The 136,728-nt window shown below is 58.1% G+C and overlaps 6 protein-coding genes across 12 annotated transcripts; 5 read left to right on the forward strand and 1 right to left on the reverse strand.

Annotated features, from left to right (window-relative positions):
- The first annotated feature begins 19,051 nt into the window (after positions 1–19,051).
- On the forward strand, positions 19,052–20,203 carry LOC119242778 (histone H2A.Z). The gene is made up of 5 exons (XM_037508268.2): positions 19,052–19,179; positions 19,370–19,447; positions 19,524–19,637; positions 19,709–19,838; positions 19,925–20,203. Exons 1-5 carry the CDS (start codon positions 19,177–19,179, stop codon positions 19,984–19,986), a joined length of 387 nt encoding a protein of 128 aa, XP_037364165.1. The 5' UTR covers positions 19,052–19,176; the 3' UTR covers positions 19,987–20,203.
- A 630-nt stretch (positions 20,204–20,833) lies between these two features.
- On the forward strand, positions 20,834–54,123 carry DNAJB14 (DnaJ heat shock protein family (Hsp40) member B14). Of its 7 annotated transcripts, none has more exons than XM_054694617.1 (10): positions 22,647–23,512; positions 24,623–24,801; positions 25,265–25,752; positions 32,871–33,042; positions 37,823–37,968; positions 43,681–43,866; positions 45,279–45,373; positions 46,095–46,204; positions 47,008–47,180; positions 48,102–54,123. In XM_054694617.1, exons 4-10 carry the CDS (start codon positions 32,888–32,890, stop codon positions 48,224–48,226), a joined length of 990 nt encoding a protein of 329 aa, XP_054550592.1. In that variant the 5' UTR covers positions 22,647–23,512; positions 24,623–24,801; positions 25,265–25,752; positions 32,871–32,887; the 3' UTR covers positions 48,227–54,123. The 7 variants fall into 7 exon arrangements, 6 of the variants coding, with proteins under 6 accessions (XP_054550590.1, XP_054550592.1, XP_054550591.1 ...); XM_054694616.1 differs by having other exon boundaries at positions 22,647–23,144; positions 23,428–24,801; XR_008551580.1 differs by lacking the exons at positions 22,647–23,512; positions 24,623–24,801; positions 25,265–25,752 and adding an exon at positions 20,834–20,968 and having other exon boundaries at positions 48,102–49,304; positions 50,002–54,123.
- A 1,329-nt stretch (positions 54,124–55,452) lies between these two features.
- On the forward strand, positions 55,453–69,494 carry LAMTOR3 (late endosomal/lysosomal adaptor, MAPK and MTOR activator 3). Its single transcript, XM_037509641.2, has 6 exons — positions 55,453–55,520; positions 58,172–58,206; positions 62,362–62,420; positions 64,190–64,323; positions 65,272–65,335; positions 66,661–69,494. The coding sequence occupies exons 1-6, from the start codon at positions 55,512–55,514 to the stop codon at positions 66,732–66,734; spliced, it is 375 nt and encodes a 124-aa protein (XP_037365538.1). The 5' UTR covers positions 55,453–55,511; the 3' UTR covers positions 66,735–69,494.
- Positions 69,495–70,604: 1,110 nt separating this feature from the next.
- On the reverse strand, positions 70,605–97,797 carry DAPP1 (dual adaptor of phosphotyrosine and 3-phosphoinositides 1). Its single transcript, XM_037508372.2, has 11 exons — positions 97,545–97,797; positions 97,199–97,434; positions 92,097–92,275; positions 90,343–90,465; positions 88,870–89,003; positions 80,961–81,091; positions 76,004–76,051; positions 74,955–75,017; positions 74,319–74,404; positions 71,970–72,057; positions 70,605–70,820 (listed from the first exon to the last, which is right to left on the reverse strand). The coding sequence occupies exons 1-11, from the start codon at positions 97,795–97,797 to the stop codon at positions 70,752–70,754; spliced, it is 1,410 nt and encodes a 469-aa protein (XP_037364269.1). The 3' UTR covers positions 70,605–70,751.
- On the forward strand, positions 88,116–88,486 carry LOC119243691 (SRA stem-loop-interacting RNA-binding protein, mitochondrial-like). The gene has a single exon (XM_037509642.2). The coding sequence runs from the start codon at positions 88,116–88,118 to the stop codon at positions 88,449–88,451; it is 336 nt and encodes a 111-aa protein (XP_037365539.1). The 3' UTR covers positions 88,452–88,486.
- A 26,851-nt stretch (positions 97,798–124,648) lies between the features above and the next one.
- On the forward strand, positions 124,649–133,330 carry CUNH4orf54 (chromosome unknown C4orf54 homolog). The gene is made up of 4 exons (XM_037508373.1): positions 124,649–125,068; positions 125,176–125,594; positions 125,928–129,297; positions 133,128–133,330. The coding sequence occupies exons 1-3, from the start codon at positions 124,649–124,651 to the stop codon at positions 129,277–129,279; spliced, it is 4,191 nt and encodes a 1,396-aa protein (XP_037364270.1). The 3' UTR covers positions 129,280–129,297; positions 133,128–133,330.
- The last annotated feature ends 3,398 nt before the right edge of the window (positions 133,331–136,728 follow it).

A 136,728-nucleotide genomic window follows, 5' to 3' on the forward strand; every position in this document is an offset into this window, starting at 1 on the left:
CGCACTGCGAGGCGTGTGGTTTCTCCCGGGGGTCGCGGGCGCAAGGCTGTCCGGGCCCAGAGCGGCGGGTGAGGAGGGCGGCGGGCAGTGCCGGGCAGAGCTGTGCTCAGAGAGAGAGCAGGCGGGACCCGGCCGAGCCCGGCTGCCCTGAGGACGGCTGGAGCGCAGGTGAGTGAGCGAGGCGCGGGGCGGCTGCGGGGAAGGGCCGGGGTGGCGGAGGCGTGTGAGGAGCCGGTGCCGTCACCTGGAGGCCGAGGGTCCCGGGCCCCGGCCCCTCCCACCAACAAGAGGCCACAGACCGCCTGCTGCCACTGAGGGGTCTGTGACCCCAACAATTCATGAATCTTGAGCTGCTCCAGACTGATTCACCCCCTTATCACCCAGTGAGCACGCAGGCGAAGCACAGAGAAGCCAAACGCTGATTCTCCTGCTTCATAAAACACCCCCCGCGGGGAGGCCGGGGGGGGGGGGGGCAGCGCCCTTGTGAGCGCCCCTCCCCTGCAGGGCTTCTGGCAGCCGTGTGGCGAGAGCACCCTGGGTGCCCCACGGCCCGTCCCCCAAGCAGAGCAGCACAGCAGCCCAGACTCTGGCCTTGGGCGGGGGCTTCTCACTTGAGGGAGTCCCTCCTCCCCAACACCGCCCCCAAAGCCTTTGTGGGGGAAATGCCTGCAAATTAGATGTCCAGATTGCAGGAAAATGAAGATTTTTGGAGGCTGTGCCTTCTGAGGGCCCCATATCTGAACAGTGTGTCCAGGGCCGCACATCTCAGTCCAGGTCGCCCTGCAGGGAACATGGGATGGAGCCGAGGAGCCCACCCGCCCTCCAGATTGGCGGTTTTGGGGTTTTTTTTAAGATTTATTTATATATACAAGAACCAGGGTACAGGCCAGAGGTGCAGGGGTTGAGAGGATACACCAGAGCCAGAGTGGGGAGCAGAACAGACAGACTGATGAAATACACTGCTGAGGGGAGCAGCAGGCGTGAAAGGAGAGGCCTGCTGCGCCGTGTGGGACCCTCACCAGCCAGCCGGGATCGAACCTGCGCTGCAGAGGCCGAGGGCAGCTTCACAGAGCTGCGCTCAACCTGCCGCACCACCAGGGAGGCCCCAGATTGGCTGTCATCACCATACATGACCAATATGCAGTCACTGTTTTGGGCCAGCACCCTGGTTTTATTTCAAAAGCAAAGCCGTGGCTTGGAGGAGTTTCTCCCGCTGGTGGGAGAGTGATGAGCCTCCCTGCCCTCCCCGGCCTCACACACGGCCCATGTGTGCTCGCTCACCAGCCTCGCGGAATAGCTACTGCAGGAAAGGGAAAGAAATGCTCTGGTCAAGCCTGGTTCTGTAGCTTCGGTCCTTGAATGGCTCCCAAGATTCCAGCAGGAGCCCCCGGCACAGAAGCGCCCGAGTCTCTCATCTTTTCTGTTAAAAAGTTAAAATAGGGCATGTGATCACCATGGTTACTGGGTTCTGTGGGGAGTCTCGGTCCCTCACTAGCCAAAGAGCTCAGCTAAGTGACTGACGGGGACTCTGCACTGAAGCTGTGATGAGGGCTGGGGGGGAGAAGGGGGCGCCTCGCCAGGGCCAGATCCACAGAGCAAAGCCATGGGCCCGAGAAATGCTCCCCATGCTGGCCAGGGCTGCCCAGGCTGCCTACGGATGTCCAGGCTGCTCAGGGCTGTCCAGTGCTCCCAGCTATCAAAATGCAGGACAGCATGTGCTTATTTTAAAGTTTAACCAGACAGGGCCTCCCCGGGGGCGCCGCGGTGGAGCGCTGGTTTGCGAAGCTGCCCGCGGCCTCTGCGGCGACGGTTCGATCCCCGGCTGCTCCCCGGCCACAGGAGGAGGGTCCCACATGGCGCGCAGACCTCTCCTGCCGCCCGCTGCTCCCCTCAGCAGTGTCCTTCAGTCTCTCTGCCTGCTCTGCTCCCCGCTCTGGCTCTGGTGAATCCTCTCACCCTCCCGTGCTTCTGACTGTGCCCAGTGCTTGCATAAATAAGTAAATAAATCTTTAAAAAAAAAATTAACCAGGCAATCTGAACCCTCGTGATAAACACATAAGGGAGGGTAATTTATATTGCGATCACTACATGTATTTAAGATCAACAAAATTAAATTGAACACAGGAGAAGCAAAAGATTGCTCTCCCGTGACAAGTGTGAATGGAGACGGCATGTCCCTGTCTCCCCTGTGTGACGACACCGCGGCTCCCCCCTGCAGCCTCCGCAAGGGGTCGGGTCTGGAGATGGGCTCATCAGGGCTGGACGGCGCCGCCAGCGAGCTGTGGAAGTCACCAGGGAAGCGAGATGAGTCAGGGCGAGGAGGCGGCGAGGCTGCAGGCCGGGCCTGGGCTGGGCCCCGTGGTCAAAGCAGCACACGCCTGGGGTTCCATCACACAGCACCCCTCAAAGCCGGGGAGCACAGAGAGCCACAGCATTTCAGCAAAAGCATCGCCTTTTAAGAGCAAAACCACACAGGCACGGAGCTAGCGTGGCGCGGCCGAACCCAGGAATTGAAGCACCCGGAGAGGAATCGGGTGTCTGTTACCAATGCACCCCCCGCTCCTGCCATCGCCCAGCTGGAGACAGGCTGGTGCCTGGACGTCAGTGAGGGGGTGTCGGCGCCAGGGACGGGCACGGGTCCCGGGCCCGCCGCAGAGCCGAAGCAGAGGGGCTCGCAGGGCAGGACAGGCACCTGCTCTCATCCCCAGGGCACGGGCGTTTCTGAAGTAACTGCTACACCGCTCTCCGCAGCAGAGAGCCTCTCTCCAGCAAGGCCGCGGGCGCCGCGCCGCGCAGCACGTTGCCGCAGCCTGGAGAGGGCAGCCCCTGTTGGCCTGAATGTCGCATCTGTTGTCAAGGAAACAGCCACCTCAGAGCACACGCAAGGTAAATCTCTGCGCAGCTCGGCAGTGAATCGCTGAGCAAGGCGGCGCCGCAGATTCCTTTCAACCCATCACCCGTGGGCCCGAACCCCAGCCCCGGCCTCGGCGTCCTGCCTTCCTCGGGAGCCTCCGCTGCTTCTCCACAGAGCCGCCGGCCCGTTGTGCTCTCCCAGCTGCGCTCGGGGGCTGCCCCGCGCCATCTGGGGGCGCGTCTGTCCTTTCCTTGTGCCCGGCGGCCTCTGCATTCAGCATGGTGGGCTCACCCAGGGAGCGAGGGGCAGAGAACCCCATTGCCACGTTCGGCGATGCGAAAGCACCACGCCAGCAGGACGCCGGGTGACGCGAGAAGACCGGGTCCTTCAAGCTCCCGTCCCTGCGGCCCTGCGCCGTCTGGGTTCTCGGCTTCCCCGTCACAGCCCGGAAAGCCACAGCCCGAGGCTCCGCAGGGCCCTCCGGCCTCAGCGGCAGGTGGACGGACGCAGGAGGCGCCTCCCGCCGGAGGCTCCAGGCAGAGGGAGGACGCAAAGCCGCAGCCCCAAGACCGGGCAGAGGCCGAGCCAGGAGGAGGGAATCACAGCCACAGCAAGTGGGAAGCCGACGACCACCACGCGGCCAGCGAATGCGAGCGTGTCACCAGTCCACGCGCGGACCCCGGCCGCCCCTCTTCCGCCTGGAGGGCTGCGTGCCTTTGGAGCAGCTTCTCACGGTCCCATCTTTATCATTCCTGTACCTCTGCAGAGCAGAGACTCCCGCATCGCTCTCAGCAGGGCTGCCCCTCGGCTTTTGCAGACACCAGTACGGGGACAGCTTCTTTCCAAAGGAAACGGGAGATCGCGGACAGGGAAGGACCAGAGGGGACGTGCAGGGGACCCTGGAGCTCCATCTCCAGGTGCGCGAATGGGGACCCCTCATCCAGTGCTGGCTCCCCCGCCCCGTGCCGGGCAGCCCCCCACACCCGCTTCGAGGGCTGCTGACCGCTCGGACCGGAGCTGGCGCAGCCGGAGACTGACGTTCATTTTAGTTCATTTCGGTTGAAATGGTCACGGAGAGCGAATAGGCATGCAGTGGCCATCGCGATGGACAGCAGGCTGACACAGCAACACCCAGGTCACTTTGCCCTTCTTCCAGATAAACGATGCGGCGGGGGGTCGTCATCCACGCGAGGACTTGTATAAAAGCTGCTGCCTTTAATGCATGAGATAATGGGAAGTGAGTATGAAAATGACAAAGCCATTGGGAAAATGGGTCCACGGTGTCCATCCTCAATTTTTTTTTCTAAAGATTTATTTATGCGCATAGAGCTGGGGTACAGGCCAGAGGTGTGGGGTTGAGAGGACTCACCAGAGACAGAGCGGGGAGCAGAACAGGTGGATCCACTAAAACACACTGCTGAGGGAGCAGCGGGGAGACAGGAGAGGTCTGCCGCGCCATGTGGGAAGCTCCCTGGCCGGGGATGGAACTCAGGCCGCAGTGGCTGGTGACAGCTTCACAGCGCTGAGACTTCACCCCTGCGCCACCCGGGAGGCCCTGAATGTTGAAGGGTTTAACTGGTTGCAAATTACAGATGATTTAGAGACATCTACATCGATGTTCTTAGAATCCCATAGATTTATTGCTAAATTATTAATTGGTTTTGACACAGAGAGGGGATTGAGATCCATGTATCTGCACCCTGCATGGAGGGAGGCGTTGCGCTTCTCTGTGGCTGGTTTTATCGGGGCGTCCTCAGGCATCTGGTGATAATTCCCCCCGGGAGATAGCAACAAGAAACACAGAGCAATCGTTTACTGCACAGGCCTCCCATGTCATCCCACCTACGAAGGGAATTACAGTCATCTTCCATTTTCCTCTGTGTTCAGGCGTCATTACTCACAATGAACAAATGACAGCAGGCCACTGAGGGGCCGGCGCTGGGACCCGCATTCGCCTCTTTGGGAGAGGGGAGAACGCCCCTCTAAGGCGCGCCCGGGCCTCCTGGTACTCCAGAGAGCGCCAGCTCCCTGCGCTGGGCATCGGACCCACGCTCAGGCCAGAACCCAGGCTGGAGCCCCACTGGGTGGTGTGAAGTCAGTGGAAGACAGACCCTCTGGAGGCTCCCCCGAGGGACAGAGAGGAAGTCCTGGCCTGCGTGTGGCTCACACGTGTCACGCTGGCGACGGGCACCTTCTGAGGAGGACAGTTGTGTGGGTGGAGGGAGGGCCTGGGGCGAGCTAGGGACAAGCCGGGGTGTCCTCTGACTGCACCGGCCTTGAGCCTCTCGCCACACACACACGTTCACGCGTCTCACGGGCGAGGGCCTGCCTGCACGCTGACAGTCCTCCTGTGGTTGTGCCTGCCCAGGCGCCAGCCTTGTCTGCTGGCACCGCGGCCACAGCGGCTTCTATTCGAGACTGTCGCGGAAGGCCGAGCTTCCCCGTTCACATAGTCCACGCTCTTTCTCATGACTACCTCACAGCTTCGCCCCAATTTCTTTGGTTTCGGGATGTGTGTGCTCACAGCTGGGAGCGGAATTCAGCTGGAGGGAAATGTGTGGGCTCCCCACGCACTCTCCTCTGGAGGATGCCAGCTGGGCAGTGCCCATGAGCCACGGCAGGAGCACGGCGGCGCGGCCAGGGGTGCGCAGGTGGGAGCCGGGCGTGAAGGCAGGGAGGCCGCCCCGGCGGAGCCCAGGCCGCATCCAGGGACTCTGGAGGAGCCGTCGTCCATGCCCCGCCATCCTCTCTGCTGGGGCGTCACAAGCCTGCCGACCCCAGCCAGCCCTCAGCCCGTCGCTTCCACTCACCTGCATTTACCCAACCAACCAGCCAATTTCTCAGGGCAACAGTGAGCCCAGAACCCTGAAAAAAGCAAGTCTGCTGGGGGACGTTTACTCTTCTGGACCAGGATTTCAAGTTTCTGGAAGCTCTAAATTTTGGGGCCTCCCTGGTGGTGCAGGGGTTAAGTCTCAGCACCATGAAGCCATCTGCAGCCACTGCAGCTGTGAGTTCGATCCCCGGCCAGGGAGCTGACCCACAGGGCACAGCAGACCTCCTGTCTCCCCGCTGCTCCCCTCAGTAGTGGATTTCGGTCCTTCTGCCTGTTCTGTTCCCCGCTCTGTCTCTGGTGAGTCCACTCACACCCCCTCGCACACCCCTCTGGCCTGCACCCCAGCTCTTCTATGCAAAAATAAACACTTTTTAAAAAACGAGGCGCGTTGGATTGCGTCGTCATTCTTCGTACTAGTCACCAAGTAATCCCCTCGCCATTTACCAGAAACCATTCGGGCCGAAGGGTGAGTCACAGTCTGCGGTTTTAGCTTAAAATCTCAGCACAAGGCCTCTGGTTCTCCTGCTCTTCATGGTGCCTGAGGCCAGGGAGGAGGCACCGGGTCCCCTCAGCTCCTGCGTCAGTAGCGCTGGGGGTGGGCAGCTCACGGGGAAGGCAGAGAGGGCTCTTCCTTTTCACTCTTGCCGATATTTAAAAATTAAAAGGTTGACCCCAGGGCACGCGTCCTTCTCCTTTCGCAGGCTGCCCCCGTGTGGCCGCCTCGCTCACCCGCAGCGTCTGGAGAGGCCGTGGGCCCTGCCCTGCTGGGCAAGGAAGCCCCCAAAGGAAAGGCACCGAGTGGGTGCATGCTCCCCGCAAGCTCCCCGCAGAGCGTGGCAGTGAGACGTGCAGGATTTGCCAGCGTTGCGCGGGGCGCGTGGGAATTGCCGCGACGCGTGACAGCCTGAGCGTGAACGACTTGTCTAATCTGAAAGTCGTAAGGCTGTAACTTTAATAAAGCTATTTGAGAAAACCCGGCAGTATTTGCTGATCCCGTTAACTCCTTGCAGCCATCTGCGTTTTGACTCGGGGGTGCCTGAGACCGAAGAAGGGTGGGCCGCGTGCAAGGAAACAGGAAAGTGACAGGCAGGCTCTGTTCCCAGGGTGTGTCCGCGGGCCCTGGGCTTGCAGGACGTGCCATAAAGCGCTTTCTTGGGCTGGAGTCCTGCGCAGCAGAGGATGCCGCTGGATGAAAGACGACCCCGTCGAACCTCTCTGCCCCAGCACATTTCTTGATTGCATTTTGCTTTGTACGCAGGAGCTTAGAAACGTGGTTTTGCTGGACTGCATGAAGCCGCGTGGAGTGCCCCGGAGGGTGAGCGTTTACAGGCTTCCCTGCAGCCGGAGGGAAAGTCAGTAACATTCAGTTCTCCTGTCCTACAAGTCAGCTCTCCTGGCCTGTGGCCACATTGCCTCAGAGTAACTTCCAGTGAGAAGTAGAAAAGTTCTGCTACTAAAAATTACTCAAGACCAGGATTCTAGCGCGGTGTATGGGCTGTACCTGCAAATTCTCATGGATGCCATTGCCCAGATCATATCTGCAAATTGTTCTTTTCAAAACAGCCTTCTGGGGCCTGCCCGTGCGCGAGGCCGGCGTCTCGGGTCCCAGCCCCAGCTCTGCGTCCATCCCGCAGTAGAAGCCAAAGTTTCCTGTCGTCTCCTCGCCGCTCCAAAACACATCCCGCTGTCCATCCGCCGCCCGCAAAGGACCCAACCTCTGGTGCCCAGGTCACGCACTCAGACTCCCCAGGACTGAGCGGCGTGAGGCTTCGGAGATTTCTTTTCAGTGGCCACGCCCGTGGCCCCTGCGCCCGGCAGCGCCAGCCGCCCACGACAACGGGCCTGGGCTTGGGGTGACGCTGAGTTGGGTTTTTTAGTCGGAGTGTACCTTTGTGCCAGCCAGTCCTGATTGAACTTCGCTGTCTGATTCTACAAATACACGTATAATGAATTGTTGTTCTCACCCAGAAATGTTAGTGTGACGTCATTTTTCAGCAAAAGCTTAAGCAAAGAGATGTCATCATTTCCACACGCGTCGAGGAGTAAAAATGGTGCTTCTGGGCCTAACTTTCCTCCTGGTTCCTGGTTTTTGACCACATCCTCCTATGTCCTGGCCCCGCCTCCGTGAAGAGGGGACCAGTGATTTTCTCTGTTAGCCTCAAGGGTTTCAGGCCAAGAGAAGAAACAGATGTGCGAGTCTCGAGTCTTCCAGGGCGGTGTTTAGAGACCTCTGCCGAGAAGAGACTCCCTGGAGAGTTACTGTGACCATCGTGATACTCTGACCGTCCAAAGCGCAGACGCCCCCCGCCCCCCCGTGGCTCTCCTCATCGTCTGTGTGTGGACCCCTGGTCCGGGGAAACCAGACGCAGCCTGGACTGAGCACATCAGACGCTGTGGCCCTAAGAACCGAGTTGCTGTTCAGAAGCCGCTTTCGGGGTAACAGGTGCGGCTGTGCTGGACGTCCCGGGACCACCGCCCAGCCAGGCCCAGGGTGCTGTCCCTCGGCCCTAACTCCCTCGGGGCAGCCTGCACCTGCCAGCCAGAAGCCCCACGCTGCCCGGCTAATGCTTCAACCCCCAGCTTCTGTGGCTTCTGACTGGCGGAGCCAACGTGTGTGTTTTTAAGACTGAGATCCAAGATGGAGACAGGGGAAGACGTGACAAAGACCCAGGACTAGGTCACCACGGAGGGTACCACAGCTACGTGGGGGGACCAGCACCCCGCCCCGGGGGGGGAGGCCCATAAGTAACCACAGCAAAATGAGCCGTGGCCTCTGGGGACAAGCCTTCCTACCCGCTGCAGCCCATGGTGGGGGGCCCCTCGCGGCAGCCACGGCGCATGTGAGGTGGGGTTTGTCTTGCTCTTTCCGGTTCTTTCCTTCCTCCCTTCAGCCGCTTCGGTCTCCCGGTCGGGCTCTCGGAGCAGCACCTGGCCCTGCGGGGTTGCCTCTCGGGCAGCCTCCGCCCCCACAGATCTCCCCCAGCTTCACGCTGTCCAGTTCCACCCCCACGCGAGAAGCAGGACCTTCTTAGTGGGCAGAAGGGGGCACCAAATCCGCCGCTCTGGCTGGGCTCTGTCATCCACCCGATGACGACAAAACACCCCCTCGGGGTGCGAGATCCCACAGAGGGGGGTGTAAGGCAGAGTGTGCAATGGCGACAAGGCTCAGAGCGCAGGTTCCAGGGAAACCCCCCAGCCGCCATCCCCTCCTGGGGAAAAGTCCAGCCAAACAGGGTCGGCCCAAAGCGGGGCCTGGGGCCCGAAAGCTGCCCCGTGTCAGGCGCCTCCGGAGGGACCCGCAGGCAAGGGCGGGCGGGGCCAGCGAGTCTGGAAGGAAAGGAGCCAAATCACAATACAAGTCACGGTAAAGGCCGCCCGTCGCCTCCCCGCGGGCTCCCCCGCGCGTGTCTTTCAGGGTCTCCTTCCGCGCCCCCAGTCCTGGGGACGGGGGACGGGGTGCTGTCACTCAAGGGCCCCGGGGCCGCAGGCCAGGGTGTCTCCCGGGGCCTGGTGGGCAGCGCCTGCCGCGGGTCATCTGGACCGGCCGGGGGAGCTCGCTTTTCAGAGCTCAGCTTTCCTGCCCGCCCCCCAGTCCAGGAGAGGACTCGGCTTCCGAGATCACAAAGCTTGATTGTCCCAGAAAATGGCTCCTCGAGGCCTGAGGGCAGCTCCAGCCTCTTTAAAGCAGGGGTGTAAGTTCTGGGCAATGCGCAGAGCTTGGAGGGGCCATGCACAGAGCTCGGGGTCTGCTGGACGGGAGGCGAGCCCCAGACTGGGCGCGCGGTGGTCCGAACGTCCGTGCCAGCCCCAGCCCCCGGGGAAGGCCCAGGCGGTGGGGCCCGGGGGCTGAGGGGGAGGCCCGCGCTGCACGCACGCAGCCCTGACCTCGGGGTCCACGCCGCAGAACCGAACAAGCCCCCCCGGTGGGGCGGGAGCAGGGCCCGGGTGTCACGCGGGGGGCAGGAGAGGGGCAGCGCCGCGCCCGGGGTGCTGGCCGGAGAGCGCCTCTTCTTTACGCTGCAAACCCCGTTCTCTGCTTGGGCTGCGGGGGGCAGGGTGGGGGGAGTCCGCGCCCAGGTACAGCACACCCAGCCCCACCCACGGTCCAGCCTCATCGACCGGCTCAACGAGGCGCCTCTGATCAGTCTCTGGGATGCGAAGTACATGGTCAAGGGCCCTGGGGGTCCCTGCAAGGCTGACCGGCGCCCCAGGGCCTTCAGGCGCCTGCTCCTGTCCCCTGGAAGCAGCTGGCGGGCGTGGAGTGCCGCGTGGAGCAGGTCGGAGTGACACCCTGAGAAGTGAGGGGTCCCTGCGGAGAGGGGCCTGGGGGAGACACACTCCCACGTTGGGCGAGGAGCAGGGCCAAGCGGGACGCAGCCGTGTGGACGCTGCCAGCCCAGCTGAGCTGGCCGGGGGTGGCCGGCGGGGGGGTTGCAGCCTGAGCAGGGTGGAGTGCAGATGGGGGGGCTGTGCCGGCGCTAACCGGGCCCCGGTGCACCGGGGAGACGTGGGACAAAGGGAGAAAGCGGACAGAGGCGGCGGGTCTGAGGGGAACGCCCTGCGTTGGGGCTGATACCTTGGTTGTGCGGACACAGCCCTCGCTGAGGAGGGTGCCCGAGCGGTCCCGGGTGCCGGGGCGCGGTCAGAGCCTTTCTGTGCAGCAGTTCCGGTCTCTGCGTCGCGCCTCTGGCTTTTCTGTGAGTTTGAGGTTATTTCACAATAAATATATTCTTCTGTGATGAGGTGGCTCTTGGAGTCACTGGGTTTGGGGTGCGGGGTCCTTGGGGTCACTCTGGGAAAGGTGTCCCCGGAGCGGGCCTCTCAGCGGCACGCAGTGAGTCTGCCAGGCAGTTTCTCCGCGAGACAGAGACAGTCTGATATTTGAAGGGCAGGTTCATTAGGGCAAGCGGCGGCAGAGTCGAGGACACTTGCGCGGACACCAGCGGGCAGGAAGAGCTGCCCCGGAGGGGACAGGCTTGCTGAGAGAGGCCTGGGGGTTGCAGGCGGGGGCCCTGAGGAGAGCGGCCTCCGCTGAGGGGGTCAGTGAGGAGAAGCGGCCGCTGCAGGAGGCCGCTGCCCTGCGGAGGAGAGAGTGGGCGAAAGGAAGGCCCTGCTCGGCCCAGGTGGGCAGAGGGCGTGCGGCCCCGTCGTGGGGGCGGCGTTAGGTTTTACCATCTTGCGGTAGGGAGGGCTCATCTTTGTGGGTGGATGGTCCGTTCCTTAATCCCCATCCTCATCTGCAGGCCCGTGCCCCTGACACTCCCTATGGCATCTGGTAGTTTCTGGGTGTTGCGCCTCCTACCTGGGCGTTGACGCCTGAGGGTCTGGGTTTCTGTAACTGGGTGAGTGGCTCACGCCGATCCCCTCTACCCCACCTCCCGGTGTGAGTCAGGCTCTCGACCTTGTCCCTCCTTGCCAGCTCTTCCGTTCTCCACCATTGACTACTGGACCTCTCCTGGCTCGGGGCTCGCTGTCTCAGGGGGACGCTCCATGACCAGCTCTTACAAGTGTGCCTTCGGCCTGCCGTGGGCTCCCTCCCTGACCCCGCTCCTCACAGTCCTGCCTATGACATTCTGTACCACGACTTACCTCTGTCCTCTGTCGGCGTCGCCCTGCCCATGGCACCACATCACAGGAATGTCAGAGCCCCAGGGCGGGACTCTGCTTGGGTTCACTGCTGTAAACCCATGCTTCGAAGAGTGGCTGATGGGCCTCCCTGGTGGCGCAAGGGGCTAGTCTCAGCAGTAAGAGGCTGTCACAGCCACTGCAGCACGAGTCCCATCCCCGGCCAGGGAGCTACCCGCAGGGCGCAGCAGAAACCTCCTGTCTCGCCCGCTGCTCCCCTCAGCAGTGCTTTTGGTCCATCTGCCTGTTCTGCTCCCCACTCTGTCTCTGGTGAATCCTCTCACCCCCTGCTCCTCTGGCCTGCGCCCCAGATCTTGTGTGCATAAATAAATAAAAACAAATCTTTAAAGAGGAAGAAGAAGAGTGACTGATGTCTAATGGTATTTAAGAAATTTTGTTCCACTAAGTTTAGGCCTAAATGTGTTAAATAAGGTCGAGGGCTAAGGATGCTTCGGACTCAATTGATTCTTACATATCAAGGCCTAATTCGGAAAAATTCCGAAGGTAAGGGTATGAGGAGATGTCAACAAAGTGATAAAACAGATCTCCCAGTTTACACTACACTGCCCTATGCACATGCGCCAATACGTCTGCATATTTACATGATTCATTTAAAATCATCTATTTAGAATGGATGGGTAAGAAAAATGCTCTCTTTGATGGAATATTACTCAGCCTTAAGGAAGAAGGAAGTCCTACAAGGTGTGACAAGATGGCTGCACTTTGAGGACATGCTACATGCAGTAAGTCAGTCACAGAAGTAGAGAACCGAGGCTGCCAGGGGCTGGAGGGGTGGGGCGGTGCTTAGGGCATGGCTGACTGTACCAGATGCAGAGTTTCAGTCACACGACATAAACGAATCCAGAGACCTGCTACACAGCGCGAGCTGGGAGTCAGCACTGACCAGGCTCTTCAATTCTGTCAAGAGGCTGGATTTCAGGGCCTCCCTGGTGGCGCAGCGGTTGAGCGCTGGGCTGCGAAGCTGCCCGCAGCCTCTGCGGCACTGGTTCGATCCCCGGCTGCTCCCCGGCCACCGGAGGAGGGTCCCACATGGCGCGCAGACCTCTCCTGCCGCCCGCTGCTCCCCTCAGCAGTGTACTTCGGTCCTTCTGCCTGCTCTGCTCCCCGCTCTGGCTCTGGGGAATCCTCTCACCCTCCCGTGCTTCTGACTGTACCCAGTGCTTGTATAAATAATAAATAAATAAATAAATAATAAGCACAGAACTTATTTAAAAAATTGCTTTAAAAAAAGAGGCTGGATTTCATGTTAAGGATTCTTATCACAGTAAAATAAAAATAAGCATTTTTTAAAAGTCATATATATCTTGCTTATTATACAGTTGGCCCTTGACCAACTTAGGGAGTTGGGGAGCTGTGCCCCTTGGGGAACATTCTCCCATAATGTGTAGTCAGCCCTCTGCGTCTGGGTCTGCACCTGCAGTTGGTCGAATCATGAACACAGAAGCCATGGCTAGACAAAAATTCGGGCAGAAGCAGCCCCTCCCACTGTGCAAAGGTCGACTGTATTCAGACCTGTCTCCTAGTTGCTCCTATAGGCTACTTCCTGAATTTATTTCTTAAATAAAGTGGTCTGCAGACCACTGCTCAGTCAATCAAAATATTGCTTTTCTAATATATTTTTAAGATTTTATTTATTTATGCACAGAAGAGCTGAGGTACAGGCCAGAGGTGTGGGGGGTGAGCGGATTCACCAGAGACAGAGTGGGGAGCAGATCAGGCAGGCTGACGAAATACACTGCTGAGGGGAGCAGCAGGGAGACAGGAGAGGTCTGCTGCACCATGGGTCAGCTCCCTGGCCAGGGATCGAACTCAGGCTACAGAGGCTGCAGATAGTTTGATAGCGCTGACACTTAACCCCTGCGCCATCAAGGAGGCCCCTATCCTGTCTCTCTCTTTTTTTTTTTAATCTCTTTATTAAGGTCCCTCTCTGTCTCTGTCTCTCTGTCTCTCTCTCTCTCTCCGTCTCTTTGCCTTCCCTTCGGTACGTAGGCTGGTTAACTCCTGGATGTATATTCCCTTGGGTGTTCACATGCAAATCTATGTCCCGCATCTGTATGTCCTTCCTTCGGCGCAAGGGAGCCCCGGGGGGTGAAACACGCACATGCCTGTGCCTTCACATTAGCTGTCATTCCAGGCAAAGCCTCAGTGCCCAGGGGCGGCCTGGGAAGGGGCGGCTACTTCCGAAGCATGCAGTCTGAAGAGACACGCGGCGCCCTGTGAGTGCCTTCATGTCTCGAGCCGATCAGATGCCAGGAAACAAAGGCAGAGCCTCAAATACCGGGTCCCGTCGTCTGGAATTCTCAGTGGCAGCGGAAACAGAACTGCAAGTTATCCGTGAGGAATGTTCACCAACCATTTAACAGAAAAATATAGACTTTTTCAAAAGTACGCCAAGTCGTTGAGGTTTGACATATTTACACATAAGTATTGCTTCCATAATCCTGTTAGAGCAAAACTAGTTTGACGCCCGACAAAGTCAGGGACGGACAAGGTGCATCTGCCCACGGTAAGCACATGCAGCGCCACCAGTTCGTCAGGTTGCGTCTCTCCTGAGAGATTTTGTAAAATTCCTGAATTATCAGCTTAGTTTGGAGAAACAGTGACTCGCGTCATTTTTGAGAACGAAGATGCGTAGAGTTTTCATTTTAAAACAGGAAGTAAAAGTCTAAAGTAGGAGCCAGCGTGCACTTTTCCGCTCCCGCCGGGACTGCGACGAGCGGCCCGGCAGCGCCCGCCCCGCCGTGGGCTCCGTGCTGACGCGGAAGGGCCGGCTCGGGCTGAGGCTCTGGGCGGGCCCGGCGCCTGGCGGAAGGCATCCGTGACGGCTTCGCGCCAGTCTGGACACTCGAGGACAGTGAGGACAGGCTCTTCTGGAGGAATGACCCTGAGGAGGTGCGACAGAGTCGTAAACTTTACATCTTTTGTTTAAAACAGAGGCACCTGTGGCCCCACGCTGACGACCCCTGTTCTGAGACGTTCTTCGCTCTGAAGGCCGGGAGCAGGATGCCTGCAGGATGCCTGGTCCTCCGAGCTGACTCCCCGCCTCTCACGAGGTAGGTGAGTCAGGCCCAGTCAGGCAGCCTCGGTCTGAAATGGGCCTGCAGGGGAGATTCCACTGCGAATGCTGTGCGCTGTCAAGAGTCTGCAGGAAACACCTGAGAGCGGTTAGTCGGGTCATCATGTCTCGAATATCCTAAATTGATGCCTTCCTGGGCCCCGGCGGTCATGGCGACTCACGAGAGGCCAGGAAAGGCCCCTCAGCGCCATTACAGGAGCGAAGAAGATGGATCTCGAGGAGCCGTTAGCTGTGTTGGTGAGCTCCCAGCAGGCTATTTACAAGCCACAGCCTACAACCCAACACACGCCCCACATGCATCGTACACACACAGCACGCACCGCACACACGCACACGGCGCCCGCATACACGCAGATGATGGGAAAGCCTAAAGATTTGGGAAAAACCTCATCCTTCTAGCAGCTATTTCCTTGCAATTAAGGATGGGGGACGGGCCACATTTTCTGCAGAGGTTTAACAGAAGGTTTGCAGGTGACACCTTTCGCACTCTCGCAGCGGGCCTGAGTCTCTGGAGGGTGTGAGGACCCTTGTCTTTCTGCGGCGCCTCCCTGCCCTCCTCAGGACACGGTGGCGCTGGCTTCCCTCTCGCACGAGGAATGCGCTGTGGGATTCCTGCCGTGCAGAACCAGTCCCGTTCCTTGTAACAGTGGGCACGACAGCAGGACCCCCCAGGGTCCTGCTAAAACAGAGCTCAGTGCGGGCCCCTGGCCGCCTCCTCGTCGGTCAGCAGGAGAGGAGCGAAGGTCACTGCACCGAGCTGGTGCACACGTGAGGGACGCTGGGCCACGGGGCGTCTCCTTCCGTGTGGAGACGTCGCTGGCCTCTCAGGCTCCTGCACTCTGACTGCTCTTCAGCTTCTGATCCTGCTCACCTTTTCCCACCAGTTCCCTCAGGATTGTCCAGGGTGGGGTTAAATTACTTCCACAAGGAAGCCTCAGACTTCAGGGGCTGTAACGCCCATGGCAGCCAAACTCTAAGCCTGCAAGTGCCCTCGACACTTAAGGACAGCACTCACAGGAAGCAGGGCGGGCCTTAGTACGGCCCGTCAGATTGCCCTTTGCTTTTCCAAATGTCTTTCCTGGAGGCTGTCAGAGGAACACCCCTAACCACCTCCTGCTTGGTCTGCCTAGTTCCTCTCTGTAAATGGAAAGACAAAATCGGGAGGTTTTTACCGTGCCTCAGTTTACCTTGCAACAGTTCTGACATTCTTCCCCCACTTGCTCTGCCGTTAGTACCCTGAGGCTCTAGCTTTGATACTGATTGTGTCTCAAGCCCCTCTCCTTGCTGCAAAATACCTGCTGGGAAATTCTAGTCGGATTCCCCTAGTGTGAACCCCAGGCAACGGTGTCATCACTGTCCTGCTCCCGGCTCTCTCCTCCCCTCCGCCATGCGCGCCCACCCGCGTCTGTGGGCTCCGCTTCTGTGGACGACAGATCCCAGGTCAGCATCTGAACCCGGGTGTCCCCTCTGGTGCCTCTCGTTTACCAGGTTCTCCCCGCCCCTGCCGAAGGGTGACCCTGGTTTCCGAGGGTCTCTCACCCTCTCTCAGTTTCCGCGTCACTCCGGTGGTGGGATTCATCCCTTCTGGGCTCCCGTCGCCTCGCCAGCGCCCCAGGAAAGCCTCCCCGTAGGTTCCGCCTCGCACCCCATGCGAGGTGAGCGTCCTGAGGTGGGGAACTCTGCACTCGCCCTCTCAGAAATGTGAATGGGCGTCTCACTTCCTTGGGGTGAGTCTGCTGTCTTCTCCCAAGCACTGACGCGGCTGATTTTCTGGAATAGAAGATCCGGTTCAGCGGCAACTGACAGACCTTTGGGAGAGGCCAAAAAAAAAAAGCAAAAAGTTCTGAGAGCTCCAGGGCCGGGCTGAAGCTCCCTCTTAGCAAAGACCTGCCCCTGGCCCCTCAGCATCCCCCGTGTTCCCGAGCCCATGGCAGCGCCCAGCGAACAGCGGCCCGCATTCCAGTCAGCAAGAAACGGGGACACGGAGGGCGCGCCTCTGCCGAGGACACGTCTGGAGGCTGTGCCTGCCCCTCTTCTTGGGCCCCTCGCTGCAAGGTCGTTTCCACGCCGGCTACGCTTCCGCCCTGACGACCGAAGGGCCCGCCGCGCGCGGGGAGTTCTCTTGAGGGAGCCAGGCCTGGGGTGCCAGCAGGATCTCTGCTGAGCGGCCCCCAGCGCCGCCTCCCGCGCCCCCCCCCCCGCCCGCCGTCCACGGCCGCCTCCCTCCCGCATTGAACACGACTCTGCAAAACCCCGCGGCCGCCGCTGGCTCTGTGCCGGCCACGGGCGTGCCAGGTCGGCGTCCATGGCGCGCGGGCCGTCACGGCGCACCCGTGGGGTCCGCTGACGAGAAGCTCATTCCAGTGTTCGTTCCGCGTGAGCCCCGCGCGAACGAGCACCCGCGGCCGGCGCCCGGCTCCCAGCGGCTCCCAGCGGCTCCCAGCAGCCTGGCGCGGCCCTGCCTGCCCGCGGGCCGCCGGCCGGCTCTCCTCTCCCTGGAGACCGGCAGCCCTCGTCTGGGACAGCGCCCCTCCACTCGCGTTTTGGGGTGAGCGTGGGCCATGCTCGTGCAGGGTTCTCGCCTCCTGTCCAGCAGCCCGGGCTCCCGGCAAGGCGGCAACACGCTAGGAACGCGGGAGGTGTCCGCAGCGACGTCTCCGCATCGCCTCAGAGCCCGGCGGCGGCGCCACAGGGCTTCGGGCGTCCGCGCGGCCGCGGGGATCAGAGTCTCCAGACGCCGCGTCGGCCGGGGGACCTGGCGGGAAGGTGCCACCCGCGCAGAGACCCTGCCTCGCCCGCCGGCCCGTGGGAAGGCTCGATAGCGGGTGACGAAGGATGACAATAAGCATTTTTCAATTAAAAGAGCAAATCTATAAAGATCCCGAGGACGCTCGGCCTGGAAGGGCGAGGGGTGCTGCGCGGGGGACGGGCCCTGCTCTGCGGCCGGCCTTCCCGCCGGCGCGGGGCTGGCGTGGACGGCGGAGGCCGGCGCTCCCGACCCGCGCGGAGGGGCTGCGTGTCCGCGGGGGCGGGCCGGGGCGGGCTCGGTCCTCAGCACGGGGGGGGCGCCGCGCCGCGTTGGTGCTCACGGGGGCCCCGGAGCCCGCCCGCCAGCACCCCGCGTCCGCCCCGGCGCCCCTGTCCGGTGGGGCGGCCTCGCCCGGAGCCGCGGGGCCGCGGGAGGGTCCGTGGGCGGCACAGGCCGGCGCCCGGGTCCCCTCGGCCTCTGACGGTGTTGGGGGAGCCCGCCCGGCGCGCCGTCCAGGCCGCTGCGCTCGGAGGCGCCCGCGCGGCTCCGCTCTGCTCGCGAGGGCGCGGGAGGCCGACGCGCTGAGCCCGAGCCGGCTGCGGGACCGCCCCGCGCTCTTCCCGGAGGCCCCAGGGGCCGCGGCTCGCCTCGCGCGGGCGTCCGGGCGGAGCAGCACCGGCGGCGGCCGCGGGGCGCGGCGCTGGGGTCCCCGGGGGCGTCGACGTCGCCTCCGATTCCAGGACGAGCGTCGACGAGGGGCTGGGGGGGCCGGCCCGGCGCCGCCCGCGCCCCGGAGACGCGCTGCGGACACGCGGCCGGGGGACCCGCCCCCACTGCGGGGAGCGGGGCCGGGCGCGAGCGGGATCCGCCGTCGGGGCCGGGCGCCGGGGGGCGTGGGGTCGCCGCCGGGAGCGCGGGCGGGGGGCGGGGGCCGCGCCGCCTCTTTTTGGAACAGGGCCCGGAGCCCCAGGCGCGGGCGGCGGGACGGGCCCCGGGGGAGGGGGCGGAGCCCGGGACCCCCGCCGCGGCGGTCCCCGAGCCGGGCCGAAGCCCCCGTGTCCAGCGGCGTGGACGCGCCGGGGCCGGCCGGGCGGGGCCCTCGCGTCAGCGCCCGGGCGCCCCCGGAACCCCCGCGCGGCGGGCGGGAAACCGCGCCCCGGGCCCGGCCGCGGCAGCCGCCTGGGGGCGCCTCTGAGGAGCGGGGGCCGCGGAACCCTCCCCGCCGCCCCCCGCGGCCGCCGCCCGCTGCGCGCGCTCCCCCGGACCCGGCCCGGCGCGGGGCGCGGGGAGGCGCCGGCGCCGCTCTGTGGGGACCACGCGGGGCGACCCGCATTCCCGGGGCGCAGCCCCCACGCGCCCCAGGACCCGCCGCCGCGGAGAGGTCGCCGCGGACGCCGGCGAAGCCCCAGAGGGGTGCACGAGGGGCGCGAGGACCTGGCGGGGCCGGGGGGCGGGGCCGGGGGCGGGGCGCGCGGGGCCGGGGGGCGGGGCGCGCGGGGCCGGGGGGCGGGGCGCGCGGGCCGGGGGGCGGGGCGCGCGGGGCCCGGGGGGCGGGGCGTGCCGGCCGCGGCGTCGACGCGCGCGCGACGGGCAGAGCTCTCGCGAGCCCCGCACCGGCCCCGCCCCCAGACACGTGACCCGGGCTGCGCGCTCCCGCCGCCAGCGCGCGCTCCGCCTCCCCCTCCCGCCGCGCTGCCCTTCCTCTCCGCGTTCCCACCCCCGCCCCCACCGCCGAGCCGCGGCCCAATCGCGGCTCGAGCCGCGAAGCGCCCGCCCCCCCGGCCCCGTCCCCGCCTGCCCATTGGAGGAGCGCGCAAGGACGCGTCCCGAGGGCGGGCGGCGGCCATTGGTGGGCCGAGCCGCCGGGTGCCCGGATGAGGGAACATTCTGCGGTATAAAGCGCGCGGGGAAGGCGGGAGACGGCGCAGTTTGAATCGCCGTGCGCGGACGAGTGGGCGGCGGGCTCCGCGGCGCGACCGGCCCTTTCTGTGCTCGCGTGTGTGCGGCGGCGGCTCGACATGGTGAGGCGGGCGGCGGGCGGCGGCGGGCGGCGGCGGCGGCGCGGGCGGCGGGCGGGGCGGGGCGCGCGGCGGTTGGCGGGCGGCGGGCGGGCGGGCGGCGGGCGGGGGCGCGCGGCGGCGGCGGCGGGGGGCGGGGGCCGGGTCCCGCCTGACGCGCCGCCGCCCGGCCCGCCCCGGCCCCCGCCCGCAGGCTGGCGGCAAGGCCGGGAAGGACTCCGGAAAGGCCAAGACAAAGGCGGTTTCCCGCTCGCAGAGGGCCGGCCTGCAGGTCAGCGCGCGCGGCGGGCGGGGGCGGGGGGGCCGGGGCGCGGGGGCGCCCCTCACGCGCCGTCTCGCCGAGGAAGTTCCCGGTGGGCCGCATCCACCGGCACCTCAAGTCCCGGACCACGAGCCACGGCCGCGTGGGCGCCACGGCCGCCGTGTACAGCGCGGCCATCCTGGAGTACCTCACCGCCGAGGTGCGTGCGCGGGGGCGCGGGGGCCGGGGCCGGGGCCGGGGGCGGGGCTGCAGCGTCCGGGTGCCCCGCAGGTGCTGGAGCTGGCGGGGAACGCGTCCAAGGACCTGAAGGTGAAGCGCATCACGCCGCGCCACCTGCAGCTCGCCATCCGCGGCGACGAGGAGCTGGACTCGCTCATCAAGGCCACGATCGCCGGCGGGGGTGCGCGGGCCGGGGCCGGGGGCGCGGGCCGGGGGGCCGGGGAGGGCCCGGGGGCGCGGGCCGCGCGCTCACGCTGTCCCCCGCAGGCGTGATCCCGCACATCCACAAGTCCCTGATCGGCAAGAAGGGCCAGCAGAAGACCGTGTAGAGGACGCCGCGCGCTGCGGCGCCGCCCGGCCCGGCGCTTGGAGCCCCGCGGACTGCCCCGCCGGCCCCGCGCGCACTGTGGCTTCAGGGAAGCCGGCGCGGCCGGGCGCGGCGCGTGGACTGTTTTTAAGAAGCCGCTGGGTTGCCGCCGGCCGGAGGCGCGCGGGTCCGGCCGGGTCTGCACCGCCCTGCGCGGCGGGCGCTCAATAAAGGTCACGTCCCCGCGCCGCGTGTCTTTCTCGGCGTCCGGCTCCGGCCCGCGGGGGAGGCCAGCCCGCCCGGAGCCCCGCCGGCCCCGCGGCTCAGGCGCCGCGCGCGCTCCCGGGTCGCGAAGCCGCCGGCGCCGCGCGGGGCGGGCCGGGGCGGGGAGGGGGCCGGGGCGGAACCGGCCCCTCGCGGCCGCGTCGAGCGGGGCGGGGGACGCCGGCTTCCGGACGAGTCCAGATTTGGCAGAACTAAGTTGGGGCGACGGCGCCGCCAGGCCGGGGCCGCGGCCCGATGGGGCGGGGCGGGGCGGGGCGAGGTCGGAGCGCGGCGGCTCCCGGTGCGGGGCGGCCTCGGGAGCCGGGGAGGGTGCTCGGGGGAAGCCGGCGGCCGCCGCGGCGACCCGGGCCGGGGGGCGGGGGGCGCTGGGACACCTGCGCCGGCGGCGCCACCTGCGGCCGCGGGGCGGGCGGGCGCGCGGGCCCGGGGACGCGGCCGGCGGGGGCGGGCGCGGGGCGGAGAGTCGGCGGAGGCGGGGCTGCGGGCTCAGGCGCCCGGCCCGGCTCCCCGCGCCCGCCCGCGCCCCGCCCGCCCGGCCGGCCGCGCCCCGCGCCCCGCGCCGCCGGCAGTCGGGGACGCGCAGGCCATGGAGGGGAACCGGGACGAGGCGGAGAAGTGCGTGCGGATCGCCCGCGAGGCCCTGGACGCCGGGGACCGCGCCAAGGCCCAGCGCTTCCTGCACAAGGCTCAGAAGCTCTACCCGCTGCCCGCCGCCCGCGGTGAGCCGCCCGCCCGGCCCGGCCCGGCCCAACCCGGCGCTCGGGCCTCGCGACTCCCGGCCGGCACCCCGAGTCCCCCCTGCGGCCGCCCCGTTCCCCGCCCCCGTCGCAGCGTCGCCCCCGGGGCCCCGGGCCGATCCTCCCGCGCCCCCGGCACCACCGGGAGGAGCGTCCCCAGGCGCCCCGGCTGAGACCCCGAGCCCGGGGGTGGCGCGTCGCCACGTACCCCGGAGCCCGGGAGGGGCTTCCCCGCACGGCCCCGCGACCTGACCCCGGGCCCGGGAGGCAGCAGCGCGGCCCGGGGACCCCAGGGGCGCCCCCGCGCGGCCCCGCCCACCCCGGCCTGCCCGCGGCCCCGGAGCCCCGCGCCCGCCCGCCCGCCGCGAGGGCCCCCGGCGTCCGGCCGTCCCCGCGGGGGCTCGCGCGGCCTTCCCGGCGGGCTGGTTCCCGCCGCGCGGCTGCGCCCCCCGCCCGCCCGCACCGCGTGAGGCCCGGGGAGGCGGGACGGGCGCTGCCGGCGCTGCTCGGGGCGCCTGCGCCGGGTCCCCCCGTGTCGGGTCCCCCCGTGCCGGGTCCCCGTGAGCGGCGCCCGCCGAGCCCGGGCTGGCGGCCGGGCCCCGAGCGCAGGCGCCGCGCGGGGGCAGCCGGCCGTGGAGGCGCCCGCGGGGGGCTGCGGCCGGGGCTCGGGGCGGCCGGCGAGAGGCCCGGCCGAGGTCGCGCGGGAGCGGCAGAGCCGGGGCAGGCGCCTCCCGCAGGGCGGCCGAGCCCGAGGCCGCGTCTCCCGGCGACCCCGGCCGCGGCCTGAGGGGGGGCGGGGGCCTGTTCCGCCCCGGTGTGGCGGGAACGAGCGGGGCCGGGCCTGCGGGGGCCTCGCGCTGGGGGCGCCGCCCGCGCCCCGCCGCCCTCAGCCGCCCTCAGCCGCCGGCGCCTCAGGGAGGGGAGCCCGTGGCGCGGCCCGGCGGGCGCGCCTTCCACGGCCGCGAGATGCTCCCCCGCGCGGACAGAGCCGCCCCGCCCCGCCCCGCGGGGACGCCCGGGGCGCCTTGGGGCCGGCGCCGGGGACGCGGGGGCGCGGCCGTCCCGGAGGCCCCGTCCCCGGCGCCGCCGCGTGTGCCCGGGACGCGCCGCCGGCCCCTGGCGGGGTCCCGCCGCCGCCGCCGCCGCTGTGGGGCTCCAGGCCCCCGCGGCCGCCGCTGCTCCTGCCTCTCCCGGCCTGGGCCGCCCGCACGGGCGCGAGGCGGGGCCCGCGTGCGGCTCTCACGTGCGTTTCCCTCGCGGTCGGCGGGGCGGGGGCCTCTCCTCGGGCGCTGGCCGCGGCCGCGCTCTCCCCGGCCGAGCGTCCGTTCATTTATTTTTGGGTTTTGATTTGCCCGAGTCTGTCTATATTCCGGCTGCGAGTCCCTTATCCCATACGCAATTTGCAGTTTTTTGTTTTTTTTTTTTAAAGATTTTTTATTTATACAAGAGCCGGGGCACAGGCCAGCGGCGCGGGAGGGCGAGAGGATCCCCGGAGCCAGAGCGTGAGCGGAGCAGGCGGAGGGACCGAAGGCCGCCGCTGGGGGGGCCGCGCGCGGCAGGAGGGGTCTGCGCGCCCTGTGTTGCCCTCCTCGGCCGGCCGGGAATCGAACCTGCGCTGCGGAGGCTGCGGGCAGCTTCAGGGCGCTGCGCTCAGGGCGCCGCCTCACCAGGGAGGCGCAGAGCGCGCGGCTCTCCCCTCCTGCGGGCTGTGGTCCCGCGTTGACGGCACCCTCTGGCACGGAAAGGCTTTTAACCTGATGAGGTGCCCGTTCCTCTGTTTTCTGCTTTCGCTCTCCCTGCTTCCCAGAGCGCGTCCCGGAAGCCGTGGCTGGGAGTCGAGGGCCTGCTCCGCGCCCGCCGCGTTAGAGGCGGGAACGCGCGGAAGGCGCCCCGGGAGCGCCCGTTCCTTCGGTGCCGCCATGTCCGTTTTATGGCGTGAGGCGCTTCGAATTTCCTAAAGCTTGTCACCTGCCTCTCTTCATACCACAGCTTGTATGAGACGATCAGACATCGAAGTACAGCGCGGGTGTTGCTGCTAAACGCATTAACAGGAAAATTTACGAAAACACTGGAAAGAGCCGGGCAGGGTTCTGCGAGCCGGGGGAGCCGCAGCCGCGAGGCCGCCCGCCCGCCCGGCTTCTGACGGCTTTGTGCCGGGGTGAGGTGCTCGGGGTCTTTCCCGGCGCAGCCGTGTATAAAAGGAGGATTTCATCGCAGAGTGGATGGGAGCGGGAGTGGCAGTAGAGCGTGTGCAAATGCTTGGCAGTGTGTATTTTTTTAGAATGTTCTCTGAAAATGTGGATTGGAATAATTTAAGAATTGTGGGGAGAGGGAGATCGGGAACATTTGTAGGAGCTCCTGATGACATAGTGAGGGTGGAAGGAGATAGAAGCTGTCGGTTAACATGACAATTTAAATTTGGACCCCGGATTTTATTCTAGACAACTTCCAAACTTTTATACTCGGTTTTGACTGAATGGGTTCGTTCATTCATTCGTCAGACTCTGGATGTGGTCTTATTCTTAGGTAGGTAAAAGAAAACACTGCATTTGGATTTCTGTTTTTCAGTGAACAGGAAAGTGTGAGACTGAATTCTAGGATTTCTGTCGTGTTTACATTTTATTCTTGTGAGATGAAACGTCTGATAAAACACTTTAAAATTTGGCAGAAGTTTTTCTTGAAAAAAACCTTGACCTTTAAATGGATCTAGGACATTGTTGCTTTCTATGTTTTTAGTTGAGAATACTCTTTTACCGCTCAGGACAGTGGCCCTCTAGTGAATTGATTTTTACATCTTTCAGATATTCCCATACTGTGCATCTGGGTTTGAAAGGATTGATATATATGAATTAACTACTGCATAGAGAATATAAATATTCTGGGGGAAGTGTCAGTAGGCTGAAAGTAGATTACATTTTTGTGGGTTTTTTTTTTTTTTTTTTTTTTTTTTTTTTTTTTTAGTTTTATTTGTACATACTAGAACTGGGGTGCAGGCCAGAGGTGCAGGGGGTGAGAGGATTCCCTAGAGACAAAGTGGGGACCAGAACAGGCGGATCTCCTGAAACCCACTGCAGAGGGTAGCCGCAGGGAGACAGGAGAGGTCTGCCACGCCCTGTGGGTCACTCCCTGGCTGGGGAAGGAACTTGAACTTAGGCCTTTGTGGTGATAGCGCTGAGACTTAACCCCTAGAGCACCAGGGAGGCCCCACATTTTTGTTTCTTAAGCGGTATGTTTATTGGATTATTGATGTATTTTGAACTATCACAGAGGGATCTAATCTCACCATTTTAATGCTTTTTACACTGTTGGTTAATAATTTCAGGCTAAGAGGGGAAGGGGGAATTTGTTTTTTTCTTTTTTAAAGATTTATTTATTTATTTATACAAGAGCTGGGGTACAGGTCAGAGATGAAGAGGGTGAGAGGATTCACCAGAGACAGAGTGGGGAACAGAACAGGCAGACTGACTGAAATGCACTGCTGAGGGGAGCAGCGGGCTGAGGTCTGCACACCATGTGGGTGGCTCCCTGGCTGCGGATTGGATTGCTTCATAGTGCGGTGCTTAACCCCTTGCACCACCAGGGAGGCCCCAGAAGGGGGAATTTGAAACCTACGTTTTGTTTTGTTTTTTTTCTCAGAACAGCATTTCTGTTGCTTTAAGAATGCCGTAGTCATTTGAGGAACAGTCTGCCTAACCCTTCCGCACAGGCCAGTCTGTGTCTGCTTTAATGCGCGGATTACTCACGTATCATTTGCTGTCTCTACCTGCACGGTAGCAACTAAAGACTCCTCTTTCAATTTTTTCCCCATGAGAGAGGTATGTGTAGACTTTCTTAAATTTTATTTTAAAATTTAAGTCTAAGGAAGAAATTGAAGTTCTGTCCCTTTTTGTCTCACTTAAAATGTAAAAGAAAGCTTTTTAAGTTGTCATTACGCGTCTGGAGTATGACCCTTTCATTCCTTTTTAGATCATTCCCTTCTCTTTCTGTTTCTGACTTAATTAAAATTTACTGCTGAGTATAAAATATATGTTTGGAACAGTGATTTTGCTAGGACCAACTTACAAGTGTTACAAACGTGTTTTCAGGTTACAGCCAGTAGCCACACTCCTTCGGGCATTATAGTTGAAGATAAAATTCTGAATTTGGTTTTGAACCTTAATTTCATAGTGGTGCACACTTGCATGTATAACTAACTTTGTCAGCCTCCATTTCCTCATCTATAAAATGGGGCATTATTTATTCAACACACATGCACTGATTCTGCAGTCTCTGTGCCAGGAGCTGTGCAGGAGCCACATGCAGAACAATGGATTAATAGCCAAAGTAGATATAAAGAGCTCACACCCCTCCGCCAACAAACACTGTCAGAGAACCTGAGCAGACACTTCCCCACCGAGGAACAGCTGGCCAAGAGGCACGTGGAGACATGGCTCGAGTCTAATCTTACTCTTAGGGAAATGCAGAGCAGAACCCACCTGAGAGCGCGGTGAGAAGGGCTCCATCAGGAAGACGGGTCACAGCGAGTGCAGCTGAGGTGTGGAGAAAGGGGGCCCGTTGGCACTGTTGGGCCTGTGACGTGGTGCAGCATTTTGGAAAACAGCGCGGAGCGTCCCCAGAAACTACAGCTAGAACTAGCATCCGACCCAGCCATCCTGCTCTGGGCATCTTTCTGGAAACTAGGAAACCAGAGCTTGACCAGCTGCACGCGCCTGGCGCGTGACACCACTGCCCGTGGCCCCGAGGCAGGCCAGCCACAGGCACAGCAGGTGCGGCGCGCGGTGGGAAGAGTGGCCACGAGACACAGGTGCCCCCTGCTGTCCAAGCAACACGGGGGGGGCCCGGCGGGGTGGTGCGGAGCGAAAGAGCCCTAAGGAGCAAGACAAGCGTGGGATGCTGTCAGGCCCAGGTGGAACCGGGAGGCGGGTGATGGACGGCCAGACAGCAGCAGAGCCGGCCGCCCGAGGAGAGAGGGGAGCGGGAGGGATGTGGGGCTGGTGACCACGTGGCCGCGTGTTTTTTTAAATAAATTAAGAAAGTACGTTCTGTTAGTTGCCAGACAAACCCCTCCGCTCCCCCCACAGAGTGCCGGTGCGGCCCGCGTGGGCCCGGGACTGCCGCCCCGACCGGGGCCTCCCGCGCGGCTCTCCCGTGCAGGCTGTCGGGTTGAATCAGCAGGATCCCCAGAGGCTGTCACTTGGCCTCATCCTTTGAGCTTCCTTACTTGCTGGCAAAAAAAAAATCAGTCCCACTTTCTGTTGACTCTGCGCTAAATTATTTATGTATGCACACAAGAGCTGGGGTGCAGGCCAGAGGCGCGGGGGGTGAGAGGCTCCACCAGAGACAGGGTGGGGAGCAGAACAGACGGATCTTCTGGGTTTCTGCAAGCAGCCCTGATTTTTTCAGTGGGGAGTGAATGGTACTTAGCAACTAAGGCACAAACTCCGGGCACGCTCATTGCCCCTGAGCTCCCTGGCCCGGCTCTCCTGGGGAGCAGAACCAGCCTAAGTGTGAACCCTGAATGCTTGTCTGTGTCCGGGGGTGCGTGCTTGGGGGGCAGGCACAGTCTAGAGCAGTGTAGCCCACATGAATGCTGGCGTGTGTGAGAGGATGGAACTCGTGCTGCAGAGGCTGCGGATTGCTTCCTAGTGCGGTGCTGAACCCCTTGCGCCTCCCTCGGCAGGCCGGGCCGCGCGTCAGCCTCCACTTCCATGTCTGATTCTCTGCCGCTGAGAAGCTCGGTTGTCTCCCCTGTTCCTGTTGACTTCCCCGCCTACATAATGAACAGCTTCCTTGACCCCCCTAGTTCGACCCCTGTTCACTTGGCCATGTTCAGGCTCTGACCTCCACCTTGTCCAGACACCTCAGCTGCCAAAAGCAAGGGAAGGAAGCAGAAGACCAATAGTTTTCTTTCAAGTAAAAGGAAAGGCGGGAAGGCTACAAATTAAAAATACTTTTAATGTTAAAATATTAAAAATTACTAAAATATTTAAAATAATGGAAATATTGAAAATATAATTTAAAATATTTTTAAAATATTAAAATATCTGTGTTAGATGTACGATGAAGACACACTCTGTGCTTTGTCTTAGTCACCGTACAGTCTTATTTCTACGGTCACTCAGCATTGAACGCTCACCTTCAGTGCTGATGTCACTGTATCCCATTATCTGGGGATCCTGAGCCTTGTGCTCTAGATTTCTAGAAGGGCTGCCATGTGGCAGCTGTGCTGCCTAACCTTGAGAATGGTGAGATCACGTCTTCTAGAAGTCTTACTGCTTGCGGTCAGCGGGAGATAGTCGGTCCCTGGTGTACAGTTCTTGCTAGGGACAGCTAGATAGGTTATTCTGCGGTTTCGTGCAGGCAGGGCTGATGGGCAGTAGTGGAACAACGTAATTCTCTTTCCTGCCTAAATCATTTAACCCTTTCACCTGCATGCCCAGTTAGTTTTACTGGGTCAATATTGGTTATTCTGGGTCAATATTCTCAGGGATGTGACTTGCCTTTTCATTATATACTTTTAGGGTTTTGTTAAGGACAGAAGTTTTGTCATTCTTATATTGGTTTTCTTCTCTTGCTTTGTTTCTTTTCATCAGTGCTCCTATTATATGTATGTTAGATCTTTAACTCTCAAATACTGGCCACTTTCTTTCTAATTTTTCGTCTTTTAAAAATTTTTCCTCTCCTTATATTCTCTTTCAATGAAGGCATTATTTGCGCTTTTTTTCTGGTTATCTTTCTTAATATTTTGTTTCTTCTGGCTTAGTGTTCTTTTCTGAATGGACATTTTTCTTATATTTCTTATTTTTTCCTAATTTTATCATCTAAGCTCTGGAGGGATAATTTTTGGGGCTGTTCTAATTTATGTTGTTCTTTCACATGACGTATAATGAAAGGTTTCTCCAGCTTGTTTTGAAATATAGTCAATTGTCACATTTATTTCTTTTGTTAGCAAGTCTTTGTGTTATGCTTTCATTATCTTCAGACATTTAGTCCTGATCTCTTTCTTATAATAATTTGGTACCAAATCTCACTTTTATTGTTTTCCTTTACTTGCTCTCCATGAAATTAGTTAGGCTTTTAAAATACGCAGCAATCCTTGGGGTACTGTAGCTGCTGTGTGGGTGGGTGTAGTGTGGTAACCTATTTCTGAAAAGGTGTCCACCTGTATACACCTAAACCATACACAGCACTGTAAACCGGTATTACCTCAACAGATAAAGGATTCACCTTAAAATAAATCACAGCGACCCTTCTCTAGTCAGTGGAACGTGTGAAGTTTGTCGTCTTGCTATGCAGGGCCCTTCCCCCTACCCCCCCCCCACCCCCCGCTGTATTTGGACTTTCTCTTTTTTTTTTATTGCTCCAGTTCTTTTCAGCTTAGGCTGTATTCCCAGCGGCTTCTCCTCGGTGTGGCTTTATTTCAGAGGAGAGCTTTGACTAATGCATTTGCGAGCTTGTGGTAACTGGAGTGATCGTTGCCCCGAAGGCCTCATTGTGGCCCTCTCTGCTCACAGGCTGCTGTGATGACCCAGACACATTCCCTTTTGACACACCTTCATCCTTGTTTCCTGCTGTGAGAGGACTTGCAGGTTTCTTTGGGACTGTGTGTTCTGTCGTCTGTGTGTGCCTGTGACTGCCCTCTGCTTCCTCACACATGGTCGGGAGCACCCGCACAGAACTCGCAGCTCTCGATGACTCACCTCACCTCGTGTTTAGAATTTTGAGCATGAGGCTTTGATTTTTCTAAACACTCTGATTGCATAAGGGAGTTTTCAGAGATTAAAAGTTAAACTTCTGCAAGTCTTCTGGGATTCCCACAGAAATTCTCACAGTTGAAAGCTGTGAGCCAGTGCCTACTCCCATGCAGGCTCAGAGTTAGCCTTGTGATTGCATTAGGGGACTAAACTTCAGTTAAAAATTGACTACATAGTACGTGCTTTAGTTATCGTGTTAATAACTAACAGATTGCTGTCAGGAGTCTTCCTGTGCCTCTGCAAGTGGGTCATTACACAAACTGAATTTCTATGTCTTTGATCACCCCTTGAATGCATCAGGTAGGGGAAAGACATCGTAGAAAGATACTCTCATATATGTCTTCTCTGTATTTGCATATAGAGAGAGACATATGTATTTGTGTATGTAATATAAATAATAAATACATACGTGTTTATAAATTTGCCGAATGCACTGCAGGGATGTGTGCGCACGCACACACAGACGACACAGCCTTCCCGAGATTTAATTTGTTGGACGTACAATTCATTCATTTAAAGCGTACTGTTCACTGGTGCCTTTATATTCCGAGAGTTATGCAGCCATTGCAGGAATTCATTGTAGGACATTTACTTTCCCTCACAAAGAAACCCCGTTCTCATTAGCAGACACTCATTTCTCTTCCATTCTGCTCTTTCTCCCCACTGACCCTTGAGAACAACAATTTACTTTCTGTTCCTGTAGATTTCCTAGTCGGTGCATTTCATATACATCGAATCATGCGGCGCGTGGCCTTTTGTGACTGGCTGTTTCATTTCACGTGTCTTTAAGGTTCATCCATTTGGTAGTAGATGTCAGTACCTCATTTCTTTTTATGGTCAAATAACAGTTCCATCATGGAAATACCACATCTTATTTATTAACCTAGTCGTTAGTTAATGGACTCTTGGATTGCTTCCACTGTGTTGTTAAATTAAGAATTATGTTAGGAAGATTTGAGGGCCAGCTTTTGTAGACGGGTGTTTCCATTTCTCTTGGGTTTGTACCCAGGAATGGGATGGTGGGGTCACATGGTAGCTATTTCATCTTTTACAGCGAGCGCCCCAGGAAGTGATGTCACCCTTTCACCCCCACCAGCTGTGTGTGAGGGTTCCCGTTTCTCCACATCCTTCCCAATACCTTCTATCATCCGTCTTTTTCATTAGGTCATCCTAGTAGGCGTGAAGTGCTTCTCTCTGTGGGGTTAGCTCAGCCCCGATGGCTGTGGCACGGAGCAACGCTGCGCTGCTTGCTGGTCATTTGTTCGTCTGACTTGGAAAGTGTCTCTGCAGGTCCTCAGCCTATGTTTCAACTGAGTTTTGGGGGTCTTTTTATTATTGAATTGTAAGAGTTCTTTATACATTCTGGAGATATGTATTTCTCGTTCAGCTGGTCACTTGTAAATAGTCTCTCACTTCGGTGGTTTTTTGGTGTGTTTTTTTTTTTTTTTTTTTTTACTTTATTGATGATAATATTAATGATTGTCTTCTTCAAAGGGCCAGAGATTTGAGTTTTGACAAAGTTCCATTTCTTTTTTTTTTCCTTGTGTTACTTGTGCTTTTGTTGTCATATTTAAGAATGTTTTGTGCAAATCAAGATCACGGAGGTTTAACCCTATAGAGTCTTCAAGAGCTTTATGGTTACTGCTTTTACATATAGGTGAGTGATCTGTTTTTGAGCTAACTTTTTTTTTTAAGATTTATTTTATTTATCTATACAAGCACTGGGCACAGTCAGAAGCGCGGGAGGGTGGGAGAATCCACCAGAGCCAGAGCGGGGAGCAGAGCAGGCAGAAGGACCGAAGGACACTGCTGAGGGGAGCAGCGGGTGGCAGGAGAGGTCTGCGCGCCATGTGGGACCTTCACCGGAGGCCGGGGATTGAATCAGCGCTGCAGAGGCCGCAGGCAGCTTCCCAACCCAGCGCTCAACTGCTGCGCCACTAGGGGAGGCCCCTAACTTTTGTTTTTAATATGTATTTTTTACATCATTTTTCATTTTTGCACAATATATGCATTTTCGTCTTGGTTATAGTCCCCATGCAATTCCCCCCCCCTTATTTTGACACTAATCCCTCCTCCCCTACCCCCCCCCCCGTGTCTCTCGTTTATAGTTGCTTGTTGATTTTGATTTTTACTTTATTATAATTAGTCTTTTTCCGGGTCCCTTATTTAGGTTTTCTAGATTCCTGCTATGAGTGAGACCATCCGGTATTTTTCTTTTTCATTTTGGCTTATTTCGCTGAGCATGATCCCTTCCAGCGCCATCCATGTTGCTGCAAACTGCATGTGTTTGTCTTTTTTGATTGCTGAGTAATATTCCATGGTGTAGATGTACCACATCTTCTTGATCCAGTCATCTATTTTTGGGCATTTGGGTTGCTTCCATAGCTTAGCTATTATAAACAGTGCTGCTGTAAACATAGGGGTGCAGGTGCTCTTTGGAATGGATGTTTCTGTGTCCTTTGGGTAAATACCTAGGAGTGGAATTGCTGGATCCTATGGAAGCTCTATGTTTAGTAGGTCCAGAAATCTCCACACAGCTCTCCATAGTGGTTGGACCAGTTTGCACTCCCACCAGCAGTGCAGGAGAGTTCCTTTTTCTCCACACCCTCGCCAACATTTGTTGTTGCTTGTTTTTTTAATATGTGCCCTTCTCACTGGTGTGAGATGGTATCTCATGGTAGTTTTGATTTGCATTTCCCTGATGACAAGTGATGGTGAACATTTTTTCATATGCCTGTTGGCCATTTGCATTTCCTCTTTGGAGAAGTTCCTTTTTAGCTCCTCTGTGAGATAACTTCTGTGTATGGTGTGAAGTCGGAGCAAATTCCCCCCTGGCATGTGGGACCCTTTGCTATCCCACAAGTTCTGGAACGTGCTATGTTCTCTTTCATTTGTTTCCTTGTTCATTATGATTTTCTCTTTGATGAATGAGTTCTTTTTTCCCCTTTGCAACCTATTTGTGATTTTTCTAGTTATCTTTTTCTAATTGAGTTCTCACTTAAAATACATTGTGTTCCTAGACTGTGCTATATGTAATACTAAATTCCCGAGGCTTGAAGAGGATAAGCTTAGAGTCTAGCTATGATGGAGTCTTTTTTATCCCTGGTGTTCCTGTAAGGAATGAATATTCACCAGTTGTTGGCTATGATGTCGTTATACCTTTCACATCAAATTTGATAAATTAGATGTGGGTATAGTTTGTTTTAGTGGCCTTTTAAGCTTCCTGATGTCGGTTATTAGTGGAAATAAGTTCAGATCTCCTACAATGAAATGGATTTCTCTGCTTTATTCCCTTTTAGTTCTGGTAACTTTCTGTGTTCAGTTTTCAATTACTTTGGGAGCTTCAAGCTTACACAGCAGGAGAGAGAATAATATAATCAATTCCTGTCACCCTCCCTTCTTTAACAATTATCAATATATATGGATCATCTTGTTACACTCTCGTATTTGCCGTTCCTGCCTCCGTGCTATTTCAGAGCGAATCCTGGATGTAACTGTCAGTGATTTGTAGACTCAGAGTTGGGCGCCTCTGGCCACAGAGTCACAGTCTGCTCACCATTCCCTTGTGGGTCTCCCCCTGTGCGGGTGCATTTTCTCTCTGCCTGATGTATATGTGGTATGGTGTCCTCTGGGAAAACCATCAGTGGTTTCCCCCTGAAGTGGCTTCTTGTGTACTTTCTAGAAAATTACTGCAACTCAAGTGAACAGTTGTTCTCCCGGAGCACTTTGAGGGTATTATTCCAGTGTCTTTTGTTGCTCTTGAGAAATGAATGAAAGTCTGGTTTATGTTTCTTTGTAGATAATCTCATTCACTCTTTTAAAGACTCTCCTTCTTAGGTATTCTGCAGTTACATCATGATGTGACAAATAAAAGGATGTCATAAGTAATTGAGCGATACTAATTTTGAGTTATTGGCTTTAAGGCTTTCAGTATTCTACGTCTAAATGGAGTGTGTGGTTTGTAAACTGTGAAGCATCGGAGGGAATGCTTGCTATTTAAAAAGACCCCATGGTGAATCATTTTGGAGAATAAGGTTTTTAATTTGCCAGTTTTACAGTTTTCTTTTCAAAAGCATGTGTATGTGCCGTGTTGTAAACAGACCCGGTGTGTTTTCTCTGTCTGTCTGCAGCTCTGTTGGAAATAATTATGAAAAATGGAAGCACGGCTGGGAGTGGGCCTCACTGCCGCAAGCCCTCAGGCGGCGTGGACCCAAGCAAGCCCAGCGGCACCCCGGACGGCACGTCTGGGCGCGGTGAGGGCGGAAAAGGCTACACCAAAGACCAGGTGGACGGAGTGCTCAGGTAGGAACGACGCGCCACGCGTCTCCACCGTAACGGAGACTGATGCAATGCTGAGCTGTCGGGTTACTAACAAGCAGGGATGTCAGGGGACTGCACAGTGGGTGCCTCACACTTGATACACTTGATGTCTGCAAAGTCACTCTGCAAACTATCACCTTTTTTTTTTGAAGATTTATTTACTTATGCATACAAGAGCTGGGGTGCAGGCCACAGGTGTGGGGGTGAAAGGATTCACCAGAGACAGAGCGGGGAGCAGCACAGGCAGATCCACTGAAATACACTGCCGAGGGGAGCAGCAGGGAGACGGGAGAGGTCTGCTGCGCCATGTGGGTAGCTCCCTGGCCGGGGATTGAACTCGTGCTGCAGAGGCTGCGGACAGCTTCATAGTGCGGTGCTTAACTCCTTGCGCCACCAGGGAGGCCCTGCAAAGTATCAGCTTTCGGGCGGTTCCATCATTTAAAGTAACAGTCAATCACAGAGCTGTTACTTGCAGCTATTTTTTTTCAGAAAAAAAAAATTTGCTTTTTCACACCGCTCAGTGTTTTGATGACAATATTGAAAGAGTGTGAAGAATTGTTCTGTCTCATCTATATATGAAAGGGAAATTTCAAGAGAGGAAGGTCGCGGGTGGTGATCGCATTCTCCTCCTATGTCGGTGAAGGGTGGTCCCCTACTCGCGGCCCTGCGGCCATCATGTATACGCAGACACCACTCGGCCTCCTTTTAAAGTTCTCCTGACTGGTTATTCTGCATCTGTGTTTTTGTTTTTGCCTCATTATACACGTTTCCTTGAAGCAGAAGCATGAGGCAGAGTTGAGAGGTGGCGCGCGGGTTTGGCAGAGCTGGCTTTACTAGTGTGAAGACTAAGGAAGGAGCCTCTGGCTGTGGAACACTAGCGCAGAGTGCTTGGCCGCTGTCACTTAGGAAGCTGTCTCTGGACTTTGCCCCCTCGGAATCCAGAGTGTGAAGATGGCGCCTCTGAGCTGTGTCAGGTGCGTCGGGTCACGCGCCTGGCCCGAGGACTGCAGTCGGTGCGCCAGCCGGGGGACGCGGAGGGCGCCGAGGCAGCCTCTCTCTCTCCCGTGTCTCATCGCTCCTTCCAAATCCTGCTGCTTTGCTCACTCTTTCCTCTCCAGGCTTACTCTGTAAGTTCGTTTCTCCTTCTTCCCACAATTTGGAACTGAAATGATGTTATTTTGTGTTTTATGTGACCATTTACTAGTAGCATGTTTACCCGCATACATGGAAGGGGCCCAGATCCTGGAATGGAAGTTACTTTAAATTAAATATGATTATATTTATATTTTGCTTCTTTCCTTATATATTTGAATGCCAAAGCTTGATTGTAACATCTTAGCTAAGTGTGATGACAGCAAGGGGCGTGGAGTGAGTGACTGGTCGTGAGTGACTGGGTCACACAGCATGGATGCCGGGGGGTGCTTTGGGGTGCAGGTGCTGTCGCTTCACCCCTCTAGTGTTGGGCTGGCTGAGTGAGACCGTAGCTAGGCGAGAGACCTGCTTTTGAATTTCTGTAAGAAAAAGCTTTGCTCCAGCACCGTGCTAAGGTGTCTTCCAGGAAACCACGCCTGTCCTGGAACAAACTGTTTTCTTGTAGAAGTCACTCCACCGGGAGAACGTGCTCTCAGTGAGAGATGTCAGTGAATTGGTCTACGTGTGCTTTCATTTAGAGTATTTTGTGAGTGGTTTAGAAAGGCCGTAGCATCACCGGCCAGTTGCTCGGGAACCCGAGCGCAGCCGAGAGTCGCCGAGAGCAGGGGCGCCCGAATCGGGGTTCTCCTTCCTACCGTCCTTCCTTCCCTCATGACCTCTGCCCTGGCCGCGGGTGGCAGAGCCAGGAGGGCAGTGCTTTGCTGCCTCAGTTTCCACATTTGGGCTGGGGGCGCTCGGGGAAGGGGAAGTGTGGAAGCGGGGTCAGTAGGCCATGCGTTCTGTCCACTGGCCCCTGTGCCCTGTGGTGGTGCGGAGCACGTTGTCTCCTGAGGTTGAGAGGGAGCCAGTGAGATGGGAAGTTCCAGAAGGGTCGGCGCTGGAGGGAAGGCCGTGGGGGCGCCGGGGCTGCGGGTCTGCATCGAGGGCCGCGCGGGCCTGAGACCAGGAATTGTCAGCGGCGGGAGAATGACGCGGAGGTCATTGCCGGTGTGGAAAGACAGAGTCTTTGGTCAATAGGTTAGTTCTGCCTTTTTTATTCAGTAGGTGTGGTTGGTTTTTCTTCTGGGGACTAAATGTGATTGGAACCCTCCTGAGTGGGGCCCTAGGTTCTTCAGAACACCCCACCTCGCCCGGGGGCCGGGCCGGGCTCCTGCTTCAGCGCCCGCGTGTGCTGCTCCCGGCGCGGCAGCCGCGCGTGTTGTTTTCTGCTTCCCCTGCACACGGGGGACCTTCTGCAGGAGGCAGGCTCGCCCGTTGGCGGGCGCGGTCGTGCCAGCAGCGGCAGTGTGGCTCAGCGGGGACAGGCGTGCAACACAGCGCCTCGGTTGCGTAAGGGAGCGCCGGCTCCGCGACGGCCGGCGGGTGCGGCCCAGAGCACGCAGGCCCGTGGCCCAGGCCCTGCCTGTCGTCGGCCGCCGGAGCGCGGCGGAGCACGCCCGGGACACGGCGATGGGCTCGTTTGAACCAGTTGTCAACATCTCATTTGTGAAAAGCCCTTATATATTTTATTTAAAAGTTGGCGAGAACCGTGGGGAATCCTCAACCGCAGCGTCCTGACGTCCGTCGGTCCCCAGTGAAGTGGCTGGCATCATGGGGACTTGAATGTAGGATTTGGCTTGGAGTAAAAGCAAGGAAATCGCTGTGCTAAACTTGGCCAGTCAGGCGGGTGTCTCCCTCAGCACCAGCCTGTGTGGGGAATCGGCCGAATTGCTTTTTGAGAAGCTGGCGAGACGCCGGCCCCCCGCGTGGCCTGCAGAGGGGCCCGGAGCCGGCCCGGTGCCTGCTGCCCTGTTTCCTCCTGGACAGGGCCTGGATTCTTCTTCTCCATTTCTTTCCCGTTAACCTGTGGCCGGAGAAGATCTGGGTCTCCAGTCCAGAGCCGTCTGTGGGAAGCGGGCCGCAGCCGGGGCTGGAGGAAGAGCCGCGACCGCAGCGTGGGGCAGAGGACGCGCCAGCGGCCGGCGCTCAGCCGGCGCGGGGAGCCAGGTGGGGAGTGTCCCGGGAGCTCGGCCCGGAGCGTGTGCCCCCAGCCCGCCCGTCACCGAGGTCCGGGGCCTGCTGGCCTCCCCAGGGGCTTGTGCAGGGCGGGCGAGAGTCCCGCGCAGGGAGAATGTGCTGGGGCGGGGTCCCGCCGAGGAGGGACGTCCCTGCCTTTCCCACCTGTGCGAGCAGCGCGTGCCTCCGAGGCCCGTGGGCTGCCCTTCGCGCTGGTGCAGCGTCCGCCGCAGGACGCCCGCCCCGTGACCAGAACCACGCGGACCGCGTGCCGGGTTTCCCTTTCCTTGACTGTAAGAAAATGCCCGTAGTCGTAGCCCCCTTCTTTCTGTCCCTCTTGCTCTTGTAACAAACGACGACGTTTCCATTGTAAAAGCAGATGTGGGTGGCTTTAGCCCGGGAACCCCTCGAGAACCCGTCTCCCGCACGGCACCGTGACGGCCGGTTCCGTGGGCAGAAAGGCCCGGCCTGCTCCTTTGGAACCCTTGAGTCCATCTTTGCGCTTTTGTTGCCGCCGGGGAATAGTTCTGCCTCCGACCCGTGTGCCTGTCACTGCCTCTGTGCTCAGGGCTCAGGTGTGCAAACACACCCAGTCACGAAGTGCTCCCTGAAACGCGCGGGCATTGTCACGGAGGGGCCCTCTAGGGCGCGGCGAACGTGGCGTCCCAGAGCGTGACTGTGAGGGCATTTCTTTCCCTGGGATGCTTTGAAGACTCTGATCTTAAATCTGCTACATCTTTTGGGCCATAAACGCAGGTGATGCTGCAGAACATGCTCATCATAATGAAAATGAGGTGTGAGGAAAACTCTTGAGTCCCGGGCTGTGTTTCATCACGAGATCTTACCTTCTCGGAGAGCTGGCACAGATGAATTCTTTTTTTTTTTTTTTTTAAGATTTATTCATTTATGCACACAAGAGCTGGGGTACAGGCCAGAGGTGTGGGGTCGGGGTGAGAGGATTCACCAGAGACAGAGCAGGGAGCAGAACAGGCAGATCCACTGAAATCCACTGCTGAGGGGAGCAGCGGGGAGACAGGAGAGGTCTGCTGCGCCATGTGGGTCAGCTTCCCGGCTGGGGACCGAACTCATGCTGCAGAGGCTGCGGACAGCTTCCCAGTGCTGAGTCTTAACCCCTGCGCCCCCAGGGAGGCCCCGCAGATGACTTCTTTTTAGCAGAATTTTTTGGTCAGATCCCTGTTACGTGTAAACAGCCGTTGGGAGGCCGTCACTGTACCCTCAGCTGTGGCACACTGGCGAGGTGTGGCACACTGCTCACATTTGTGAGCACGGTCCAACTGTCCCCACCCTGTGTCGGTCTCGGGGTGTGTGTGGTCTTCATCCATGGCTGGGATGGGCTTGGCTTTGCTTCTCTGTAGTGTGACGAATTGCACAAGGGGCTCCTCACAGCCACCCCTCCTTAGCCGGGGACGAGGTTGGGGGAACAGGCTGTGGTTGGCAGAGAATGAAGAAATGGGCCTTCATGGGAGGAGTGTCCTTTGCTATGGAGAGAAAAACACATGGACGGTTTTTCTATTACTCTAATAAATAAGAAAGTAGAGCTATTAGTGAAGTTCTTCCTTGAAATTTACATTATAATGTCCTTTCTTGTTCGCAGCATAAACAAATGTAAAAATTACTATGAAGTGCTTGGAGTTACCAAAGATGCTGGTGATGAAGATTTGAAAAAAGCTTATAGAAAGCTTGCTTTGAAGTTTCATCCAGACAAAAACCACGCACCTGGAGCAACAGATGCTTTTAAAAGTAAAGTAAACCTTTTATAGCCATTTTTCTAAGCTCTTTTTAGAGTCCACTTTGCGGTATTTCAGATGATGAAATTCTGCCTGCAGTCTGGCGAGTGCCTTTAGAACCCGCATCAGCAAGGGCCCTCAAATCCTGCAAAACGTCACTATGAACCTGTTAACCCAAAAGTAGAACAAATGCCCTTGAGCTTCCCAGTAACGATTTGCCAGTTTGACAAAGTCTAAGTGACTTTTCCAGCCTGAGTCATGTGGGGTTATGCAGGAGCCTCGGGTATCTCACCATCCGCTTCTGAGTGAACTAAGAGCAAAATGTCGTGGTTGCCAGTTTAAGATGTTGGAACACCTTGAAATGGGATATTCCCTGGGATTGCTGTCTGCCCAGCGTCCTTGCATTTCTGCTAACTCTGTTGCCTTTTATGTGTGATTCTAACCAATGTGATTGTGTTCTTTGTAAGAAGGATTTTCCCCCTTGCTTACCATTCACTTCCTGTTCTTTCTCTATCTTACTGTAGCTTTATTTTTTCCAATTTTAAAAACACTTGTCACCGAGCACTTTTTAAACTTCTTTATTTTGTTACAATTCATGAATACTTAACATCTCCTTCCTAGGACAAGGCCCTGGGGCTGAAATGCTGGGGCCTTGAAACAACAGGAGAGCCTCAGCTTGTGAAGTTTCCTAAAAGATACTGTCACTCAATTGCTCTTTCCCCAAAATGCTGTTAAAATTGTTTCCGAGCCAGTTTCACTTCCCGAGCCAGGCCAGGTGCACTTGGGGGTTATTAACATACCCCAATGAACGCAGCCCCGAGTGGTGCTGGTGACAGGAGCGCCGGGTGGTGTCTCCTTAAACCAGCATGAACGGAATTAAAATAATGTCCAGCTTGCCCCGCTGTCAGAATTAGAGGAAGGCTCCGGTGTCGTGCAACTTGTAGCTAACCTGGGGAGTCTGGGCTCGCTACTACCACTAATGTAAGGTGAACAATCTTTGAGCTTTCCCAGACGCCAAGCTTAACCTCCCAAGCCATACCAAGTAGAAGCGCTCTACTTTCAGGTAGTGGGGGTGTCGCGGGGCAACCATGCCTTTACCTGACTGGGGTCCTCACCCGTGTGCTTGAGGGGACTGACCCTGCAGGCACACACAGAGGTTAACAAGAGGCTTCTTTACAAGGGAGAGAGAAAGGAGGACATGCACAACTCGGGGAGAAAAGAGGGAGATAAGCTCTTAAATGCGTCCTTCCTGTTCCGCCGAGACCACACCCACCTGGCTGAGAGCGTGGGCCACGCGCCTCAGACCCCACTCGCGGGGCTGGCTTTTGTTACAAACAGAGAAAATGACTGCTTCACGCCGCCCTTAGGGCCTCGCACCTTCCCTTTGGGGATCGTGGGGTTTGTCGTTCCCAGTGTGCTGGAGTGGGGGTGGCGTCCACAGAGCCTGTGTGGAGTTGGCGCGGGACGTCCTTTGCCCCTAACAGGGGGAACCTGTAATTTAAAAATTTTGGTGGTTTTAAAATGTCTAAAAACACTTTGGCTGTGAGACACTTGCCTGTCAGTGAGCTGCGGGGCGATTTCTGTTTGGGTCTTCACGAGTGTTAAGAACCTTAAACTGCTTCCTTCACCACGAAACGTGTCGCTCTCGTGAGCACCTCGGGTCTCAGGACAGCAGCGCCTTTACAGCCAGCGGCGCGTCGTGCAGAGGTAGTGGCCAGGCGTCGCCAGGCTGGACTCTCACGGCTCCTCCACACAGCGCTTGTGCTTCCTGTGGTGTGTTTCAGCTCGCGCAGCTCTGCAGACCCAGGAGCCTAGCATACCTCCAGCACCAGCATGCAGAGTCCATCCGTGAGGAGACACGTTGCTCAAGACGGAGGAGGCTACTGGTACCCGGAATGTGGGTTTTATGACTCCCGAAGAGGGTCAGACCCAGAGCTGGGGACGAGCCCTTCTTGTGTGGCATGGGAACTACGCAGAAGCCAACTTCTAATCCACAGATGCTTGGAGAGCAACGTTGGTTCCTTACAGACGCTCGCGGCGTTCAGTGAAACCCATCGCCCCACAATGACGGGTTTCGTCAGTTGGCTCACGGACCCTTTCATTCCTTCCAGGTCATCTCACTTGATTTCTAACTGATCCATCTTCACTTCTGTTCTGGAATATAAAACTTGTTTATTCTAAGCAAAGCTATAGTTTTTTCCTCCCTTTGTATGAAAGTTAAGCATAGCCTGATCACTCTGTAATTACAAAAATACTTTTCACAGAAGATGGAAACCACTTGCTCTTTATTTTCCCCAAGTATAGAAAAAGAGGTGGTCATTGGTTTTGGGAGCTCAATTAGACAGAAGAGATATTTTCATCCGTGTGTTTTGCAAAGCTTTAAAAATAGAAGAGGCTGCCCAGGAGGACAGACGCGTGACCCTCCAGGAGCCCGCGAGTGTTCTGACCCCAGGCTGTGGTTCTCGGAGCAGCGGCGGTTTATTCAGCGCAAGGGAGACACTTAACTGTCTATGGAAACACTTTTTTTTAAAAGATTGTTTATTTATTTTTACAAGAACCGGGGTACAGGCCAGATGTGCAAGAGGGCGAGAAAATTCACCGGAGCCAGAGCGGGGAGCAGAGCAGGCAGAAGGACCCAAGTACACTGTCGAGGAGAACAGCGGGCAGCAGGAGAGGTCTGCGCGCCATGTGGGACCCTCGCTGGTGGCCGGGGATCGAACCGGCACTGCAGAGGCTGCGGGCAGCTCCACAGCCCAGCGCTCAACTGCTGCGCCACCGGGGAGGCCCTGGAAACACTTTTTGACAGTATTTGAATGAAACGGTTCCCCTTCTTTCTCTCTGACGTGGGTTATCTTGGAAGCACCCCCCCACCCACCATCTGCATCCTCTTCAGAGACGCCTGAGCCCCTCAGAGGTTACTTGAACAGCGACTGTGCCTGTTGGACACAATCACATGCGCATGGGTCAGCTGTTCGGGCCTTCCTTGGTCAACTCTGGTGGGCCAGATGCTGTCACCTGCATCCGATGTGGCAGTTCCATGGCTGCACCCAGAAGACTGCCTCGAAGAGCAAAGGTGCCGACTCAGGCCTTTGACTGAGTCTTGGACAGAGGCGCAGGAAGAGGGTCCAGGCAAAGCTGACAGGGTCACAGCGCCGTGCGACTTCGATGTCAGAGAGAAAGAAGAACCCACGAAGTCGTCCACTCGGGAAGATGGAGTAGGTGTCCTTCCCCTGTTCTCACGTCACGTGGAACCGGAGCCCCTGAATATTATATACAAAACTAGGCAAAGGCCAGAAGGCCCCGAGAGCGCAGAGAGAAAGGGGCAGCGCAGGATCTGGGGCTCCAAGAGCATCTGGCAGTGAGTGGCTTGGGGTTTGGTTTTGCTTTTTATACCCCAGACTGGGTGCTGCAGAGGCAGACAGCCCAGAAACACCAGTGGGTACAGACACCCCAAGAAAGTGTCTCCCTAGAGCCAGACACCGGGGCAGGGAGACCCTGGTGAGACAGAAACACTGAAACAAAAGCCACCCCTCTTCTCCCCACCAGCAGAGGATGAACAGGGACCCTGGCCCCCAATTTCTTGGGCCTGCAGTGGGGCACCCTCATCCCCCCTCTGGGGTGGGAACAGGGGAGAAAAGAGGGACCGGGGACTTTCACTCCTCTTGGGGGGTGAGAAAGGCCCGTCCTGTCTGCAGGTGCAGACACCCCCTCTGCTCCCCGCGGGCACTGTCCCGAGAGGGCCTGGGGAGAGTCGGGAGACAGACAGCCATGATGGGGGTTCAGTGAAGCAGTGATGAGCCCCCCACTCCTTCCAGCCAGGGGGTGATCAGTGGAGGCTGACGGGGGACCGGGAAGCCCATCCCTGCGGCAGCAGATATCGTCAGCTGCACGTGAAAGCCAGCGGCAGAGGGAATTAAAAAGTGACTCAGCTGGTGTGTGCGACAAGACACTCACTTCTCGGTAACAGCGCAGACACGCTGGAGACACGACGGCAAACGAGGCCATGAGACGTGCCCCCAGAGAGCAGGAGTGGCCCCCCGGATCATAAAGTAGACCAGACTAGAAGGTTGCAAAGAAGCCAATATACCATCTCGTAAGAAAAGTAGAATACTTAAAATTATAGAACAATAAAAATAAAATAACAATAGAAGAAAAATAAAGCGAAAGATACCTTTTGCTGAAATAAATGAGATGGAGGAAGAAATTTACCAAGATAAAATCTGAAGCTAATTCTTACAAGGAAATCAAAACAATCTTGATTATGGTCCCGTGTAGCTGCACGAGCGCTTGCAAAGCGAGGAGTAGAACCTACTCCAGCCGCAGCACAGAGAGGACATTGTCTGGCACGTACGACGCTGGGTTGTGACGGTAGTTCACAAATAACAAATAAAATAGCTCCCTGCTCAGAAGTTGTTCACAGTCAAGCCTCGGTCAGAGGCTGACATTGCCCCATGCGGGCAGTGTAGAGAGTGACGGCGTCGTGAAACCCCGGGTAGTCCGCCTCGTAGGAGAGGCTCAGTCCTAAAACTGGCATTTTTACTGCAAGTGTCTCCTTGGCAGAGAGCGGCAGCCGAGCCCGCGTGTAGGTGTTGGGGTCGGCGGTGGTGTGGGGAGGACACTGTCTGGTCCCGGGTGTGCTTCCCCCGGAGCACCGCCAAGTCGCGGCTGCGTTTCTGGATGACCGTCACTGCGAGCCTGCAGGAGGCTGCGGGCCATCGCCCACCCACTCGGCTTTCCACACCACGGGCCCGCTGCACCGGAAGCGGCCGAGTCCCGACTGAGAAGCCCTGCGAGGAGAGAACGCTCCGGAGTCCTCTGCAGCCTCGTGGCAACAGCCTCGTAATGAGCATCTGTGCGCACGGTACCTATGGCAGCCACCACATGGGATCCCCGATGTATTTTTAGAGCAGCCCATGTTGCAAGAGCCTTACGGAGCCGTCAAGAAGCAAGCGTGTCTGCAGCGCCCGCCGGCGACGCCAGGATGAGCCCGGGGAGGGCCTGCTCTGAGAGCCGAGCTTTCCCAGCCAGGTCATCGACCAGCCCGCTTGCCGCCAGCGCCCCATGACCCGCTTTGGGCCCAGGCGTGCGAGACGGGAGATGGAATTCTTCGTACCAGCATGGCAGTGGAAGGTGAGCTAGGAGGACCAGACTCCCGAGTGAAGGAAGGGCAGCAGCAGACTGTCCCGGGGCTGTGGGGACGCCGCAGTGGAAACACACCAGCCCCTTCCCTCAGGCAGCTCCCAGCTGCACGAGGAGTAAATGATTCAGGACGAGCGTGAGCAGCTACCCCGGGCCGGGGTGTGCCCAAAGCAGGTGCCGGTGTGGCCCGGCCGTGCCTCACGGCCTGCGCATGGCCGCGGTGCCCGCGTCGCACCGTCTGGGCTTCGGGGCGTGGCCGTGCGGCGCGGGCGGTGGGGGGTGAGGTAGGGCTCAGCGCCCGGGAGGGGGTCCCCCTGTCCTGGGTGTGCGAGCGGCCGTGGGGCAGGGCTGGCAGGGCCGGCACCGGGCAGGGGCAGGAGAGGCTCGACGGCGCCATCAGGGAGTGGCGGCCGGGCCGCGGCACGAGCAGCTGGTGGCCACATCGGACGCCGGCCCCCAGGCCCGTGCTGCTTCCATTTGACACGTGGCCTGAGGCAGTTTGTTGTCAGCGTGACGGTGGATTCAAACGGGCCGTCTTTACTCCCATAACACTTTTTATACCAACCCGTGCCCGTCGCTCTTGCAGAGATTGGCAACGCTTACGCTGTTCTGAGCAACCCCGAGAAAAGGAAGCAGTACGACCTGACGGGCAGCGAGGAGCAGGCGTGCGGCCCCCAGAGCAACGGGCGCTTCAACTTCCACCGGGGCTGCGAGGCCGACATCACCCCCGAAGACCTCTTCAACATATTCTTCGGTGGCGGATTCCCTTCAGGTGTGTGCACGTTACGGTAAATACCCCGCGGCCTCGGGAGCCGCCCGCCAGTTCGGCCAGGCTGGCCGGGCCGAGGGGGACCCGCCTTCTCCCCGGTCTCTTTCCTGCAGGTGGGAACTGCTGCCGGGAAAACTAGGACGGCTTTCCAGGCAGGGAGAAGGGACAAACGTTAGCCGTGCCGCCTCTGCCGTCATGCTCTTTGTCTTGGATCATGTTTCTGTTGAGAAAAGGAATTGCAGAGGACAGACCGCATGTAGTTTGCGTAGAGCCGAAGCCTGGACGGCGCGTGGGGGCCCGCAGGGCTGCCTCAGTCAAGCAGGACTGTTGCAGGACAGGACGCGCCTGAGGCCCAGTCACTGTTTCCCGTAGAGTCCCTGTAGATCTCCGGGGCTCTGGCACTGCTAAGATCCAGTGCTGACTTAGAGATGCGCAGAGATGCGTCGTTAAAATACTCCAGCACTTCCTAGTTCTGAATAAAGTAAGTGGATTCTGAAAGTTACATTCAGACAAATCATTTCTTGAAGTAGGCTGGCAAAGCCGAATGTTGCAGAGGTCCTGCCCAGTGGACAGGCTTTTTGGCGACGTACAGTCACTGTGAGTCGCCTGGATGGGCAGGGATGTCTGGCAGGAGCTGCTCTCAGCTGCTCGGGAGTGTAGACTTAGGCACATTTCCTCCAGGCTCAGCCTCCCAGTCAGAGTTAGACTCTCCAGGCTAGAGCAGCGCAGTCGCTTCTCTGACTAGCCCCGTCACCTCTGACCGGCGGTTGGTGACATATCCTTGGAGAAAAGAGTGTCTGTAAATACCAGGTAATGGCTAAAAACACAACCTGTGTTTGCCACGTTAGGACACACAATCACGTCCCCCAGCAAAAGGACTCCGGCCTGGGCTGGAAACCCGCTAGGCTCGGTCAGAAGCCGTCGGGTACAGCCATCGCTGCCTCGGCTTCTCGGGCTGTGCTGGCGGGGCTCGGGCTGCTGGCGGAACACTTCTGCTTGTCGAATGCAGCGAGAAGACCCTGAATAAATGTCCCCTGTGCCGTGGGCTATTCTACAGCGATTGTTTAAATCATGAGCGCGCGTCCTGCCTGCTGATTCCTAGATATTTGTGATGCACTGATGAATGGGGAGGCCGCAGAGCTTCCGAGTGATAGTCCGAGATTTGGGGAGACCCCCGACCACAGCGTCCTCCGTGTGTGCGTGTCGGGCCGGGACTCGCGTTCTCATTTCCGTAAAGAGCAAACTTTGACTTTATTTTCAAGGAGCAAGTCTAAGAGCAATTCTTCCTGTTTCCATCCACCCTTTGCTCGCTACTCAAACTTGTATTGTGTTGGCTATTAAAAGCAATAAAGAAACAAAAAAGCAAGCAAGTGTGTTCGTGTCTCCCTAACGGAGTGTCTCTTTGCATTGTCTAGGTAGCGTACACTCGTTTTCAAACGGACGCGCCGGGTATAGCCACCAGCATCAGCACCGGCACAGTGGACACGAGCGGGAAGAGGAAAGAGGAGATGTATGTTTATGATGTGATGAGAAATCACAAAATGGCAAATTTCAGATCAAGAAAAGCAATTAGAAGTTGTCTGAAAAATAGGGCAAGTTGTTTCCAAGGGAAGTAATGAGTCTTCTCGTGCCGGCGGTTTTTCCTCGAGAAAATCCTTGCGTGTCGGGGAGCAGGGGTGGAATGCAGCGGAGGGTGCCGGGGCAGAGCGGCCCTCAGCTCTGGGCCTCTGTGCTGAGTGCAGACACGCCTGCTGTGTGCAGGTTGTGGAGGTAGCTTCTCACTGCAGGTCCTGAGGAATATAGACTCGATATTGAAACACTCAAATTGGAAATGACTTTCCCTGTCCTGCAGCTACGCCCAACTGCAATAGAATTCGATTGCGTGAAGTAGGACGGTGAAGGGGCCACTAGACTAGAAGTGAGAACGCCTGGGTCACAGCTCTGCAGCTGCGAGTTCCAGTGTCCACCCCTAGTCCACGCCGGAAGTGGTATTGCCCCGGCTGCGTGCGGACGACCCTCCCCGGGGAGAGGCGGGGAGAGGTGGCGTTAAGATGAGGCAGGCCGGGATTGCACAGGGCCCTGGGTGAGGCGCTGGGAGTTGTGTTTTTGAGAACCACCCCAGAACCACATGGCCTCAACGTCCCTCTGCCTCTGAAAACGAATGGCCAGTGTTGGATTATTGGCAACTGCATTTCTATTAAAATGTGCTATTCTCTGATGGTTTTTTACAGGGCGGTTTTTCTGTGTTTATCCAGCTGATGCCCATTATTGTGCTGATCCTCGTGTCTCTGCTAAGCCAGCTGATGGTGTCTACCCCTCCTTATTCCTTGTACCCTAGATCGTAAGTACCTCAGTGAAGTTTTACGAAAAAGAATCGTTTCTCATCTCTCTGCTTTAAAGGACCTTGTGCACTTTTGATAAAGTGCCAGGACTCCTGTTCCTACAAGAATTCCCGCTTTGGAAATCTCTGCTTTTTAGAATAGATACTCAGCAGTAATTTTGTGTTATGTTGTTTATGTTTCTTTTCCATTGTGAATAAAGTGCTGTGTTTGAACTTGATAACAATTTGATATAAAGGTAGTATGTTGACATTAAAGAGAAAAAATAGTCTAAAAAGCAAATGTACTTTCAAGACAGAAATAGATTTGTGATTGATCTTACATATATTTGTGTCATTAAGGGGGAACTGACTTCATCATTTGTAAAATATTGATCAGATAAAAGCAAATATTTGTCACTTACTGTCCACCATAGATTATAAGAGCTCAGCATATAAAGGAAATTTTAAGCAACATCCATTCTAGAAAAACTTAATGTAATATTATAAATGTAAAGGAACCTATAAAATCGTATTACTGGTGATTTTACAGTATTAAAAATAGATTGGTTTAAAAGTAAGAAATAATTTATTTCTTCCAAATAAGATTTTTACTAGAAACTGAGAAAACTTTATCAGAAAATAGTATATAAAAACTGGTTACTTTTTAATGACATGACTAGTTTTAGACAATTTGAGATAATATAAATGATTACCAGTGTTAATTCTTAATTCATTGTTCATTGTTTTTGTTAGCTTGCTTTACAGTAACAGATCAGATTATACAGTTTTAATTAAAAAATAATGATCAAACATTTCTTTTACAGTGGATCAGGGCAAACTATTAAAATGCAAACAGAAAACTTGGGTGTCGTTTATTATGTCAACAAGGACTTTAAAAATGAGTATAAAGGAATGTTATTACAAAAGGTGGAGAAGAGTGTGGAAGAGGACTATGTCACTAATATTCGAAATAACTGCTGGAAAGAAAGACAACAGAGTAAGTTCACCAGATGTTTGAGACGTAGAACATTCGGTCTTTGGAGCTGATTACTGTAGAGCTCCCTACTCAGCTAATGTTCTAGAATTGCCTGGCATATACTGGAGCTCAGTACTTAAAGAAAACAGTATGTTTTACTGTACCTATGGCCCGTAAGCAGTATTTGGCACATCACAAGAATTTCATCAATGGTATCTGTGTCATTATTGTCAATAAATATGTGGTTGATAACTGAGTGATACCAAATGCCATGGTATTCAAGATGTTGCCCATTGTAACATGCGTCATTATTTTATATGCCTTCAAGAGTGACTAGAACCCTGATACTAAACTACAGCATGCATTGTAATAGGCAACCTGGCTCAGAGTTAAGTTTGAAACTTCATTATTTTACTGGAAACATTGAGCATTTAAGGTGCGGTGACCTTCTGTGCACGTTTCACTTTTCTTTGCCTCATGCATAGAGAAGTCCCTGGAATACGTAATCCATTTCTCAGCCTTTTCCAACCTCAGCTTCCTTACTTGAATTTTTTTTTTTAATTTATTTATTTATGCATACAAGCACTGGGGTGTAAGCCAGACGTCGGGTGGGTGAGAGGACTCACCAGAGACAGAGTGGGGAGCAGAACTGGCGGATCTACTGAAGCACACTGCTGAGGGGAGCAGCATGGAGACAGGAGAGGGCCGCTGCGCCATGTGGGTAGCTCCCTGATTGGCTGGGGGTCAAACTAGTGCTGCAGAGGCTGCGGAAGCTTCGTAGTACTGAGACCTAACCCCCATGCCCCCAGGGAGGCCCTGGATTTCTTCCTTTAAAAGAAAATCAACTAGAATTGTATTGAAGAGCTTTTATAAAGTACCATTTGAACAGCTAGGTGATGCAAATTACTCCTTACCTAGCAAAATATTTCTGTGTGTTCACAGAAACAGATATGCTGTACGCGGCGAAAGTCTACCGCGACGACCGCCTGCGGAGGAAGGCCGACGCCATGAGCATGGACAACTGCAAGGAGCTGGAGCGGCTGACCAGCATTTACAAAGGAGGTTGACCTGGGCTTTTCCTGGTGACTTTTAGCATCATCTGCATTTTTTCTGTAAGCGTAGTTTCATCATGAGAGTGAAAGAAAAAGATTTGATGCTCAAAACTCAACTGAATCGTCGGTCCCTGAAATCTTGGATTATTTAATGACCTGGCTCCTTTAAATAGTAAGAAACTGAAAACTAAAATTAATACTTTAATTATGCTTCTGCGGTTCCTTTTTTCACTTGAAAAACTTACCTGATTCCTATCTGCAAATGTGTCCAGAAAGGATTATCACACCTGTAGCAGTTCGGTCGTAGTGATCCTCCATCTTTCCCTTGTCATGTAAATATCGATGGAATGGTCGTTTTGTGTACATATAGGTTATTGTCTTTTTATTTCGATTCTTTTAGCGTCTAGCTCCATGTGACACCTCAGTTTCAACGGATGGAATAAATGTTCTAGGACAAAATGGCGTCTCCCTTGTCAGATATTGAATGTGTAGAGTTTAAACAATGCAACTTTTTCAAAAGAAAAAACAAAAGCTGTCTTTGTATAAAATCTTGTAGCATTATCAGCTTAGAGGGAATTGATATTTTTAATATTGCCATTATATTCCAAAATATATATTGAGATAAATGAACTGGTGTATACGATCAGTTTACTATTTATTTAGTTTTATGAAATGCTAAGCCATGCATAGAGAGGAAATGCTATACTGATAGATTTTAAAGAAAATCGGAAGAAGGTTATCTAATTATGAGACAAACAGGGCCTTCAACAGTACATTGCAGTGGTATCATTTGCAATTCCGATAATTACAAGGCCCCCAAATGATCATCTATGTATGTCTTTGAAGGCTGCTACAGTCTATGAAGAAGGGAGCCCGCCAGTTTTCTCCCTATGAAATTTGCATTTTCTTCATAGGGGGTCATTTAAGCAGATTCCAAAACAGAATGGGTTCCTCTCCAGAGAATAAGAAAAATTACTCTTAAAATGAAGCTTTGTGCCTTTTAACCTGATTGCCAACCTGCTAACATACGAGCCGACGGCAGCAACCTTACTGGACAGGAGCCTCTGCTGAACGCCACCCACAGCTGCGGCAGGTAGAGTAGTGATTTCTAGCAAGTGATCCTTACAGAACCCTGCACTAAAGTCCACTTCCCATTGAGTAAGTCACTCACTCCTCTAGGAATAAGGTCCTCATAATAAAATCCATAACAGACATTAGAAAATTCATCTGGAAGTTGAAGTTGTTAGTGACTGTGTAATGGGTATGAACCTGTTTGATTTCTAAGTCTTCTGTCTCAAGAGTTGTAATATTTTAACAATTTACTTCATACTCAGAGGAACATGAACACATCTTTGGGGGTTTTTGTTTTGTTTTGTTTTGTTTTGTTTTGTATGAGACAGAAGTATAGTTCGAGCGGCTCTATTCTTTCAATGGTTTTCCCTTAGTATGGTTAAATTATAGCATCTGTTGCATAAAGTGCTGCAGTAACCCTTCCCTTTTTAAATGTTCTTGTATCCCCTGTTCCAGGTGAATCAATAGAAATGCTGACTGAATCAGTAGGCCCTACCACACAACATACTGTTCTAGGACAACCGGAAGTCTTAACCCACTTCCTCTTAAAAATGTGATCATAAAAAATAGCAGTCCTTAAGATACAATTTCAAGTATTTTCTCAAGCCTGTATAGAGTTTTTAAAAAAAATAAGCTCATAGCCTTCTAAATTTAAAAGTTCACAGACGTGAAAACTTAAGAAAATGTACATGCAATTTTTCATCCACTTATTTTTCCAGTTTCCTCTGGAAACGTGCACTTTTGCGGCTGGTGCCTACGAGAACTGAGCGCTTGCTGACCGACTCCTAGCCCTCACTCTGACTTCAAGGCGCCAGATGACGTCAGCAATCGAAGTGAGGTTAAACATTCTGATGTCTTACTTGCTTTGACAGTATTATATTCCAGCTGCTTTGCTGCATTCCATTACGTTTCAAAAAATGTTCAGGGAAGTATGTTTGATAGAATAAAATTTTAAGCAGCTGTGGGGCATGACTGACCGAGTGCCTGTAACGTAAGCCACATAGTAAGTCCGCGAGTAGAGATTAACTTCTGATGTCCCCTGTATCAGGCAGTGAAGGCACAACCAGGTGTCTCAGAAATCTGGATTCATTCCACAGAGAAGACGAACTTGAGATGTAAGATTTCCATATTTGCTGCTCTTAGAATAAAAATTCCAACATCCACCATCCTATTGTAACTATAGAGTTTGGCAATTTCAATCCATAGCTTGTACTTTACATTTTCATCGTGCCTACAGCCCTCCTCTTTGTATGGCTTTCCTAGCTGTTCTCAGTGGTGTTCTAGATGTCTGGCAGTGATTATTTAGTAATGCTTTACATGTGTATTTTTTCCAAAACCGTTGTCCCTTTGAGGTTGTACAGGATGGTAAATGGTGTCTTTCCTCCTGCTTTTTTGATCCCTTTAGTTTTCAAATTGACTGGTGCTAGCCATTTGTAAGTCTCATAATTTATTTTGGTCAAATACGAGAATTTAATTCTCCACAGTGAAAAATTGCCAGTTCTGTTTCATCCAATAAGTGAAAACAATTTACTTTGGGGACAGATTACATTGGAATGCTTAAGTCAAGATTTGTTGCGTAATTATTGCTTGTTTGTTGATGATTTACATGGGTTTGGTTGAGAAAAGCAAGTCCCGAAGGCACATGGATGCCGATGCACTAAGTCACCTCAGGTGTTGCCAGGGTCAGCGCCTTACTCTAAGTCTACTTTTCCGCCTCAGTTTTATTCCTATTACATCTCCAGTTACTCTAGTATGTAAAATAGTCACTGAGAGAAATGGTTTTCCTATGGATTTCCCTTTCGTTGCTCTGTAGTATTCTCAAAGGCAGCTGTCGTTGAACGAGCGTAGCTGGTACTACTAGCGTATCCCCTGCACAGTTACAGAAAGGCCGGCCTCCCCGGAGCAGGCTGATACCTCCTGCCGCAGGCCCGAGGACCGTCCTTCCTCACTGGACAAGTATTATGTCAAAGGACCAAGCAGGCGAAGAGAGTGCGTGTAGTTATTTAGCTGCCCCACTCACAGCTCGGTCAGTAGAATGTGTGTTCCTCTCTCTGGGCCAAACCAACTGAAAGGACACTCGTGGCTTACGTGAAGTTTAACCTTTGTGACGGAGCTGAAAACTGTGTCTGCTGGCCACCGTAGACCTCTACCCCCATAAAATTCACTATAAACCAGTGAAAAAAGAAGAGTAGCCTCATATTAAACCCCCAATTTTTTAACTTCTCTCTTTACCAAGGAAGAGTGGGAAGAATGAGGATCTTCAAGGAATCCTCGCACATCCCGTCAATTATGTGGCAGACAAGTCAGTCCTAGAATTGAGATGTTGTTTTCTGGCTTCATTACCGCTAAATAGATACTTTCATATAAAGAAACATTTTGCCTCAAAACATTCACTCGATGCATACTCCTTATATTAAGGGTTATGTGATCACATTTTTTGTAAATTCCCTGTATGTAAATTTTTCCCGTTGGTATGTGACCCCTTTTCATTTAATTACCTGCTGGTTTGGGGGCCAATCGAGTTGTGAATATTCTGTGGATGTGTCTGTCCGTGTATAGGTGTATATATGTACATTTTTCCAGCTAATACCTCAAAAGTGATTGTTTAATATATACCACACTGTTTGCACAGAGCAGGGCTTCCGTTAGCAGTGAATATTATTTCCAACTTTGAAAATCAGCCCATGAAATTTCCTGGGTGTACTCTTTGTTGATTTGTTTCATATTTTAAAACAGACTTCTATTGTAAGGCCCACGATTCAAATGTAATTGTATCTTTCTATATATAACTTGGAAATATGTAGGGGTTTCTTGAAAAGTCTTAGTTTTGTAAGTTATCATTAGCAATCGCAGTCACTGGCTGGCAAGCTGAGTAGCTGCTTAGCAGATGCCATGAGTATGAATGTGACACGTCGCGTTTCTTTGGACCAGGGGCCGGGAAGTTCCCCTCTGACACTCTTCTTGGCCATTTAATACCACCACCAAAATGATATGCTGCAATGACATGGGAGTATTTTGAGCATCAACTTCAAAATGAATTGTTTTTGAGTTGCATGGCTCTACCAATGAGGAGAAACTCACACATCAATGTTCCTTTGTCATTTATTTATATTAAGAAATGCTTCTTACCTGTTTTGGTTTTGGTTTGCGACATAGACTTTCCATTTAAAGTTTAAATCGTGTGTTTATAAGAGCTGCAGGTAATTCTCAAGGTGTGATGGTATTTTAGTGGAAGCCTTGCGTAAATTAAATGAAACAAATTTGGTAAGGGAGGTCTTATTTTATCGGTCTATAGTGTATTCAAGATTATACGATTAGGTTTAAAAACGTCTGATTTGTAAAATGCTGTATCAGACACACATAATAAAATTTTCTGTGAGAACTCTTAAAATGCATTTGATTTTTAGTGAGTCTTCTGCTGAATGACTTATGATGAATTTTTGTCTTTCGTTCTCTGCAGTTTATCTCAATATATGAATAAAAAGGTCTGTTCTCACTATAAAGAATCTGTTTTTATCATGTTTTATATTCTTGATAGTCCCTTTCATTAATCCAGCCATTCAAGAAATGTGTGAATGTGAACAAGACAACAGTCCTCATGAAGCTTTCATGTGTCAAGGAGGTCAATGTCACGTCAATAAGGATAATTAAGATGAATGCTGCAAAGAAGTTACATGGTCGTATGATCTTAGGAGATTATTCAGGATAGCACACATCGAAAGATGGAGAATGAGGGAGAGCTTATCAAAAGGTGGGTTTAAGCTGACTCCAAAGGTGTGGGACGAGGAGGAGTAAAGTGAAAGCTCGGGAAATATTTCAGGTGCAGTGCTAAATGGATCAAGTCGTAGAACTTCACGTGCGTGAAAACAAACCTGTATGATTACAGCATAAAGACGGGGTAAGTCAAAGAACTAAACATACAGCAAGATCCCATCACAGGATACATAACACTTGATGATAATGGACTTTAACAGAAACCTTTGAGATTTTTGAGAGTTACGTGATGAGATTTATGGAAATATCATCTTAGATACTAGAAAGGAAGTAAGGGGAGTTATTGTCAAAGGAGATATTCACAACTTAGGCCAGAGTAGACCTAGAGATTCATGAATGATTTTGAAAGACACCCAGAAGGTCTGATCAAGAGAATTCTTTGTTGAATGGAATTTGGAATATAAAGAAGTAGCAAGTAAAATCTTTCCCAAAATTTGACTGTTAAAAAGCGCAAAGAGTGGCCACTGGAAAAGGGTATGGTTTCTAAAGGAGGTTTTTATTTTCTCAATTATTACATGAGAGACCTTGCTACTTCTTTTATTCTGATGGAAAGGAGCAAGAAGAAAATGTGAGCAAAAACAGAGAAAAAGAGAGGTAATAACATTAAGTGCCTGATACAGCCAGAGGATACATTAATTATTGCAAACATGGAGACGTTTTTCTGAGAATTTCCAGGAAGGAATGTGTGGAGCATGTATACAAATGCAGGTAATTTGTGCTACTGGTAGCATGGTGCTATGGATTGCATCTTCCTGATGAAATAGGCAGTTTGTATATGTAAAGTGGGGCCAAGAATGCTAAGCAAAGACTTAGAAATAACCAAGAGAAGTTGAAAAAACTGTTTTCACAGAGTCAGCTGACTAGTGGAAAAGAAGGACTTTAACAGGTTCCAGGTTGGTGACAGTTTACAACCTGTCCGGCTGTGTGTATTTTCATCACAATGGTGGATAGAAGAGAACGTTATTGCATGACCTTGCATAACTGTATTCCAAACGAAAGTCAGAATCAAAATTAGCAAAACGTTTGCAATTTGACTAGTCTAAGTGGTAAAACTGTAGATTTTGTATGCTGGAGAATCAGCAAGACTCCTGTGAGTTTGAATTCCAACTGGAATTTTCATACACAGTAAAGCCAGCTGAAACCCAGACGCTTGTTGATATTTTGATAGAAAAGGAATTTAAAAAGAATGGCGCCTTCTCCGCCATGTACAAAAGCTATGAGAAATGTAAGCTAAAAGCAGAAAGTTGCTGATGTGACTTGCTTACTAGTTTGCTGCTTTTAATACAAGAACAACTGGATGACGAGGTGAAAGGTGTGGGTGGAACCACAGACCTGATACAGCAGGAGACGGGTTATCCGAGCTGTTGGAGCTTCTGGGTTAGAGCTGACAGTAAGACGCGTGCATAAAAATATCCAACAGCCAACAAGCAGCTGTAAATGCGACCCTAGAATTCAGATAAAAGGTGCAATTCAGGACTCGCAGTCTCAGGACACCGTGAGAGACGCAGAAGCCCAGGAGACGCTCGCAATACCAGGACGTCGAGGCGCGGCCGGGCTGCACCGAGCAGAGCCGGGCCCGGGGCTGGGACAGGGCGGGAAGGGCGAGCGGACGGGCCCTGCGGGGCAGTCGCCGCCGAGACCGGCGGGGGCGCTGGCTGCGGGCGGGCAGGGAGAAGGCCGGGACGCCGGGGTTGGGGCTCAGGGGGCACCCCTCGGTGCACGCGGGTTCCCGGGACACGCGGGTTGTGGGTCCCCTCACGCCCGGGCCAGCGCGAGCCCGCGCCCCACACCCTGGCGGGCACGAGACGCCCCGGCGCCCCGCGAACGGGCCTGGTCCCTGGGCGGGCCAGGCCTCCGGGACGCCGGCCTGTCGCGGGGCCCTGGGCGGGGCGAGCTGGACCCGCCGCCCGCCGCCCGGCCCTGACAGCCCCGCGCCCGACCTCCCGCCCTCGAGGCTGGCGACGCAGAGACCACGGCCGCGCGCGCCCGTCGCCGAAATCCCGCGATGCTGTCGCGGTATTGCGTCCCGGGCGAGCGTCGCGCGTCCACCCAAAATGACGTGCAGAGCCTACCGCCTGCGCAGGCGCAGAAAGCAGCAGCGGGAGGCGGGCGTTGAGAGTCAGGGGGCGGTGCCCGGGGTGGGGCGTGGCCTCGCGCTCCGCCCAGCGCCCCTCCCGGAAGTCCCGCCTTCGCCGGGGAGCGAGGCGCCGGAAGTGCGCCGGGCGCGGCGCTGCAGAGTCATGTGACGGGGCTTCCGCGCGCCAGCAGTGACGGCTGGAAGGTACCGCGGGCGCCAGGCGCCCGGTCGCGGGGTCGCGGGCCCGGGGGCGGGCCGTGGGCCGTGGGCGGGGCGGCCGCTGGGGCGCGGCTCGAGCGTCCCGGGGCGGGCGCGGCGGGAGGGTCAGCGCGGTCCTCTCTTGCAGGCGCAGCTCGCGGGCCTGCGGACGCCGGCACCATGGCAGATGTGAGTCGGCCCGCGCGAGACGCGGAGCGGGGGGCGGCGGCGCTCGGGACGAGCGGCTTCGCGTCGGGCCCCGCCCGCCTGGCTTCTCCAGGGTCGGAGCGGGAGGCCGGCGCGGTGATCTGGCCGTGCCCCGGGTCTGTCCCGAGTGGGCAGCCGGACACGGGGCGCCCGTCGTGCGGGCGCGAGGGGCCCTGAGACGCCGCCGTTTGCGTGTCCGGACGGCGGCTCGTGGCCGCGCGGGGCTTCCCCGCGAGTGGTCTTGGCGTCTCTGGCCGCGTTGTAGGAATTTGAGATGATTCCTAACTACGTGGTACCTTTTGAAGCGCCGCAGCGAAAGCTAAAATCTCTAAAATCAAGGTAACGGTACCAGTTTAGAAGCAGCAGGATATTGACACTAATGTTCACTGTTCATACCCTGTTGTTTCCCAGAGGCACGCCAGGTATTCGTCTAACCGTTCAAGTAGAAACAGGAGACAAAATGAATCTAAATGGAGCAGAGAGGCCATAGAGCAAGTGCAGCTTACATGTGTCCACTCCATGCATTCTAGTGGGCGCTGATACACACCCCATCTGGAGCACCTCATACTCAGCCGCAGAGATCCGAAGGTTGAGAGAGACTAAACATTCTCACCTCTTGCTTGAATGACCCCCCCACCTTCCCCAACTGCTCAGATTATGACTGGGGACTGCCTGTTAAACCTGTAGACAGGGTAGCTGGCAGAGTCATTTAGGGAAGATCATTCAGGTTTCCACTGACTCTTTTTTCCTGAAATTGCAATTCTTAGATCCCAGATAAACTTGTTTCCTCATAATAGTGCCTTAACTTTTGGACAGAACGTACGTACTCATTTAATTTTTGCAACAATTTTTACCAGGTCAGTACTGTTACTCCTATGTTATATATGAGGAATAGTAAGTTGGGGAGTTGAGATACCAACCAGGCATATGACTTCAGGACCCCCACTCTTCACCACTGCACTAAAGTGTTCATCACATAATATGAATCTGATTTTTCCTTCTTAGATTGTTGAAGTATGTGTTTCAACATTTAGCCGCTTTTCGATGCCTTTACCACTCTTTTTGGGGTCTTGCATTATATTTTTGAGGCATTATTCTCCAGACATAATCAAATCACTAAAAATCTATTGAATGTTTGCCCTGCGAAGGTAGTCACTGCATCATTCCTCTCCCTAGGGCTTCTTACAGTTTACGAAAAATAGCCAAGTGATTATAGGTATGCTTACATTGCTGTGTGAGAATTCAAGGGAGAGAGCAATTGCATTAGGTTTTTCTATCAGAAGAGCTGACCTGGAGTATTGAGTGGTTGAGTTGTCTCTAAAGGACAAGTAGCTTCTCCAAATGTGGAGAAGCTGTAGGAAGCCCAGTTGAAGCTAGAACTGAGGGCATGTATGAGGGAGGGTACGAAAAACATGTAGAATTAGTTGCACAGCATATTGTAGAACGCCTCAAATAGCTACAGATTGTGTTGTCCAATTAACAGTGGGGAGCAGTTAATTTGAACATTAACTGAACATCTGGGGAGCACCTTGGATGAACATCTGGGGAGCATCTCCAACCCCTGCATCAAAATTTTTTTTAAAGCTTCAGAGTGGTTTCTGTAAGCAAACTTGAGTGTCAGTGCAATTATGACTTTAGAGAAGGAGAATAATTTGATTATTGTCATGCGCGGAAACATGGAATAAAAAAGAGAGACCAGCACGTGGAGTGGGAGACAGTGCGAGTCATTAATAAAGTGAGCTGAACCACATGGCAGTTGAGAAGAAGATCTGGGAAGGGATCACTTTGAAACATTTGACTTAACAAGGAATTAAAAGTGACAAATGTGAGGTTAAGCCTAAAAATTACTCTGTTTTCAAACCTAGATATCAGGGTTGGTGGTGCGGGTACTGGCAACAAGAGAATGGAGAAATTGGGAGTCAGAGAAAACACAAATGAGTTGCATTTTGCACCTGTTTAAGATGTTAAGCAGAAGTAAGCTAGAGATAACATGAAATAAGATGGTAGTTTCAGGTTGCGAAAATAGGACTGGAGATTTAAAACAGCTTTTCTGTGCAGAGCTTATAATTAATACCTGGGTTGTCAGTGAGATTCCATAGAGTATAAAGAGAATACCTGTCTTGATTTTTTTAGTCTTATTTTTGTTCTGTGCTAGACGCTTGACACACATTGTCATTTATCTCGAGTCATGTGAGGAAACTGAGTTTCAGAACAATTAATCCGCTTACCCAGGCTCATTTATGTTGGAAAATATCTGGAGATGGAGGATATAAAAGAGGCCCGTAATATTCTCGAAGGTGAACATAATAGCAATGGGATTAATAAGAGAAGTCTGTTCTAATTTGGCAGCCAGTATGTTTTGTGTTTCCCATTTCTGGTTGTGCAAACTCCTTTACACACACCTTCTCAATATTAGCAGGACACACTTTCTGTGGTTATCCCCATTCAATGAATGGTGAAACTGAGGCTTAGAGAAAAACGTCAGTTAACTTGCTTCTAGACGCAACTACTAAATACCAAGATCAGAAAAAGAAACCATAAGAAGGTTCTAAAACGTGACTAGGACAGCATCTAGACAACCAATGTGAGGCATATTACTGTAATGTGATTTTTTTTTTTTAATTCTCTTTCAGGATCTAAAGCGGTTTCTGTATAAAAAGTTACCAAGGTAAAAAAATTACTAATCTGTTGTTAAATTCTGTAAACTTTAATTTCATGTAATATTTTGTTTCTATTTTTTTTTTAAGATTTATTTATGCATACAAGAGCTGGGGTACAGGCCAGAGATGTGAGGGGGTGAGAGGATTCACCAGAGACAGAGCAGGGAACAGAACAGGCAGACTGACCAAAATCCACTGCTGAGGGCAGCAGCGGGCGAGTCAGGAGAGGTCTGTTGTGCCATGTGGGAATCTCCCTGGCTGGCCGGGAATCAAACTCGTGCTGCAGTGGATTGCTTCATAGGTTGCATCTTAACACTTGCGCCACCAGGGAGGCCCTTGTTTCTATTTTAGAGTGATACTGTGTGTGCTATGCTCTTACCCTGACTGAAGGGGAGTTGTGTTCTCCCCTAACATAACTCCAGCACAAGGCTGTGCGTTTGCACATCCTGAGGCCTAGAGAAAGCCTGTGACCTGGCTAAGCTGGAGCTGCTGGTGTGGCCAGGGGGCTAGAGCTCAGGTTTCTTGCCTCTAGAATTCTCTCTGATACACTGTCAAAGAAGTTTACTGGATTATAGTTTGAAGTAGAGCCATTTTAAGGGTGAAAATTGAGCGCTTCCTTTTATCTTTAATACTGCTTTCAAAAGTCACATGACCTGGAAATGCCAGTTTGTACTCAGTTTGTACTCAGAAACTGGCAGAGCTTTCTTTTGCGCACACCGCCCCATTTGATGTGCCTTTTTTATGACACGGCGTCGTGTTGAGGACAGCAGACTTCACTTTCCATATTTAAGTGATTCGCTGGACTTGGTCACTTTCGCTGATTTGAAATTCTGTAAGTAACACCTTTTGGTCTGTCATTTACTGGACACGATAGCCTCCAAAGTCTATTTGAAGTTAAAAATGACTTTAGATGTGTGTTTACTTTCATAAGTATGAGGAAAGAGTTTGTTTTTTGCCTGAATTCTTTATTGTGTTTTGCTCGTTGGCTTGTGCCTTGACCTTGGTTACAAGCCACTAGGAATTAAGACTACCTCTCGCTCTGGGTTTTCTATTTTTTCTTCCGTATTTCAGAAGAAAACACTATTTAAAATATGACGTCATTGTTACCAGTGATTTCACGTCACATGGTGACAGATACAGAAACAGAAGCACCGGTGACATTTGTGGTCGGGGCCTTGTTCTTTACATGATGGGGGGGAACAGAAGGGCCCTGTGGCTTTCTCAGTGACCGAGGCCAGTGTGCTCATTTTCATGACCGTTTCATGGGGAGCAAATCGGTGTATTCCATCCCCAGAGCTAAGAGAAGGACGAGAAATTCCTGAGCACTGTCAGGGAGAAGTGGCAGAGAACGGACATTGGGCGTGCGGCCAGTGCGTGCACAGTGCAGGGGTCTGGCCGCCGGCGCCTGGCTGCTTTTTTAGATGTACCGCTGTGCCTCGGCCCAGCCGGACAGGTCGAGCACGCGTGCGGTGTGGTTGTGTGTGTTGTTTCATTCTGTCACATGCGACTCTCGGGTCTGTGTGTTGACATCTGGTGGTGACCCAGAGCAGTGTCAGGCTGGCATGGTCGGGACTTCTGTGCTTCAGAATAACCAAAGATTTCATCATCCTGGGAATAAAACTAAGTGTGATGACTCTGAGTACTGATAGAACATTCGCTTTTGTGGAATAAAAGTACTTTTTTTAGGCAGTTTAAAGTCTACATTTCTGAAGATTATGTCATAGATGTTGATGGATTCTTTCAAAAGTGTGGTGTGACTGTCAGTGTCATAGTGCTGGTCAGTTCTTGGTTAAATCTGTGTGGGTCTTTGCTCGTTGTGTGGAATTGGAAACACCTTTTATGCTTGTGCCCTGCATGTTTTCACACACGCAGGTACTGTAAGTGTGGGAGTCATCTTCTGCTCTGCAACATTGAGCTCTGAATTTCGTGTCCATTAGGAAGAAAGTCTGTCCTAATCCCCTCTGTGTGGGTGCACTTATCGGCGTTTAAATTCATTACCATAAAAGTAAGAAAAAAGAAGCTACCGTAGTAACAGCTACTTGGAAACTTTGTTGCAGTGTTCTCCCTTTTTAAAAATTGGCTCATTTTTTGAGGAGGCAGTGTCAGGTGAGAAGCTCCCCGTCCCTGTGCTCTTGCCACTGCCGTCCCTTCCGGAAGGAGACGTGTCATGCTCCAGACGTGTATGTACGCGCGTCCGGAGACAGAAACACATGGTGGATCCGCTGAGACCGCAGCTGTGCAGAGTGGGGTCTTATAAACCATCAAAATGCATTGCTCGCAGTCCTGGAGGCGGGGCCGCGCGACCCGGCTGCCAGCAGGCTCTGGTGCTGGCGAGAACCGCTGTCTGGGTCGCCGCCGCTGACTCCCTCTCCGGCCTCTGATGGAATCCGGGCGTGAGGACGCCTTCCTCAGGGGCCCACCTGTCACATCTCCCAGGCCTGTCATCTCTGAGTGGAGTTTCAGCAGATGTGGGGGTGGCTCAGACGTGCAGTGATGGCAGCATGCGCGCACAGCGTGCACATTCACTGAGTTGCTCTCCTCAGAACACGTGGGTGCTCTGGTGTGGTTCCCGCTTCCTGCGGCTGTGGCCGGCCTCTCGGTGGCCCAGCGCTCGCGGAGTGGCCGCACCTTAGGCAGGGGAGGGTCCCGTGGCTGGCTGTCCTGACGTAGCTGACTGGTCTTTGGGGGACTCCTCGGCCCCGTCTTTCCCCGTCTCAGAAGACATCACTCTTGCCTGCGCCGGTGGTCGTGCGTGCGGCTGTCTGCGGCCTGCGTTTAGCTTAGATTTGTCCTACGGTGGGTGTTTTGATCCGTACGTGATTTCAGGAGTGAATGAATTAGCAGGTGATACCAGGAAATATTAATGTACAGCTGTCCGTTGTTATTTTTATGTGAACAGAGAAATGCTTTTGTTTGTAGTGTTTCCTCAGAATGTACTAACAATATCTGGTTAAAGTTTTAGACAATGGGATTTTCAAGTATTGGGTTTCACCGTGTTAGTGTGAATAGCCCCCGTTCCTGAGGTCACACAGCAGGCCTGGCGCCGTGAGGCGTGGGCGGGATGGGCTCCCGGCGGGACTCGGAGGCGGCGGAGTTGCCGTCCACAGGCTCGAGGCCTGTGCTCCGCTCAGGGCTTCGGTGTGGCGTAAATGTTGAAAGCGGGGACTGTTCTCCCGAGCCATGGGTTAGGGCTATGATTTTCAGCTCCTGTTGGTAAAGAGCCTCACCCTTGCCGTAGTCCTTACCCTGCAGGGATCGATTATCTCGTGGTCCGTGTCCAGATGATGCGCGGTGTTCGTTAATAATTACTTAGAATACCGCCCGCGCGCCAGCCTCCACGCGTGTCTTGTTACCCGTCATACTGCCAGGCAAGTCCTCGCCCCTCAGCTCTCGCCGGCGTGGCGCGGGCAGCACTCGCGGACCGCGGGCGGTAGGGGCTTGGGCCCGCCCGGGTCTTTCTAGCCTGGAGCTGGGGTGGTGACCCCTGGGCTTCCTTGGGCTTCTGGACACGCGGCTGGACAGCCCTCATTTTCTCTGGTCTGCTGCTTGGACCTAGAGTCCTCTCTTCCGCCCTCATCAGCACAGTAACTTGTCCTCTAAGCCACCGCCGCCTCTGGGAAGCCTTCTGGGCCTGGGTAGGCCGGCCTCCCTGCCTCGATGTCCTGGGGCGCTCGCCCCTGGTGAGGCTTTTGTGTTTGTAGCGGATGCCTGGTTTGACGGCCCCCCGGGGTTCGGTGAAGGGAGGGCTTTCTGCTGCTCCTCGCGCCCGAAATCCTGAGCGCCGCACAGATGGGCCCTGGATGTCTGCGCACACGAGGCCGAGGAGAGCACGCGTCTCTGGCTGGCTCGCTGGCTCGCTGCGGTGTTTGTCATACTGTCGCAGAACATGGAGGGGGGTCAGCAGTTTCCATGGGAAGCAAGTGTGTTTCAGACCATCCCGAAACCACTTCAGTGTGTGAAATTTATGACCGAGTCAGCCGTATCCTGACGTTCACTCTCTGGAAGAATTTCCGCAGCCTCGTAGCGAGGCGCTCCCGGTACCCAGAGGTGCGTGGCCTCTGTGTTTTGGGAGTGTACGTGAAATTAGCGTCGTGACGTTGAGGTGCCTGTTGTGAGAACACGGAATGTTTGGTGCTGTAGTAACCGCTGCTTTTCCCCCCTAGCGTGGAGGGCCTGCATGCTGTCGTGGTGTCCGACCGAGACGGGGTGCCCGTGGTCAAAGGTAAGGCCTTGCACGCGCCTGTCCCGCGTGCCGTGCCGCAGGGGGGCCTGTGCGTCCGGGCTGCCCCGAAGGCGGGTCTGTCAGCGCACGGCAGTGCAGTCCGCTGGTGCTCGTAGAGGGGGCATGTTGGCCTCTGTATGTGAAGGTCGGCCGGAACCTGTGCTGAAGACGCAGGGCACAGCCACGGATGAAGCTTCCTTTGTCACAAGCCCGGTCCCCGCTCAAGGCAGCTTAGTGTGTCATGCCAGCCGCTCGCAGCCTCCGAGCCGAGAGCAGCTGACGCGCGGCTGCGTACATCATCGTGCAGGCGGCCCCGTGCATGTTCTTTGTTTTTGTTTTTGTTTTTCAATTTTAATGATGGTGTTAGGATAAACATGCATGTACGGCGCGTCCCCTGTTGCGTTGTAATGACTCCAGACGGTGGCCGCCGCCTGCCGGGCTGGCACAGTCTCCCGCGTCCCTGTGGCTCTTCTCCCGCGTCCGCAGGTGCGCGACGGGCTCGCCTCAGTGGCCCCCGCTGGAGGAAGCGCGCGCACGCGCAGGCCGAGCCTGCAAGGAAGGGCATGCGTCCAGCCGGGGGCCCCCGGGAGCCCGCGCTGTCGGGGTAGCTGCCTTGGGTTTGTCCCTGGGCTTTGCTGACGCCACCAGACGTGCGCCGTGGCGCCTCCCTGTTGGCCCGCGCTCAGCTTGTCCTCCGGAGCCGCCGTTCCCGGGAGCCCCGCCCCGGTTCCGTGGCGGCGCGCTCCGTGTAGCCCGTCACGTGTTGATGGTTTTGCTTCAGCTTTCATACTGGAAAGAAGATCTTTTTCAACTTTACGATGCTGCAGTTAACCAGAGTCTGCCGAAGAAGCATCGGACTCATTTTCAGAGTGTGGATTTTCGATTTTAATTTTTTTAAGTATGTATGAGCTACTCCAGAGTGGGTACTTCACTACTTCCTCTTCTGGAATGTCTGTGGCGCCGGCCACTGCAGGAGCTTTGCCAGAGACCCATGGAGCGGGGCCCCGCGCGCCTCGCTGATGGCGTGTCTCCCGCCTGGCCTCGCCACCTTCCTCAGACGCGCTCAGGCGGTGGGGCCGCAGGCATGTTTGGAGATGAGCTCATTCCGTCTGCCGGCCCCTGAGCAAGGCCGGCCGGGGCCGCGCTGGACGCAGCCGTGGCGGCTGGAGCTGTGGTCGCAGCCGGCGCCAGAATCGTCGTCGCTGCCGTCGGGCCGTGGACTCAGGGCTGGCTCCAGCGCTCTCCTTCCCGCCGCAAAGCCTGGCCCCTCGGGCCCCCTCACCTTCCCTCACGCTCAGTTCTGTGCGGGGGCTTGGAACAGGACCCTCCCGGGGCGCTCCCCGCTCCCCTTCTCTGGGGCCTCACTGGTAAAGCCTTCAGCTTTGCCCTGCGTGGAGCAGGACCCGCGTTCACGCCTTGGAGCGCCGGCAGCTTCCCGCGGGCAGCCGACAGGGCCGGACTGCGAGCCGTGCCGCGCTGCTTGTGAAAGCAAAGACTCCTGCAGCCTCTTCCGCCCACTTCACCAGAACGCTCTGCCTATCAAATAGCGAATAGTTGTGTTACACGTGATGTCACACACTGTTACACATCTCCGTGGCTCTGAGGAGTGCACACCCTTACACGGTGCAGTCCGCGTGCCTTCCCGGCTCGTGGAGCGGCGTGTAATGTCGTGACGCATCGCCACAGACCCACGTTTTCAGGTGCTGTGAGCCCCCCCCCGCCCCCCACCCCCCGCCATTTCTTTTTATTGAAATCGTTTCTGTTCCCAGTGGCCAATGACAACGCCCCGGAGCACGCTCTGAGACCCAGTTTCTTGTCCACCTTCGCCCTCGCCACGGACCAGGGGAGCAAACTCGGCCTCTCGAAAAATAAAAGTATCATCTGTTACTATAACACCTACCAGGTAAGCGCGTGGTTAGCAGGGCTTTGCAGATCGGCCCCAGCGCCTGCCCTCTCTAGCGGACGGCTCCTGCCATGATTCTACCCGTTAGCTTTGAGGACATGGCCTTTGGAGCTCTCCGCTGCGCAGCTCCTCGGCGTTCCCTGGGGAGCACTGTGGGCCGCGGGGGAGACCTGCCCATGTTCCGCCAGCAGAGGGCGCCCTCCGCCGCCCCTAGGCCGCTCCTCCTGGCGCAGGTCATAAGCAAACGCGGCCTGGACTCACATAGAAGTTTCCTTACCTTGTTACTGCCGCCCGTGCCCGTCGCTGGCTGTGGAGAGTGTGTGTGAGCGAGGTTACTGTACGCAGGAAAGAGAGATTTCTGCCAGCCTTGGGACGCACAGGTGCATGTTCCTCTGTCAGATAGATTCCTGGCTTCTGCTCCCAGGGATGCTTCCGAGGGTGGCTTTGGAACTGTTGATGGATGCGACTAGCATTTTCTGTCTCCAGGTTACCGTTTATTTTGTGCTGTGTAAATACTAGCCCATCTGAACTTCGGTTTCACTGATGAGGATTACGTTGAGGCTGAGTTTTTTTTTTTTAAGGTAGCTAACTTAAAGTTACTTAGGCACACGGCGTGAAAAATCAGGACGCTAGAACGTAAGCGAATGACCGGGAGACACTGCGCGGAGCCGTTGCTGGTATCGGGCCCTGCCCGTGTCGCCGGCACGCCCTGGGCCTCAGACGGGCGGGCGAGGAGGGCGCGGGCGGCGGCGTGACTGCCTCTGAGCGGCGCTCAGCACTGGGCTCTGCGCACATGCCGGTGTTGATTTCCGGCCTTCCGTGCTCCGTGACGCCGCCGTGATGGCAGGCGAGTGGCGACGCTAGGCCTTTGAAAGGTGGAGCTGTTGCGTCTGACTGATGACCAGCTTCACAGCACGACCCCTGATTCCCACCTCGTTTTCTTATTAGGTGGTTCAGTTCAACCGCTTGCCCTTGGTGGTGAGTTTCATCGCCAGCAGCAGTGCCAACACAGGTGAGTTTCGGTGCCCTGCGTGCAGCTCTCCCGTCCGCGGTGAGCAGTCGGACCCTCTGGGAATAGTGGGTGACAGCCAGAAAACCGCAGTCCGAGCCCAGCTGCCCCGTCCTTGCTGCCTGCTCTCTCACGGCAGCACCTCTGCGCTCGGGCTGCCGTTCCCGTATGTGAAGCCGACCGCCTCTCTGAGGGCCCTTCTGGTCCAGGCGGGGTGGTGTGTGAGTATGAGACCCTTGAAAATAGAAAGCAGCATCAGACACGTCCTCGCCTTTGGATTGCTGCATTTTGCTCAAAGTCGGCTTCCGGAGATGCTGGCGAACAGGGCAGAGCAGACAGCGAGGGCGGGGTGTGCCGCTCCCCTGGGTGCGCGGGCCAGGGCGAATGTGGGCGAGGATGTAGCGAGGACGAGGAGGGCGAACAAGCTCATGATTTTCCTGAAGCTCAAAGTGGAGAGTGGTTCCCGCATGGGAGGGCCGGGGAGGGGAGCTGCCCACGGCCACGGCCTTCCCTGCGCTGTCACGGGTGACATGACAAGGCGCGGCCCGTTTTCATGTTTTGATTCCCTTTGGATTAAGTGGGACTGTGAAAGGTGAGTCTCCTTCACATGTGACTGCTCTTCAGACCTGAACTTCCTGTGTTTCCTTTCCAAGCTATTTGAGTAAGTTGTTTCCAGCCGCGTCCTTAGAGAAGTCGTCTGTAAGATGAGCGGGTTCGGCGGGGTGAGCTGTAGGGTCTCTTCTCTAAATCTTCTAGCAAAAAAAACCACGTTTTTTATCGTAAAAACTACCTGGGGTGGAGAGCTTTGTAAATTACAGAGGAGGGTAGAGGCGTCCGGACTGGAGTAAAGGAAACCTCAGTTGTGAGGACGCTACACAGTAGCACACGTGCTGCGCGGTCAGCTGGGGTGTCTGGAGTCTATTTGGGCGCTTATTTCTTTGCTCGAGGTTAGAGCCCCCTGTCTGTTGGTCGGGTTTGTTAAGAATCAGGGGAAACGTTTATTTAGTAAAAACGGTGTATTTATTTCCGAGTCAGCGCAGATTTTGAACCGTTAAGGTTTTCCTTTTAAAACTCCAAAAGCGTGGGGCGTGTAATTCCGTGTCCCCTCATATGTGTGTGTGTATTCATCTGCTTTGATAATAGAGGATTAAAGTAGCTTCATTATAAATGCCGGGTGTTTTGTTGCTTAGAATTACAGTACCGCGTTTCAGGTGCAGGGAATCCCTGGTGTCATGGACTGTCCTGTAACTGCTCACCAGAGAGAATTGAAGTGAAACTTTTCAAGAACGTTTTCCAGGGTGCTCATTGTCTTGCTCTTTTCATTTTAGGACTAATCGTCAGCCTAGAAAAGGAACTCGCTCCATTATTTGAAGCCTTGAGACAAGTTGTGGAAGTTTCTTAAGCCGACAGTGGCTTCGGTGTGTGCTCTGCCTCGTCAGAGCCCAGCTCCAGGCACCAATCTTGAGACCGCGCTTGTACCCGAGCAGTAAACGCCCGCCCCTCCCCCCTTCTCTACGGACACGCCGGCCTCTCCTCGTGTGGGCCGCGCTCCCCCCGCGCGGGGACACGGCGGCGCCAGGCGTGGGCGACATCTGCTCGGCGGGTCGGAGTCACCATGGAGCTCGACCCCCTTGAGCCGGATGCTCCGTGCGGCCCCTGCACACAGGCCTGAGAGGGAGCAGCCCTTTCTGTCGTGAATACTAGGACCGGCTGGTCTTCATTTTGTGTCGCTGCTTTGTGTGAAAACTACAGCACGGCCAGGTGAAAGGAATAAAGTCAGTACAATCACTCGGCTTCCCGCGCGTGTGTGGTGCGGGTGGCGGAGAGGCGTGTGCCCAGGACTCCTCGGGGCGCTCCCCTTTGGTGAAAACCAGAGAGAATGTCTGTCCCTCCTGTGCTGCGGTCACCGCCGCGGTCTCGTGGTCACGTGGTCTTGCTCTCGGGTTCACGGTCAGGTTCTCTTTGCACTGACGTGTAGAAACAGCACAGTCGTTGCTGGTCAGACCTGAATATGTTTTTTTTAAGGATAGCTGGAGCACTCAAGTTTTTCCCTGCAGGTCTTTCAAAACTTTCAGAGGAGAACGTCATCCAGCCTTGCATTCACGCGAACCAGAGGCTGGTTTGGAGACTTTCGGCAAAAACTCAGTGGCGTGGTTTGCTTCCCGCCAGCCCAGCGAGTCCCCCCAGGAGAGCCTCGCAGGGACGCCGCCCACGGCTCGCACTTGCCGGTTTCCTCCCGGGTCCCTGCACACGCAGAGTCTGCCACTGGCGTCGGGCCGAGCCCACGCTCTGAACACCCCTTGCATGCTTTCACACAGCTGCCACCCCGCTGACTGCGGGGCGCGCGGTCCCCACCCACGCCCTGTGCACTGGACTGTGTGCAGAGGGGGCCCTCGGGTGGCGAGGTCAGGTGCTCGGTGGCTGCACCGCAGCTTCTGAGACGCCCTGCGTCAGACGGGAGGACGTGCTTCTGCCTGCCAGGTACAGCCAGCTGCCCCCGGGGCCTTTGGTAATGCGCAAGAGGAAGGCATCTGGGAGGGCAGCAGCTGCATCAGTTTACAAGGGACGGGCGCACATCTGGAACAACAGCTGTTTGCGTCACCAGCTGGGCGAGTTGGATAATCCACACCCCTCTGCGTGGGCTGAGTGGGGACGTAGTGCGGCCCGAGGCTCCAAGGCCTAGTCGCTGCTCCTCCCCAGGATGCTGGCTTCGCTGTGGGTTTGCTCTCCTGAGTAGGAGCTGTGCTGTGAGCAGGACACGCAGGGCAGAGGGCAGAAGCTGTTTGCAGCTTACAGCCGCGTGACCATCGCTTCGTGTCTATTCTGGAAATGTTAGGATTGTGATACTTAGTTTTACTTTCTCTAGTAATTTCTTTTTTTTGGATCTTAGGAAATCCCAGTCTGTCATCAGATATTTTTAAAGAGGAAATCCAGTGCTTCACACATCTGATTTCCACAGCTCTGCTTCCGCCAGGCCAGGCCTGGAGCCGCTGGGTGTGCCCCAGCTCAGTGCTGGAGCACCGTTCGCTTGGCCGGGAGAACTTTGGCAAAAATACGCCAGTGCCGCAGCCTGTGTGAGGGGGAGCCGAGAGGAGGGGGGTCCTGATGCCCACCCTGTGACTGTCCCCAGCCCTGAGTCTGGGACAGGGATGTGAGTCTCCACCCGTGCCCTGTGTGTGCAGGGCCAGGGCCCGGGAGCTGCTGGCTGTGCCGCGCTGCGGACCTGTTGCGGCAAGTCCCCCCGGTACCAGCCAAGCCTGCCCTGGCTGGGCGACATGATGGGGCAGGTGGTCAGGGACCCCAGCGGGTTCCCATCATGCACTGGACTAGGGAACCTGTATAGGACCCCAGGCCTGTCAGCATCAGGGCCTCATGCCCACCCAACAACCCACTTGGCCTGCTCCGGCACGAGGCCCCGCCCTCTTGGAGATGCAGTTGTGACCCGTTTAGGGTGACGAGAGGCTGGGACGGCAGCCAGTGTTGACCCCACGATGCTGGGTCGGCTCATGCACCCTGCCAACAGGAGTGTGTGCGCACGTCCGCGCACCCCCCGCCAGCCTGAGCCTCGCCTGCAGGATGCTGTGCTTCCTCACGCCGTCCTCCACCTCTGCTTGGGGCCCCAGCTTTGCCTCCCTGTAGCTCAGTCTAACTGAGGTGGGTTCCTCGCTGCTAGTCATGAGACTAATCTTTGTACTTCGTTTAAATTACAGATGAGGGCCTCCCCGGTGGCGCAGCGGGTTTGGGGGCCGGGCCATGGGAAATTGCGTTCAGGGGGGTCCTTAGCCAGACCGCCGTCTTAGAACCTTGAGGACAAGCCCAACAACTCTTTGCATCTTAAGTTCTTTTGAGAGGCCTCCCTGATGGCACAAGGGGTTAAGCGTCAGCACCATGAAGCTGTCCAGTCACTGCAGCACAAGTTCCATCCCCGGCCAGGGAGCTCCCCACATGGCGCAGCAGACCTCCCCTGTCTCACCCGCTGCTCCCCTCAGCAGCGGATTTCATCAGTCTGCCTGTTCTCCCTGCTCTGCCTCTGGTGAATCCGCTCACCCTCCCGCGCCTCTGGCCTGCACCCCAGCTCTTGTATAAAAATAAATAAATCTTTAAAAAAAAATAAGTTACAAATGCAAATTTTAATAGCAAACTAGTACAAGTACAGCAAAATCTCACTTTCTCTAGTAAAGAATAAATAGAAGCCCGTATTTCACACGTGCACACAGTGTCACTGCACAAGGAGACACCCTGGGTCCTGGGGCCAGGAAGGCGCTCTCCTTCCTGCTCGCTCCAAACGCGCCGTGCACCCTGGCGCCCGAGCACCCCCGTGACGGGCACAGCCGCGCACAGCGCCCGTCTTACTGACACGGGAATGTGCTGCTCGCCCCGGGCGTTTAAATAACAACCGTATTTACAAGGAGCCCTCGGACATCAGCGTGTCCCCTCAGCGCTCTGCACCCTCGTGGTTATTTCCAGGCACTTTCTCCACCTTCAGCTCCCCTCGGTCTCTGGCTGGGACAGCGGGATGGGCAGGAGAGAGGCGCCCGGGGCGCGCACACATGCTGCCAGCGCTGGCGTCTCTTTCCCCAATTTCTGTCTTTACTTCTGAACGTTGGGGTTAGTGTTGCTCCCTCAGCGGGAGTGGGAGCCATTGCTGTGTCACCCTCGTGACCTGCTGCAGTCCCAGCTCCAGGGGCGCGGGGTCAGGGGGTCTCTCCGGCCGTCTGGAGACCCTTAGTGCTCGTGCGTGCTCCAGGGCGGGCGCGGGGCGAGTCCCAGTGACGGTCACTTCCTCGCGCTCTCACGCGGCCGCCTCCCCCCTCGGACGTGCCCCCGGTGAGGCCAGATTGGTCGTCGGCCGGGTCCCTGCCCTCTGCCCCGTCCAGCCCTCGCGTGTAGAGTCGGGTTTTCATTAGGAGGGAAGCAGTCCTGGATTTCTCAGCCGTTCACGAGTCACTAAATACTGTAAACACGTGGCACTGTAACCATGGAAACCACCCCTGGCAGCCCCGGCTTGGATTTTGCCACCTCAGTGCTCCCTGGAGGAGGCCGCGCCGCCGGGGCATGTGGGGCAGCCCTGGGTGGACGCGGATGGGGCGGGACGGCGGGGTGTCCGTTCCCCTCCAGGCTGGGGAGCAGCCAGCCAGCCAGGGAGCCCGCGGGACTCGGAGCCGACGCTGCAGCCGGGCCGCTGGGAGCAGCCCCTTCGCCTCCCACCCTGCGTCCAGCCCGCGCAGACCACCTCCACCCTCCCTGCCTGGCCCAGACTGGGCGGCTGCTTCCTCGTCAGCAGGTGTGGTGGGCTCTGGAAGGTCCAGATCAGCATCTGCTCTTGATGGGTTTTTATAGAAAAATCAGCTTCGTCTGAAGTCCGGGGAGGGTGGCAGGCCGGGGGCGATCCTGGCAGGGCCTCCCGGTCGGGAAAGGCCTACTTGAAGATGAACGACTGAGATCGGATTGTGCCTTCGCTTTGGTCCAGTTGTTTCCTTATTTGAGACTAGAACAGAACACACGAGCGTCTGTCACGGCAGCCTGAAGGCACGGAGGCCCGGCTCCCGGCGAGTATGAGGTAGGACATGCCGATCGGCAGGGAAACTACGCAACTACATTCTCTGCCTCCCTCTAAGTTTTAATCTGGTTCTTTGGAATTTTCTCAGTAGAAATATTGCAATGTGTTTATTCAAACTGTGCAGCTCGGGACTCGGCCTGACACCTGCACCGCGCTGCTACCCAGCGAATTCAAGGACGGCCTCTAAATGCACCCTGTGGAAAGCTGTTGGACTTGCTAAGTGGAGCGAGCAGGTAAGGGCCACAGAGAATGACTCAACTTTCTGTGTAATATTTGCACAGGGGAAAAGTCTGAAAGTGCATTTGATATACTTGACCTTCATTTTTCTGTAGTGGTTATAAAATGAGAAAACATTGATTCCTGTGTGAGCAGAGGTTTCAGACGGCGGTCTGCCTCGCCCTGGGTGTCAGCTACATTCTCAGAGTGAATGTTACATTTGTTTGGATGTCAGACCGAAGAGACAACCCAAAGCAGAAATCCCGACGTCTGGAAAGGAGTCATCAAAAGGCTGCTATCAGCTAATTACATCATCATAATTAGGTGAAAGTGTCTACATGTGAAGACATTAATAGTTTCAAGATGGTATTTATAGGAAATTTCAGTAAGCGTCTTAGCTATCAGCTCCCTAACTTGCAAACAAGCAAAAACAGCTTCTGTGCCCAGTATAAGCGGGCACACAGACGGCAAATGAACCGTTTGTCCATAACCGCCGTAAAGCTGTGTCCCTGGAGACACCCTTCCTGGTCTGCTACCGGGAAGGGAGTCCTCCTGCAGGAGCGCAGCAGCTGTTCTGTCTGCCCTTCGGGTCCCAGAGGTCCTTTCCAGCCGGCCTGGACTGGCCCTCGGCCTAAAGGAAGGTGGAGAAGCTGGACCTGCAGGAGACTCTGCAGAGATGCCGGGGCAGCCCTTCCTCTGCGCCTGCTCCCCACCCCTTCGAGGGCCCAGGGAAGCCGCCAGAGCAGCCTGTGGGCCTGCACATAGCTGAGCTCCGCTCCCACACAGCCCGACTCTCCGTGGGAACGGGCTCGGAGTCCCAGCCTGTCACGCTGTCGCAGGCCCCCGGGAGACGAGACTCACCAGTTTCCAGCGCAGTATCTTGATCCATTCGTCAGCTTCCACTCCTGTCTTTGCACAGAGGTAGAAAGTCCTGAAGGGAAACACTAAGCTGATGGGACAAAACAAAGAACGTCAGATTCTCCGGAGGGTTAGGGAATGTCAACTAGGGGGACACTGATCTAGTCCTCCCAGGGAAGAGGGGTTGGCAGAGGGCCTGGTGCCGCTGGTGTCCACGGAGCTGTTCCCGCAGCAGAGGGCAGAGCTGCTGAGAACGTGGATTCACAGTAAGGATGCGAATAGGCCAGACTTGTATTTTCTAATGAGAATTCAAAGGGAAAAACATGCCCAGGAATCCCCCAGGCCCCACGTGCACGACGTGTGAGACACTGACTGCAGCACGTGCCGTTCAGCTGACCTGTCAGATGACTCGGACCCTGGGCTGAGGTTCAGAGAAGGCGGCTCGCAGCCCGTGGAGGGAAGTCCGCTGCTGTGTGGGCGAGCCCCGCTGTCGCTGTGGGTGCAGGCAGCTTCGGCAGTTTAGGGCAGCAGAGAGGTGGTAAAACTCGGGTATTCGCTTTGCCCTCCACTAGCCGTGAGGTAGTTTCTGTTGGAGGAAGATGAGCTTCCCACTGGCACAAAAGGCTTGTTCTAGAAATAAGGTGTCTCTGCCTTCGCCATCCCTCTGCCTTTGACCTTCATCCAAATGACGCTAACATATCTTGCCCCCGCTTTCCTGTCTTTACACTAGACGCAAAATACTAAAAACTTCTTTCCTCCACTCTTGAAAAGAATTAAGCTGAAGGGCCTCCCCGGTGGCGCAGCGGTTGAGCGCTGGGTTGCGAAGCTGCCCGCAGCCTCTGCGGCGCCAGTTTGATCCCCGGCTGCTCCCCGGCCCCGGAGGAGGGTCCCACGTGGCGCGCAGACCTCTCCTGCCGCCCGCTGCTCCCCTCAGCAGTGTACTTCGTCAGTCTGCCTGCTCTGCTCCCCGCTCTGGCTCTGGTGAATTCTCTCACCCTCCCGCGCTTCTGACTGTACCCAGTGCTTGTATAAATACATAAGTAAATAAATCTTAAAAAAAAAAAAAAAAGAATTAAGCTGAAAGTCAGAAGGATTTTCTGTATCATGACATTTTGGCGACAGATTTGTTCATGCCAGTAATTCCTGTTGCGCGGACTCAAGCTAAGCCCCTTGATGTGCGTTCCAACGATACTGCACAGAACTGGGGTCATCACTGCTCGGGACTCCCTGTGCGCAGCATGTGAATACAAATATTTTCCCTTTCTTCTTGCTAACAGAGCCCCAGGCGGTAATTTATAATTAGTTGGAGCCAATCACGATCACAGGGGCACCCTGTTCTGTCTTTCTCTGCTAGCGATGGCCATGGAACCTGGACTTGGCCCAGGAGGAATGTGGGAAATGTGATGGAAGAGTTTCGGGGGAAAGGTCTGCTTCCTGGTAAGAATGGACAGGCAGGGCTGATACCATGGCTCCAGCTCCCCTGTGGAGAGATGTGATGGCTGAGGTTGGCATGACCATCTCGGACTCTGAAGTAGAAGGAGAGGAAAAGGCCAGGAGAGGCGCAGAGACGTGGCACCTGACTTGCCCGGGACCTGCCGGCGCCCAGTATTTTCTTGTATGAGAAACATAAACCCCTGCTCCTTCACAGGGTGCCTTCATGCAAGTTTAGGGAACACATCCTGGCAGTGTGGAAATGGTAGTCGCATGGGTGGTGTTTTCATGTTGGAAACGCACGTGCAGGTATTTACACGTAAACTGCCGGGCATCTGCATCTCTCATGGGTTTGGGGGGAAGTGAAAAGGCAGAGAGAGAGCAAAGGCGGCAGAGGAGTAGCAGCTGGTGCCTCCGGGTGAAGGGTGTATGGGAATGTAAATCTTCTAACTGCTGTAGACTTGAGCACCGCCACAAGAAAAGCTGAGGGGAAATAAGACATGCCTTATCCGGCCCCTTGGCAGGTCTCCCGAGCTGTTAGAACAAACCACTTCGGCTACATCTGCCAGAAATTGTCACATACATCTCCACGGCGGGGGTCACAGGGTTACCATCCAACTTGAGGGAAAAGTCCCGAAGAAATCAAGCTAAGGTGTGACTGCGTGCTCTGAACTGTATCGTCACTGAGCAGCGCACGACCTGCACACCCCTCCCCAGAGCGCTTGCTTTCCGTTGGCTTAAGGGAGGTGTTGTGTCAGGTCACGTTCCGCAGAAGGGACTCCTCACCTCCAGTTTTTGCCATGGCCGAATCCCCACCCCTCCATCAAAATCTGTGCATGAAGATGGACAGGCTTTTATTCCTCAGCTCGACAGGTGTCTGGCAGGAAGACTTACAAACATGTCCTTCGTGAGACAACTTACCAAAAACAGTTCACGCGTTCCTGGGAATAGTCAAACTGTACAGCCGAACATTCTGTTAAGTCGAGGATCCGAATTGGTTCTGGTGACTTGAAAAAAAGAAAAGGCGACTCTGTCATCACCCCCACACAGATGTGCTCCCCACCGCCTCCCCTCCGCCTCCTGACGTGAGCAGCCCGTGAGGCCGGTCGGCGGAGGGCCCTGCTCTTCCCGTTAAATGAATGGAAACGTCATTTATTTAGCCCGAGGGAGGCGTCCTGTTTTTTCTCTCATGTTTTTAAACTTCTGCTTTCAGAAAATCTGTGGCGGGAAGTGAGAAGACATGAGCCATTTCATGTTGGTTAACGGGCCCGGGAAGTGCTCATTTTTATAAAGAAGGGATTTGCTGCAGGAGAGCCCACTGAGGCGGGGAAGAAGCCAGTCACCCCTGGCGCCCCTGCCGCTGCCCGGGGGCAGCTGGACACCACGTCTGGGCCCCCTCCGGGAGAGGACTCTGCGCCTGTCGGGACCAAGAGCGGACGCCCATCGCCGGTCAGGAGCTGCAGCCGCTCCCAGGGAAGAGACCCGGGTCTGGACGGCAGATGTGCTTGCCGTCTAGAAAGCGGATTTTGAAAGGGAAAAACGTGTCGTGCTTCTCACCATCTGGTCTTTGAAGTATTTCAGCTCATTCCTGTGCAAAGTGAACCATCGTGTTTTCCAGGTCTAAGAAAAACATGAAAAGACGCGGGTTTTGAACTTAAGAATGTGGTTGTAGAGTCATTTCAGGGGAAAAAGTTTAAATATCTAATAAAGATTAAAATGCTGTCATGTATTGCACTCAGATAATTCCTATCTGAGGGCCTCTGCAATAAGGATAGAGGACCTACTGTGTGCTCCACACCATCCTTGAGTTTTATATATATATATTTTATATATGAATATATATATTTTATATGTATATATATAATAACCCTCATACAAGGTAAAATATCATTATTTTACAAATAAGCGCATTGAGTTTTAGGAACCTCACACCACGTGGTATTTTAAGCCACATCGAAAAACTGCCTGACTTCAGTGGCAAAAACCGCTATTGCCAGTGTCTCCTTGTCACAGCAGAGTCCAAACCTTCTCCTGGATGGCTCTGTGTCCAGTTAAAGAAGTAACAGTTCATGCAATTAAAAATACAGTCGCCATGGGCATGAACAGAGCCTGTCCTTAGGTACACAAATGACTAACCAGTTAGGTTGAATTCAGCAGACCAGGACAGGTGAGAGAGTGGAATGAGCAGAATGTTCTCGAAGGTCTTCTTGGCACATTCACATGAAACAGTACCTTCCAGGGCAGGTAACAGGTGGAAGGATGGGTGGATACCCCCCCCCCCAGTATCCTTCGAAATTGTGTTTCCTTTGAATTTTTTTTTTTTACCAGTTACACTAGTACAAGCGATCACACATTTTATACAATTTTAACTTCTTTGTTTAAAAAAAAGTAATGTGTGTTTTAGAGTTAACTTGCTACTTTCATCCTGGGTCTTTCCATTCAAAGGACTGTGTGTTTTCTTGGGTATTAACTGTAGGTCACTCTCCTGCCTTTGGCTTTGCCAAAGAATAGCCAAGCAACTTTGCAGAATCTTGACTATTCGCCATTAAAGTCAAACTCTTGACATTCGCAAATCTTACAAGGAGGTGAGAATGAGTGGCGCTTACCTTGACCAGGCCGCCCTGTTTGGTGAGGTAGCCTTCCTTGGTGCCCAGCTGAAAAAGAGAAGCAGCGCGTGAGGCCCAGAATCATCCTAGCGTGGTTTTCCTGCCCCTCCCTGCCCTGTGCTGAAGTTCTCTCTGAGCTTTAATCTTTCGTTCTTCACGAGGCTCCACGATCAAGACTCCTCACTGCAGTTGAGCTGGCGGTTGGCACACCGCCGCGTCACTCACTTAGAAACGTGAGTGCTGCTCTGGCCGATGCGGGCGTCACGCTCGCACAGCGGGGCCGCAGGGCAGCTCTGGCGAGGGCTATGTGAAAAGAACTGAGGGGTTTCTTCACTTCGGGCCTTGCCGGAGACCAGGTTATGCTAATACATTCCGTGAGTTTTTAAGAGACAACAATACAAATAGCATTTTTGACCCACTTTATCACATGATCCTCCTCCAACCCCCTCTTTGAGACCGATATTCCATGCAGGAGTAGGTTTATTTATTTTTTTTAAGATTGATTTATTTATATAAGAACCGGGGTACAGGCCAGATATGCGGGAGGGTGAGAGGATTCACCAGAGACAGAGCGGGGAACAGAACAGGCAGACTGGCTGAAATACACTGCTGAGGGGAGCAGCGGGCGAGTCAGGAGAGGTCTGCCGCACCATGTGGGTCGCTCCCTGGCTGGTGATCGAATTCATGCTGCAGAGGCTGTGGACAGCTTCCCAGCGCTGTGCTTAACCCCTTGCGCCACCAGCGAGGCCCAGAAGTAGGTTTATTTACATTTGATTTATCCTGACATGAAAATGAGTCATTTCTTTTCACTCAGATCATCCATGCAAAGGTGACAGCGATCACACACGTAGCTGTCACCTCTGAGATAAAAGGCAGGATGGCCAACCCTGTGAATAGAAATTTGCAAAAAACAAGGACCCTAAGATAAAGAAATTTATTTCATAAGTGTCTGAAGAAATTAAATTTCTTGTCAGATTTTTTGATTTAATATGTCAATATTAAATATTAACAACATACATGTTCTATATTATACATACAATTACTGATATTAATAAGGATATAATTCCTCTATGCTCAAGGAAAAAGTGAATAGCAACTGGAAAATGACTTGGTTGACATCAAGGTTCTTTTTATGGGAGTTTCCAGAGTATGTTCTCCTGAGTTGAGTTCTCCGTACCAAATAAAAAGAGGAACAATCACTAGGACGGTAAAAAAAGAGTTAGAACGGGAAGTAATAAATGACTACTTCCCTTAAAAATCTGTTGTCACTAAAGTGAGAGTGAATTCCCAGGTGATCATTTAAATAACGTTAAACTGTACCAGAGAATTTATCACAAGCAGTTTTGATTTTGTGATTCTGATAGTAAAAGTAACTGAGCTGACGGAATGGAGTTCCGGTGTCGCGTACAGAAATGGCAAAAGTTAACATTTAGGCTTCTTGTAGGCTATGTCCGCAGAGCCAAATATTAACGGTAAATTGACAGAGACCCTGAAGAATTGCTCATTGGACCCCAGCTAAGGTGTTCCGTCGCTCACCGTCTGACCTCCCTCGCACTGTCTATCGTGTCTAGTTTTCAGGGTTTTGCTAGGTAAGTGGAAGGCTGCAGGGGGGAGGCTGAGAACACCAGCTTTATCCATAATCTTGAGGTGAGAAAGGAAATTATATTGCAGGTTTATCTTTTTAAAAACCTATGCTCTCTTGGGCCTCCCCGGTGGCGCAGCGGTTGAGCGCTGTGCTGTGAAGCTGCAGCACAGGTTCAATTCCCGGCCGGCCAGGGAGAGACCCACATGGCGCGCAGACCTCTCCTGCCGCCCGCCGCTCCCCTCAGCAGTGTCCTTCGGTCCTTCTGCCTGCTCTGCTTCCCGCTCTGGCTCTGGTGAATTCTCTCACCCTCCCGCGCTTCTGACTGTACCCAGTGCTTGTATAAATAAATAAATAAATCTAAAAAAAAAAAACAAGTATGCTCTCAACAGGAGAGATGGTTGTGAGTCCCAAATCAGAAACAACCCACGTTTTGTTAAACAGGATCTGCTGGCCTGTCTGGCCAGCTGGCTTACGGGCAGTCCAGCACCATCAGTTTCTGGGGTGAGCAGCGGGCGCTGCCGTGCGCGTGGCATAGCGCACACCGATGCACACGCAGGGCAGGGAGCGCTGTGGGCAGGGCCGAGGCAGCAGCACTGAGAGGGCAGGTGGTGTCAGTACTAGCCAGGGAGGCGGGGCACCTGCGGCAGCCGTGGGAGTGGCGTGGTCAGGCAGGGCTGCGCCTGGCACCTGGAGACTGAGTGACCAGCGAACAAGGAGCTGTCGGAAGGACGGGCTGTCTGTCCTGGCTGTGGGCGGGAGCCGCAGCTGTGCCCCCGGAGGAAAATCGAGTGGGTCCTGTGGTGCTGGGCGAGTAGCGGGGCCCCTGGTGCGCCCCGTGGAGAGCGAGCGGGGGAGCAGGGCAGGGAGGGGTGTGTGTGGTGAGCAGCCGGGCCAGGCCCCTCCGAGTCTCTCTCCAGAGACAGGAGGAGCGGCCCAGGGAGCCGCGGCTGAGACGGGCGGGAGCCTGGACCGCCCGGAGCTCTGCGGAGCCACAGAGGAGGAAAATTCCCACTTGTGGGTGGACACGCGCGTTGCCTTGAGGGGCTCTGACTGGGCGAACTTGGGGAGATCAAGACACGTGAGGACGGAAGCCAGACGGCTCGGACGCGAGGTGAGGGGTACATGGGGTCGCGGGCCTGCCGGGACACCCGAGCGCCTGGGGGGCAGGCGCAGGAGCGGGGTCTGGGCGACCCGTGGCGGCCGAGCGGGTCCCTCCGTGCCCGGTGCCGCCCCCACCCCCGGCAGGGGGTGCGCCTGGGGTGAGGAGCGCGCGGCCCCCCGCGCCCCGGGAGGCGCAGGGCTTGGCGGCCCGTCCCGGTCCCGGCGCGGGGGGCTGGGCGCCCCGGCGCGTCGCTTTGGCGGGCGCCCCCGATAAAAACCCTGAATCTGATCGGAGGCCGCGTGGACGCCCCGGGGGCGAAGGCGGCGGGCCTGGCTTCCCGCGGGGGGCGCCCGGGAGGGCCCGGCGGGGCGGCCGGGGCGGCCGGGGCGGGGCCGCTGCCCGAGCCCCCGCCCGGGGGTGCGGGCGCGAGCACCGAGGGGCCCCCCGGGCCCCAACCGCGCGCCCCGCTGGGCGCGGCCCGGTGAGCGCGGCGACTCCGGGCTCTGGGCCCGGGGGTTAGGCCAGGTCTGCCCAGGTGTGCGCCCGCCTGCTCGCCCGGAGCCCGCCCGCTGCCGGTGAACAGCCCGCGAACAGGGCGCCGTCCGAGGCGGGGAGCGACGCGGGGCGCCGGCAGGTGTGCAGCAGGTGTGCGGCAGGTGCGCCCCAGGTGCGCGGCAGGTGTGCGGCGCGGCAGGTGCGCCAGAGGCTCGCGCCTTGGGTCGTCGCAGAGCGCAGGGCAAGCCACGCCCAGAACGGAAACCCAACCAATCAGCGCTGGGACTTTCCACCAATCACAGCCGCGTTTGCGCGGAGTGGGCGGGGCCCGCCATGGGCCTCGGTAAGCGCCCGCGTGGCCGCTTCGCTGGGGCTCCCGCGCCCGGGCTGGGGCCTCGGGGTCCCCCGGGCCCCCGGACAGCCGGACGCCCGGACCCCCGGACAGCCGGACGCCGGCCTGCAGCGCCCGCGGTCCAGCTCAGCCCGCCCCGAGGACGCGGGGAGTGGGTCAGCGGGGGGGTGCAGGGAGGTGAGCAGCGCGGGGGTGGGGGTGCAGGGAGGTGAACAGCGGGGTTGGGGGCGCAGGGAGGTGAACAGCGGGGTTGGGGGCGCAGGAGGTGAGCAGCGCGGGGATTGGGGGGCAGGGAGGTGAGCAGCAGCTGGGGTCCGGGGAGGGTGCCTGGGGGGCGAGGGTGCCGGGCGGCCTTGCTACAACTCGGCTGACCCACGCTCGGCACCTGGGCGGCCCCGCGGCCACCTGCTGGGCCCTGACCGGGCCGGGACCGGACGCCCGGCAGGAGCGAGGGGCAACGGCGCCCTGGCCCTCGCTCCGGGCCGGCCGTGACCTGGGCTGTCTGTCCCGCCGCCCGAGGTGTGCTTGTCGCGAACAGGTCGAGGGCTGTATTTGGGGGACCTGTGCAGCCGCAGCAGGCAGGCCCCTTTGTCGGCTGGAGGGAGGCCCACAGCTGGCCGCCGGCCAGAGTCTCGGCCTCGGGGCAGGAGGGGAGGCCGGGCAGGCGCCATTTGTGCGTGACAGCTCCAGGCCAGAGGGCCGTGGGGCCTGGGAAGGCGGCCGGGGCATTTGAGGGTCAACCACGAGGGGCCTGGGAAGGCCCCGGGGTGATGCGGGGCGGGGGGCAGCGCTGGGCGCTGTGCAGCAGGCAGGGCCTGCAGGAGCCCCACGCGGCGGGCGGGGGGACGTTCTCCGTGTGAGGCAGCTGGGCCTCCGGGGGGCTTTTTACTTTCCAGATGTGATGGTCACCAGCGAGGGCCGGCTCTGTGCTCACGGCCGCGTGCGCTCCAGGGCCTCATGCTGGGAGAAGGCCAGGAGGAGGACAGCAGCCTGAGGTGGGGTGGCGGGTGCCGGAGGGGCCCGGCCCACAGAGCGGCCCGGCCCGCATGGGAGGACCACAGGGCTGGGTGGACGGCGTGCCCGTGTGCGTCGGTGCCATGACTCGGTGAAGACATGTTCGTATTGCACTGCAACATGTTGTTATTCCAGAAGTTTCTTAAGCCAACGGGAAATGTTTAACCCACAAGTGGGGGAAATGTCCCCCACTGAACTTGCGAGGCCCGCTGCTCTTGCGCCCCGCCCGACCAGGCACGTCCTCACGCCGTTGCCGCGACCCGAGGAACCGAGCCCTACTGGCCAGGCTTCTTTTCCTCCCCAGTTTTCAATGCCAAGCTAGAGTTTTTATGTGAACAATTGAACTTTAACCCGCCCCCCCACCTTCATCACTTGAGGCGGACGCAGGGCCCCCCAGCGCGACACTCACCGAAGGCGCGGTGGGCACCAGGTCGTGCTCCGTCCTCCCGGTCTGCATGGCCGTGTGGACCCGCACAGACTCGTAAATGGAAGGCTCCTCCACCGCTCTGGGGTAGGGGTGTCTCAGGACGAGCAGCGTGCCTGCGGGCACAAAGCCAGGTCAGCGTGCCCAGCGGAGGCATCTCTCGTTTCCCAGCATCTCTTGGGCACAGCTGTGCGCTGAGCAGGAGGCGCAGCCCGTGGGACTGCTGACCCCCGGTGCCCCCTGAGTGCACGTCATCGTGAGCCGATGGCCGGGGTGACCCTCAGCAGTCACGCCACGAGGCCAGCCTGAGGGGTGACTGGTTTCCAAGCGGCCTTCGTAGGTCGTGAAACCACCTGACAAAGACGCACTGGGCCGGGGCAGCTTATTCTTCTGCCCTTGTTCACTGGCTTCAGCATACACCTGTAGCAAGTCGGTGCTTTTAGCACCCGATCCGCGGGGCCGAGGACCGGCTCTCGGCAGCCTCGGCCACGCTCCTGCGAGCATGAGGTGCAGGCCTGTTGCACGCACGGTCGCCTTCGTTTCCATTTGCAGGGGACCCTTCAGCTGGCCTCGGCCGGGGCGCACGGGGGTTGGCACGCCCCCAGGGCTCAGCGCCGTTTCCCCTCTGCACGCCCCTCCCCCAGCCATCCTGCCAGAAACCGCAGACGAGTAAGGAAAGGGGTTTTCCCCCCTTGCTGTGACTTTCTTTCACTTGTTTTCTGCTTTGTATTCCAGTGGGTGCTCTGCAGGAGGACTGGGTGGGAGTTGCAAAGAGCCCACACTGAGCTGCTTTTTATCCTTTCTGGAGAGAGGTGGGGGACGTGGGCCTACATATTTCGGTGGCTTTTATTTTCTAGTCGGCCTTTTTATATTTTAAGACAGTCATCCGTGTAGGAAAACAAGGGACACTCACTTTTCCTAGGCGATGCTCGGTGTGGGCGGGCCTAGAGACTCCATCAAAAAGTCATTAGAAGCACCAGCTGGATGCAGCACAGCGGCAGGTTACAAAACCAGCGAACAAAAACCCCTAACTTTGTTTTTCATATACAAACAACAGCGAGTAAAAGCAATTAAGAAAATAACTCCATTTATAATTGCTTTAAAAAGAAACGCCTCACTCATAGCAGGAATCTAGAACACTTAAATAAGGGACCAGGAAAAAGAATTACTATAAGAAAGAAAATATCAAAATCGACAAACTATGAACCGGAGACACTCTATGGTGGGGTGGGGGGCGGGGAGAGGAGGGCTTGGGGTCAAAATAAGGGGGTTGTAATTATATGAGGAATATAAAAATAAAATTTAAATAAAATGTGAAAAATAAAAAAAATGCCTCAGAATTAACTTAAGAAGATGAAAGACATACACAGTGAGAAGAAGATATTCTTAAAGGACTTGGACAGCAACATAGAGATGCGGAGGGATGTTCATGCTCATGGGCGGGGAGAATTAATAGAACCAAAATGACTATCCTGCCAGAAATGATGTACAATTTTTTTTTAGGATTGATTTATACAAGAACCGGGGTACAGGCCAGAGGTGTGGGAGGGTGAGAGGATTCACCAGAGAGAGAGCAGGGAGCAGAACAGGTAGATCAACTAAACACACTGCTGAGGGGAGCAGCGGGCGCGGCAGGAGAGGTCTGCCGCGCCATGCGGGAATCTCCCTGGCCGTCCAGGAATCGAACCCGCGCGGCCGAGGCTGCGGACAGCTTCACAGCGCGGCGCTCAACCCGCTGCACCCCCAGGGAGGCCAAAAAAAAAAAAAGATGTACAAATATAATGTACAAAATGCTCGCAGTATTTTTTAAGGAAGTTGAACAAAGTAGACTGAAATTCACAGGAACTCAGAAGGCCTCTAGTTATAAAAGCAATTCTTAGAAAAAAGGAGAAACGCTGGAATCACACCACCGGATTTCAGACTCTAAAGGATCAGCACTAAAAACAGGATGTGTGGGCACAAGAAGTGGATCCAGGCATCCACTGAATAGATTCAAGAGCCCAGAAATAAATGCATGTGCACGTCAGTGCCTCACCTGGGGCCGCGCAGCTCTGGCCATACCCCGAGGCAAGGCCAGGTCTTCAGTGCATGGGGCTGGGAAAGCTGGAAAGCCACGCACGAGAGAACGAGGTTGGATCACTCGCTAACCCCAGGTACAGAAGTAAACCCCGAATACACTAAATACTTAGCGAGAAGACCTGTAACCGAATATTTAGAGGGACACTTTGGCAACACATCCCATGACATCAACGAGAAAGGTGGTTTTTTTTGGTGATTCAGCCCTTATGGCAATAAAAATAAACTCTCGGGATTACGTCAATTTTTACAATTTTTATATAGTGAAAGAAAATACAAGAAGTTTAAAAAGATGCCCTCTTGAATAGGAGGAAGTATTTACAGCAGGTTTACCCGATGGGGGTTTCCTGCGCCTGGGCTAGGTACAAATCACACCGTTCGCCAATAACAAACAACCCTGTTCGCGGGCAGCATCTATGAAGAGGATAGTCACCCACGAAGCTGTCTAGAAGGTCCACAGAGGTGCAAAACTGTTCATCATCTCCCCACTAAGAGGGCTGCAGGCTGAAAGGACAGCGCATGGGCACGCGCGCCTTTGAGGGCGGCACAGACCACCCAGCCCCCCAACCAGTGCTGGAAAGGGGGAGGGAGAATCCCGGTCCCCCTGGCTGGGAATGTCAACGGGTGTCACTGTTACGGAAAACCACCCGAACGAACCTTCAAAAACTAAAAATGGAAATGCCACGTAACCCGGCGTCCCACTCTCAGGAACCTAGAAAAGTCACATAAAACCATCCACGCCACGAGAGCGTGTTCCGCGGCAGCGTCGCTCACGATCGCCGGAACGTGGCGGCAGCTGCCAGGGGCAGCCGCCAAGGGCGGAACGAGGAGGTGTTCGTGCGTGGGTGCTGTGGCATGTCTGCCAGCCACGGGAAAGATGACATGCAGCCCCTTTCAGCCAAGTGGAGGAATTTGAGAGCATTATGTGTGGTGAAGCAAGTGAGAACGATGAAAACAAATGCCGGACGTTTACAGAGATGAATCGACAAAGTCAGGTACCTGTGAAAACCGGTGGACGCCGGGACCTACCTCGGTGGCTCTGCGGTGACCAGGAAGGTGGGGGGGGGGGAGGGACAAGAGGATGTAGAGAAAGGAAAGAGAACAATACCAAAAGCCTTGCCCATCCTTTCCCTGGTTAATCAAGGAATCAACAATATTGGAAGCATGTAATGTTGTCGCTTTAAGAACAAAATGTTGCGCGTATCCGTGGCACGTCAACACCTGCAAAAGGCAGGGAATGTCGCCTTCACACCCAGGGTTAAAGATCACTGCTTGTCGTTTCCGATACGAGAGGCAGTAAGTCTTGTAATATTTCTTTGGAAGTTTGAACAGCTAAAAAAAATAGGATTTCCTAAAAAAGTTTTTTCTTTAGTATAATTTCTCAAAGGGCAATTTTTGAAACCCAAATTAGACCAGCAACAAAGACAGGACGAAAGTTCAAACCCACTCAGAGTCCTGAGGCTGCTTCAGTCCCGGGGCGGCCCGCCCGCCCCCCGGTCTCAGCTCTGAGCCGCCCAGCTCTGCAGCCCTGGGCGGCTGACTGGCCCTCTCTGGGCCGTGGACTGGTCCGCTCGGCTGTGGGGATTCAGAAGTTCAAGGAATTTGAATTTGTGAAAACGTGAGGCTGCCTGGAATTTAGTGCACGCTCCGCAGAGGAGGGAGTCGTCCCGCCCTGGCCTGCTGCCTCCTCGTTCAACGACACCGTCTATAAACTAAGAAAAACCCATTTTTTGAGCCAACATAAACTAAAGAAGTCATTCCTGGCTGTGGTTCGGCAGAACCCCACGTCAGCACAGGAGGTCTGCAGAAGTGTCACCGTTCTCAAAAGTAAAAATTTCACCTTAACTTAAAAATTCCACCCGGGTCAAGGCTCTAGTGCAGCAACCGCAATCGCAGCCGCAGCCGCAGCCGTCTCCGGAGGCTGGGAATCCCCGCAGCTGAAGAAAAGAGAAGTGGCCGCGTGGCGCTGGAGAGACCCGGAGGTCTTCAGAGCTGGACCTGCCGCTCCGCGGGCTGAGCCCGAGCAGAGACTCGGCGCAGGTCGCCCGCCGGCTGGCTGATGGAAGTCGCGCGATCCCCGATCCCCGGGCCGGCTGGAGCGGAGAGCCCCGCAGGCACACGTGCTGCCGCAGACGCGACGAGCGAGGGGCACGGTCGGTTCTGCCCGGACTGGGGCCGCGCAGGCAGAGGACGCACGCCATCTGCCTTTCCCGTCTCGAGCGGTGGCAGCTACTGCGGCGGCGGCGGAGCTCAGACTCGCATGAAAACGAGAACCGAGTCCGCGCGCCCAGGACCTGCCCGGCTCTGTGGCCTGAAATGCGTTCCCGGGCCAGCGCCTGGCCCAGAGGGGGCCGCAGACCTCTCTCGGAGCCCGGCGTGGCTTCTGGCCCTGCAGGCGCCAGCCCTGGGGGGGGGGGGCTGTCCCAGACGGCTGCGGGCCCCAAAGCCTGGGGCTGCCCCGCGGGACTCAGCAGCGCGTCTGGCTTCCGCGGAGAAGACGGAGAAGCATCCAAGGGGTCCATGGGGAAGTCTCCTCCGCGCCAGGGGGATGCTGGGGTCACTTCCTCCAAGAGAAACTTCTCGGTTCCTCCAGGAAACCGCGAGGGGCGGGAGGCGCAAGGGAGAGTGAGGGGACCTTGCTTGAGTCCACGCCAGAGCTCTCTGTGGCTGACCTGACTGCCGCCGGCACCTGAGAGCATTTCCGGGGCGGCTCCAGGGAGGGACGGTGGTCAGTGGGGAGGCGCCCGGGATCTGATGCCTCCAGAGGCACAGGCGGAGAAGCCAGGGCTCAGGACCCACCCACCAGCAGCAGAACAGCAAGTCACGCACACGCACACGACAAGCAGCTGTGTGCCCGCAGATCGGAGGGAGTTGAGCGCCGGGTCGAGCTACCGCCTCTCCCGTGTGTTTCGCAGCCTGGCTGGGCTCTGGCTGCGGGAGGAGCCCGCTCAGGCTCTAGACGTGCGTGTGTGAAAGTGTCACGGGGAGCTGGTGCCCCTGAGCGGGTGTGTCAGGGGCCGGTGCTTTGTCTCGTGTCCCTCGGGGTCCAGACAGTCCCTTGGCAGCTGCCAGGCTGAGTGGGCCCGGGGCGTGACATCGGCTTTCTTGAATCCACAGCCCACCCGGGACTCCCCCACAGGCCCCTCCACTGTAAATAGAGGAGCTCTAGGAGAAGACATTGTACGTATGAAGATATGTGTGCGAGAGAAAAAATATCTGAGAAGAAGACTATGTATGAGATTGAGCTCGCTGTACAAGGGCCTGGTAAAAGATGCTGGGGCGGGCAGACCCGTGCTTAGAACAGTGGCCTCTTAAAATGGCGCTCATCCCTCCGGGGCCATGTGTTTCCTCTCCGCGCGCAGACATTTCGTGACTCCGAAGAGCTCTGGGTTTCCCGCTCATGGAGACATCTGTGTCACCGGGCACGGTGTGAGCTTGCCGGTCACCTGCACACCGGCCACCCTGCCGGGGGCGAGAGTAAGGAGGACAGTGAACTGACTCCTCCAGCCCTCGAGGGTGGGCTGCTCGGGCGTCCGGGCTGAGAGCCTGGCCTGCAGTGCCCAGCTCTGGTGCATTCCGCTCCGGGAGGCTGGAGGGGCGGCCCTCAGGGCCTCTCACTGCCGGGCTCCTGCTTCCCACGGCCATCTGTCATGGACAGCGCCTCAGGAAGAATCTGCACTTCTTCTGATTGTGAGCGGGAAACCCTCAGAGGAAGCCTGGCAGGCCCTGGCCGCGGGGAGACGCGGTGGCCGGTGCTTCCGTGGACAAGAGGGGAACTATTTTCAGAAGCCGGCGGCCTAGTTTGCACCCGCTGTTCCTCCCAGAGCCGACTCTGGCTTCCGAGGGCCTTCGGGGCGTGAGCTTCCCCACGACTTCGTGCTATCTTGTTCCTGAGGCCTGTTAGCCCAGGGCCGCAGCATCGGAGCCCCATCGTCGTGGCTTCTCCTCTGTCCCCGGCCTCTGTGGCCCGCCTGTGTGTGGCTGGGACCGATAGCAGCCGGGGGCGCTCCCCGGGGGGCCAGTGCGTCCCCATCAGCACCGTCACCCTGAGCAGGGACTCAAGTAGCGGCCACGGCCCTGTTGGGTGGTGGCTGTAACAGAGGAGGGGCAAAGGTGTGTTCCCCTCTCCCTAGCTGGGCGACAGTCCAGGGAGGGCACGGCATGACTGAAGGGGTTGGAAGTGAGTCCAGGAGCTTGGGCGCAGGGCAGTGGCTATGCTTGGGGAAGATCAGGCTACAGGTCACAATCTCCAGGGCGTGGGGGACCACGCGGCGCCAGGAGTCAGCCACCCCGGGGCCCAGCGCCCGGACCAGGACAGGCACGAAGCGGACAAAGTCCTTGGCCTCAGTCAGTGGCCTTTCTCCACTGCCGGGACCAAGACTCCAATGGAACTGAGCGTCAGGGGGACGCTGCAGGCACCAAGGCTGAGAGCAGACCCAGGAGGAGAGAAAGTACCCGGTCAGGCCAAAGCAGCCCCGGCGATAAACCCCCCGCAGGCCGTGGCCTGGTGTCCTCTGCGCTTTTTGTCCACTGCCGCCGTGCGGGCCACACCGGGGCTTCTCCAGGCCAGACGGTGGCGGAAAGGGAACAAGCAGCCGGGGCGCCTCTTCACCCTGCACTGAGGTTAGCGAAAAGCCCCTCACCACGGTCCCCCAAGCGTGGGTGGCCGTTCGCGGAGGCCTGTGTGGGAAGCACAGCGGCCCCGGCGCCAGGATCCTCGGGGCGGGCCGCCTCTGACCAGCCAGGGGGCTTAGGACGCGAGAAGCGCGAGTCTGTGGCCCCAGCGCAGGGCGCTGGGCTTTTACTTCACTGGAGGGGTACAGACGAGTCAGATAATTCGGGCACCACGACCGTGTGTTTTCTGACCTGCTGGTTGAACTTCCAACCAGTCAAACGAGAAACCAGGCGGGAGAAGCAGGATTCTACCGGGAAGTGAAGGGATTGCCCAGGCGAGCCCCTTTCAGGCACTGTTTGCAATATCCGGTGGTGTCCGGAAATCTGAATATGGATTTTTTATTTTAAAAATGCTCAAAATGACGGGTCCCGGAGGTGCCCAGCCGGGAAATGGCGGCCTCTGCAGTGAGAGGCGCTGTGGCGCTGCGGGCCAATATGGGCCGGCACGTTGCTTTTGTCAGAAAAATTCCCTGGACCGCTAACTCGGTTGCGCTGAGAGAACTTTTCGCGCAGTTTGGACATGTACGCAGGTGCTCTCTACCTTTCGACAACGAGACTGGCTTTCACAGAGGTATGGGTTGGATTCAGTTCTCTTCAGAAGAAGAACTTCGTAACGCACTACAGCAGGAAAATCATGTTACTGATGGAGTAAAGCTCCATGTTCAAGCTCAAAGACCAAAAGTTTTGCAAGGGGATCAAACATCTGATGAAGAGAAAGATTTTTGAGACTATTAATTGCCAATTAAATAGAGCACACAAAATGGAAAAAAAAATAAAAAATAAATAAAAATGCTCAAAATTATTTTATGGGTCTCTGCAAAAAAGCAAACTGCCCATACCTAGAGTTAGGAGGAATCAAAAATGGCGGGTGACTTTGGGGTGAGGTTTGTGTGTATTATTATGAAATGAACGGGTTATTTTAAAGAAATGATGTGCTTTTAATTTACTAGATAACATCCTGAAAAATATCTGCCGTGGACGCAGCCCGTGATACTGATGTCGTCTGTGACGGAGCGTGCGGCGCGGTGTAGGGAAAGAACTGTTTCTGAACAAGCCGGTTGCTGTGGGGGTGACCGCTGCTTCCTCTACCCCCGCCTCCGCCCCTTCACCCAAACGCCGCCCGCGGGACGCCCCGGTCTCTCACCTGTCTCGCTGCCGATCAGAGGCTGGTTGGCAAAGTGCTTGACAAAATCCTTCAGAGACGAGAACTCGTTGAAGCCGAATTTAAATGAGTACCCGGTGTATTCCACGTGGAAGTGCTTGACGGACTCCTTGGCTCTGAGGGGAGACGGGAAACGCTTACTTGCTGTCATGGAGAAAATGCGGCGCTTTGGGGAAGGGACGGTGGGTGTCGGCACCAGCGGGAGGCCCGGCCCGCGGGGTCCACGGCCCGGCGGCTGACACGGGACGGTGCGAGCGCAGCTCTCTCAGCCCGCCCCCCGTGGAAGACGGGGCTTCCCACAGCTCTCCCACTTGCTCCTCATCCCGGGTCGGCCTTGAAGGGGCAGAACGTCAGAGGGCAGGTGACCGAGGCCAGAAACCGGGGTGCGCCCCTCCCCAAGTGGCCCCCTCCTTGCCTGCCACCGTCGGGGGAGTCGCCCGAGCCTAGCCCTGTCCTTTCCCGAGTCACGTGACCCTCCCTGCCCCCCGTCCGCCTGCCGCGATCTGCCTGTGCCGGGAGCAGCATGTGGAGGACCCAGAAGGGCTGACAGTTGCAGGTCTGGCTGGGGACGGCTGGGGTGAAGTCATTTCTCAACAATGGGGGTTCGGCAGAGTCTCTAGAAGGGGGTCGGTCTATTTCTAGAAAACACTGACCGTGCTATGGCCTGCTGGCTCCATGGCTCTGAAAGTGGCCTCGCCACAGCCCTGTGATGACCGGAGAGAGCCGGTGCAGAAGGGCATGGGAGCCCGGGGTGTGCAGGACACCCCACCTTGAGGGCCTGGCTTCTGCTCCCTGGTGGCGCAAGGGGTTAAGCTGTCCGCAGCCTGTGCAGCACGAGTTCGATCCCCAGCCAGGGAACTACCTACAGGGCGCGGTAGACCTCTCCTGCCTCGCCCGCTGCTCCCCCAGCAGTGTATTTCATCAGTCTGCCTGTTCTGTTCCCCACTCTGTCTCTGGTGAATCCTCTCACCCCCCACATCTCTTGCCTGTACCCCAGCTCTTGTGTTCATAAAAAATTTTTTTTTTTTTGTAGAGTTTTCTTTTTTTTTTTTTTATAGAGGCATGTTTTATTTATTTATTTATTTTATTTGTTTTGTTTATACAAGCACTGGGTACAGTTAGAAGCGCGGGAAGGTGAGAGAATTCACCAGAGCCAGAGCGGGGAGCAGAGCAGGCAGAGGGACCGAAGGACACTGCTGAGGGGAGCAGCGGGCGGCAGGAGAGGTCTGCGCGCCATGCGGGACCCTCCTCCGGTGGCCGGGGAGCAGCCGGGGATCGAACCGGCGCTGCAGAGGCTGCGGGCAGCTCCGCAACCCAGCGCTCAACTGCTGCGCCCCCGGGGAGGCCCAGTAAATTTATTTTTAAAAAGAGAAAAAAAGAGGTTCAACTAGACAGCCTGCGAGGTGCTCAGCCCCATTCCCTGGACGCTGCCCAGCGGGGTGGGCTCGCACCCACCTGACGGAGAGCGAGTACAGGCCGGCCTGCTCGTGGCTGTCCCGCAGGAGGTAGCTGCCGTCCCGGCCGTTGGAGAGCAGGAGCGCCTCGGCCGCGTGGCGAGAGAGACCGCCGTGGTACCACCTGCAGGAGGAAGAGAGCCTTTCACTCAGGGCCCTCCTGGCCGCGGCTCCGGCGCCTGCATCGTGTCAGGCCGACAGGGCCCGAGGGCTGGGCGTCCCCGGGACATTCTCATCGATCTGTGTGCCATAGAGGGTCGTTTTGGAAAAGGTGGTAGCCCGAGGGAAGGTGGGTGGAAATAAGGCCTTTTCTTACCCGCAGCCCTCGGCCCTGCCCTCCCCCGGGGACCTGGGAGCGGAGCACCTTCCTGCCCATCCCGGAGGCCCCAGCCTCTGGCTGGGCTCGGGCAGCAGTGAGCACCCCCCAGGTGCAGGCTGCCCTGCGCTCCCCGAGTCCCTGTGCCGTGCCGGGGTTGGCCCCAGCAGCCCAGCCGGAGGTGGTGGCCCTGCCGGGAGCGGGAGCCCGGCCCGCGCTGCCCTGCTGAGCCGCCCCGGGAAGGCGCAGCACCCAGCCAGCCGGTCCCTCCCCTGAGGGCGCACCGGGAAGGGTGGCCCTGGGGGCCGGTGTGTGGAAACCCCCCTCCCCCGCTGCCAGCTCTGGAAGGGGCACCCGGGCTGGCAGGCAACAGGGCCCGCCCGTCACTGTCGTGGTGAGGCCTCCAAGGTCCACGGTCAGAATGGCCTGCGCCCTCTGGGGCGCCTTTCTTGTGCTCAGGGACAGGCTGTTGGTCTTTTCCATTCACTTCAGGTAGAAAGGGACTCGCAGCCCCCGTGGGGGCGGGACGCGGCGGGCGCTCGCACTCACACAGCCGTGCCCCCGGGAGCCCGGGCGCTCAGGGCTGCCCGGACGTGGGGGTCGGGATCCCTGCCCTGGCCACACACGCCTGCACCCTGCGCCCGAAGGGCTGAGCTTCTGGCCCACAGACTGAGGACCGCCCGGGGAAGGAAGTTTCTACACAGGCCAGCCCTTCCGAAAGCTGCATTTCCCAACACCGGTTCTGAGCGCCGTTTCCCTCTGTGGGACGAGGCGCCCCGCCCCGTGCTGGAGACGGATTTGCAGCTGAAGCAGCGGCAGGGAAACCTCTCACAGGAAACTCATCGAGTTACTCTTGACCAGGAAACAGTCTCCTTCACGAAGCTGATCTGCAGACTTCAGACCTTTCCAGAAAGTGCCTCAGAGGACAACCGCGCGGATCAAGGTGAAGCTTAAGCTCAAACGTGACCACAGTCAGAATGTTCCTGCTTTCTGCAGGAAAGATCCCCCGTGGCCAGGTCACAGGTTCCTAAATCCTCTCTGCCAGCGATTAATTGTTGGGTGAATATTTCAGCGTAAGGGCCCGCTGGAGCCACACATCACTTATTTGAAGCAACCGAAGATGCTTCACCGCAGAAAGGACCTGGACTTCCCTTCGGATTCTTCGCAGTGGGGTCAGAAAGCGTTTCAGGCACTGACAGGATTCTCCTGCGGCTCAGCGGCTGACAGCCCGGGGCCAGGAGCTCCTGCTGTGATGGTCTCTGAGACAACCGCTGAACGCCGTCGCGGGGCACTGAGTAGGAAGCCGGCCGGTGTCAGGGTGCTCCCGGGGGCAGCACCCGGCCACCCCGTCTGGGAGGTGACCACCCGCAGGAGTGTGCGTCCTGGCCTTCACGAGCCCCGGTCCTGGGGAGATGGAGACGCAGACAGTCTGCACCTACGCACGGTGGTGGCCCCGGGGCCTCTCCCCAGACGGCCGCTCCACCAACGCCAGCCTCCCTCTCGGGGCAGGGGGGGCCAAGCGCACCTTCTCCAGGCGTGCGGGGAGCTCGTCTTCCAGGGCAGTGACCACAGGCCCCAGCGGGTGCGGCACCGCCGTGTGGGCCGGCGTGGCCCCCGGCTGTCTCGTCAGAACCGAGGCGGAAGACGCGCTGACATGGGTCACCTTCCCACCGTCGAGCTCCTCGCCGTCAGCCCGTCACCCTCCCAGGTCTCTACACATTACGCTGCGGTTCTATGCGAGGCGTTGTCCAGGCGCCGCGCCAGGCAGGGTGGAGGAAATGAAATGGGCGAAGCAGAGGCTGGACTTCAAGAAACCATCAACCGAGGCCGGAGCAGAGACGTACTTGGTGGACTATGTCCACAGAGGCGCGACTCGCCCCGAGAACGCCCTGGAGAAAACAGCACGACCAGCCCTGAGCGGGACGGACACTGCTGACCGAGGGACCCCTGCGTTCTGGCCACCGTGTGCGTGTCTCTGGCATGAAGCACACGTGGTGAACACCACGACACCCATGCCCCAGAGGTGACCGTGTCTCACGGCAGCAAAACACACTCAGCACCCACGCGAGCACCACAAGAGGACACAACAGTGGGCCGCTTCCCTGTCGGCCGCGCTGCGGGGAGGGCAGGGCTGGCGGTGCAGAAACTGGAGCAGCCCCGCGGCCTGTAGACACCAAGGAGGGTCTGGAGGTCCAGCCTGCGGGTCTCGTCACCACGGTGCTGGCTGGAGGGAAGGCAGAGCCTCTGCCTGAAACTCACTTCTGCCTGCAAGCATGAGCAGGAGTGTGAGCCAGAACCTGTGGCCAGGGCCTCCCCTGGTGGCGCAGCGGTTGAGCACTGGGCTGCGAAGCTGCCCGCAGCCTCTGCAGTGCTGGTTGGATCCCCGGCCACCGGTGAGGGTCCCACATGGCGCGCAGACCTCTCCTGCCGCCCGCTGCTCCCCTCAGCAGTGTACTTCGGTCCTTCTGCCTGCTCTGCTCCCCGCTCTGGCTCTGGTGAATTCTCTCACCCTCCCGCGCTTCTGACTGTACCCAGTGCTTGTATGAATAAATAAATAAATCTTTAAAAAAAAAAACAAAACAAGAACCTGCGGCCATCCTGAATATCCACCAGCAGGAAGGCCAGGAAGCCGCTTTCTCATCGGCTGAGGTGACAGAAGTTAAGGAAAGTGAGGAGGATGGACGCAGCTCTCAGCCCTTGCTGCGGGGTGCCAGGGGTGCTCACAGGCCTTGCGGGACAGCGGGCGCCGAGCAGCCTAGAACCTTCCTGCTGTCTGCGGGGTCCGTGCACACACAGCAAAGCCGGCGGATCCCCGACACTGCGGCGTCAGAGGGCCCAGGCACAGGTGATTCCACTGAGTTTTATTTCTTTAGCTAAGTGCCCTTTTGGACACCATTAATTTGCAGTGTTTGATCTCCCCCTCAGGGGAGTCCTGAGGTCCCCTAGCACCGCAGCCCCCGTGATCCACCACCACAGCCCCTGGTGCGTCCCCTTCCGCATTTTAGCTCCCTCCCCCAGGCCTCAGATCTAACGTCAGCCTTGCAAGTTTTGTCTTTTTCCTGACCCTTTGTTCGGTTTCTGTATATTCTGCATATCACTGAAATCCTCTGATATTTGTCTTTTTCCTTCTGACATATTTTGCTTAGCATGATCCCTTCCAGCTCCATCCATGTTGCCACAAACGCATCCATCTGTCTTTTTGATGGCTGAGTAGTATTCCATTGTGTGCATATGCCACAGCTTCTTGATCCGGTCATCTGTTGGGGGGCATTTAGATCATTTCCATATCTTGACTCTCGTGCACAGCTCTGCAGTGAACACAGGGGTGCAGGTTTCCTTTTGATTTAGTGTTTCTGTGTCCTTTGGGTAGACCCTAGGAGTGCAATTGCTGGGTTGTATGTAGGTCCATTTTTAGTGTTTTGAGGAACCCCCACACAGCCTTCCATACAGGCTGGGCCATTTGCTCTCCCCAGCGTGTAAGAGGCTCCTTTTTCTCCACATCCTCACCAGCATTTGTTGTTTTCTGTTTTTTTGATACGGGCCATTCTCACTGGTATGAGGTGGATGATACCACCTAGTTTTAAAATCTACCTCCCAAGCACCAGAACACACCTATATTTGCAGGTAAACACACAGAAAAGCATAAAATTAAAGTCTGAGAAAAATAGACACCACACTCGCAAGTGTGGGCTTCTTCGCAGAAGAACCGGAGCTGCCGTTGGGATTAAAGGCAGCTTTCAATTGATTAAACTTTCTTCATTTAACTTGTTCTCAAAAAAAAAAAATTCTGTGTAATTGGGAAACTAAAACTTAAAATAAGACAAGAGCTCACTTCTCCCTTCGTCCAGTCTCCAGAGATAACGGCGCTGCCCGTGTTTCATTCTTTCGTGCACTGGGTGCCGGCCTGTTCTTTACCGGATGCTGCGGGTGGGGAGACAAGGTGAAGGGCGGGAGAGAGACTGAGCCTTTTCTCCACAGTGTGGTGGGATGTGGCGTGACCGGATTCAGAGAACAATCCCGTGGCGAGAGCAGAGCAGGAACAGAGCATGGAAGGGAGCATTCAGGCACGCGCAGGCTCAGAGCCCCAGGCTGGGGCGGGGGGCAGCTGCAGGCAGGGGCACGGGGAGGAGGAGGCTGGCGCCGCCTTATCCCAGCACCGGGCTCCGGCAGCCCCCGGCTGCGGTCTGAGGGCTCTTATGGCTTAATGTGGACAGCCGTCAGCTCACGCACGGAGTTCTAGTCACAGGGACCTCGTGTGCCTGCTGTCAAAACCGAGCGCAGCGCTGTGAAGCTGTCCGCGCCGCTGCAGCGCAGTCCGTGCCCGGCTGGCCAGTGAGAGTCCCACACGGCGCAGCAGACCTCTCCTGCCGCGCCCGCTGCTCCCCTCAGCAGTGGATTTCGTCAGTCTGCCTGCTCTGCTCCCCACTGGTCTCTGGTGAGTCCTCTCACCCCCGCCCCCCCGCGCAGCTGGCCTGTGCCCCAGCTCTTGTATGCATGAATAAATACATCTTTAAAAAAAGAAACTGGGCTTACTCTTGTAATTTCATTATTTCGGTTATTAGAGGGGAGAGTCAGATTTTAAGGGGCTTGAAGCTAGTGAAATCTCGACGTCTCTTTTAAAAAGTTGTTACATGGCAAAGTAAAACAAGAGTAAATATGTAGAATGAGAAATTGCACAAGTCACGAATCTGAAAGCTGACAAATACCATAAAGCCTAAAAAACTTATTTTCTTTAACTGCTTAACACACGCCTGTTTTTGTCTTCGTGTTTGACTCTGTGGCCCTTGATTATTCACAGCATAATAATTTTATAGCATCATTTTCCAGAGAGAGAATACAACAGTAATTTGGCCTTTCGCCTAGAATGTTTTTTCACATTATTGAAGCTGTTTTCAGCTTCGCAACTTGGCATTGGCAGTGACGTTCTGGATGTTGGCACATCTGGAAAACCCTCCGTTCTTCTGCCTCTGAGCTGAGAGGTCCCAAGCATTTGCAGGGTGTGCCGGGGGCTGGTCTCGAACACTCGGAGTTGACTAGTTTGTCTGCAACATCTCTGGGTTGGGCAGGACAGAGACCCCACGCCGAGCCTCCCCGGCTTCACGGTGAGCCACCACTGGCGATTATAAAAGTCAGGTATTGCTTATGTAATCAAACAATCAGAAGTGTCTAAGTAAATAAATGTCTCGTGTGCTCCCTGACCACTGAGGCGATCACAAGCGTGAGGTCGGTCTCCGTGTCTGGTACTTCTGTTCTGTGCCATGTGTAAATAAGCAGCGCTCCTGGCCTCTCCCCTGCTGCCCGCACGCTGCTGCTGGTGGACCTGCTGCTTGCACGGAGGCCACCCCCTCCACGGTTCCTCCAGGAGACGCCCCTGCTTGCATCGCTGATTCCTGCTCACAGCTTTCACCAGGGGCCTGGGGCTGCCGCTTGGGGCTCCTGGGAGACGCCGCCACAGGCAGTGGAAGGCACCCAGAGTGTTTTCTCTTCTCTTTCCCGTTAGCTCAGCTTGGCCCCTTATCACCACCGGGTGCTTATCAGCAGCCCAGCAGGCAGCGGCATGCGGGAGGCCTGCCCTGCCCCTCCTGGGTGTTGCCTCACTCTGCTGACTCACTCAGCCTGCGGCTCAGCCTGTGGCCGCAGCAGCGTCAGGTACCCCCACCGCCCCCCCCCAAAGCGTGACGGACGTGCTGGGTGCTGGGTGCTGGGTGCTGGGTGCTGGGTGCTAGCCACGCGCTGCTCTGCAGCGAGAATCAGGATCCCTGACACAATAAAACTTTTCTTTTTGGTCTCACGAGAGGAAAGGCTCTGGAAACCGTCCCATCTCCCGGAGGCTGCGGTGTGTTCGGCCCCAGCCCCGGGCCCCAAGTCAGCACAGCAGAGACGCAGCCCGCGTGGCCCCCACAGGGACATCAGCCGCCGCGTCACCTGCCCCGGATCCCGCAGCCGCGGGGAGGCGCAGCCCTGGAGGAGGTCTGGAGGAGGTCCGTCGCCGCCCGGGGTTCAGGAAGCTGCTCCGCAGAGAGCGCAGCCAGGTCCAGAGAGCTGGCCAGCCTGCTGCCCTGGTGCGGGAACCTTCCGGGAGACGGCCCGGCCCGGCCCGCCCCGCCGCAGGCTCCCCGCCCCCGGGGATGGCGTTGTTGTCAGCGTTTGCTGACGGGAGTTTGCATCTCGCTTATGTCTCGTTTTGTTCTGCGCTTTCAAGGCGCGGCTTTCAACCTCCGTGGCCTGGCGTGCAATCTGTTCTGTGTCCCCCCAGAGACGAGGACACATCGGTGACTGTGACAAACGCGCCCAGCGCTGGCCGCGCGCTGCCCTCCACGCGCCACCGTCTTCCATTTCTTGTGTAAAGTGTCGGTCGCGGCCCACTAGGCCGTCAAGAGCACGAGCGGCGGCGCCGGGCGTTGGACGAGCAACGCAGAGCCCGAAGCAAGCAGAAAAAAGCCGGTGTCGTGGGCAGCCCGGAGGCCCTGGACTTGAGCCGCCACGAACGCGCCTTCCGCGGAGAAATGTCTTTTATCTTCATTTTCAAAACGATTCTCACTTTTGGACAACGCTGACCCCGTGTGAACTCTCCAGAGCGGGACGGATGCCGGTTACCGCCGGCGCCCTCGGCCCTCGTGGGGGCCACACAGCTGACCAGTCTCTCGTCAGCCTGGACTCGCGCCAGGGCCTCCGGCCGCCCGGGAGACGTGAGGCGGGCCTGCTGCGACCCCGCGGGGCCTGACCTGCCTCGGCACGAAGCCTCCCCGTGGGGCCGCTGGCTTGCCTTCAGGTTTCCTAGGGTGGGTGATAGATGCTCGGATTTTGGGGAGATCAAGCTTTGGACCTGTGCTTCATCAGAAACCACGGGTTTGAGGCCTAATTTAGCTCAAGACCCGTCGATCTGCCTCTTGTGTCATCAGCCTGTGGCGATTTCAAGACATGAGGGTGTCCCGTGTAAGCCACGAAGTCCACGTCAGAGTCGGCTCGTCTGTGGTCGATGCACCGATGGACAGTGCCCGAGCAGAGGGCACCCGGCAGGCGCTCTGCAGAGGGCTTGGCGGTCTTGCTCGGGCCCCCGCGGTGCGGTGCTGGGGAGGCTGGGCGCTGGGCGCTCTTTCCAGCAGGGGCACCTGGGGAGCCTGTGACTTGGCTGGTCATCCCAGTGCCCGCCTCGCCGTGTGCTCCTGGCAGGCTAGTGAGGGCCGGCGCCCAGGTGTGGGAGCTCCCCTGTTGACAGCTCGGGTGTCAGCAGGATTGAACAATGAGCCGAAGGTGGCACCAAGCGCTTTCGTAGGAGTCGGGGCTCAGCTCAAGGGAAACAGGACGGAAAGGTGGGGGCGAGCTCTGGGAGTGGAGAACAGGACAAGCCTGTTCTGGAGGAAGTTGGGGAAGAGGCCAACTCTCCTGAAAGCAGATTTGGGACGGGGTGTGACACGGATCCAGGCCGCTGACGGGATAGTGCACTACGGGTGAGGGTCGAGGAGGCCCAAGAAGGCTGGCAGGGCCTGTGCTGGGGCGGGATGGTCCTGGATGGCCCCCGTGGGGCTGGCGCCGGGGGGTGGGAAGGCCCCCCGGGAGATGCTGTAGTCACAGGAAGAGCCCAGCACGTCGGGGAGCAGAGCAGCCCCGGGCCTCACTCCGCTGCCACGTCCCTGCGCCGTGCCCAGAGAGTGCCACGGCTCGGCCATCTTGTCCCGAGGACGGTTGGCACTAAGGGCTGGGTGGGCAGACACAGCGTCGGTGTGTGCACACGGCAGCAGCGGCCCCGAGTTCCGGTGGCTCTGACTCCACCTGGGGCGGTTCGGAGACTCGTCACCTGCCCTTCACCCTGGCGCCCGGCGTGGGGCAGGCGGAGCGCGAGTCCACGGCCCTGCTCCGAGGGGCCACTGGGCTCGGCTGAGAAGAGACAGGCCGAGCTGAGCCCCCGAGCACTGAGCGCGGCAAAATGGCGCCAGGAGCGTCTGAAGAGTCAGCCTGACAGTGGCCTTTCCCCGGCGGGAGCCGGAACCCCCTGAGCAGCAGCGTGACCCGCAGACCACCTCGGAAACTCACAGCGACAGAGACCCAGTCAGGAGACATGGGTGACCTCCAGGTGCTCCCAGCTTCTCTAGACCCTGACAGTAAAAGCTACAAGCGCAGGAAACTTTACTTGGCTGCCAGTCACCGCTGCCTGAGCCGACCCGCGGCGCCATGCCCGCCCCCGTCGTGAACCCCTCACTCACCGTCTTCCTGGACTCTGCCCCCCGCCACCCCGTCATCTCAACTCAGGCTGATCTGAGCGCTCAACGCCGTGACCCGGGGACCCCACACCCTGCGCACACTCGGGGACCCCGCACGGTAAAGCAGAGTCTGAGCACAGCCCCACCCGCTGCTTTGTCAAGGCCTTCTGGAATTTGAGCCGACGCCCAAGCCCACCCCCAGTTCTTCACACAGGAGAGCAGGCCGACCCACAGCGCCCGGGCGGAGCCTGCTCTGGGACAAAGCAAGGAGCAGGCGGTGGGGAGCGCCCTGCCGGGAAGCAAGGGCCACAGTGTACGCGGGCATGACCACAGGCCTGAGCGTGCGTGCCTGTGCGCGTGAGTCTGCGTGTGCGTGTGCGTTTCCAGAAAAATATTTTTAGAAGTCTGGAGAGGCGCTGACCAGGGTGTTTTTGAGTGTTGACACGTGGCCGAGCTTGTGGGGGCTTCCCTTTCCCAGTTTTCTCGAGCGCTACTGCACGCGGCCGTCACTCCCAGCGTGACGGGCCTCTGCAGGCACCGGGCGGGCAGGAACGGGCGTTCAGGACGGCGTCGGCGGCGCCTCGGTTGGACAATACCCGTTCGTAGGTGGAGTAATTTATGACTTTTACCATCTTTGTTTCAGGATAAACATTTATGAAGTGAGTCACGGCTGTCGCGACACTCGGCCCCTCAGGAGCAGAGCCCGTTTGTCGCCCAGGGGCGCTCGCACAACCGCGCCACCGCGAGGGCCCGTGCGCCGCACACGCGGGGAGGTTTGCAACAATGAGGTCTGCGAACAGACACGGGCCGCGGGCGGGCTGCAGCGCCGGGCGGGTCGGCACAGCCGGGTCGGCTCCGGGTGCGGCTGCGTTGGGCGGCCCCTGGGGAGCAGGGCGGCGGGGCAGCGGGGCCTTGGCCCGCTAAGGGGGCGCGTGGAGCGGGAATTGGCCGGGCCTGGAGAGCGAGGCCGCGGCGCGGCGCGGGATGGGACAGCAAGAGCTGGTCCCAGGCGGGGGTGGGGGGAGGGTGCTGGGGGGGCCGAGCCGGGCCAGATCGTGGGGTCCCAGGGAGCCGCGTCCTCGTGGGCTGTGCTCCCTGCACCCCCGTGTTTGCCGCGGGTGCCCTTCGCTCCTCCGTCTTTACACGCGTGTTTCTAACTTCAAGGGACAGAGTCCCCGGCCCGGGCTGGGCTGCCCTGCGGCCCGTGGGCTGTCCCGCCCGCCCCCTCGGGACGCCCTTCCTCCAAACGGCAGCCCGCGCCGGGCCCAGCCGCAGCGGGACGCACAGTGGGAGCAGCGGCCTCAGCGCGGGGCGTGGGCAGGTGCGCAGCGGCGGGGGCAGGGCCGGGCCCCGGGAGGAGCAGCGAGCCCGCGGGGCTGGCAGCGCGGAGTCAAGGCCAGGGAGAGCCGCGCACGGCGCCGCCGAAGCACCTTCCTCTCCAGAGCCACACAGCAGCCCGCCCAGGAGAGGGACGCGCGCTGCTGCCCTCCTCGCCACCGCAGCCGCCCGCAGGCGCCCCGGGGTCCGGCTCCCTGAGTCTCCTCAGCGGGGCCAGCCCCACAGCTGGGACCCGCACAAACGCCACACGCTTCTGACTGCGGGGTGCCCGCCGGCCGGCGAGCAGGGTGTCGCGTCAGGAGCGGGCCCGTCACGCAGCAACAGGCACGCGCGCCCCGGCCAGGGCTCCCCGGCTTTGCTCACCCCCAGCACAAGCAGCCCTGACTTTGGGGTGCACTCTCGGCACCTGGACTTGTGAGGGGGGACGTGAGCGGCCCTGAGCGTGGCGCCCTCTGCTCTGTACCACACACATGTGCACCATGTGCAGGCGTTGCCGGTGTGTGTGGCCGGGCCGGGGCGGTCCTCGGGGGCCAGCCCAGCGGGGTGTCCGCGGCCCGAGGGATGGCCGTGGCCCCACCCGAGCCCCCGGCGCTCTGGCCGCCACATTTCACCGAGGAGCCTCCGGAAGGGACCGCGGGCCGTGACACCCTCGGAGCCCGGAGCTGGCCGAGCAGACGTGTGCCCGGCCGGTGTGGGCTCAGACCGGGTGCGGCCCCCACCCCCGCTTTGCTCACTCCCGTAGGTGCAGGCCGAGGAGCAGTGGCGGCTCCCCCCGGCCCTCTGAGCGGGACGCAGAAATGCTCCCGAGTCTCTGCATCCAGTCGCCGCAGGAAAGAGCCCCCGGAGCAGCCGCTCAGGCGGCGCAGGGCGTCTGCTCGGGTTGGGGGACCCACAAAGACTGCAAGACCTAGTGAACCCCAAGTTACCGGCTTGTATTGACCCAAAACGGTAACATAAGAATCGAACTGCTCGAATCACCCTGGAGAGCAATTTAAAACTTGAGTCCCCGCGGCAGCTGCACCTTGTCTGCCCGCTGCGCGGGGTCATTCTGCTGCTTCTGGTGCTTTTTGAAACCTGGTTTCGTCAGGCCTCGGCACAGCTCCTGCCTAGACGGTGACTCAAAGCTCCGTGGGCGCTCGGAGTCCCGCCGGAAGCGGCAGATCCTCCCCGGGGCTCTCGGGCGTCAGCGCCCACGAGCCGGGCAGCGGCGTCCTGCGGGCCACCTGCCCGCTCCTGCCGCCTTTTCGGGAGCTTCGTGACCCGCTTGCTGGAGCCCGGGCAGCTGCGCGGGGACCCTCGGGAGACAAGCCTCCGACCCCGGGTCCCGCTCCCCTCCGGCCGCGGCTCGGCTGCCCCAGGGACAGCCAAGCAAGCGCGGCGGCTGCGAGCGCTCGTCAGCGGGTGAGAAACGCGCTCGTGAATGGCGGGGCGGCCCCCTCGGAGTCGCCCGCGGCTACACACGCCACCGAGTTTCCTGGAGGGAAACAAGCCTCGGTCAGGCTGTTCAACAAATGCTCCCAACCGACAGAGAAAATGAGAAAATGCCAGCGTTCTTTCTTCGGAACTGCGGGGCTCGCTCTCTCCCTCTCTCCCTCTCTCCCTCTCTCCCTCTCTCCCTCTCTCTCTCTCTCTCTCTCTCTCTCACCAGCCTTCGCTGCTCCTCCTGCTCGCCCAGTGCCGCAGCGTCCAGGCTCACACCCGACAGGGAGGACCACGCCACAGCCCTCGGCCCTCCGGGTCTCTCCCGAGCGCAGCTCCGTGCCTTGGCCTCGCTCGGAAGTGACCACATCCCCGCTCTACAGAAAACACTCCCCAAGAGCCTGACGCCGTCGGCCACACCCCCACAGGTGCAAGGTGGGGGCCCCTCCAGAGCAGATGCCCGGGGCCCGCGTGGTCTGTCATTGCAGAGTCCACCGGGAGGGGTACGGATGTCCAGGGCCGCCCGCATGGCCAGTTCTGGGCACACACGCCTCCTGGGTTTCGGGGCTGGGCTGGAGTCCGCCTGTGCGCCCTGAGCCCTGGGGGTGAGGCTGCATTGCCCGTGTCCCTGGCCCCGTGGTGGGGAGCAGTGTCCCTCAGCTAGGCTGCACCCAGGGGTGCTCGCTGTGCTCCGGCAGGGTCCCGGCAGTGTGCAGGGAAGGGCCGGGGCGTCCCCTCTGGGCTGGGCTGGGCTGTGACGGGCACGGGCAGAGCCCCGGTGCGGTCACTTCTCCAGGCCCGAGCGGCCCCCGTGGCGGACCTGAGCTGTGGGGCCGTGGGGGCGTTCAGAGCCGCGCTCCCGCTGCATTTGGGGTTCAGTCTGGGAGGGTAGAGAGATCTGATTCCCCAAAGGGGAGTGTGTTTGGGGGGGTTAAAGGTTCTAGCTGCCCTGCGGAGCTGCCTGCTGAAGGCGGGATCGCATCAGAAACCGCGACGCTAGGGTCTCAGGACAGGATCTGGGAGCCTCGACCCCCGGAGAGTCTCGTGCAGAGACCTCGTCCCGCGTGGCACCCCCCGGGGAATCGCTGGACAGGCCGCACGCTCCAGGGCGACAGCGGGCCGTGGTATCCACACAGGAGCAGGCCAGGCCCTCCTGACGAGCAGGCGTGGAGCCGCAGCCAGGGCGCCCCGGCAAGGGCTGCTCTAGGAAATCCCCACCCTTCTTGTGCAACGCCGGGCTCCTGTGGATGCCCACAGCCGTCTCGCCGCCCTCCCTGCAGACAGGGCCCCCTGACCTGCAGCCAGAGTGGGGCGCACACTCTACCCTCTTCCTTGCTCGCCGTGTGACAGGCTCAGAGATGTCCCGCACGCCATTTGACCCAGAGCCCCCCAGTATCGGGACAGACACAGGCGGGCCTCGCAGCAGATACCTCCGGCGCCCACCCCTGCGTTCGGCAGGGCCTGGCCGGGACAGTCGCACCCCCGCCAGCGGCCCGGGGCTAGAGATTCCCGCCCGCCCGGGAGCCTGCGGCGCCCCCTGGCACGCCTCAGACCTGGCCCTTCTCGGAAGCGGCAGCCTCGGCATAGTCCCGGCTCCCCACCCGCCTGTGCTCAGGGCACGAGAGGCGGCCGCGTCCTCACGCCGGGCAGGGGTGCCCGGACAGGGCCAGAGAGTGCAGGGCAGACGGCGGGGCCGGCGGGTGGGAGCAGGGGGCGCGCGCGGGCCTGACCCGCGGCCTCGGCTGGGGGCCTCTTACCCCAGGTCCTGCAGGAGCTCGGCCGTGTCGTCGGGTCCGCTCCAGGGGCCCGCGGGGGCCCGGGCGCTCATCTTCCCTGCAGGGGCCCTGGCTCTGCCCATCCGCCCTCCTGCCCGGTGCGGGGCGCGGGCCGTGGGCAGAGGACCTGGCGCGGGACCTGTTCCTCGCCCTGAGAGCTGTGTGCTGTGGCAGGAGGAAGTGAAACTGGCTGCTCGCCCTGTGCCACGCCTGCCTTGGGGTGCCCGTCCCGGAAGTGGGGCTCAGGAGCCGCCCCGGGGAGGCGCTCCCTGAAACGTGCAGCTGCTCAACCCCACAGCACCCACCTTCCTCAGCACCTGCCGGGACGCCGCCAGGACCTGTCAGCTGCGGGTGAGGGGACACACACACACAGAAACACACACACACAGACACACCACACAGACACACGGACACATACGTTTGTACACAAACACACACACCACACAGACACACACACAGACACACAGACACACACAAACACACACACCACACAGACACAGACAGACACACACCACACAGATGCACACACAAACACACAGACACACACACCACACACACACACACACACCCCATGTTCTGCAAGGCCCCAGATCCGGAAGGGCAGGCAAGTCCCCCTCGCTCTGTCTGTGTGAATTTCGGACCCAAAGGATTCGCGCACAGCCAAGTGGTTGTCATTTTATTCCGCACGGTAGGGTTGGCTTGTCGCCCGGTGACAGACATCTGAAACACCTGTTTGTGGTGTGGGTGGTGGCCTGAAATGTCAGCTCCAGGGCGAGGCCTGTGTCTTCATCCCCCCGTGCTCATGACCGTGAATTTCCTGAGTCACCTTGACTGGGCCCGGGCGCCCAGATGTTTGGTCACGGTTTATTCTGGGCATTGACATGTCCAGGGGTGGGTGTTGAATGAAGCAGGTGGCGCTTTGTAATTGGTGGGCCTCGTCCCATCCGTTGAAGACCTCAGTGGAGAGAAAGCACCAACCTTCCCCCAGCAGGAAAACGCCCCGGGAGGCGGCCTCAGCCTGGCACGCTGGCTCTCCTGAGGCTGCAGTCTGCCGGCCACCGGCTGGTGCTGGGCTTGGTAGCCTCCAAAATCATGGGGTCAGTTCCTTGTAATAAATCTCTTTATTTATACACACACACACACACACACACACACACCCTCCTACTGCTCTGTTTCCTCTGAAGACAGGAGGACCTACAAATCCTGCGACGGCATTTCTCAGCTGGGGGTGGTTTTGCCTAAACCTGGAAACTTCCGCTCCAGCACTTGGAACCGCCGCTCACCCCACAAGGTGAACCGACGTCAGGCTGCACACTCGGGACGGCGCGGCCCCCCTCACCCTTTGTGTCTCTGGCCTCGGCCTCGCCGGGAAGCGTGGCTGTCCTGGCGAGGGTGCAAACGACCCGGAGCAACGTGTCCTCGCCCAGCAGGCCAGCTGGGATATTTCTGAGCCGGTCCCCGGGGGGCGCCGGGACACCCCGAGTTCACAGCCATGGGTCAGGCTTGAGCTGCCCATGGTGGCGCGGGAGGGGGCTGGGGCGGCAGCTGAACCCTCAGAACGTGTGGGAATGAAGACATGGGAGAGCGCCGGGGCTCCCCGCAGAGAGCTGCTCCCGGGGCTGGCCTTGAACCTCCCTGTGCCACACACTGGCGGATACGCCGCTGGGGCCCAGAGCCCTCGGGGGGCGGTAAGCCCAGGCAGTGCCTGACTTTACTTGCTCTTCTTCCCTTCCTGGTCCAGCGATGCAAAGCCCAGCAAACCTCAGGGGGCTGTTTGATTTTTTGTGTTTTTTCTGTTGTTGTTTGTTTTTAAATCACAGTATTTTTCTGGGTAGAGTTAAATTCATAGGAAACCTCAGATAGAAACGATTGGCCCACTGGGAGCCTGGGTGAAATAAAGATCACTCCCGAGCGTGAACACTGCAGCTGACATGTTCTATGCAGCTTCCTGTCGACTGAATCACACATAGGTAATTTCTTAAAATGGCCTCAGCCACCACGAGCATTGACGTGATAGGAAATACACTTCACCCTAGTCCCTGGCACTTGTAGTTGCGGGCGAGCCTGCCCTGCAGGCTCGCTGCCCTCCGCCCTCGCTCTCCCGGGGCGGGACGTCCATGAGGCGTGTGCTGCCACCAGGTGGCGGTTGGCCGCAGTGGCCTGGGAGTCTGACTCCAGGGTGAAGATTCGCCCACTGCATTGCCCACCCCGTCTATAAAACTATAGTTTTTTTTTTTTTTTTTTTTAAAACATTCTTGTTTATTTTTTCACAGTAAAGTATTTCTCCTCTCAGGTGAGAAAACCATACTTTTCCCAACAAAGCGCTGAAGGAAAAAGAAGTACAGCTCTTTATTAATGAAGCCAAATTTGAGCAATCGCAGCTATATCACAGCCGTAGCAGAGACATTATAAATCAAATGAGGGCCTCCCCGGGGGCGCAGCGGTTGAGCGCTGGGTTGCGAAGCTGCCCGCAGCCTCTGCAGCGCCGGTTCGATCCCCGGCTGCTCCCCGGCCACCGGAGGAGGGTCCCACATGGCGCGCAGACCTCTCCTGCCGCCCGCTGCTCCCCTCAGCAGTGTCCTTCGGTCCTTCTGCCTGCTCTGCTCCCTGCTCTGGCTCTGGTGGATTCTCTCACCCTCCCGCGCTTCTGACTGTACCCAGTGCTTGTGTAAATAAATAAATAAATCTTAAAAAAAAATCAAATGAGTAAACAATTAGGATTAAATTTATCTCATTAAGATTGAAACTGCTCAGTTCTTAATTCTGCTCTCCTTCCCTTTAATGTTTTGGCATCTTTACCAAAAGGATTTGAGCCTGGCTCTGGCAGCAGGGCCATTCTGCCTGCAGAGTGCGGGCACGCAGCCCCAGAGTGGAGTGGGGCATGGGTTCGGGGGTGCAGGGTGTCTGCCTGTGTCTGTGGGGTGCCTCTCCCTGCGGGCTGACTGGGGCCTGCCCCTGCGGGAGTGCTGGCCGGCAGCGCACACAGGCTGGTGACTTGGCCTGGAGCTGACAGGCTGACGGGGCCTGGGGGCCTTCAAGCCGACGTGACAGAGAACAGTCTGGGGTGCCTCTGGCCTGCCCGTCCTCCTTGAAGGCCCAGCAGTGACCTGCTGTCTGTCCGCACAAGCGGAAATAGGCCCACGCCAGGCTTTGAGTCCTGCTGCTTCAACTCTGCAGAGCGCGTGACCCCCTGGGGCCTTGTTAGAACAGCCATGTTTCCTCCGCAGAGCTGCTCCCCGAGGGGTGTGATGAGGATTTTGAAGACAGATAAACGAAAGGCAGCAGCAGCCGTGTAAAAGCTTCCTTTGAAAGCAGCTGTGGGAAGGAAAACCAAGGACTGGATTGGGTTTGTGTGGGGGCTGGGTGGGAACTGTGTGGCCGTCATGGTGTCCGGAGCCCCCGGAGCGGTGGGTGGTCCAAGATGTACCCCAGGGCTCCCCAGAGGCGACCAGAGCGGCAGGGCCTCGGGGCTCGGGACGGTCAAGGCCACGTTTTCTTGGCCCGGCTCAGCCCTCTGCGGAGGCGCCCCCCAGCTGCTCACACTGCAAGTCCCCGTCTGCTGCCGCGTGTGGGTGCCACTGGAAGGGTCGGGAAGTCCCCCCCCTCGGCGCCCTGGGGCCACGGCCGTGCTCGCCCCCAGGCAGGCAGACAGACAGCCTCGAGCTTCACCTGCCCTCGTGGGCGGGCGTGGGGGCCGCTGACAGGGCCGCTGAGAGTCTGCTGCGGGCCCCTGAGCAGAGGAACAAGATGGAGGGGGGGAGGGCTATGCTCTTCGGGCGCCCGCCGGGGGAGGCCAGCGCGTGGGAGCTGAGGGTGGAGAAGGGCTGGTCCAGCAGCGTCTGTCTGCGGCCCGCTGGGGCATCTCGTGGGCTTCCAGCGCTGCCCCCTCACCTCCGTCCTTCCTGGACAGGCAGGAGGACTCACCTGGCACGTGTGTGCCCTGCCGTCGGGCCCGTGGGCGGGAGGTCCTGTGCCCGCCTGTCCCTGCGGCTCCCGCCCACCTCCCCTGCGCCGCGCCTCACTCAGGGGCCGGCTGCGCGCCCCGTGCTGCCCCTCCGTGGGACCGCGCCCACCTTCTGCTCAGACCCGAGGAACTGTTCACCAGCTGTGCACACAAAAGAAAATGCACGTATTTCCTGAGCCCGGAACCCCGCCCGCCTCGTCCTGGGGCACCCAGCCAGGTGCACCCTGTGTCCTCACGTCCTGCAGCCGTGGTGTGCACCCCCTGAGATTGGGGCGACTCTTCCCAGGGGGGACACGGATGTTCTTCAAAACACTAGCGCGGCACCCTCTGAGCAGCCCCCCAGAAACCTCTAGAAGCTCACGGCTCGCCCCCTACCCCGGGGCACTGACCATGGCGGTCGGTCCAGAGGCGCAACAGCGGGACGGGGCCGTGGACCCGCCGGGCTAGCCAGAGCCCGTGCCAGGCCCAGCGCCCCGCCAGGCAGCTCTGCGGACACCTGCTCCGAAACTGATAGCCGCGCTGCGTGCCCAGACAGCCACAGCCACAGCCACAGCCACTAAAATTATCCTTCTCGAGGATCTATTTGAATCTGACATTTGCTTCTTTATTTTCTTCAAAACACAGTGGCGCGCCCGAGAGGCTAGTGCCCCTGCCCGGGGCTGGGCATCCTGTGCGGGCTCCGGCCTGGGGCCTTGCGGGGCGGGGGCAGCCCTGCAGCTGCGAGCAAGAGAAGAGAGGCTGGGCTGGGGTGTTTACCCCCCGAGCAGCTGGAAGTGGCAGAGGCCCGCCTGCTGGGCTTCTCTTCTTGACGGCTGTCTTCCCTGCCCTGGCCCAGCCCCGGCACCAGCCACCCAGTGAGGTGGACACCTGAGGCCCTCCCTGCAGCCGCCTGCCTTGTGCAGGCCTGGCCCTCCCTCCCCTGAGCTGCCCTGGGGACAGCACGCCCGTGGGGTGGAGGTTTCGGGCCTCCCTGTCAAAAGAGCCTCCTTGAGCTCCCGCCAGAGGGCGGGCTCTAGGGCCGAGGCCGCGTCCCTGGGTCCCACCACAGCCTCTCTTGGCAGACCCTTCTGGAAGCCACTGAGGTCAGGTTGAGACTATAACATGATCGAGGTTTCGATGCTAGAGCCGTCTCCGAACCTTAACACTCGGAAAGCACATTCCGTGAGGATCAAAAACAGCCCCCCCGGCCCCGGGGCCCGTGACCGCTGACGTGACTCGGTGGTTTCTGCCCAGCACGGGGTGGGGTTTCATAGCCTCGGGAAGAGGGCACCGTTGGGGCGGGTGGGTTCAGCCTGAGAGTCACTCGGTGGACAGAGAACCCTCCAGAAATAACAGAGCAGCTCAGGGCTGGCTGGATGTGTTGGACGGGGAGAGTAGAAGCCGCAGGTGACCCTGCTGGATTCTGAGGGACATTCAGAGACGTTTCCAGGCCATATTTTTTAAGACACGGGGTTTGTGACTCTCAGGTTTAGAGTGCGGCTCCACTTTTGGAGGTTAGGAAACTTCTATTTCAGCTTTCATATCCTCGCAAAGCTGTCAGGGTTTGAGTTTGGAGTTGTTCATGCAGAAAGCAGGAACCTGTAGAGTCATGAGTCATTAGCGTTATTAGAGTCGTTAGATATTTTTACCAGGGACAAAGAATGATTTTACAAACAGGTCAGGCCGTGGAGACAGTGGCCTGAGGAGCAGGAAAGAGCCTCGGGGAAAGTTAATCATTTAGAACTCGTTTTTAAAAATATCCGTAAGTGATTTGTGTTCATCGTGTAGGAATTTCAAAATCCACATACAGAGACACAAGCTGTCACCACGACGCAGCCGCGGGGGCCTCCGAGGTGGCAGGAGGGTCTGCTTCCCGGGTCTGAGGCTGGGGAAGGCCACGGGGTCAAGGCTGCAGCTGGGACAGAGTTGGTGCTTGACTGGCCTCAAAGAAGGGAAAACTCAGCCCGGTGGGCCCAGGGCCTGCGTCCCGGGGGCCCTTAGAAGCGGAACAGGAGCCGCAGAGCGGTGGGGGAGGACCTGGCCGTGCTGTCTTGAGGGAGGAGGGGCCCAGCAGCCCCAGGGCTGGGGCAGGACGGAGATCGGCCCGTCTGGCCTCTGATCAAATGCGCCTCACCCTGGTGCCAGCGCCCCGGCCTCACCGCCCTCCCCAGGTAGGAGAGAACAGGAGCAGAGCCAGGCTGGGCCATCTCGGCCCCTCGCCCACCCGAAAGCAGCGCGGAGCCGCCCTTCCCTCCCGCTGCAGTCACCGCCCTCTCGGCCTGGGGCTCCCGCACGACGCCCGTCCCGCGACCTCCTCTGCGGCGGCTCCTGCAGGCCGGCCCAGCAGCCACGTTCCCACGGCAGCCGGTGCCAGGCCTGCCAGCGCCTTGGCCTCCGCGAGCCCCCGCCGGCTGCCCTGGTGCGGGCGCCCTCCAGGGCCGGGACATCCCCGCCGCCCGCTGGCACGGCCCCCTCCACCTGGGCTGAACGGAGGGGACGGGACAGTAACCAGCGGGTTCGTGGACCATCGCCACCGCTGACGAGCTCCAGGGGCTTTGCCGGCAGCGGCTGTGTTTCAGGCCCCGGAGCCCCCGGGGCCTGCGGCTGGGAGTGGTGCTTTCAAGTGCCAATAAACAGGATTTCGGGGCTCAAGCACCCATGAAGCGAGCAGTTAGTTGGACCCCCGAAGGTCAGAAGAAGCCACAGCGTTTTTGTGTGACAGTGAGTGCCTGAGTGGTGGATTTCGGGAGCTGCCTGGTGGGGCAACGCACTCTCATTGTGCAAGTGATGCAACTTCCCTCTTCAGGTCCCTGAATGTGCAAACCTGCTGGTCCCGTGTCTCCTCCCTCTGCACAGACCCGCGTAAGGGAGAGGAAACGCTGCAGCCCGCCTCCAAACACACGGCGTCGCGCAGAGGGCGGGCAAGGGGTCGCGTCCGCTCAGATCCACACAGACTCTCCGTCCTAATCCTGGTAACCCACTGCGGCCGCGCGGAGTGTGGAGACAGACGCCCATTTCGGGCGTTGGGGGGAGGTGAGCAGATTTCCCCTCATGCCAGGATAGAGTGTTCCCAGACGGAGCTCTCCCGGGACACGCTGCCCTTGAGGGCCAGGCCGGGCAGGCCGCCACGGTGTGGCCAGATGCTGCAGCTGCAGAGGGGAGGAGCCGCCACCGCAGAAGGTAGCAGGTCCCCGGGCATCGCTGCACCCGCTCGGGCCGCGCAGGGAAGCCTCTGGCCCACGTCCACTGCCCACCCGCGGGTCAGCCGCCCGTGAAACGGCCTGGAAACGCCCCTTTAGGCGCAAACACTAAGCTGCTTCCCGCCCCCTCGGTGCAGGCCACCAGACAGCGCCCATGGGCCAGCTGAGGAGCAGGGGTGGGATCAGGCTGGGGGTCCTCACTTTAGGGGTCACATGGAAATCTGGGGTCCCAGGATGCTCTGAGCTCGAACGTGACGTCACTGGATAATTCTGGTTGATGCTGCTATCGCTGCCTCCACCTCCTCGGCTGTAGAGGGGCGGGGGGCACGGGCGTCGGTGGAGGGTGGTGCTGCTGACCCCACCGCCAGGGACCTGGGCGTAGCAGCTCCTCGGCCGTCCCAGAAGAACCTCCCTCTCGCCCACCGGAGCCCCGCTGCTCCTCCTCGTCATCACTGCCACTCCCGGCCTCTGCAGGCTGACCCCGAGGAGGGAAATCCAAGCCGCGGAGTGAGGGGGACACCATGAGGTGGAGGCCGAGGTGGGCAGCTCAGTGGGTGCCTGCGGATGCTGCTAAATGCCAAGGGGAGAACATCTCAGGCTCCCGGACACGGCAGGACCCCAGCTGCCCTTGCTGCGCCGCCTTCGCGTCCCGAGGGCTCCACGCCGGCCGCCTCTGCAGATGGACACAGCAGAGCCCCCGCAGCACGGGACACCGCACTGACCCTGAGCCTGCAGCAGCTGCTGAGTCACGGGCCGGGCCCCACCAGGACAACCTCCCTCTCGGCGTCGCTGCGACCCCTTCTGGTCCACGTTTTTGCTCTCGGAGCCACCCGCGCGTGGGGCGGACACTCACACGCGCCTTGGCTAACTACAAACATACCAGCCTTGGGCAGGGGGCTCTGCTCTCCCGCTTCCCTTCCCTGCAAGCACACAGGTCTGTGGCCACACGCTCACACACGTGCACACACACACATGCACACACGCTCACATGTGGCAGCCGAGGCACAGAACCCCCGGCCCGCAGCACCCTGTAGGGGCTTCTCCAGGAAGCGGCCGGCCCCCACCTGGGCCCCCACCTGTGACTTGCTTATTGGGGAGATTTTCGAGCCCCTGATGAGCCAGTAAGTATTTCCGCCCGGCGTGTCGGGGGAGCAGCGTCCGGAGCAGCTGTTCCTTTGCTGTCTCTTTGTTCCGGGGCCCTGCGGCCGGCCGGTGGGAGGGGCCTTGCCTTTGTGGTCCAAGGTGATGATTGTTACCAAAGATGACCTTGGGACTGAGGGCCCCCCGCAAAAAGAGAGACAGGAAATGCAGCCAGACACCCCTATTTCAGTTCACTTGGCATCGCCCCGTTCCCAAACCAGATGTTGCTCTCAGGCCTTTGGCGCTGGGCCCGGATGGTTTGCTGACAGGGATTCTGTCCCGGAGGACGCTCTCTTCAAGGGCGTGAGGCGGCAGCTCTAGAGAAACCTGGGCTCCGCGGGGCACAGGCCGCCGTGTCCTGGCTGACGGCGCTCCCGGGGGCAGGCCCGCGCTGCCGCGGTCTGGGGCCAGGGACCGGCCTCCTTTAAGTCCTCACCCCGACAGCAGCGGGCGTCTGGGCCTGCAGGCAACGCTCTGAAACGCTTCTCTGTTGAATTGAGGGATCGGGTGTTTATGACAAATAGAAATCTGCTTCCCAGTAGGTGGTTTTAGGGTTCCTAGACTTCCAAAGGAACGAGGTTCCCGCCCACACCCTCAGGAGCCCGAGTGCTGCTGCTGAGCAGTCTGGGAAGATGGCGGCGCCGGCGGAAGGACCAGGCTCGCCTCCTCCTGCCCACAGCGCCTGCGGGGAAGCTGTCTCAAGCCCAGAGGAGGCTCAGCCCGACTGAGAGGGTAGGGGACACGCGAGACGAACGTTGTTTAAAGTAAAACAGGGCCCGGCGTCACCCACAGGTGGGAGGGGCGGCCGTGTGCAGAGACCCCACGGCGTGGGCCTGGGCAGCTGCCCGCCAGGGCTCGTAAGGCCCGGCGTTGCAGTGCATGGAGGGGCGCAGAGCGGGCCCCCGGGGGGAGGCTCCATTGTGGAAGAACTGCAGAGGTGGGGGCACCGAGCGAGGACCCCGGCTTGAGTGTGAGGCTCACGACACAGAACAGCTGTGGCCCGAATCCGTCAGAGCCCCTGGACTTGTAGACGAGGCCTCCAGTCAAGTCGGGCTGAGACCTGAAACCCTGCCCTACCCAACTGAGACCCCTGACACCCCTGCACCCCCCCAGGCTGAGACCCCGACACCCCTGCACCCCCAGGCTGAGACCTCACACCCCTGCACCCCCAACACAAAGACTTGCTCTACACCAGGGACTTCAAATTCCTGAGTCTACTAGAGCGGCCCTTCTGACACCTCCTGGGCCCGCTTTTCAACCTACTCCCCCTTGCCAGTTCCCGCCCCCCCACTTCTCCAAGTACTCGGCAACGGTTGAAAACCCGTCCTTTCTAAACCCCATGCAAAGCCCAGCCTTCGTCTGCTGCAGGGGCCGGCCTTGCTCGTTGTCGTCGTTGTGTTTTGGTGCATATCCAGGAGCAGAACTGCAGGGTCCTGTGGAAACTCTGTGTTTACCTGTTTGAGGCGCCGCCCAACGATCTGCTGGATTGCTTGTTAAGAATAGCAGGTTTATTGAGACAGAGCCCACACCCACACAATCCACCTGCTTAAAGTGCACACCTCAGTGGCTTCTAGGATATTCTCAGAGCTCTACAGCCAGCACCACTATCTTTTTAGAATTTCCCACCCTTCCCCAGAGCAGCCCGCTGCCCCACCCCCAGCCGGAGGCAGGCACTGATCCAGACCTGTCTCTGAGGTGCTCCTTTGAGGGAGACTTTTGCGTGCTATTTTCTTGTTTGTGTATGAGAACCAGAGATAGAGCAAATCAATCCATAATCAGTCAGGTAGCAGATCATAGTGTTTTGCTGCTGTCTCTTCAATGGTTTATGTAAATTAGAGAGTTACTCTTAGGAGAGAAGATCTCTGGAGTTGCCTTAACGGACCCGCACAGACGAGGTGTCTCCCGCGCAGAAATCCCCTACCATTCTGGAGGCCGGGAGCCTGAGGTCAAGGGGTCGGCAGAGCCGGCTCCTCCTGAGGCCTCCTCCTGGGACGTGGGTGCTGGCTCCTGCCTGTGTCCTCACGTCACGCCCCCCGCCCTGTGTGTGTCCTACTTTCCTCTTATAGGGACACCGGCCTATTGGAGTGAGGTCCCGCCCTTTGGCCTCATGCTAGATCACTCCCGCCTCTCGTAGCCCTGTGTCCGAAGGCGCTTCCTCCCGAGGCTCTGGGGTGGGGGCGCCACCCGTGAATTTGGGAGATACAGCTTGACCCGTCACAGGAGGTATTAGCCAGAAAGCTGTACTCACAAAGGGCGTGCGGGCCGGCCTCGTGTCAGGCAATGAGGTCGCTGGTTTACACGCATCGTTCCGTGGGATCTTACCGCGCTCCTGAAAGAGAGGCTGTTAGAATCTCTATTTACCTGGGGGGAAATCGGGGCTGACACATTAAGTAACCTCAAAGTTTTAGAGGACGGCTCGCGGCGCCCAGGGGCTGGGCTGTCTCGGGGAAGCGCAGTGGCCTCCTCAGAGCTGCTTCTGCGTCTGTCCCAAGGCAGCGAGTGTGGCCTCCGGCGCCGCAGCTGCTCCCCACCCGCCGCGCTGCGGCAGGGTTCCACGGTGCTGTCCTCACAACTCGGCTGGTTAAACACAAAGATGCCACTTTTGCTTTGCCTTCATGAGCTTTTTCACTCCTCACCCGATGGACAGTCCTTGAATGAGACCGTGGAAGCCACTGCGGCTCTGCCTGCCCCTTGGTTACTGAAAAGACGCGACAGTTGGCCCAGCCCTGAGGACCTTCCAGACATGGCAGCTTTTCTGTTAAACCTGGGACAGCCCGGGAAGAATTTTAGAGGCAGCAAAGACGGGAAAAGGTTTCAAAGAGCCAGGCCTTCTGCAGGCCCTGCGATCTATTCAGACCCGACGGCTGAGCCTCCTGGAGACTGAACTGCACCCGCACGCAGCCCGGGCCACGCACAAACCACAAACGCAGACTTTCAGCCGTGCCCGGCAGAGCCCACCCAGGCGCGAGCCCGCGAGCCCCCGGGGAGCAGCCGTCTCCGTGACGGGCTAGGAAGCTGAGCGACCGCTTCAGGGACAACGGCGCAGAGTGGCCAGGACCTGGTTGACAAAACTGACCACGTCCCTCATTTTCGTGGCAGCTCCCGACTCAGGACCAGAAACGGCCTGACACTCAGCCCCGCCCAGCCACATGGCTGCCCCCTCTCGCCGCTGGCCCCCGCCCCGCCCCGGGCTCACAGCCTCCTCGGGCAGCCAAGGCCCCTCTTCTTCCACGAGAGCTGCCGCCCCCGCCCCCACCCGCCTTCGAGCCCAGCGCCACGCAGGAGGCAACAACAGACCCCAGCGCGCGCAGCTCAGAGCCCGCAGCCTCGGCTTGTTCTCGCGCGGCCTTCGGCCGCCCCCCGCGGGCGGGACACGGGGCTGGGCCCTCTGGAGGCGCAGCGGTGACGCTGTGCTTTGGCTGCAGCCCCCACCGCGGCCCTTGAAAACGGCCCCTCGCGCGGCCTCTGGGCTCCCGCTGCCGCCTCATGGCTGCGTCCTTCTCTTCTCCCCACCGCCTGCGCCCTCTTTGAGCCAGACCCCCGAGTGTCCCCTGCAGCGCGCGCCTGCCCTGGGTACGGTCCCTGCCGGGCCTGCACATAGGACCGCGCGCTCCCAGGGGCGTCGCCGCGCCGTTGCTCGTAGCGCTGGCCCGCGGCCGGCCGTGGGTGAGCCCTGCTGGCCCTTCAGGCCCTGCCCGCCGAGCAGGCGTCTTTCGTGGGACACGTGACCCCACGTGGCCGCGTGCCCTCGGACCTCCGCTGCTCCTGCTCCCGAGCGCGCTTTCCCTTCGCAACTGAAGAAAGAGAAGCTTTGAACAAGTGCAGGCTCTTATTCCTGCCACTTCCCTCCTGGGCTTTCCGGATCAGAGTTAGACTCAAACGAGCAGTGCCCACCCCCGCCGTGCTGCGGGAGCGTGAGTCAGTGAGTGAGGACGGCCACGCACACGTCCTTCTAGCAGCCACCGGCTTTCTCGAAAGAGTCTGACACAAAGAATAGCAACTTTCCAATCCATGTCACACAAGGCTCTTCAGGGGCTTTTCATCAGCTTTGAACTTCTCGGGGTCACTCACCATTTACCCGCCGAGCCCCGTCTCTCCGCAGGCCCGGAAGTGTCCTCGCCTGGACGGGCTCTGACTTCCAAAGGAAGGGCGTGTGCAGTCCCTGCTGCCCTCCTGGGACGTGTGCCGGCCGGGCTGCCTCAGCATGTGAGACTCTGAAACCTTCAGTATTGAGAGCCCAGGCGGCCACCCTCCTGCCCGCCAGAGGCTGAGTCCACACGAGCCCCTGGTTCTGCCTCAGACTCCCAGACTGTCCCGGAAAAGCCGCCTGCCTGTCATCATCTCTGGCACCACAGGCACCAAGCAAATCACGGGTCACTTCCGCAGAGTTTTCTGATGGGAAACGCAGCTGCATGCAGCTGGTGCGAGCTGGTCACTGACCGTTTCTTGCTGAGGTGATAATTGACTGTTGACCGTTATTAACAGAGTATTTTTACTTTATATTTCATGATAAAATTAGCCCATGTGTGTGGCAGGAAATCCAGAAACTGTGAGAGTCAATGGTCCCATCTCACACGAGAGTCTCTGTGGACATGCCCGCCCTCAGCTGCACCAAGAGCATCACCTCGGAGAGCTTCTGTATCCGTGTGTGTGAAGCGGAGGTGACAGGGTGTCTTCCTGGAGGGCTGGCACGTGTTTCACACAAAGGCGACAGTGCCTGGTGTGTCATGTGTCATTTCAGACAAAGCACCACCGGCCCCCACAAACTGTGCTGCAACCTTTTGGACCCGATGCGTCTGGGTCGGGGTCACTGCACAAAGGCTGCCTTGGAGGCATCGCGGCTGTGCCTGGCTGTGCGGAGCCCTCGTCCTCAGCCCGCACAGAGGGTCTGGTGGCAGCTGGCCCGTCACTGTGACAGGGCTGCACTTGGTGTTGTGTTGGGGGAGATGCGACCATGGCTGCAAGGGGTCAGAGGTCAAGGTCAGAGAGAGGGAGTTAGGAGGGGCTTGTAACATCCCCAGGTGGAGTCCCGGGGCCGAGAGGCCCTCAGGAGGCTTGTGGTCATTGATGACTTAGGCCCTGGGACCTTGACTGGTCGGTCTTTAATGACAGGCTGTAGAGGCTCCTAGTAACAGACATGACTGGAAAACCGCTCCACACGCCCGGGCCCGACGCGGATTTCAGGACAGCTGAGCGTGGGGCCGTGTCCATGCAGAACAGGGCCCACTGGCCAGGCGGACGCCCACCTCCTCGCCCGTGGCTCGCCCCTGACAGTGCTGATTGACTGGCATGACAGCTGTCACGCATCCAGGCCTGCTCCTGCCCAGCACCACCAAGGCGAGCCGCTCAGTGGAGAGCAGAGCTGAATCTGTGGTGCTGGCCTGCTCGGCCTCCAGGCACCCCGTGCCCTCTGCACCCGGGCGTCGTTCCTCTTGCCCAGCTTTATTGTCCGTGATTCTACCACAGCCGCTCCTGAAACTTGAGATAGACCAGACTCGGGCACAGCTGTCGCAGCCGGGGTCGCGCCGGGCAGCTGCGCTGGGGCCGGGCACTGTGCTCCATCAGGAACCCTCGCCAGCAGGACCTCAGCCCCCCAGGCTGTGCTCTGAGCCTGTCTCTGCAGAAAGAATATTTTCTGGTTTTTCTCGATAGATCCACACCACACAGACGCTGGGACTGGCAGTTAATCAGAAAGCTCAAAGTGATGAACGGTGAAAATGATATACACGCATATCATCTGAGTCTTTTCTTCTAGTAAATGTCTATATTCCAATGTCTGAAGTAGAGCTGAGGCCTCACTCAGTGTGGATGCACGGGCTGTTGGGCTGGGGGGCTGCTGTAAATTTGGGTGAACCCCACCTCTGAGGCACACGCGTGGTTTCCAGGATGGATTTCTTTCAAGTGAAATTACAATTCCAAGATATTTGTGAAACCATCTGAGAGCAAGATTTCATCTTTTTTTTTGTTTTTAAAGATTTATTTATTTTTATACAAGAATTGGAGTACAGGCCAGAGATGCAGGGGGTGAAAGGACCCACCCGAGACAGAGTGGGGAACAGAACAGGCAGACGGACCGAAGACACTGCTGAGGGGAGCAGCGGGCAAGACAGGAGAGGTCTGACCTGCCATGTGAGTTTCTCCCTGGCCGGCCGGGAATCGAACTCGTGCTGCAGTGGGCTGCGGATTTCTTCATAGGTTGCGTCTTAACCCCTGCGCCACCAGGGAGGCCCAAGATTTCATCTTTTTTAAACAGCTGAATTACATTCCATGGTGTGGCTATATCACATCTTCTCTACCGGATCCCCTATCACTGGGCACCATGGTTGTTGCCATAGCCCCAATGTTGTGAAGAAGCTGCAGCAAGCACCACAGTACATCAGGTACTAGACCGGTTGATCTCTAAAGGTGGGGCCACATCACTGCTTCCTCCGAACTCCCCTCAGCACCCCAGCTCCCGGGAAGTGTTGCTCGATGAACTTAAAGAAAAATGAGGAAGTCAGCTGCGGAAATTAAATCGTTTCACTGGACGCCCACTGAGTGGGAAGCATTTCTACTGGAATGAAAGGCCGAGTAGCATCCCAGATCTACCCACCATTCGAAAACAGTATCAGGAAAATGTGTAAGAAGGTATTTTTAAAATTGCTTAAAAATGTTATCTTCCCCACCAAGCACTCCATTGGTAACACGTACACCAGTTACGTTTTAAAAGTATAAGTTTAAACAATTTTTAATGTCATTTTGAAAACTCATTCATTTGAGAAATATTTATTTAACTGCTAAATGCTGCAGTTAGAATTCTTTTGGAAGGTGGGGGCCGTGGGGGAGGGATTGTCAGGTAATTGGTTTCCTTGCCCTCAAGAAGTGTATGAACTGGTGGGCGTAACTGGCAATTAAAACAATTCTAACGTATTTGCAAACTAACCACAATAAAAAGGAAATGAAGGGGCAGGCGTGTTTATGACAGTCTCACCGATATTTCTCTTTACAGACTTGTTAACTCCTCATGAACTTGTCCACCAACACACTTTAAGCCTCAGAATTTTTTCCAAATGTTACCAACATTACAAATTCAAGTTCATGAGTCTGACACACCATTAAAACCAAAATAAACTGAAAAGGTTTATTGCAGATGGACAAGCAAGGAGAAAGGAAGGGAAAAATTAAATATCTCTCCCTGATTAAGAAAGGAAATGAGTCTATATGGATTCGGGGAAACAAGGGTTGAGAAGAAAGGAGTTAAATTTTATTGGCTGAAAAACAGGCTAGGGGGAAAGAAATGTGAAGTTTGCTGGCTAGTCACAAGGTATTTCGTACATAAAGTCTGAAGAGACATTTCTTTAGGCAACTCAATTTCCAAAGAGTCATTTCTGTGGGTAGAGCCCTGCATCCAACCAACCTTGGCGTCAGCTGAAGGTGGATTTCTTTTACTCCAGAAGGTTGTGTCAGATAAGCTGTTACTGTACAAGTCTCAAAGAGAAATGTTTAGGTCAGTTTTATTTTTGTACCCTTAAGGTCGAAAGCAATTTAACAATTTAGGCTCAGTTTGGAAAGGACTTTTCAGATTTTTCTCCTCAGAGCCCGGTCTTCTGAGATGCTTGTCCCCGGTAGACATTTCCCACAGATTTTTCTCCTCACAGTCCAAACTTCTCCTCAGATACTGGGTAACCATAAGACATTTCACTCAGATTTTTCTCCTCAGAGCCCAGACTTCTCCTCAGCTTCCCAAAGAGTCATTTCTCCTCAGAGGCCTGTCTTCTCCTCAGACACTGCTTCCCAAAGAGCCATTTCTCCTCAGATTTTTCTCTGCAGAACCCTTGCTTTCCTCAGGACAGGTACTAGGTACATTGGTACTAGGTACCAATGAACATTTCCCTCAGATTTTTCTCCTCAGAGCCCTAGCTTTTCCTCAGATACTGTTCCCCAGAACTTGGCCTTCATCTCACATACTGTGTTTCAGTAGACATTTCTCTCCAGATTTTTCACCTCAGAGCCCTCTGTTCTCATACACACCTGATGTTCAATAGGCATTGTCAGAATTTTCTCTTCAGATCTTCTTACTTATTAGACATTTCTATTCTTACAATTCTCTGCAGATCTCTGTTTTCCCCCCACAGCACTTCCATTGTTTCCAATAGCATTACTCATCAATATTTCCCTTCTGAGCCCTGGTATAGCCTCAGACTTTGTTCACATTAAATCTTCCTCTTCAGATTTTCTCTCCAGAGGCATTTGTTCTCACAAACTTTATTCCCAGTGTCATTTACCTCAGGTCACTATTTTCTCACCAGATACTGTCTTTACATCTCTTTTCCCTATTTTTTTCCTCCTGAGAACCATGTTTCCCCTCACTATTGGTCTACACTATAGACATGATCCTCAGATTTTCCAGTTTAGGCACTGTATGTAGCCACAGCAGTCATTCGCCTCAGATTTTTCTCTTCAGAGCCCTGACAGTGTCACAGTCATTGTGCCCAACAGACCTTTGCTCAGTTGTTTTCCTCGCAGCCCAAGCCTTTCCTCAGCCACAGCGTGTGCAGTAGATTCTTTCCTTAGGTTTTTCCCTTCTAAGGCCTTGATTTTCTTCAGGCACATCGTGCTCAATACAACTTTCCAGATCTTTCCTCTCAGCAGCTGACTTTCCCTCACAGGTGACTCAGTGGATAATTCTCAGATTTCCTGCCTCAGTGTCTTCCCTTCTCTGCAGGCACTATGTGCCCAATAGACACTTTTTTCCAGCTATTTTTCTCTCATAACCCTTTTTTTCGTCCTCATAGTTGGCGTCTTACTGGAAGAGTCTAAAAACTCATCAGGGCAGGACTTCTCGCCACTTCAGGGTCTAGACACACCTGCCACCACCGATGCGAACTAAAGGGCCTTTGGTGCTGGAAAAAAAAAAAATCCTTCTATCAGGGTAGAGGGATGGGGAGAACCAGCAGCGTAGAGGAAGAGGGAGGAGCTCCAGTTACTGCAGTGATGCCAAGTCCAGCTGCTGACAGTACATGGCAGGGCAGGGCAAGCCCAGCCTGCAGCTCCCAGGGGCAAGATCTTATGTTCTGCACCACTGGGTGAGCAGGTGTTACAGAAGCCTGCTGCTGCTGAGGTTGGGGGCCGAAGGCCTGCTGCCCTGCTGACTGACCAGTGGGAGAGCTGCTGGGGAGACAATGTCCCTGACCTGCTCTCCCAGAAAGGGGCCTGGGGGAAAGAACCCCTCTCAGGACCTGCCCCTGCGGGCCAGGGTGCCAGGGCTCTCTGGAGGACCAGCATTAGGGTTAGGCTCCTGGAAGTGGTCAGTATTACTCAGAGAAAGACGTGTCTGTCCTGCCTGGGCCTCACTTCGAAACTCGTCTGGAGGGTCACTTTCCGTTGTCGACACCAGCGCGGCCACAGCTCCTTCCTAAGAAAACCCCACAGAAAGTTACAGGATTAGAAGTCGGGGGCTGAAGGAAGTCGAGGGGACCTGGGGGAAGGGAGGGCAATGTGTCCAGGAGGCCGTGGAATGAGGGGGCTCTCCATGTGCCCTGACTGCGGGGTGGGGGTCGAGTGCTCTGTGCCCCTCTGTCCCCTGCGTGGGGCTTGCGCGTCTCCCAGGCTTGCCTCCCGGTGCTCCTCCTGCCCTTCCAAGCCGCGGCCACAGCTGAGGCTGCCGTCCCGCTGTGTGCTGCTCGGCCTGGCCGAACGTGCCCTGGGCCGAGCAGAGCCCCGCTGGCCCGTCCTCGGGGGACACACTGTTTTCCATGCGGATCAGCTTACACTGGCCGGCTGCTCCCTCCCGCAGCCACCAGCTGGGCCCACGGAGCAGCTAGCTGGGCAGCGGAGGCCGGCGGCCAGGGAGGAGCCGAGCGGCCTGGAGCTGGTGCCGGCCCAGCCCGCCGCCCGTGGGAGCCTGTGGCGGCCGGCTCACGTGGACGCCGGTCTCCTCCGCGAAATGGGAACAAGAACCAGGCCCGCGTGTGGCTTGAGAGGACGAAGTGAACTCAAGTGTGGAGAGAGTTTGTCCAGGAGCCACCTCCGCCCGGGGGTGCGGCTCCGAGGTCAGCGCCTCCCTGTGTCACGTCCATAGCCGAGAGCCCTGAGCAGAGGGACTCACACGGGACCTAGTGACCAGAAAACTCGGGGTGTCTGGTGAACCCCTCACCTGAGTGTAGCCCCGCCCGCACAGCCGGTCCTGCAGGTCTCACGGCGCCGTTGGGCACCAGCAGACCCTTCGCGGTGGGGCGGGCAGCCTGGCCTTCATTCTTGGGTTTTTAATCACGTGAGAGCCTTACATGCCGTGATGCACCTCTCGGGGCTCTTAGGGCATGTGAGGAAACGTCTCTGCAGAGATAAAAATAATGGCCCTGAGTCACGTCCTCTGCTGCCCCGACCCTTCCCATATACAGTGATGTCCGAGCCCACCTAGCCCCCGTGCGTGGCTCACACGGTGAATGGGGGGACTGAGTCACAGGTAGTTGCCCAAGAGCTGAGGTCAGGCAGCCCTCCTGAGTTCATCTGCAGCATCGGGGGAGCCCCGCCCGGCATAAAAGGCCTGAGGCCCCGGCAGACCCCCGGACCAGCGCTCTGACAGGCGCCGGCAGGCAGGCCGCGGGGGCTCGGCGCTGCTCCCCCATCGGCCACCGCTTTCTTTACTGGCGTGTCCTACGCCAAACCCTTGGCTTGTTTGAGGTTCAATCTAAGGCGTGGTTTGCATGAGGCCCGACTGTCTGGAAACTGATTTCACGTGAGAAGATGTCTCCTCGGGCGTTTCCTAGGCCGGCGCGCACCTGGGAGGTAAGTGCCTCTTCGAGCTCACCTCCTCCCGGGTCTCCTGGGACTGTGCCGGGACGGTGCTCTCTGGGGCTCCCAGGGCTTCGGGCTCTAACCACTTCCGCTTCACCCCAGCCCGGGGCGCCTGAGCTTCGGCGTCGGCCTCTGCCCACGGCAGGGAGAAGCTGCCCAGATCCGCGGAGCTTTCATCACAGACGGGGCCCCCCGGAAAGTGCTGGTAGCATCCCCCGCGGCTCTTGCAGCCTCGGTGGGCAGACAGGGCCGTGTGCTCTGCCGGAGCTGTGCCAGGCCCACACGCCCGGGGCGCTGTCCGTGGTCTCAGCCAAGTGCGAGGGAGACCAGACGGTAGTCCCCTTGCCCAAGGGAGCCGGTCCCATTCATTTCATTTTATTCATGGGGTCACGCTCCTTGGTCCCCGAGGCCCTATGTGTACGCAGATTGGCTGATCAAAAACAGTACGAGAGGAAGGCGGCTGTTGCGCTCCCGCCTGCCGCGGGGCGGGCCACGGCGTGGGCTTGGGTGCGGGAGCCAGGCCCGAGCGCAGTGGCTAAGCTCATGCTCCAGCATCAGACCAGCGGACTTGGAACTCGGCTCTATGTTTTCTAGACGTCTCGTGCCTCAGTTTCCCCATAGGTGCAGTCCCTGAACTATCAGGCGGGCGAGGAGCGCGCACGCCCCGGCAGGGCCTCCGGCAGTGCTCCCTGCAGCGCCCCCGTCTCAGCCCCGCTGTGTGGTCTACACAGCCGGCCACCTGAGCCTGGGCGCTCACTCGGCCTGGCGCTCCAGAAGCAAAAAGTGCTGCAAATTTAGCAAATTTCTCCTGTTTTCGCTCTTTCTTCTGCTCCTCTCTCCTGCCAGCTTCTTTCTGTTTCCTGTTTTCCTTTACCCTCTGCACCCGGCGCTCTGGCTTGGTACCCACTCCGTGCTAATCCCCGCGCGCAGGCCTTGCCGGCGGTGTTTGCGAGGTGGCACCGTGGGCGGGGGCACGGCGAGGACAGCGGCAGGGCTTGCCGGCTGCACCACCTGAGCCGGCAGACCTCGGTGCCAGCCAGGAGGAAGGGACATTTTCCCGGGCGGGGGTGGCTCGCCTGTTGGATGATCATGTTATTTTTGTTCCCCACAAATGTGGATGTTTAAAATAGGGCTTTATTCAGCCGGTCCGTGACACACGGACTATGTATAGTGGTGGCCGGCGGCCAGGCCTCCCGACCCGGAGCCCGGCTTCCTGCGCGCAGCCCCGGGGGCAGCCAGCCCCGCCCCCCCGCCGGCCCGTCCGCTCTGGGCCACCGAGCACTGCAGATGGACGTGCCTCGGAGCCAGTGACCAGGCCTTTGGGCTTTGCCCGTAGGCTGCCAGCAGCCGACTCCTCAGACCCCCCCCGGGCCGTGGGCTCGAAGGGCGCAGCATTCCTGCCTTCCTGCCCGCAGGCCTGGAATCTGCCGGCCGCCAGGGAAACCGAATCCCGAGGCTGCAGCTCGGGCTAAATTTAATTGGCGCTGCATGGCTTCGGCACACTCTCAGGCGTCCAGGGAACTTTCTCTTGAGACCGATGGGACGCTGTGTGAAAGAGGGTGGATTCTGGCCTCACGGCTCCTTGACAGGGACTTTGATGAAGCAGCAACTTAAAGTGTTGGCCGTGATCTGTGAAAACTGCCCTTTCGTACTCTGAGTCCACACCGTGAGGGGCGTGGGAGGGAGTCTCCTATTTTTAAGCAAACAGATGATGGTCATAGCTGTGACCCTGGGGTGGCCGGGCGGACGCTGCCGGCCGGTGCACAGTCCTGTTACCAGAGCGCCTCTGGCTGAAATGAAAGAGCAAGAAATTGGCTCGATGTCGAGGCGCCGCAGAGCTGCCATGAGCACCAGGGAGATTTTGAAATGTTTGTGGCGCGTGCTTCCCGCGCACGGAGGCCACCTGAATTCGGGTTTTATTCCAGAGCAAGAGGAGCCGCGCCCGCTGGGCCCCGGGAGCACAGGGTGCCTGCAGGACTCGCCGCCCGCCTGGCGTCTCCAGCCGGGTCACAGGAGCATCTGGGAGCCGGGATTAGAGCCCACGCGCTTCCTCCACCCCCGGCCTCCTCTCTGGCCGAGGCTCCTCTTTCTTCCCGCCACCCAGTGTGGCTTCACTATGATGAGGGAACGGACACTAAAAATATTTCTGGAATGACGTGACCACCTCGCCGGCCAGCGCCGGGCTCGCCAGAAACGCACATGCTTCCCCTTCACTTCTGGGTGTCCCGGGGGCGCCCTGCGGAGGAGCCTCCCGGGGCGCGCGGCGCCGCGAGCCCCCGGCCGGACGGGCACCCCGACGAGAGGCCCCCCGCCCTCGCCGCCTGCGCGAGGACCCCGGCGGCGCCGGGGCCGGCGGGCTGGGAGCTGGTGGCCGCCGTGAGCCGGGGGCCCGGGGCCTGGGGGCCGCTTCGGGCGCGCGGGGCCCTGCTGCGGGGCGCGCCAGGAGCCCAGAACTGCGCCCGCGCTCACCTCCGGCTGCTCCTGTCCCTGGACCTCGGGATGGACCCCGCCGGCCCCGAGCCCGCCGAGGTGGGGCGCGCGGGGCGGCAGCTGCTGGCGCTTCCCGAGCCTGCGGCGGCCTCCGGGGGGGAAGCCGGGCACGCGGAGCTGTGCGCCCGGGCCGGGGGCCGCGGGGAGCCGCCCGGGGCTTGACGCTGACTCTGGGGCGCGGCCCGGGGGGGGGCGCTCGGGGGCCCGGAGGACGCGCCCCGCGCCGGAGCCCGCAGCCCCTCCCCCGCGCGCTCCCCCGGGGCCGGGCCCGCGGCGAGGGCCTCTCCCGGGCGGACCGGGAGGCCGCGGGGGCTGCGGCTGCGGCCGCCCGGTCCTCGTCTCCGGGCTCCGGCGGCGACAGCGGCGACGGCGCGCGGGGCCCGGACACCCCCGCCTTGGCCCCGGGGCGCAGGGGCGCGCGCTTCATCAGCACCCGCGAGATCCAGCTGAGCGAGGCGGACCGGGACGCGGACTCGGACTCGGACGCGGACCGGGACGCGGACGCGGCGCCGGCCGCCCGCGGGGGCCTCGAGGACGGCCTTGGCTCCGCGCCCCCCGGCGGCCGCGACGGGACCCCGGGGGACGGCGAGGGCAGCCGCGACCTCGGCTCCAGCCCCGGCGGCGGCCAGGACGGCCCCTCGGACGGCGCCCCCGCGCCCGCGCCCCCGCCGCCCGGGGCCGGCCCCGCCGCGCGCCCGCCCTGCCCGCCGCCCGCGGGGGCAGCTCCGGGGCCAGCGGCCGCGCGCAGCGGCGGGAGCGCCGGGGGCCGGCTCCGCCCATCGCGCCCGCCGCCCTCCCGGGCTATAAAGGAGCCGGGCGGCGCGCGTGGGGAGCGCAACCCCGCGCCCGCCGCCCCGCGTGACGGCGCCATGAGCCTCCGCGCCCCCGCGGCCGCCGAGCGCGCGCCCGGCCCCCCGCAGCGAGCCCCGGCCGCCGGCGGGCCCCAGGGGCAGCCCCGGGCGCGGGGCGCGCTGCCCGACCGCTCCAGCGGCGCCTCCAGCGCGCTCAGCGAGCCGGACGACGCGGACCAGGAGGTGCGCAGCCTCACGGCGCGCGCCTTCCGCAGCCTGGCCGGGCCCTGCTTCGAGGCGCTGCGCGTCTGCTCGCGCGAGTCCACGCTCTCCGAGGCCGGGCGCGGGCGCTGGTCCGCCCTCCTGGACCTGAAGTGCGCGGGCGCCGGGGCCCGCGGGGAGCAGCGCCTGCTGCGGGGCGGCGCGGGCGCCGGGCCAGCCTCCGAGCAGCTGCGCGCCCCGGCCCGCAAGGCCCAGGCCAGGGCCCTGGAGTTCGTGGTCAGCAAGGTGGACGGCGAGATCACGCACGTGGACACGCCGCCCCGCCTGCAGAAGCAGGGCCGCGCCGGCCCCCGCGTGGTCTCCCTGCTCCAGCCCCTGCGTCCGGGCGGCGGCGGCAAGGCCGGCGCCGGCCCCCGGGGCCCCGGGTCCGCCTGCACCGACGACGGCTCCGAGGCCTCCGAGGGCGGCCAGCCGGCCGCTGGCGCCGAGGGGCCCCCGAAGAAGGCCAAGTTCGCGTCCAGCCTGCTCAAGAACGTCATCTCCAAGAAGATGCGGCGAGAGCACGAGATGCAGATGGAGCGCGGCGAGGCCGCTGACGCCACCCAGCCCGACGGCGCCGCCGCGGAGCCCGAGCCGGGCCTGCAGCGCCAGAGCTCGCGCCCCTCGGAGGCGGGCTCGGAGGGCACCGCGGGCAGCGCCTCGGACCCCGCCGGCGCCGAGGGCTCCGCGGCCGGGTCGAGGTCCCCGGTGTTCAGGGCCAGCGCGCCCCGCGAGGGCGGCGGCGCGGGGCCCACCGACGAGGCCTGCGAGGCCCAGAAGGACGCGTCCGAGGCGGCCAAGGGCGTCCTGCTCCGCAGCCAGCACAGCGCGTTCCGCTCCTGGAGGGACAGGGAGGCCGAGCAGCAGGAGGACAGAGCCCGGGCCGGGAAGGGGGCGCCGCGCAGCGCGGGCGACGGGCGGGCTGACCTCGGGGAGCTGTCCGCCGCCAGGCCCACCATCATGTCCCGCCTCTTCGTCCCCAACATCCAGCAGACGCCCCCGGACAGGCGGCCGGCGAAGCAGGCCACCAAGCACACCGCCGCCGCGGGCCCCTCCACCGCCGTGGTGCGGCCCAAGGCCCCCGAGATCAAGATCAGGCTGGGCAGCGTGCAGCCGCCGAGCCCCGACTTCAGCATCGCGCAGCTGCTCACGCCCCGGCTGGCGGGCGGCGCGGCGGGCCTCGGCCGGGCGGAGGACGGCGCCAGGGCGCAGCAGAGAGGCCTCCGGGCGGACGGCCTGGAGAAGGTGCCCCAGTTCCAGGTCAGGGACGTCAGGGACAAGCCCAAGGCCCAGGGGCCCCTCCACCAGGTGAGAGACGTCAGGAAGCTGATCAAGGGGTCCGGGGACTGTGGGGACAAGGGCAGCGTCACCCCCGAGCAGGCCCTCAACGGCCCCAAGGCCAGGCAGCTGGTGGTGGCCGCAGTCGGGCCCGGGCCCCCGTCCCCCATGGTGATCACGTGCCAGGCGGTGCTGAGCCAGCGGGAGGACCGCGCGGACCGCCTGGACGCGCCCCCCGAAGGGACGGTGCTGGTGCACAGGGCCTCGGGCCGGCTGCCCGTGGCCACCATCGCCCCCAACAAGCCCGAGCAGGGCTCCTACCTGCCGGTGCTCAGGATCGTGTCCAAGGCTGCAGCACAGAAGACCCCGGAGAAGGCCAAGGAGGAGGAGGAGGAGGCCAGGGCCCCCGGGCCGGCGCGCGGCGCCCTGGAGAAGCTGACGGCGGCCGTGCGCTCCATGGAGGAGCTGTACAGCTTCGACAGGAACGCCTGGAAGCGCAAGAGCGACCCCTTGCCCGTGGTGATGGACAGCCACGTGCTGTCGCTCATTGCCAGCGAGGAGAAGGCGGGGCCCGGGGGGCCCGGGGGCGACCCTGGGCAGCCGGCCCGGCGCCCGGGGGACACGGAAGCGGGAGACCAGGGGGCCAGAGGCGGCGTGGTCCTGCGGGGAACCCCCCCAGAGCGGCTGCAGCGCAGGAACTCCAACCCCAGCAGCGACAGCGTGTCTGCCCGGGCGGCGGCCTTCGAGAGCCTGGCCAGGGAGCGTCCCCGGTCCCTGTACATCCCCGCGGTGCACAAGGACCCCCTCCGGCCGGCGCCCCTGCAGCCCCTGCCTGCACCCCCCAGCGGCCGGCAGGCGTTCGCTGTCAGCTCCAGCAGGACCCAGAAGGCCGGCGGGGTTGCCGGCAAGTTCCCGCAGGGGCAGTCTCCAGAGAGCCCCGGCACCCCTAAGGGCAGCCCCTTGCAGGGCCCACGGTCCCTGAAGATCTCGCCGGCCGCCCGGGCGGCTCCCGAGGGGGTGCCCCAGCGGAAAACCAGCGGCCACCTGGAGAAGAGCAGCAGCCGCCGGGACGACTTCCTGGCGCTCCCCCCCAAGGGCAGCACCGCCGCGGGGCGCGAGGGACCCTCAGCTCCCTCGGCTGCCTCTCTCTGCAGCCTGCCCCCCCTGAGTGCCCGGAGCCAGGTGCCTGGCAACCCCAGGGCCTCTCAGCTCGGCGGGGCCAGCCGGCCAGCCTGGCGCAGCAAGCCAGAGCCTGCCGGGGAGAGGGCAGCCGCCCCCGCAGGGCCGCAGAGCCCCGAGCAGCCCCCTGCCGCCATCTACCACCCGCAGTCACTGCCCTTCGCGCTGCAGGGGGCGCAGCCGCAGGTGCTCTGCTTCTCCCCGCCCGGCGCGCCGGCTCCCACGCCCCCCGGCCCGCAGGTGCCCACGGACCCCTTCCAGCAGCCGCGGCCTCCGCAGACCCAGCGCAAGATGCTCCTGGACGTGACCACCGGCCAGTACTACCTGGTGGACACCCCCGTGCAGCCCGCCACCCGGAGACTGTTTGACCCCGAGACGGGGCAGTATGTGGACGTGCCCATCAGCACGCAGCAGCCGGCGGTGGCGCCCGTGTCCCTCCCGGTGCCCCCCGTGGCCCTGAGCCCCGGGGCCTACGCGCCCACCTACATGATCTACCCCGGCTTCCTGCCCACGGTGCTGCCCCCCAGTGCCCTCCCGCCCACACCCGTGGCCCGCACACCAGGGGCTGGCGAGCTCCCTGCTGAGGCCCCCGGCAAAGAGGCCACGGCCGTGTTCGCAGAGGCCCCCTACTTCTTGGCCTCTGGGCAGGCCCCCACCTCTCCACCCTCCTCCACCCCCACGGCCGCCCCCCAGCTCCTGGGCACCACGGGCTTCACCCCGCTGCACGGCAAGCCGGTCATCAGCATCACCTCGCAGCCCCTGGGGCCCCGCATCGTGGCGCCCCCCTCCTTTGACGGCACCACCATGAGCTTCGTGGTGGAGCACAGATGAGATGAGCCGGCTGGTGGGGTAAGTGCGCAGCTGCGGTGGGGTGGGGGGAGTGGGGGAGCGCCGTCCCGGGGTGGCCCGGGCACCCTGCAGCACAGGAGCGGCTCTGCACAGCCCTCCCCTTGGACCCCGACCCCCGGGGCCTTCTGGACCCGTGATCCCGATGCAGGGGGCGGGGGACAGAGGAACCGGGTGCACCTGCTCCTGCAGCGTGACGGGTGGGGGGCAGGCAGAGCTCAGCAGAAACACCAGGGACGTCTGCACCCCGACAGGCGTTGTCAGCAGGATGTCTGGCTCTGCGCAGGCCGCTCTCTGCCCCTGCCGCCTTGCAGGCCCCTTACACCAAGAGCCTGTGTGTTAGGCTCCCGTCCTCCTGTTCAGAGTCAGGACGCTTTTCCTTAGGGTGTGCAAGGCCTGCCTGGTGCCTCACACCTGCCTCCGTGCACACGTACTTGCTGACGTGAGGCTGGTCTGCCAGGAGAGGGCAGGCTCCCAGCACACACACGCGTGCACACCCATGCACACTCACACACCGTGCACGCCGTGGCTGCCCTCCAAGGGCAGGGCAATCGCAGGCCACAGCCGCTCCCTGGGCAGGGCCTGTCCTCAGACCGAGTCTGCTCCCCAGCCGATCGGCACCAGGCGCTCGCTCGAGGCTGCTCGTTTCCACCCCTCGCCAAACGAGATCAGATGGAGCCGACTCCTGAGCCCGGTGGGTCCACAGACGGGTCCTGCTGTGGGGCTGCCCCGGCACTTGCTGCTCTGAGCCAGGACACCTGAGGTCAGACGCCCCCAGCGAGGCCTGCAGCCGGAGCCCGGGGCGCAGCGCTGGCGCTCACACTCGCCCCCTCCTGCGCCCCCTCCTGCGCCCCCTGCACGCGGGGAGGGCGAGTCTCAGTGTGCGGGGACCGTCCTCGGAGGATCACCCCGCAGGGAGAGAAACCTCTGTGCTTAAAGGAATGAAATAAGCCGTTTCTCCCATTCCTGAGCCGAGAGTTTGTGCCATGAGAGGGCCTTAAATTAAGCAGAAGGGTGGTCAGGCCCTGGCCCCTGCCCTCCGCGGCAGCCGGGGGCTCCAGCAGGGTGTGCCAGGGGTGACCCTCCCTCAGAGGAAAGGCTTGGAGCCGCGCTGGCCGGTCTCCGCGCCTCGGTTCAGAGCCCTGGGGTCCTTCCCAGCAACTCAAGTGCAAGGACAGGCCTCAGTTCACGTGCATTTTAGAAACAGGCTGTTTGCATTCGTCCTCGGCATGCCTGCAGCAGGCCCTTTGTTTGTGGCTTTCACCACTGAAGAGGGAGGGGAGGGTCGGAGATACATAACGCATCTTTGGTTTGAGGCTGCAAATAAAGAAAAAATTCTCTGCGCACGCAGAAGGGACTCAGAAGCACAGACCCGGCTCTGCGGGAGAAGCAACAGCCTCTACACAAAGCCATTCGAGCCTCAGGACTGTGGTCCCCGAGTGGATGGGGGGTACAGGAGCGGGTGGGGGGTACAGGAGCAGGGGGACAGGAACCCCAGTCTGGGCGGAGGGCCGCTGGCCGCCTCTGCTGTCCTTCCCTCTGCGGGGTCTGGGCAGATGGGATTGGCACTGAATCTCTGTTTCCGTCAGACGCAGAGGTGAGCTAGACCTTGCGCGTCTGAGATTTGAACAGCGGTCTTGTGGAAAAGCGTTCCCTTTCCAGGAGCACAGCCCACCCTCACCGTGCCAGTCGCCTTGAGGACTGAAAGGGAGAGGGGGTCTCCCAAGAACAGTCAGGAGCTGGAGGGTCAGCGCTAGGCTTCCTTCAGACTCACCTGCCAGAAAGTTGGATGCCACTTTCCAAGGGGAAGTGAAACCCCTAAGAGGAAGTGCACAGAGCTTTGCCTTATGTGAAATTTAAGACCATCGGCTCTGTCCGAGGTTACAGTGTCCACACTTGCCCATCAGCCGAGGCCAGGACAGCCGCGCCCCGTGTGGCTCCTGGGTACTGGCCCGAGGCCAAGCTTTCCTTTAAAAGCCGGACTCAGGCCCTGGTGTTCCCTGAGGCTGGGGGGTGAGAGGTGGGGGTGGGGTGCCCCTCCAGCAGTCCTGTGAGGCTCTGCTCCACCCCCAGCATTTCCCAGAGAAGGGAACAGGGGCTTGGAAAGAAGTGGCTTTGCTCCGCCTCCCCGGAGGTTTGTAAAGCGAGTGCCTGAACTAAGCGCCCTGTTTCCTCCATTCATTCCCCCAACATGAACAGCGTTTGCACGCTCACTGCCCTAGTGACAACCCAGCTGGGGCCTGTCTGTGCTCCCAGGAAGGACGCAAAAGCTACAGCTCGAGTTCCAGCCCTGTCCTAACCTCCCAGCTCCTCCAGCTCAAATAATAAGCATCTCAGCAGCTATTTTTAGCCCCACAGGGCTGGAGGTAGCTCCCCCTGCGACAGCTGCTCCGGGCTCTGGTCAACTCCTGAATTCCCTTTATTTGCTGCTTTCATGGCCGAGTCTTCCCAGAGTTCTTGTCTCTGGGCTTAGTAACTCAGTGCTTCTCTAACTTTGCACCTCATACCAACACTTGGTGACGTCGTACAATTTCTTTTATTTAGGAACAGCATCGCACACCTGCCAACCTGTGGAAGAGACTGTCCCCAGCCCGGGCCAGGGCCTGGGCCCCAGGGCCCCCGAGGCCTCTTTTCCAACCAGGCCCTTGTTTGTTGGATGTTGTTTGAAAGCCGCCCCCACAGGTCCTCCAGGCCCTTCCCTGATCTTCGTTCTGATTCTCGTCGCTCCGTCCACACTTGCAGGCCCTTGCTGGGCTGGCCTGGGCTGGGCTGGGCTGCTCAGCTCCGGTCAGCAGAGACGCTGCCGGCTCTCCTTCCTGACACGTCGACTCCCACGTCCCGTTATGTTTTACAATTTAAATGCAGACTTGGTAGGGAATACCAGTGATAAGAGCATAAAGAGAAAATAAACAGGACCTCGGTGGGCACCGTGTCTGCTCTGCCCTGGGCGCCGGCCCAAGAGAAGCGCCGCGGCTTCGTCCCTTAACGTCTTGTTTCCTGTACGAGGCTGCTGTGGCACGTCTGCGGCTGCCGCACCCCAGTCTCCCTTCCTCTGAGTCCTCCCTGCCCCCGAGGACCCTGAGCGCCCCCGTGTGTCGGGTCAGGCTAGAGCGGGGGAGCAAGGGCCCTTGGGGTGCTGCATGGGGCTCTGGAGGCGCCTCCAGGTCACCCAGCCCTTGTGTCAAAATTGAAGAGGAAACTGGGGCTCAGGGGGCTGACGTGACCCCTGAGTCACAACGTCCCTGGGGGCGGCGGAGTCTGGACTCACAGCCAGAACCGTCGGTGCTTTCCCAGGGTGCCGGCCCGGCCCGGGTCCTCCTTCCTGGGGGGCGGGCCCCCTGCTGACTGGCCTCCCCACGCTGTCCCCTGCCACCCCTTCGCGCGCTTTATCCTCTGTTCCGTGGGAGGTTGGGCTGCAGTTTGACTGCGTCCTGGTTTCTCGTCGCCCCTGCGCGGGGGTGTGAGTCCGGGCGCCGCGCCGCTCCGTCCCTCCTCACTGTTCTTGCTGCTCGTTCTCATCCCGGCTGCTGCCCGCCTCCTGCTCCCTCTGCTCCCCCAAGCCGCGGCGAGAGCGGGGGGCGGGAGGAAATGGAGCCGTGGGGGAGGCCGTGCCGGAGCCCCATGTGGGCCCGAGGCCGGCCCCCGCCTTCCCGCTGCCGCCCTCCGCGGGTGTCCCGCGCGGCAGGTGCAGGCACGCGGGGCGACGCCAGCTGCGCCAGAAGGGCTGAGATGAGCCCAGCCGTGAAGTGAAGTGTATTTTGACGTGTTTCTTGCTTCTGCACGTGTGACTTTACTTTAGCGCCCACAATTTTCTTTGACTTTTTTTTTTGTAGGAGCAAGACAGAAAGACGGACTGTTGCGACCCCGAAGGCCGCGATGCGCCAGCGCTGAGGATCCACCCGGAAATCTCCCTCCACGCGTGTTTGTCTGAGTTTTCTCTTCTGTAAGCCAGCGTGTGCGTCTCCACGTGTTCGTGCGCAGCCCTGGAGGAGAGCCTGTGCTCTTTTAACTGGGCTGCGCGGCCGGCCCGGCCGCCTTCTCCTCCTGCAGCGCCGCGTGTCTGTGGCGTGGGTGCAGCTCCGAGCGTGTGGCCGCCTCCCTCCCGGGCTGCGCTGGGCACGCGGCCTCCCGGCCTGGCAGGGACCCCGGGGTGGGGGCGGCGTCTCCCCACGGCCGTGCAGCTGCGTGGGCTGCTCCCGCCCGAGCTCCTGGCGTAGCTGAGGACGTCCCGCAGGCTGTAGCCTTTGTTCGGGTTGCGAGGTGGACGCGCCGGCCTGTGCCTGTGGCCGCGGCCCGGGCCCTCGCTTCCCGGCCACGTGTTCTTTTCCCGGGAGGAGGATTTCGGATGCGACTGGCCAGACAGTGGTGCCGCTGTAGCTTTTGCTCTTTGTTTGCATTTTCCCGTCTGTGCGGGGCCGGGACAGGCCGCTGGGGTGCAGACTGGGGAGCCGGTGGCGCCCCGGGCCTTGCGCCGGGAGAGGCCGCGGGTCTGCTCCCCGGGCTCAGCTCTGGGGCTGCGTCTGTGCCGGAGGCCACTTCAGCGGGGCCGCCGAGGACGCAGCTGTCGCCTGCACGGGTCAGCACTGAGCTCGTCGCGACGCGGAAGCGTGTCACCGCGCAGTCAGCCGCGTCGGGCTGGCTGGCTGCCGGCTTTTCAAAAGGACAACTTGAAGATTCTCCCGGGTTTCTCGAAGGAATCTCCTTGTTTGTTCAAAGAGAAAACATTCTGGTGATTTTTTAAAAGCCTTCTTTTGATTTTAACAATTGTCGATATTTGGCGTCTGCTTAGAACTGCTGCTCGAAGGCTCAGAACTTGTTATTTATGACGATGTGTGCGCGCGCAGCCAGGAGCCTGAGTTGCGTGAGCTCTGCGTGAGCCCAGCGCTCGGTAGCTACCCTTGAACCTCACTTTCTTCTTAGGGGAAAAAATTCTCACTTTAACACTCAGGGCCCTCCTTAAGGGGCTTTGACTCTATCAGGTGCTCTGCTGGGGAGAGGAAGGTGGAGGCAGGGTGGTCGCCTGGGGGCTGAGATCTGGACGGGTGATGAGGGCACGCTGTGGGCACACGACAGCCCCGAGCATGAACAAGGTTCCCCGCGGAGCCTTAGTCCCAGAGGCCCAGGCGACCCGGCTTCCAGGGACTTTGGGACAGGAATGTCGGACGGCACCGGCACGTCCTCCCTCTCCGGAGAGGCAGCCTGAGCGTGCGTCACTGACACACGGAGGAGAAACCATTTCAGACACCTCAAACATACAGTCTCTTAGCTGCACCCCCAAATCTCAAGCATCTGCACATATCTGGTGACGCATTGTAGGATCTGGGTGCAGCACCCAATTGGGGAGGCTGTTAGGAAGGTGCAGTGGACTTCACAGCTCCTCGGAGAGAAGGAGGTTGGTGGAGATCTGCCTGCCAGCGCTTGGGGCCTGTGAACCGCTTGCCATGATTTACCACCAGCAGGTACGAGCCGTAGGTTTTCACCTCAGGTCGATGAGGGCAGAGCCAGGAAAGAGAGGGAAGCTTTCCATCCACTGCCCCATCAAGGCAGCCACCTCCTCTGAGAAGCAGCCACGGACACGCTCAATGTCCAGTGGTTACAAATACAGCCTTAAAACAGTGTCCGCCGAACACCACGTCGTCGATTTTATGGTTCTACGTCTCATCAAGCAGACAAAGCTGCTAGGCCTCGACTACCTCAAGTGGCAGGCATGTTTTTCCGAGCTATGAGGTGCCAGGAATCCTCGTTTCTCTCCGTGTCATCCTATTTTGAAGTTGTGTTGATACTTAAGTGAAGTGATGAGAACTTTTTCAACCAAAACGGGTTAAAACCAGAGGCTCTGAAACCTTCCAACCCAGAGAACTAACCCCCCAAATGGACCTTCAGGTCCTGAAGTACCTGTCAGCTTTCGCGTCTCCAAACCCTAACAGCGCGTGCCAGTGCTGGAGGTGCTGCTGGAGGTGCCGCTCGAGCGTGAGTCTCCTAGCGCCGCGGTGCTCATTCCCTCCCGGGCACGGGCGTGACTCGGTTCCCAGAGAACCAAGGCTGTGTGTAGAGAAATCCAGGTCCTGTTTTCCTCTGTTGGCTGAGTGGTCAGGTGGAAATCCGATCCATTTGAATTGTTTCTGGAGAACCGAACATGGTCATGACCGTAGGAACATTTAATTCACCAGAGAATGTATTTTCTTAAAAGCACTCACTGGAATAAGCCCCCGAATGAGAGGAGGTCCTGACGTGAGGTTAGCGGGAGTCTGTGTGTGTGTGTGTGTGTGTGTGCGCGCGCGCGCGCGCACCCACCTGTGTGGCTGTGGTCCTCTGTGCTGTGGAGTAAATAAGCTGAAATGAAAGACACTTTGCCATCTTTTTGATAAAACTCAAACAATAACACACCTTTCACACATATTTTTCTTCATTGGAGATGTGCCTTTTTCATCCTTGCCTAGTCCAGAAATTTGATGCTTTTTAACTCTTTCCATACTTCATAGGAAAAAAAAGTCTGTTTTTGGAAGAACGGGCACGCTCAGGTGCCTGAAACCATTCTTCGGACTGCAGGACAGTGTGGGCTCCTGAGTGGCGGCTGTGATCTCGTGACAGGTGTGCAGATACATGTGCCCGAGAAAGCATTCGGCAGTGGTGTCTGCGTGTAACACTGCCCTGGCATACATTTCCCTGTGTGGTGCTTGCGGGGTTCCACCCTTCAGTTTACAAGGTGTAGGTTTGTACCCCCAAATTTTCAGGGTATGCTCCTTTACCCAAATACTTGAAAGAAAAAGGTGCCCTGTATTTTACCAGTACTGTTGAAGGGGAAAATTCTGTGTCAGTTTGTTTTAGAAAACTACTTACAAAAATCAAAATCATAAGACATGTTAGGTTTTCGCATACTTCCTACGCAGATAGACATAGAGACATGACGTATATTTTTAAGAGACTGCTTCTATATTCTTAACAACTCTGGGGCGTCAGCAGCCCTTTCAGGTGCATAAATCATTCACGGACGCGTGTGGCGTGCCCATGGCACCGAGGGACTGTGAGCGGAACTGTGGACTCTGGGGGAGAGCGTGGCTCTCCGTGGCGCGTGCGGTGAGCAGGCCCGTGGGAGGGCGCTGGCGGTTGACTCAGAAGAGCACGCACGTCCACAGGTGCCTGTGCGCCGCCAGCCGCCCTTGTTTCATGTTGCAACAGGAACACGGTAGTGAACTTGTTCCTATTTCATTCATTATGGTGCAGAACAGAGCATCCACATCTGATTCCATTTTGCTTTTTTAAGTTCCCTAGTTGCTTACTACAGCGTCTTGTTCAGGGCAACAGTTCCTCCCCGGGGCTCCCTGAAGTCACCTGTGAAATCTGTGTCCCTTTCGGGCAGCCCTCGCTCTCCCTCCCCCTGCGAAGGTGGAGGTGTCTGCATTGGCAGCCACGTCCTCTCCCTGGGCGGTGAAG

The sequence above is a fragment of the Talpa occidentalis genome, unplaced genomic scaffold (assembly GCF_014898055.3).
Source record: "Talpa occidentalis isolate TD23 unplaced genomic scaffold, MPIMG_talOcc4v2.1 talOcc4.13, whole genome shotgun sequence".
Taxonomy (NCBI): Eukaryota; Metazoa; Chordata; class Mammalia; order Eulipotyphla; family Talpidae; genus Talpa; species Talpa occidentalis.

What these genes read in the sequence shown, in the direction of transcription:
- LOC119242778 (XM_037508268.2), top strand. An exon ending in CGCAGAGGGCCGGCCTGCAG is followed by an intron (nt 19,448 to 19,523) that starts GTCAGCGCGCGC and finishes TCGCCGAGGAAG; the next exon opens with TTCCCGGTGGGCCGCATCCA. An exon ending in TGGAGTACCTCACCGCCGAG is followed by an intron (nt 19,638 to 19,708) that starts GTGCGTGCGCGG and finishes GGTGCCCCGCAG; the next exon opens with GTGCTGGAGCTGGCGGGGAA.
- DNAJB14 (XM_054694615.1), top strand. Translation starts at nt 20,836, where the DNA reads ATGGAGGGGAACCGGGACGAGGCGGAGAAGTGCGTGCGGATCGCCCGC. An exon ending in CGGTGGCGGATTCCCTTCAG is followed by an intron (nt 43,867 to 45,278) that starts GTGTGTGCACGT and finishes TGCATTGTCTAG; the next exon opens with GTAGCGTACACTCGTTTTCA. An exon ending in TATTCCTTGTACCCTAGATC is followed by an intron (nt 46,205 to 47,007) that starts GTAAGTACCTCA and finishes TTTCTTTTACAG; the next exon opens with TGGATCAGGGCAAACTATTA.
- LAMTOR3 (XM_037509641.2), top strand. An exon ending in CTGTATAAAAAGTTACCAAG is followed by an intron (nt 58,207 to 62,361) that starts GTAAAAAAATTA and finishes TTTCCCCCCTAG; the next exon opens with CGTGGAGGGCCTGCATGCTG. An exon ending in CAGCAGCAGTGCCAACACAG is followed by an intron (nt 65,336 to 66,660) that starts GTGAGTTTCGGT and finishes TTTTCATTTTAG; the next exon opens with GACTAATCGTCAGCCTAGAA.
- LOC119243691 (XM_037509642.2), top strand. Translation starts at nt 88,116, where the DNA reads ATGGCGGCCTCTGCAGTGAGAGGCGCTGTGGCGCTGCGGGCCAATATG.
- DAPP1 (XM_037508372.2), bottom strand. Translation starts at nt 97,797, where the DNA reads ATGACCAGCCAAGTCACAGGCTCCCCAGGTGCCCCTGCTGGAAAGAGC. An exon ending in ACAGGCTGATGACACAAGAG is followed by an intron (nt 97,435 to 97,544) that starts GCAGATCGACGG and finishes CACCCACCCTAG; the next exon opens with GAAACCTGAAGGCAAGCCAG. An exon ending in AACAGGGCGGCCTGGTCAAG is followed by an intron (nt 75,018 to 76,003) that starts GTAAGCGCCACT and finishes TGTTTTTCTTAG; the next exon opens with ACCTGGAAAACACGATGGTT.
- CUNH4orf54 (XM_037508373.1), top strand. Translation starts at nt 124,649, where the DNA reads ATGCTTCCCCTTCACTTCTGGGTGTCCCGGGGGCGCCCTGCGGAGGAG. An exon ending in ACGCGGAGCTGTGCGCCCGG is followed by an intron (nt 125,069 to 125,175) that starts GCCGGGGGCCGC and finishes CGGAGCCCGCAG; the next exon opens with CCCCTCCCCCGCGCGCTCCC. An exon ending in CCCTCGGACGGCGCCCCCGC is followed by an intron (nt 125,595 to 125,927) that starts GCCCGCGCCCCC and finishes CGACCGCTCCAG; the next exon opens with CGGCGCCTCCAGCGCGCTCA.